The 143,319-nt window shown below is 45.9% G+C and overlaps 3 protein-coding genes, 1 long non-coding RNA gene and 1 other non-coding gene across 28 annotated transcripts in view; 2 read left to right on the forward strand and 3 right to left on the reverse strand.

Moving 5' to 3' along the window:
• Positions 1-54,558: 54,558 nt before the first annotated feature.
• LOC134483615 (uncharacterized) lies at positions 54,559-63,737 on the reverse strand. The gene is made up of 2 exons (XR_010060416.1): positions 59,295-63,737; positions 54,559-57,908 (listed from the first exon to the last, which is right to left on the reverse strand). It is a non-coding gene; the product is annotated as an uncharacterized LOC134483615 (long non-coding RNA).
• A 15-nt stretch (positions 63,738-63,752) lies between these two features.
• On the forward strand, positions 63,753-83,880 carry Aktip (AKT interacting protein). 8 transcript variants are annotated; one of them, XM_006255182.5, is made up of 10 exons: positions 63,992-64,114; positions 66,674-66,781; positions 68,050-68,255; positions 70,887-70,951; positions 71,036-71,136; positions 71,543-71,631; positions 71,712-71,810; positions 71,906-72,013; positions 72,907-72,967; positions 73,122-73,902. In XM_006255182.5, exons 2-10 carry the CDS (start codon positions 66,740-66,742, stop codon positions 73,230-73,232), a joined length of 882 nt encoding a protein of 293 aa, XP_006255244.1. In that variant the 5' UTR covers positions 63,992-64,114; positions 66,674-66,739; the 3' UTR covers positions 73,233-73,902. The 8 variants fall into 8 exon arrangements, with proteins under 8 accessions (XP_017456694.1, XP_017456695.1, XP_006255244.1 ...); NM_001011926.1 differs by having other exon boundaries at positions 64,026-64,114; positions 66,670-66,781; positions 73,125-73,902; XM_063277864.1 differs by lacking the exon at positions 63,992-64,114 and adding an exon at positions 64,237-64,474 and having other exon boundaries at positions 73,125-73,902.
• Rbl2 (RB transcriptional corepressor like 2) lies at positions 73,936-120,713 on the reverse strand. 4 transcript variants are annotated; one of them, XM_006255199.5, is made up of 22 exons: positions 120,361-120,710; positions 117,624-117,754; positions 115,497-115,697; positions 112,460-112,524; positions 108,045-108,173; positions 105,910-106,070; positions 105,740-105,804; positions 104,397-104,583; positions 101,290-101,456; positions 98,444-98,553; positions 97,076-97,179; positions 94,129-94,266; positions 92,878-93,042; positions 91,998-92,109; positions 88,710-88,976; positions 88,272-88,552; positions 87,883-88,059; positions 82,936-83,007; positions 81,682-81,781; positions 80,535-80,743; positions 79,924-80,091; positions 73,936-75,493 (listed from the first exon to the last, which is right to left on the reverse strand). In XM_006255199.5, exons 1-22 carry the CDS (start codon positions 120,589-120,591, stop codon positions 75,323-75,325), a joined length of 3,411 nt encoding a protein of 1,136 aa, XP_006255261.1. In that variant the 5' UTR covers positions 120,592-120,710; the 3' UTR covers positions 73,936-75,322. The 4 variants fall into 4 exon arrangements, with proteins under 4 accessions (XP_006255261.1, NP_112356.2, XP_006255262.1 ...); NM_031094.2 differs by having other exon boundaries at positions 73,937-75,493; positions 79,924-80,088; positions 120,361-120,657; XM_006255200.5 differs by lacking the exons at positions 73,936-75,493; positions 79,924-80,091; positions 80,535-80,743 and having other exon boundaries at positions 81,693-82,838; positions 120,361-120,713.
• A 10,683-nt stretch (positions 120,714-131,396) lies between these two features.
• On the forward strand, positions 131,397-131,529 carry LOC120098695 (small nucleolar RNA SNORA17). The gene has a single exon (XR_005497117.1). It is a non-coding gene; the product is annotated as a small nucleolar RNA SNORA17 (small nucleolar RNA).
• Positions 131,530-138,624: 7,095 nt separating this feature from the next.
• Chd9 (chromodomain helicase DNA binding protein 9) overlaps positions 138,625-143,319 on the reverse strand; it is a 223,110-nt gene continuing 218,415 nt past the window's right edge. For all 14 annotated transcript variants that reach the window (XM_063278586.1, XM_039098055.2, XM_039098060.2 and 11 more), the window contains one exon: positions 138,625-142,021. In XM_063278586.1, the coding sequence (XP_063134656.1) occupies positions 141,167-142,021 (855 nt within the window). In that variant the 3' untranslated portion in view covers positions 138,625-141,166. The remainder of the gene's footprint in view (positions 142,022-143,319) is intronic.

The raw sequence follows: 143,319 nt of genomic DNA on the forward strand, positions 1-143,319 counted from the left end.
TTATCAAAATCATCCTAGTAGAGATGAAAAATTTAAAAGATCAATTTTCAGACAAGGCAGATTTATATCAACCTCTTTCTTTCTTTCTTTCTTTCTTTTTCTTTCTTTTTTTTTTAAAGAAAGCAACTTTGTTTTATCTGTGATCCTAAAGATCCCTTCAAAATCTAGGTAATTTCGGTGTGCTTCAAAGTGTGCCCAAAAAGGGAGGAAAACTTCAATAACCACTGAGTTATGCAAATACATTTTAGACTTGTAAAGGAGATAGCTAATATTGATAGCTGTCTTGACAGAATTGGAAACAGCAAGTAGATGCGCCCCTCGGACGTCGGCTGAGGACTGGGCAAGCTCAGCTTCTGTCCATCCATGCCTGTGAGGGATTGCCTTCATGGAGAAGCCCCACCTTGTGTTGTTGGTCAGTCACCCCACAGATGGGAGTTCAGGCTGAAAGAAAAGAACAGGAACGTGTTGGGTGCAATTATGCCTCACCCAGCTTCCTGCTACTCATACAATGTGTGGGACAAGCTGTCTCAAGCTCCCGCCCCCGTGACTCTCCCACGTGACAGAGTAAACCCTCAAACTGAGCCAAAGCCACTTCTGCAGGTACCAAGCACACACAATAAGGAAACACACATAACATATACATCCATATAATCTCCTGGGTGAACATTGCAGTGACAGTCCTAAGTAAAAGACCAGCAAACAACATCGGATACTACAGGGGCTGGAGGGGTGGGGCTGGAGGGGTGGGGCTGGAGGGGTGGGGCTGGAGGGGTGGGGCTGGAGGGGTGGGGCTGGAGGGGTGGGGCTGGGGGTGGGGCTGGAGGAGTGGGGCTGGAGGGGTGGGGCTGGAGGGGTGGGGCTGGAGGGGTGGGGCTGGAGGGGCTAGGGGTGGGGCTGGGGGTGGGGCTGGAGGAGTGGGGCTGGAGGGGTGGGGCTGGAGGGGTGGGGCTGGAGGGATGGTGTAGCAGTTTTAAGGACCTGTGTTCCAGTTTCAGCGACCATGTTAGGCTATTCACAACTACTTGTAACTCCAGCTGCAGGGAGGAGCTGATATCTCTGTCCTCTTCAAGTACTTTCAACCACACACACACACACACACACACACACACACACACACATACACACATACACACACACATACACAAACACATACACACACACAATTATAAAAATAGAATAAGAAGAATATCACACTTAAAATATAACATTGTGGGATTGGGGATTTAGCTCAGCGGTAGAGCGCTTGCCTAGCAAGCGCAAGGCCCTGGGTTCGGTCCCCAGCTCCGAAAAAAAGAAAAAAATATATATAACATTGTGATTAAATGGTGTCTGCTTGAAGAGTGTAAATATGGCATGACTCAGCTCGAGAGATTCTGGCACACCAAAAGTGACATACCAAATTTTCAGAGGAAAATAGACTATTCAATAATGGGGCCAGCCACACTGGAAAGGCATACAGAGAAACACTAATAGCCCCCTTCACATGTCAAAGAAAATAAACTCTAGAAGTCCTGGAAGAAGGCAGCAGTTCCCTCCAGTGCTGGGAGGAGTGCTCTAAGAAGGACACAGGTGGGTGGTTTAAATTTGACTGCATGAAAATGAAAGTCTCTTTATGACAAAATTTATTAAAAATAAGAATGAAAAACTCGGAAAAAAAAAAACAGTTGCTAAAAGCAAGAAAGCAGCTTATTTCCCTAATATACAAAGTGCTCCTAGAGAGAGCAATAGAAAGAAAAGACGGCCCACAGAAAAATGGGTGAAAACTGAAAAGCATTTACAGAAAAGCGTGTTTCAGTGGCTCTGCAAAAACGAGCACGACGTTGTTAACGACTAGGGCAGGATGAGACATAAAGAAATGCTTAGACAGGGGTTGGGGATTTAGCTCAGTTGTAGAGCGCTTGCCTAGCAAGCGCAAGGCCCTGGGTTCGGTCCCCAGCTCTGAAAAAAAGGAAAAAAAAAAAAAAAGAATGCTTAGAAGAATTAGAATACCAAGTGAAGTGAGAAGGACACAGTTTTCAGTCACAGGATTGGCAAGATCAAATCTGTTCTGGGGGGCTGGAGGGATGGCTCAGTGGTTAGGAACACCGGCCATTCTTCCTGAGCACCTGGGTTCCACTCCCAGCACCCACATAGCAGCTCCCCACCATCTGTCACTCCAGTTCCAAGAGATCTAGGCCCCTTTTCTGGCCTTCACAGGCACTACATGCACATGGTACACAATACACACACATGCAAAAATATCCACACACGTGAAAAATTTGTGTTGTTTTATGGGGCACTCCTCTTTGGAGGTAAAGTTCCCTATAGATTCTGTGCAGATGAAATTGGAAAAGTCCACTTTCTGAGAGTTGAGGTAGGGCGTCCTGCGTGTGAGAGATGCACAAAACTTCACCAAGCCCCTGCTTATCCCTTAATCCACTTCAAAGATATCATCCCAAAGGTAACACACAGGAATACGGTGGCAGCAATGTTTGAGAATTGAAGACACTACGTATCCTGCAGGGCTCTTGCCCATAGAAAGCATGTGTCAGGAAAGGGAATAGCATACAGCTGTGTAAAAGACAAAGCGGTGGGGTTGGGGATTTAGCTCAGTGGTAGAACGCTTGCCTAGCAAACGCAAGGTCCTGGGTTCAGTCCCCAGCTCCGAAAAAAAAAAAAAAAGAAAGAAAGAAAAGGAAAAAAAAAGACAAAGCGGTACCTTAAATGCTCCCGTGTGTAATCATGGCCAAGATCCACTCAAGTCAGCTTTGTGCTTAAATCAGAAATGTATTTCTTGCATGGCTCTAAAGGTTAGAAGTCCTAACAGTGTCAGGGAGACTTTCTTTCACCCCTGAGTGTTCTGGAACAAGAGCTACCTCTCACCCTTGCAATGGCTCCTGCTGAGTTCAATCCTTGGTATTCTTCGTGTTGTTAGTCCATCACCACCCCAGTCTCCCTCCATCTTCTTCACCAGACAGTCTCTGCTTTGTGTGTGTGTGTGTGTGTGTGTGTGTGTGTGTGTGTGTGTGTGTGTGTGTGTGTGTTTCCAAACACAGTAAAGGGAAGAATGGTTTTCGACATATACAGTATTTAGGAAGGTGTTTGTGCATGTGCTGTAACGTAAACACAGCATCTCTGGGAACACCAAGACGGACAGCGGCAGCTTCTGGTGGCAGGAACGTGACAGCTAATGACAGAAGTCCGTGAGGAACATTTCTGTATTGACAGCCATATCTTACAGCTTGTTAAAACATACATCACATGAAGGATACATCCATTCTGAGAGTCCAGGGCGTTGATTTTTAATAGAATCAGACTCAGAGTAGAAGCACTTGCCAGTCAAGCCTAAATCCCCGAGTCCCATCCCTGGAACCCGTGTAACAAAAGCTGGACACAGTAGGATCACAGCTGTAATCTCAGTGATCCTAGAGCAAGACAGGAGACAAAGATAGGCAGATCCATGAAAACTCACAGGTCGGGACCCTGTTTAGAAGCAGAAACAATAAGAAACATCCTGCCTCAAAATAAAGTAGGAGAGAACCAGCTAGGCAAGCCAGCTCCTGATCTGATGGCTTTAGACCTCAACACACACACACACACACACACACACACACACACACACACACACACCCCACTGTGTGTGCGCATATGCAATAAATAGAATCCTAAACTATTTACCAATGAAGACATACAAACAAGAGAGCCCACAGTGTAGCTCAACGGTGAGCACTTGCATAGAATGCTCAGGACCAAGGCGTTTGGGAGGCTTACTTACTGAGTATGGGTAAGCATTTACTGGCAGGATTGTTGGAGGCCCCCAGAGCAGCCATGCTGGAAAACCTCGCCCAGCACAGATGATAGATTGACCATTGCCACACATTAACCCTCTCAACCTGATGGGCAGGCAGACTTGTGGACGGATGGCCAGAGATGGCAGCCGAAATCTCGGGTGAAGATCTGAGGACCCTCTCCAACTGTCCTTCTGAGGGAAAGTCAGCAGTCAACAGCCCCCTGGGGTTGTGGTGTTTCAGAAGCAGGCTGATCTACTGAGGATGGCTGTTTTGTGTTGAGGACTGTGCCCTACAGACAACATGAAAAGGTGAGTAGGCGCTAGGGCTCAGTTGCACAGTGGGTGGCCGTGCTCTGAGGTGGGAAGATACTGTAAGAATCAGATGGGCTGTTTCTTACCCACCCGCTGCTTTAGCAGGAGAAGCATGCGTGTTACACCAAGAAGAGACGCTCTCTAGGCCTAACACTTTCTATATTTGCAATGCTGTGTAAGACATTTTGGAACTGCTGTGCCTGGAGACCAAAGGGTCATCTGCCTCCTTCCCTTATCATGAAACCAACCACAGGCAGTTTTTAATCTGCGTTGAGGCAGAACTCTTCCAGCATTCTGAATAAAGTCTGAGTGTTTGAAACCGTGCAGCGGGGAGGTTAGAGAGTCAGTCTTGGAGGGAAATAAGCCCCTAGCACGTACTTACGTATTCTGTGTGATTGTGGCGCCCCTATACCGTATGCTGTGACAGTTAGTGAAGGCGTCCTTTCACGTAGCACTTAAAAGGAAGTTTCTAGGTCTCCAGCGATGGTCAGTACTGTTTGTCAACTTGATATCTAGGAGGCAGGCCCCTGGGCACCCCTGGAAGGGATCGTCTAGATAAAGGTTAGCTTCTGAGACTATCTTCCAGGGGTTATCTTAAGTCACTTGTTGTGAATAGACTATGGGTAAAACCATGCCCAGTCAGAGATCCTGAGCTGTATAAACTGGATGGGCTCTAGCATGCATGCAGGAGGAAATCCATTGCTGGCCACTCCTGACTGTGGATGTACTGTGAACCACTGCTTCAAGTGCCTGCTGCCTCAGTTTATGTGCTGTGATGGGTTAGACTAGAAATGTGCAATACAAAACCCCCTTTTCCTTACATTGTTTCCTAGTCAGGGTATTTGTTATCACAGCAACAGAGAAGGAACTAAGAGTCACCTGCAAAATATCCCTTAAGAAATGATCTATTGGGGTTGGGGATTTAGCTCAGTGGTAGAGCGCTTGCTTAGCAAGTGCAAGGCCCTGGGTTCGGTCCCCAGCTCCGGAAAAAAAAAAAAAAGAAAGAAATATTAAAAAAAAAAAAAGAAAGAAAGAAAGGGAGGAAGAAAGAAAGTATCTATTTTCACCAGCAGCCAAGGATTTGGTCTTAAAAAAAAAAAAAAAAAAAAAAAAGATCCTTTTCCTACACAGCTTCAGTTCGGTCAAGGCAGGATAAAGGGTAGACAGCTCCAAGGTCAGAATTGTTACTTTGAACCAGTCAACTTCTAGATGGAAGCCAGCTCCAGGATTCTGTATACCTTTCAGGATACAAAACTATAGCCATTGCCTAAGCCTCAAATCCTGGTCTAGTTAGGGACTTGTTGCCTTCGGAAAAGGGTGCTCTGATGTGAGCTTTCCTGAGTCGAAAGTGGGAGAAGCTGGTGTTGACTAGGACACAAAACAAAATTCATTTACAGAAGAAGCCGGCCCTGGTTAAAAAGGCAATCAGTTCTCTCTGCTGGGCGGCCCTTGAAGCCTTGCTCTCCATCGGTCTCAGCAACAGTAAATAGGAACCATTGGTTACATGTGTAACAGCTTAGTGTTTTCCTCTAAACTTTTATCCACTGTTCAGCAGGGGACGCATATTCTTTCCACCTGGTCTGATCGTCGTTGGTGTTAGTAAATGAGGAGAAAGAAACCCCTTCCACTTGGGTTTCCTCAGAGAGAGTTAACATCTGATTTTACATGGGACTCTTTAAAAGAAAAAAGAACGGCCCTGGAGCACTCCTAGCACAGGGCGTGGAAGCATTTGATGTCCTAAGGCTTGTGCGTAAAGGAATGTTGTTTTGAAATGCGCAGTGAAGGCAGGGAAAGAGATCCAAGGAAAGTTCCCATTGAGACAAAATCAAATCAACTCACCACCTCACATAGACCAGTGGGCCCCCTTGGCTCTGTGCCCAGCATCTGCATCCAGAGTCCCTTGAAGCCTGGGTGCCTGCAGTGATGTGCGAACATGTGGCCTATCCCTGGGCGGAGGCTCTAGGTTTTAAAGTCTAGGGGGACCCTTTTTCTTGTGATGGTCAAGGAAGTCTCAGGAAATGCCCCAGAGGCACATAGAATTTCCCCGTCCTCTAAAGTGGTGGTTCTTAACCTGTGGGTCACGAGCCCTTTACAAAAACCTGTAGTTCCAAAACCTGTTACGTTACAGTTCGTAACAGTAGCAAAATCACAGTTATGAAGTAACAATAAAATGGTTTAATTGTTGGGGATCACCACAACATGGGGAACTGTATTAAAGGGTCTCGGTGTCATGACGTTTGAGAACCGTAGCTCTAAAGGTTCCTAAAGCAAGTCCACGCGAATAGAAAAAGCATAAAAATGTATTCTTACTGAGCACACAGGCGACCATCAAGTACAGAACTCTCAGAGAGTAGCTGTGCTTTAGAGATTGTTTGAGTGTGCTCCCCAAGCTTGGTCCCTGCTGCAGCAACGTGGGAGCTAACGGGACTCTTAAGCCGTGTGTGGCTTGGCGGCGAGTAAGAAGGAAACAATGTAGTTAGTTTTCCTGTGAGTCCGCCAGTTCTGAGGGGGGTGTTAGAAATAGAGCAGGCCTGATATTGGCACTAGGCTCCAGAACCTCCAGACTGTGTCTCTTTCCCTTCTCAAGCACTCAGAACCCCACGTTTTATTGTATATCATAACAGATAATGGGCTCATACAAAAGGCCCGGTGGCTGCAGCTTAAACGTCCCCCTAGGAGAGCAGGAAAAGTGGGACACAGGTAATAGTAGAGGAGTAAATGATCTTTGGGAAAGATAAGGACCACAAAACAGACAGCCCCATAGGGGAAATGTCTCCTGGGCTCAGAATGGAGAGTTCAACCTCCAGTCTCTTCTACCAGATACCTTCTGGTTAGTGCAGAGTCCAGGGAAGGGCTTCATCACAGTCAGTAGTTACATCTGTCCTGGGGGAACTTTCTCTAGTCAGATAAGGAACTCTTTAGAGACAGTGGGTTTGCGGTGGTTCAAGTGAGAGATGTTCCCAATAGCCTCAGGTACCGGAACACTGGGTCCCCAGTGGGTGGCGCTGTTTGCCGAGCTCATGTTGCCATCGTGGAGAAGAACATGAAGAGCCCCGTGGGCCTTGCCCACTTCCAGTTCATCCTCTCTGCTTTGTTTGCATGTGAAGCTGGGATCCCTCAGCCGTCCGCTCGGACCACCTTCTGCCATGACTCTGCCCTATGGCTGCTCCCTTTGGACCCAGAAGCCCCAAGTAAATGCTTCTCCTGTAAACTGCACTGGGTCACGGGTGTGGCAACAGAGAGGAAACTTATATAAGATGGTGCCGTCTTTAGCTCAGGGCTCTTCAACCAAAGTGCTGGACTTGGGGCACAACCGGATGCTGCAGGAATATCACCCAGGGGTCTGCTCTTCTGAATAAACGCACTTGCTCACCCGGGCTGCTCCCGCTTCTCTCTTCCTCACTTCCTCACTTCCTCCCTTCCTTCCTTTTCTGTTTCTTTTTTGAGGCTTTGCCATGTGGCCCGGGCAGGCCTGGGACTCATTATTCTTCTGCTTTGGCCTCCTGACTGCTGAGGTTACAGGTATGTGCAAGAGGCTCGCAGTCTAGGAGACACACACACACATGCACACACACACACACATGTACATGCATGCACACACACACACGCACGCATGCACACGCATAAAATCAATGTTTTGCTTAATAAACACAGGTTCTATGACACGGCATTATTCAGCTATATTTTAACCTAAGGCAAAGTCAGGAATGCTAAGTCTGACTTTAAGTTTTTGGTATTTTATTCATTGTGTGTGGATTTTCGTATTAGGTTTATGTAGTTTTCAAATATTGCATTAGAATATGATCTGTCTTAGTTCTCACAAGGGAGTGATTTACTTGTTGGCACTTGTCCCAACCCAGCATGATCACAAGATCTAAGCCTTCCTCTTCACGACACCCTGCCAAGAGCCACCTCTCCAGTCTGTGCTGGGCCACAAACGCTACAGCCTTTTCTCTGACTGCCATGCCTGGCCTAGTCAGCTCTCCTTGTCCTGCCTCAGGGTTCTATGCAGTGCAACGATGTTTAGGGTCAGTTACTGTGCTGGTTAGAAGTTTCTAGTCCACGTTTCCTGAGACACCAGCTGGTATATTCCTCACACAGACCTGACAGAACTTGGAGACCGTGCTGTTCACCCACTTCTCTCTTCCAGGACCTTGAACCTCTTCTCAAGGCCTCACGAGTATCTCCAAAAGTTCTCTCTTCAGCATCCTTTTCTCTAGGATAGGGCCCTGGGACAGTGTCTCCAGAACATGACCTTGAACAGCACTTTCATTAAGCTGTGGAAAGAAGTCTGTCAGTAAGTCAGTCAGCTGCACCAGCAGCCCATGCTCCCTCTCAGTAACGTACACCTAAGCACCTTCCAGTGGCCGAGCCTCCTATGCACAGGCCTTGGAGTCATGAGTGTAAAGACAATGTTACTTCTATGACTGTCCTCAGCCCCAAGAGCCACGAGGAGCTCATCCTGAGCTATTTGCTTCTAGAACCATAAGCGCTGTCCAGGAAGAGCCCGGTCTATTTCCAGAACGTACTTCTGCCTCACCCACGTACTAAGACTCCTCCCTACGCAGCTTCCCATTCAACAGCACGAACCCAAGTCCCAGAGTTTGCCCACTTAGGAAGACAGGAACCTTAGCAGTGCTCCAATCCTGTCGTCCCCCAGCCTGTTTCCCTCTGCAGAATAGAATGCCAAGTTCCTTTCTTGGTTCATTAGTTCCATGGGGGGGTAGGTGGAGCTTAACTCTCCTCTTCCTTTGAACTTCTGTAGCCCACATGTATATCAGCAGGAACCACCATGAGGGTGAATTCAGACAGGATGCTAAGCACTTAAAAAAAAAAAAAAAAAAAAGACAGGCTGGTGTGGCGTAAATCCTATAGACACTACCCACTCTCACTCCCTCGTGGCCTCCTGGGACTTCATCTTTTAGGGAAAGGGAGGCAGCTGGTCACCAAAAGTGCTAGAGACACCAGTCACTCCTTGTTGCCCTGAGCATTAGAAGATGGAATTCCTCTGGAAATATCTCTTTGCTCCCAGGAAGGAGAAAGCTCAAATGCAAATGACTTTCAATTCTGGATGAATGGGAATCAAGCTCGCTAATAACTCCTCCCTGCAATGGATCCGACTTCAGAGACAAACCCAAGCCCCCAGCCCCCGTGCCCCACCCCTGTTCCTGCCTCACCGCCCCCCAACACACACACACAACTAGCCAGGAACCAGTATGATGAAGAGACAGTAACTCAAAGAGACAAGGAAGCCCCTCCTTAAGTGTGTGCATAAAGCTTAGGCCTGAGAGCCTTCTCTGTCAGCCGAGAAACCAGCATTGTGGGCACTGGGTCACAGAAGTCTTTGCAACTGCAAAGCCTGTCTTAACATCCCAGATGGAATCCCGCTCCTTGGGTTTTACAGAATACTCCCCAGCAGGAGGGCAGGAGCACTGCTATTTGCTTCCAGGTCAGCAAGAAATGTTTTCCAACAGGAGCAATGACTCCCTGAAGCCCTTTGGGACCCACTTTGACTGTGAGATCTGCCCTGCATCCGTCTTCCTATACCCTGGTCATCACTGCTTTGAGAGAGGCAGAGCCTGCATATGTGCCCCCGAGAAGAAGTGTTGGGCCCCCTCCAGCAACACTCTCACCTCCCAGGCAGCAGTCAGACCCTTGAGATGCAGGCCTCTCGAAGCTTCTCAAAGCTCACAAGCCAACTGGCTTCACCAATCTCACAGCCCCATGCCAGGAAATTCTAACTAGGCTGCCAAGTCCTGGGGACCGAGGAGCTGGGGGTGGAGGAGATGAGGGGTTTGGGGACAGGGCCTAGTGGGGGTGGGAACTTGATGACAGTTGCTTTTAACCCTCGTTTCTCTGGCCCAAACCCTTCCCCATCTCTTGCTGAGCACAGCAGCAATGTAGGCCGACAGCCCTCATTCTGGAAAAACTGCTCTAGAATCCATGGGTTCCGGTGGAACCCATATTCCCCACATATGGCAGAGTATGGGCCAGTCCTAGGTTCAAGTATAAGGAGGTTGGATGACAATCAGCTACCCTAAAACCCTTGTCCAAATGGAAGGCAGGGCCTCTCTCCTGAGCCAAGGTCAAGTTCGTTTCCTAATGAAAACTCCATAGTCCCTTGTATCACATTGTACTTTCTTCTGGTCTCCTCAGTCAGACTCTGTCACTCGATGATCTGCTAGCCCAAGTCCCTGGTGTTGCTAATTTACAATCTGCACGGCTGCAACTCAGACAGATCTCAACAGGGTCTCTAGAGCTTCCCAAAGCAACTCCTGGCTTCTCTACAGCCCAGCGTGCCAGGTCATTCCTCTGGCCTGCCCCCCTCACTTTTGCCCTGTCCCCAGCCGGGCTCCATCCCCACCACCCCACCACCCCACCACCCCACCACCCCACCACCCCACCACCCCACCACCCCACCACCCCACCACCCCACCACCCCACCACCCCACCACCCCACCACCCCACCACCCCACCACCCCACCACCCCACCACCCCACCACCCCCGGTGCTCAGAACCCTTTCTCTGCTTTGCCTGAGAAAAGTGTGAACCCCGTGGAACCGATGGGCTCTTTCCTTTCGTGGAAGAATCTTGCCTCGGAAATTCCCCTCCCACAGCTAAGGGTAATCAGCCACCCGGTTCTCCAGCCCCAGTTCTGCTTCCATGTCCCTTTGTCAGAATCAAGTGTGTTTTCTGTGGGTGGGATCTTTCCTTCTGGAACCTTCCCACAGGCCAATCGCTCCTTGAGCCATTAACACTCAGCACTCAAGTAACTTTCACTTGCGTTTCGTGAGGAAAATGCGCTCAGCCTTGGGAAGCTTTTCTCCACTCACTCAAGCAGGCAAAAGAAGTTGTATATCAACTTGACACAAGCTGGAGTCCTCTGGGAAGAAAGCTTCTCGATAGAGAAAGGGCCTCCATAACATTTGCCAAGAGCCAAGTTTGTGGTGCATTTTCTTGGTGTTCTGGGAGGGCCCAGCCCATCATGGGTGGTGGGCAGGCTGAACACGCAAGATGGGGCAGCCCTCCCTGGCCTCTACATCACTTCCTGCCTCCAGGTTCCCTCGCTGTTTGAGTTCCTGCCCTGTCTTCCCTCAGTGATAAACTGAGATAAACTCTTTCTTCCCCAAGTTGCTTTCGGTCATGGTGTTTTATCACAGCACTAGAAACCCTAACTCAGAAGACTAAGAAAACCCCACACTGGATGCTTTTCTCCCTCTGTGAAGGAAAGAAAGTAAGGACTAGGTCCCCTCGAGCCTGCCCCTCACACCCCAAACTTGCCACTGCAGGTTTGGGGCCCAGGCCTCCATGAAAAGGCAAACTCCAGAACTCCCAAGTGTACATGGCCTGCATCAGTCAAGGTCAGGAAGCCTAGGCCAGTGCAGGGCAAGACACTCAATGTGCTCAAGCATTCAATGAGTGACTAAAGGCCTTTCCCAGCCTGAAGTAACCAGCTCTCTTGTGTGGGGAGAGGGAGTCTTCCCCAGTGTCTGCTAATGCCCTCCCTCGTCCCTCCCAAACCATATCTGTTCTTTCAAAAAAAAAAAAAAAAAAAAGCCAAGGATAATGTGAGTCTGGCTGGGACATCATACCAGAGAACAACAGAACAGACTACACCTTGATATCAGGTAAGGCACAACTACCAGTAGGGGCAGGCAGGACAGGTATAAGATCGACAGACATATAGTGAGCAAACCTGGCTGCAGAGAAGGGCACTGCACACCCAAGGAACCCCCAAATTTTCCCATTGTTTAATGTGAGACACTGTTGCCACACTGGTGAAGTCCGGATCAAAGTCATTTTCTCAGTATTTAGTAAGGGACTAGGTGCACGGAAAGGTTGGAGGAAAATGAAGGGCGGTTGTCACCAGGGCTGGAACTGTGCCGTGGAGCTGCTGGCCACACACTCCTCTTCCTTGCCCCAGCCTCTCCCCAGATACATAAAGGCCACGGCTACATCACTAGCATTTGTAACCAGGAAATATTTCTTCCAAATTCCTCAAATCTCGAGTTACATTTTTCTCAATAACTCATTTTTTGAAGAGTGCAAAGGTGTTCTGAGACCAGAATGTTGGTGAGTAGAGGTTATATGGATCCTCAAACATACATGTGCAGTGTGCACACACACAGATAGTCTTTAAAGATCTTTCTCTCCTCTCTGTCTCTCTGTCTCTCTCTTTCCCTCTGTGTGTGCATGTAGGGGTCGAACTCGGGACCTTGAACTTGCTAAGCGTACATACATGCTACCATTAAGCATACCCCAAACAAAAATGGTTGTATTTTTTTTTTGCTTTTACATGTAAAATAATGAGTTTCATTTTAACATTTTCATACATACACATCATAAGACTCTAGTGCCTGCCGGACAGACCAACACTGCTGGAGCACAGATGCCTAGAACTGTAGTCTGCCTACATGAGCCGGGCAGCCCCCAGCAACCAGAGAAACTTGGGTGCTAGCAGCTTGGGTGTAAGGCCCGCTGGCAAGGAGAGGGCACAATCAGGGCAGCAAGGCCAGACTCTTTGTCTCAGAGACCTTCTGGGCTACCACAGGCTAAAAAGTCTGCCGGACTCTTGGACCACTTCTCCCCAAGCCCAGAGAAATCTGCTGAGGTAAAATGGACACTAACTCTAGGGGTGGGGGCAGATGAACGCTGAAAGTTCAGCCAGAGAAGTGCCTTTTACAGCCCAGCACCCCCCAGCGCATGCACGCACTCACGCACTGCGGTGCCCTTTTGTAATGCTATGGCTCCATCTACAGCCCGAGCAAGGAGCATCCACACTGGGTTTCTCTGTGTGCAGCTGAGGGGAGGCGCACAGGCTCGCTGCAATTAGCACTAATAAAGTGTTTTCCTCTAGCTGCACTGTTTATTCAACGCAGACATGGGCTATGCTGGGAGTTATTTTTTTCAGACTGCGTCTACAATAACAGCTGTTCAGAATATACTAGAACCTCTTCAGCCAAAACTGGCTCGGAGTCTCTATTTTAAACCACTGTTTGTTATGAATTGAGTTAAATATCCTTTTACCACCGTGTTTCTCTATTGTAGCGATGGAACCCATACAAGACTTTAAAATGCCAAGATCCTGTGTTCTTCCTCGTTCTCTCAACAAACATTCAATTAGCGCCTACTGTGGAGCTGGTATAGCATTGAGGTTGACTCCTTCCCAATCTGTGTCAGAGAGAAGGCTGCCCTGACTGGGTGAAGCATTTCCATATGGGTGGAGAAAGACCAAAACCCGGAGTGTATCAGAAGTAGAGGCAGAGTAGAAACGGCAAACTCGAGGTCGTCTGACTCAGACAGAAGGCCAAAGCCAACCTCCTACGTCAGCAACATCTTTATCCTCCTCAGTCGTCTTTCCCTCAGAAGGCTGGCCTTGGTGTCACACACCTGGAGCAGGAGGGCCATGAGTTCAAGACCAGCCTGGACTCAATAGCAAGTTTGAGGCTAGCCTGTGTCCAAAAATAAGATGTAGTTAGCTAAGTAACTGTTTTGTGAGTGGAAAAAAAAGATGAAAAGAAAATAACCTGTCAAAATCCTACCAAGCAAAACTAAATTATACCTTTATAAACATGGTGAGGTCCTTTTGGCCCAAAGGAGATGAGTGACCCCCACCCCCTCCCCGTCTGTGTGCTCCATGTAATATTGAGTTACTATGAGCATGTTTGTGTGAATATATCACTTATGCTGTACGTGGTCACTGAGTCGTCCACAGTTACAGGCTTTGTGTGGGTGTTCCCAACATTCCCAGAGAGAAACATGTCTACAGAGCAAGGGAGAGCTTCCAACACTCTGAGACATGCCTCTCCATCTGCCAGCAAGGTTTAACCTCCGGGACTTCCACATCATGTCTGGACCAAAGTCTACCTTCAGGATCCCCGAGTGCTCAACCCCAGTGAGACCGGGTTCGGTAGCAAGCGGTGTTCCTAGGGGTGGGCAGGATCCCTGGGAGCATCACAGATGGGCTGGTTGGAGCAGTGATTTAAATAATAACGTCTCTAGAGAAACAGGCAGCGTGGCATGCTTTTGACCTGGGATCAGAAGATGATGGATGCTTTACTTGTCTTCAGCAGCTCCGTCCCATCTTCTCACAACTAATGTTATTCCCATTTTGTTTTTCCGTCTCCCATGTCCTTCTTCCCTTATTCCACTCCGGAGGCGACTGTAGTTGTTCCTTGGTATCCATGGCAACTGGTTCCAAGACCCTAAATCCAAGGGCACTCAAGGCTCTCGTATAAAGCCTGATGTTTGCACAGAACCTCTGCCTATCCTCCTTCTGCTCCAAGCCAGCCCTGGATTTCATAGAACACTGAGGTCACTGGCCATGCAAGTTGTTTGTTTTGCTGTATACTTAGGGGATTATTATAAGAAAAAATGTAAATATTCAGTTCAGGCACAATTTAGTTCAAATGTTTCCCATCTGCGGTTGGTGGAGATCCAGAGGTGCAGAAGCTTGGGGTGTGGAGCGCCAGTGTTGCTCTAGTCTTTGACAGGACCCAGACTGCTCTCAGTGCGAGGCAAGACCTCAGGGACTTGTGCACCACTCAGAGATGGACCTTTCTTAGAAATGGAAGCATTTTCCAAGCTGTCTCCTTCAGTCCCTGGGTTTCTGTCGAGTCGAGAAACCATCTCAAAGTTTCACGAAAGGCAGATCTTACAACAACAAACCAGGAAGGTCTCAGCAGAAACTCCAAGAAAGCTAGAACCAAACGCCCTTTGTAAGTGGGAGCTGAGGCAGGGCTGTGCCAGGCCAAGGCTGGAGTAAGAAAGTGCATGGCTCTCCCACTACTGATGCAGAAATCCTCCAAGGTGATTTACCTCCATGAGCAAACGGGCACAGCCTTAGACAGGCTGGGCACAGACCAGGAGAGTTAGCCAGGAGGCTGGAATCTTCTCCCAAGAAACGGCTCACCATCGTGTTTTTTCCTGCATGCCGGGCTGAGAAGCATTGAAGGCAGGGAGCCTTGACCTTATTCTTCTGTCTTACTCATCCTGCTGCTGGGAAACCCCATTTAGGAGGAAGATGAGTGGTTCCCCTCACACACACACACCATCTAGCCCTGTCTGGCATGCAGGGAAGTGACCCACTTCCAGACCTGTCATGTTGACATCCTCAGTCCCCCACAAACACACCCTACCCCACAATGTCAGATGCACTGCATTGAGTGTGTGTTTTACTACTAACCCTGGGGATCCAGCTTTCTCACCTGGGAGCCTGGAGGGTAGAGAAGGGACGCAAAGGAGCTAAGCGAGTGAGGAGGGAACTGTCCTACAGGACGCCCTTCCTCTGTTCTCGGCATCACTGGAGAATGGAGCTAACAGGTTCTCTCAGGCTCTCGGCTCATCCCTCTGATCCTTCCCACCCAGTGTAAAAACCATGAAAGGTCTTAAGACATGGCAGGCAGCCCCCCTCAGCCCAGGAGAAGCCTGATGTGAAGCCCAGCAGCGCCCACCACTGGGCCTTGGGCACACCAGACGAAAGACCAAGGCCACAGTTGAGATGACAGGGCTAACTGCCTGCCACCTATGCCCTCCAAACCATCCAGCCACTTACTTTTTCAAGTACAATTTTTTAAATTACCTTTTTAAAAATTACCTTATCATGTCTTACGCCTGTGGGTACTTTGCCTGAATGTCTGTCTGTGTCTACCGAGGCCAGAAGAGATCATCAGAGGCCCCTGGAATTGTAGTGCCAGTTGGTAAGTGACCATGTGGGTCCTCTGGAAGAGCAGCCAGGAGAGTTAACTGCTAAGCTGCCTCTCCAGCTTCTCACCATTTACTTTATAATAAATTTATTTATTGATCTGTGAAAGTTTTTTTAAAAATTTTTATGTGCATAAGTGTTTTTTTCAAAAAAGGACATTAGATCCCTGGAACTGGAGTTATGGATGGTTGCAGGCTGCCATGTGGGTGCTGGGAATTGAACCTGTTATCTTCTGTAAGGGCTGTCAGTCCTCTTAACTATTGAGCCACCTCTCAACCCCAGAATAGAATATTTGAGACTAGCATTTCAGTAGATCCTGGGTCATATATATAATTACCGACCATGTTCCTGGGCACCAGACCTGCACAGCCACCCCTGGTCTCTCCCAGATGGGAAGGCTAGAGATATCTATTTTCCAGGCGTGGTTAGTGCCAAGAATCCCCTGGAAACATGTCCAAATATGAAACAAACGCTGGGCTCCCCGGGTCAACAGCATGCTCATCTTACTGTAAAGGTTCCTAGCTGGTTGTGTCGATGCAGTGATCTGACAGATATGGAAGGCGCTGAGTTAGTTGTGGAGACGGCACCCAACTGCACACTCCACCTCTACGTGTGGGAAATAAAAGCACAGAGCGTTCGTTTCAATTTGAACTTCAGACAAACAAGGCATTGTTTGTGTCTTGGAGGACATACTTATACTAAAACTTTCCTTCTGCCTAGCCAGCCTGGAAGATGCGCTCTGAGCACCAAGTTATAGACTAGCTAAAGGGTTTCATTGTGTGTTGTCTAGACTGGCTTCAGACTTTGGGCTCATATGATCCTCCGTCCTAAGCCTCTTGGGTAGCAAGGGCCACACTTGGGGTAAAATGTCTAATCGTTAGAGGAAAACACACAGCACTGTTGGGAGAGCAGTTGTTCTGATCCAGCTCTGGGAGCCTCTTGATTAGTCAGTTCTGGTTCTTATGGCTCTCCAAGGTCTCGTGAAGCTTAGGCTGGCCTTCCACTCAGTGGCCAAGGTTGAGCCACCTTCCTAAAACACATCACAGGTGTACGCAGCCACCAGGGCCAGCGCTCCCCAGGTGGAGGTCCCTGCCCACCTGCCTGTCTGCAAGAGCAAATCCTGGCCTGCAACTCCCCCTCCTCCTCCTCCCCCTCCTCCTCCTCCTCCTCCTCTTCCTCCTCTTCCTCCTCTTCCCGGTAATAAACCTTTAAAAGAAGACAAAGAGGTTTTATTTCTTGAGATACAGAGGTTTAAAGCACAATTCAGCTTTTCAGTGAGGCCGCAAATCTGATTTGAGCACTGATGGCATTCACTTCCCAAGGTGTGCTTATTAATGACAAAATAATTTTTCTGAGCCATATACACTTTTTTCCATGACGGAGTTTTTCGGAGCTCCTCAGCCCCTTCAGTGTGCACAGCTGTGAGCGATGACATCCGACACCAGAGTAAGGGCTTCCCAGGGCAGGTAGGGTGGACCAGTCTTTCTGCTGGAGAGATTGGAAATAACAAGCATTTGGAAATCTCATAGTCAATTAGAAAGCAGACCTCCCTCGAGGTGAGAGAAGGAGAATTCAGAGATGAATATGAAAATCCAAAGCACTGTATTGTCTCAGAATGAAATGTTTTCTAAATCAAATTAAACTACATGGTGGAAATTGAGGAGACAGAGTCCTTAAGGTGACTTTTAAATGAAAATGAAGTGTCGGTTAGTCAGTTACAGGGGTACCATGATACCATGTGGCAGGCTTGTGTCTCATTAATTTCAAACATAGGTTTTTATGTGAGCCCATTTGATTATAATTTGATTATCTGACCCTGTAATTAAAGTTTATTGCCAATTTGGAGGCGTACATGTAAAATGAACTGGTTTTCTTCAAAGCAATATACAATCCTTTGGACTCGTTGGCCTCTGCCTCTGCATTTAAATGGAAAAGTCAGTTCTAACGTGACAAACAGGTTAGGGTTTTGATCATTAATCCTGCTAAAGCAATATTCATAAATTCAATTCTGAATCAGTTGGAATACTTTTCTTTTATTAGTTTCTGTGTTATTAAATGAGATTGTTTCTGACTAATATATTTCTGGACTCAAACTGTAGCTCCGAGCTGTTATTCAAATCAAATAACATGGCCCTTACTTGTGCCTCGCACTAATAAATGCCAACTTGTGATACATTTGCAAGAGGCTGTCGATGATATTAAAGGAGGCAATAACGCTGAGGAGGTCTCCAAGTGAGCTGATTTTTCTAAAAGTGATTTCCTCATTTTTCTTCACATACAGATACTCGGACCTTTTGTCTTAAGGTAAGAAGACACGGCTTGGTTCATATAACCATTGCCAGAACCTTCTTGGCCAAAACATTGGCTTAGGAAACTCCCTCCTAACTTGAGGTCCCTGAGCATGGGAAATGGGAAGTAAACCTCAAGGTCATTTTCTTTAGGAAACTAACTGGGGAAGAGGTGAATCTTTCTTTCAATATGCAGGAGCCAAAAAGAGGCTTCATCACTTTTGACACTAGAAAAACCCTTCATGGATGTGAGGGCCATCTGGCTGCGAAATCTGCTACCTCATTGATAGCCAGGATTGATCTGGCTGATCTGGCTTACTTCAGGGTGCCCCCTTCCTCCCTCACTGCCGTGTGTGTGTGTGTGTGTGTGTGTGTGTGTGTGTGTGTGTGTGTCCTGAAGCCACACCTGAACTCCAAGAGGACCATCTTCCCTGAGAAAGATTGGTCTTCGGTCAAGGGTATCTATTGGTTTGAACCACCAATAGATGACAGCCTGATTGCCAGGAACAGTGGCCACTCATTACAGGTCACCTATCCTTCCTCCCCATGAATAAGACCTGACTGTACAGTTCAAGAGGCAGGCAGCTCAGACTTACCAAGCTTTACAATAGTCTCTTTGGGTAGCCATGATGACCTGGGGGTTTTTCACTGCTCTGGAAATTTTCCCTGAGCACCCACATTTTTGCCTCAAAAAAGATCCTCTAGATGAGGGTACTATCTCTGTCCTTCCTTTTACTGAGATGCTACAGTTCCACTCTGTGGTCCTTCCAAGCTTCCTCCTTATTTCACAATCATTATGGGCAGGAACTGTCACTCATGCCCCAGGAAGAATATTTCAGAGTCTTTGGTAAACTTCAAGTCTCCTTATTTCCGGAAGCCACAGAGTCCTCTGTTTTCTCATGACTCTTTTCTTAAACACGCCACCCACCAATAACATCCCGTGTGCCCAGCCAGCCTGCACAGTGAGAACCTGACTTATCCTCGGCCTGGATCCTTGGCTTGAGTGATAAGAGAGGCAGTTCATCCAGGGCTGTCTGCTGTTCCCACCCGTGAATTGGGCACATTGTGGGGTATTCCTCCTGATTGACTAGCACTCAACTGAGTGATTTCCAGAAGAAATGGAGAAAAAAACTAAAGGGAGGAGCTGGTTCCTGAGCATGGGGCTTCCTCTATCCCCTTGGCCTGCTGGATCACTGACACAAGAGAAAAATGGTTTCTATGGAGGAAGTGGTGCCAAGTCTGGAGATGGAATGTGTTCAGGGTGCAGGGATTGAGGGAAGCATGGACTTCAGCCTGTTAAAGAGCCCATGTCCTCAGAGGACTGGCCAATGGAAAGATCTAGATTCCATTCTTCCTGCTCAGAGTTGCCTAGCCCCAAGGCTGTACTGGGAACAAGCTTGGGCAGGAGGTGGCTAGTGCCAGATCTTTTTAGTTTTGTCATCAGAAATGGATCACCTGTCTTCTGTGGTTCTTGCTGGTTCTGTAAATGTCACCTTTATTGTCCTGTTGTCTCTGAGGCTTATGCCCTCTCTCTGCTAACCTAGACCTAGTTCTGGAAGCTTCTAGCCTCTGTACAACCTAAGCTAGGCCCAGAATGTTTTCAGCCCCTGAGACTTAGTGCTGAATATGTTTACCCTTCCTCAGTGTCCATCATCCACCATCCAGTGTAGAGTAGCCAGCCTTTCGTACCTTGGGAAACAGTGCAGCGATCCACTCTAAATCCTGAACATTTCATCGCTACCAAAATGCATGCTGCCTTCTGAGTGGTGACTGGAGTTAAGGTGGACCGTGTCTGTGGGCACAGATGGAAATAACAGTGGGTACCATAGAGATTAGTGTGCACTTTCTGTCTACCAGATTCTGTGCACGGGTATACATTTATGAAAATTACATACTCTATATGGCCAACAGCACAGACCAAACTGGTGGATGATACTGTTACACTCTTGGGATCAGACCGCAGGTAGTGTGTTTTTTCTCTCCACTGTCTTATGGATCTGGACCTTGCAAATTTCTGAGCAGTCTCCCTACAAGTAGAGCTAGCCATTGCACCGAATTCCTTTTTTATTAAACAATTCATTAAAAATTGTTAAGGTGGTTCGAGTCCTCGATGATGCCCCAGAGTCCTGCATTAAGCTGGTGTGGGTTCTACCTCCTCAAGAGAACTCCAAAGACATGAAGGCTTGAGTTTTCTTGCCTGCAGTCTACTTACACTTGTGTGTGCAGAATCAAACACAATTCTGTGGAGAATCTTCAAGAGAAAGGCCTTCAAGAGTCTGGAAAGATGACTCAGAAACTAAGAGCACCCCTGGCTCTCGTAAGTCCAGTTGCCAGCATCCTCAGGTGCCTCAGCACCCATCCCTCCAGTTTGAGAAGATCCAATGACCTCTTTCGCCTCCGTCAGTACCAAGCAGGCATGTGCTGCCCAGACAGACTTGGCAGGCAAAACACTTAACACAGGAAATAAAAGTTTTCAAAAACAAAAGAAAGAGAAAAGACTTCAGGCTTTACCATAGCGGGTTTCCTAGTGGCTAATTTTGGAAGAAATGACCAGTCAGTAGCTGGGAGTTGAGTTTATATTGTGAAGTACACACAGATAATTGAAATAGATTGCTGTCAAAAATGGGGAGAAGTGGCTTGCCATATATCCAAAAACCACAAATTGTGGTGACTCTTTAAAGTTATTTCACAAACATTGAAAGTAATATATATACATATATATTTAAAAAGTATATATATTTAAAAAGTATATATATATATATATATATATATATATATATATATATATATATTTGAAATCCCAAGCAAAAAGGCCAGGCAGGACTCCTCTGAGAAGTTATGTAAGGTACCTCAGTGGGGGGGGGAGGTCTCTTACAAAGAGGAAAGAGGGAGGGAAAAGCAGTAAGGGGAGAATTGTCATCCCGTACACCACTGTTCAGAGAATCGTCAAGTCAAGCCTTCACCTGATGGAACAGAACTGGCACCTCCAGCTTTCTCCACTGAGACAACTTGCCAAAATGTCCACTTCGAAGACTCTTTAGTTTCCTTTGACTGTAACAGTAAAGACATTTTTAGATGGAAGTCGCCATTAGTCACATGGAGTCTTCAGAGAGACCACTCAGAGGAATCCTGTGACTGGTGATTCTGAGGGGATGCTTATCATCAGCCCAGATGGTCATCTCTTCAAGAGAATCTCCACATCAGAGCAGCTATGCACGCGTGATCCACGGTGTGGTGAGGGCTTCATTCAGAACTCAAAACTAATGTGTCATCAGAGAGACCACCTAAAAGAAAAGACCTGCAGGTGTGAGCCTTGTGGGAGAGGCTTCAGCTGGTCTGAGCCTTGTGGGAGGGGCTTCAGCTGGTCTGAGCCTTGTGGGAGGGGCTTCAGCTGGTCTGAGCCTTGTGGGAGGGGCTTCAGCTGGTCTGAGCATTGTGGGAGGGGCTTCAGCTGGTCTGAGCCTTGTGGGAGGGGCTTCAGCTGGTCTGAGCCTTGTGGGAGGGGCTTCAGCTGGTCTGAGCATTGTGGGAGGGACTTCAGCTGGTCTGAGCATTGTGGGAGGGGCTTCACCAGGAGCTCAAGCCTGCTCGTCCATCACTCAGTGACAGGTGGGAAGGGCTTCAGCCAGAGCTCAAACCTCCACATCCACCAGTCGGTTCACAGGAAGGAGCTTCACTGAGTAACATGAGCCCACTCGGGAGTTCAGACTATTTTTATTGTAAGGATAAATATTTTTCATGGCTGAGTGTGTGCACATCAGAGGTAGAATGCTTGCCTAACATGTATAAAGCCCTGAGTTTGAGCTCTGGTACCCAACACAGTTTCCCACTTACTATTTTGTGCACGTAGGAATGTGTGTTCATGCAGAGAGGGGTACGTGTGTTCTGCTGATGCGTGCATGCATGTGTGCACATGTGTGGAGGTCAGAGGACGTCTCACGTGCTCAGATGCTTATCACGTTTTTGTGGGGATCTGTCAGTCATGGCATGGAATGTCACCAAGTAAGCTAGGGCAGAGTCCCATGGATCTTCCTCTCTCCACTTCCCAGCTCACCATGGCTAGGGTTACAGGTGTGTGTCACCACACTCACCTTTTTTACGTGGATTCTGTCTCAAGCTTTCTAGACAAGAGCTTTCCTGACTGGGCTATCTCCTACAGCCCCGGCTAATACCTTCAACTCTGACCTTCGTATTCCTCAAAGGAAAGAAATGGTAAGGGCTACTCAGATTTAGCCCCTCACGGAAGAAATCAATCCTTCATTTAAAGTATGCGAGTGCCCAGCACATTTTATGTTATACAGTGAGTGGACTACTCTGGTGCCTTATATGGGTAGAGCGTATATTAAAATTCTGCCAGTGTCATTAGAAGTATATTCCACAATTTTACCTGCAAGGACTTTGTATTTCTCCAAGAACAGCATGGTTCCCTTTGTTCATATTCTCTGAGAAATTGGAATTCATGTCTCTTCTGGAAAAAAAATAAGACAAAGTCTCACTACGTGGCCTTAACTGGCCTGGAACACACTACATGGGCAGGCCGGCCTCAGGCTCACGGAGATCCACCTGCCTCTGCCTCTTGAGTGCTGGGGTTTAAAGTGTGCGCCACCGAGCCTGGCAGAGGGTGCACTGCCGTGTTTGTCATTCCAGTAGTTTGAAGTGCGCACTTCGTTGGCACTGTGTACCCTCACGACGTTGTACAACCGTTGTCGCTACCCATTTCAGCATCCTAAATGAAAGCTTGGGGGCTGCAGAGGTGACGTGGTGACTTAGAATATGTACTGCTCTTGCCTAAGACCTGAAGAGTTTGGGACCTGGTACTCAACACTGATTGGCTCACAGCTGCCTGGAACTCTGGTTCAGGGAAGTCTGCTTCTGGCCCTCACTGGCACATACTCACCTTCATTCATACATGCACGCACGCACACACACACACACACACTCGCACACACACATACACACACACACTCACACACGCACTCACACTCACTCACATACTCACACTCACACACTCACACTCTCACACACTCACACACACTCACTCACACTCACTCACACACACTCACACTCACTCACACACACATACACACACTCACACTCACACTCACACACATACACACGCACACACACATACACACACTCACACTCACTCACACACACATACACATACTCACACTCACACACATACACACATACACACGCACTCACACTCACTCTCACACACACATACACACCACACTCACACACACACTCGCACACACACACGCACTCACACTCGCACACACACTCACACACACTCACACACTCACTCACACTCACTCACACACACACTCATTCACACACACATACACACACACTCACACACTCACACTCACATACATACACTCGCACACACATACACACACTTGCACTCACTCACACACACATACACATACTCACACTCATACACACACATAAACACACACTCGCACACACACATACACACACTCGCACACACACTCACACACACGCACTCACACTCACTCACACACACATACACACACTCACACTCACGCACACACACTCATACTCACACTCACACACACTCTCACACTCACACATATACACACATTCACACTCACTCACACACTCACACACACACTCACACACTCACACTCACACACACCACATGTACTTAATTAAAACCAAAGAAATAGCTATGTACTCTTCAAACACTAAGTCTCATTCCTCCTCCTCTCCAGCCCTCAAAAACTACAGTGGTTTAGATCTGATATTTTCCCCTAAAGATTTGTGTGATGGAAACTTGGTGGCCGGATGGCAAGCATTGAGAGATCATGTGTAAATTCCTGGAGGCGCCGCCCTTGGAAAGGGTGGTAGAGCCAGACTCTCTGGCTTCCTATTTCACTGTGCATCTTCTCACTCCCTGCCTTGCCTGTTAAAGGTGCTGTCATTCCTGCTGGCCAAGAGAAACCCTCATCAGAGTTAGGGCCACACAGCACTTTTCAACATCCAACCTTCTTGTAAGATATTTCACTTCAGTGATAAGAAGTGAGCTGATACAGTGGCCTATTATGCTTTCGTCAAGAATTTCTTATTCTTGTTACCTCCCCGGTGAAATCATCCAATACTCCCTTTTGGGCTTGGTTGGCTTAGCTTAACATGACATCATCAAGGCTCACCCATCTCCTAGTTTGTATGAGAAGTCCATTCTCTGTATGGCGGAATAACTGTATGTATACACCCTGTGGGGTGTGTGTGTGTGTGTGTGTGTGTGTGTGTGTGTGTGTGTAATCTTCCACTACCATGTGTTCATGCTGTGGCTGTATCCTGTGGCACTCTGTCAGTGGCTTGCTTTCTCTGCATCCTTGCCAACATTCATCTAACTTTGTGATCATAGCCATTCATATACCTAACTGTGTTCAAAGCTCATAAAATAAGAGGTCTGTGAGTTTAGGGGATAAGGTGTTATCAATGCAAATGGAGCTAGTCTGGGAAAGTGTAAAGGCACAACATTTTCTGGCCTCAGTTTGCCTCCTTGGGGGTAGAGGATATTATTGTTTTGAGACAAGATTTTGCTTTGTAGCCCAGGCTGACCTCAAACTCTTTTTTTTTTTTTTGGTTCTTTTTTTCGGAGCTGGGGACCGAACCCAGGGCCTTGTGCTTCCTAGGTAAGCGCTCTACCACTGAGCTAAATCCCCAGCCCCTGACCTCAAACTCTTAATCCCCCTGCCTCAGCTTCCTGAGTTCTAGGATTATAGACACATGCTACTGTGCACAGCTGAGTTTATCCCTTTAGGAATTCTCCCCTCCAGTGTGTACTACTATCCCTGCCTGTAAGAATCCCTGAGGGGAAATTTATTTGTATTTTATGTGTATGGATGTTTTGCCTCTGTGTATATCTGTGTACCATGTACATGCAGTGCCCAAAGAGGCCAGAAGAGATTCTATGATCCCTGGAGCTGGAGTTACAGATTGAGCCACCATATAAATGCTGACCTCTGGTCTTCTGTAAAATCAACCAGTGCTCTTAACTGCTGGGCTATTTCTCTAGCCCCTGCTAGGGGAAACTGTTCAAACTAGAGGCACAAGGGGTTCTTCTGTGAAGTCTTGGCAGGGTCGGATGGAGGCTCTGAGGCTGCCCCACCATGGTTCTTATGTGCAGCATGGCCACAAGCACTGCTCTATACAAACATCATCAGGGGTTATCACCCTCTACCTGCTACCCAGGCTCAGGATGGCTGATGCACATAGCTGTCTAGTTGTTGGAACAGCTTTACTGAGATAATTCAAATTCCATACAACCTACCCACTTAAATATAGCAGTCAATGTAAGACCCTATGGTTGAAGACACATACACTTAAGGTTGTGAGCCAAATGGAAATCAACGAGGAACTGTGAAACTTGCTCCTTGCTGGCTGGTAGGGGGTGTTCTGCAGGCCTCTAGAGTAGAAAAGTCAATGGGACTTTTCTTGGGAGCCAGACTTCCCCAAGACCTTCTCAGAGGCCCTGATGAAAGTACAAGAGGAGGCTCAGATTTGTGTCTTGGTCTAGGAGTAGAGCTGGCAAGGCCAGCCTGGAGTTAATGTCTGAAAGGGTATGGGATTTGGAGAGTCAACTCTTCCCCCTGGCCTGTGATCGTCAGTCCTAAGGCACTGTGTGTGAGGTATACTGTGTTATTTGCTGATAGTCTCTACTTAGCTCTCTGTTGACCACAGCCATCCACCCGATGCAAATAGCACATAGGCTGCCATACTTCTTCACAGACATGTTTGCATAGGTCCATATACAAGACCTCCTGGCTCCAGCTATGACTTCTGTCTTCTTTGTTCCCAATTCCCAGCCCTCCTTGCCATTCAGGACCCCCATTCCTGTGGGTTTGGGTCAGTATTGCCCACCCCTGGATCCTGCATGTTCTAATAGCCATTTGCCAGGCAAGATGCGTTCATTGGTCCAAATAGTAGCCTGAGTGTTAAGAGCATAGTCAACCACTTTCTGGTGGGATTTGAGACCAGCTCCACAGACATTTACAATACAGGCTCTGGGGGACCTAATATTGTTTTGCTAAATCTTCATGTTGTCAACCTGCATTCTAAATACATAACCTCATCCCCACAGACTGGTCATCTTTCCAACCTTGGTCACAGGGACTACTTTTTACAGTGCAGAGGCTCAAAGAGCTGAAAAAAAAAATAACTGTCGAGTGTTTGGCCCTAGATGGGTTCTCTAAATCGACTCCTCTCCTCCCAAGGCTCAGGGAACACCATGGGAGAAGGGACGGGAAGAATGTGAGAGCTGGGGGGTAGGAGAGGTGCTCTGACTGCTGTTGTTTCCCCATGCCAGGCCACTGCACTCATGGGTCATCTAGAGAAGAGCTGCACAGATCTGGCCACTTAACACTCCAGCTCGGGTCGGGTGGGCAGTGAGGGTGGGAAGGGGAGCTCCCAAGGCCCCGGGTCTAGCTGAGGAGCTGGGCAGTTGATGGCCAGAGTCAATTCTCCCTAACACTGTGGCCCCTTGTAGGTTGCTCCTGCTCCTGTAGATGGTTCCACACTCACACGTGTGGGCAACACTGACCGGACTCAGTGAGTTCTTAAGAATAAAGAGTTGAGGAGGATCTAGGGGAAGGGGGATAATAAGGGTAGGATAAGGGTTGGGGATTTAGCTCAGTGGTAGAGTGCTTGCCTAGCAAGCGCAAGGCCCTGGGTTCAGTCCCCAGCTCTGAAAAAAAGAAAAGAAAAAAAAAAGGGTAGGATAAGATCAAGATACATTGTATACATGTATAAAATTAAATAGGGCTGGAGAGATGGCTCAGTTAGTAAGACTGTATACTCCTCTCCCAGAAGACCTAAGTTCAATTCCAGCACCCACCACCTAAAGGGTAACACTCTTTTTTAGTCTCTGTGGTCATTTGTATTCATGTGCACATATCTTCACACACACACACACACACACACACACACACACACACACACACACACAGAGTATTAAAATAAATATTTAAATATATATAATACATACACACAGAGAGAATATTAATATATATATATAACCATAACACACACACACACACATTGCAGTAAATTCTTCAACCCCAATAGGCTCAGGCAAAGAAAACACAACTCAATTAATATGAACACAAGCTTGTGTGCCTAGATTGGGCAGACTCACCACTACACTATTCTATTCCCCAGCTATGAGATCCCTTATAACTTGTGGTTTCTCCAGGCCACGTGCTCCATTTTCCTTTCACCACCACCTCCTCCTCTTCTTCCTCCTCTTCTTCCTCCTCTTCCTCCTCCTCTTCCTCCTCCTCTCCCATAAGTTCCTTCCTCTCTCCTCCCTCCTTCTCCCTCAAATTTTTCAGCACCACCTTCCCTTCCCCTGCCTAATCATTGCCTCTAGTCTTTACTTTACAAGTTAAAATGGAGGATGAAATCCCCTGAGTATGTGATTCACTCCTTGTCCTAGGCAGCCCTTTTTGGGGAAGTGGAATTAGCATCAAAATACAAACAGCGCCAGGGCAACCCACAACACACACATGTAAGTCATTTGTGCGATATATATGTCAACAGATTCTAAAATATCAGAGTTTTCCAACCATTATCACAATCAGTGTTAAAGCACTTCCCTGGAAGGAGAGAAGCAGCCCCCAGAAGTTGTACTCTGACCTTCAGTCAGAGGTCTGACCTCTGCATTCCTCTATGACCTAACCCCTCAACACACACACAAAATAAATAAATGTGCTTTTCAATAGTTTTAATTTTTTTAATTAAAATATAATTGCATTATTTTTCCCTTTCCTCCCTCCAACCCTTCCCATGATTCCCTTGTTCTCTCAAATCCATGGCCTCTAATTCTTTAATTGTTCTATGAATGTGTGTGTATGTATATATGTGTATGTGTGCCTCTGTGTGTCTGTGTGTCTGTCTGTCTAAGGGAGACCCTTTAGCCACCAACCCTAGTCCCTTCCTCCCCAGAAGTCAGCACCTAGGACCAGCACCTTGGCCAGCTGGCAATAGTGGCGTTTATCCCTCTGCCCTTGACAAGCCTCCCTGAGGCTTGACCTGGCTAAGGCCTCTGAGAGAGGTCAGACAAGACGTCTGGGAGGAACGAAGAGATCGATCAACCAAGGTTCACCTGGTTGCTCACTGGGAGCGCAGTGACTAGAAGCAAAAGAGTAAGTTCATAGGCAGATAAGTGCAAACCAAACCAAGGCAAGTGTGTCTCTGAGTGGGAAGTGTGTCAGCAACTGCTGGGAAGTGTTATTGGGCGGCACTGCGCCAAGGTGAAAAGCATCTCAGTTCGGTGCTAATGAGTCTTTAATGCTTCTCTTCACCACGTCTCCTTCAAGAATACAGACAGCAATCCAAGTCTGCACAGGCCAGCCTGAACCACCACAATGCTGTCGTGGTCATCCTTCCTTCGGCTGGCACTGCCGATTGCATTTCTGTTACTACCATGATATAAAGTTTACTTTTAAAGAGACACATTTAATTTTAAATTTTAAAAACCGAGTTTATTTGAAGAAAGCGAGTGTTTCAGCAGTACAGCAGATGTGGCAGGGGTTGTCCTAAGGACCCTAGAATGTGCCCATGGTGAGTTTCTGGGGCTGAGGGAAGCCCTACCTTGTCACACAGGAAGCTGCATACTGTAAGTCCACAGACTGATGGTTAGCCATCTATGACAGAGGGACCACAGGCATCAGGTCTCAGACACACTCTTTACAGGTGTGTGGGGGTTGGGAGGGGGGGGACTAAAATTCCAAAACCCTAGGGCCCTCACCTTGTCCCTGAGGGGGCAGCCCCGGGCTCTGCAGCTGTGAATTCTGCTATGCAGACGTCCTAGTCCCAGCGGTAGCCTGTGTGTCACAGGGTGTTCCTCTTTTCCCAGCTGACTTCATAAACTAGCACATTTAGCTTCTGGTAGTGTGAGTAATGAGTCCTGGGAATCCCTTGGCTCTGTCACTGCGGCTTCAGAAAGCTCCAAGGACAGGTCTCGTTTGTGAGGAACCACGGAACTTTCTCCTCTGAAAGTAAGACCGCATCCTGCAGCTTCCACTTGCCTGCCTTCCTTCCTTCCTTCCTTCCTTCCTCCCTTCCTTCCTTCCTTCCTTTCTTCCGTCCATCCTTCCTTCCTTCAGATGCTTGTAGGAATTTGCTTCCTGGCCCCTGCTGGCTTTAGAAATCATTTTATTATGCAACAGTGGGTGACCGATATAAACTTCACCTTTAGTTTTTTCCTTCTAGGACTGGGCATTGAACTCACGGCCTGGAGCGTGTCAAGCAAGTGCTCTCCACTGAGATACACCCTACCTCCAAAATCTGTCTTTTATCACTTCGCATCGTGTTTGGAAGTCACTCACCGGGCTGCAGAGTAACAAGTCTTTCTCTGCTTTGGCAGGTAGCACAGCCGTTAGCTGTTCTCCGGCTTGAAAACACGTCTGCGTTTCTCCGTCTTCTAAAAGCTGGGTTACCTTCAGATTAACATAATGTTGATATTTCTTCCTGACCTTGAGGCCTGGTGTGAACTGGCTCCACTCACACCTCTTCCCAGGGTGCACCCCTTTGCTGCCCATCATGGGCACAGGCTACAGTGACCTCCTGACATTTCTGCTCTTGGCTCCTCCCTGTTGGGTGCTCACTGGACCTTTGCCCTAGAGTCCCCTTGTAACATAATCGGCAACATCTTGGTCACTTTTTTTGTCATCGTTCCAGGATGAAAACCCTTGTCAAAATCTTCTCAGTTACACTGCTACTTAACAGGCATTTTTCTGACATGCATAAATAAGATTGGGAAGGAGCTCAGGGTCGGGGCGTCTCCTTGGTCTTGAGGGCTGGGTCACAAAGTTTGCCCTCCATAAACAATGGGAAAACAGAGCTTAGAAAGGTTCCCTGGGAAAATAGTCTGATTGTCTAAAACAGTCAGTTTCTTTAGGCATAAAATCAAGTATGAAGGGGTTGGGGATTTAGCTCAGTGGTAGAGCGCTTGCCTAGCAAGTGCAAGGCCCTGGGTTCGGTCCTCGGCTCTGGAAAAAAAAAAAAAGAAAAAAATCAAGTATGAGTGTACACATATCTTACAGACATTGAGTATCCAACATATATGAACCAGGGATGTGGCTATTAGCATTTCAAATAAATTAGACCAATTTTAATCCTTACAATGTTTTAGAATTTAGAAACCTTTTATCTCTCCCCAAATATCTAGCTTCAGATATCTATTTTTTTCCTTCAGAGCAGTGAACAGAACTGGATGCTGGATTCTATATATGACGCTGGATATATGAATTGGTGGATTCACTGGTACATGTGTGTCTCGCTTTAGTAATGCTAACAGGAAACATTTAAGACATGATGGCACACAGTGCACACTGGACTGAAGGAGTTGGTCATTCATTTTGACTTGTTTTGTTTCGTGTTGATAGGACAGACACTGGCTACGTAGCCCAGGCTGGCCTCAAGCCCGATTTGCCCCCTGTGTCTCCAGAGCAGTTATTCATTTGTTCTGTGCGCTCATTTGAATTGTCAGACACCTAAAATATTCATCTGGAACGATAGCAAAAATGTCAAAAGTTCTAGAAGGTAAACAGAGGAGCTTGACACCACTCAGTCTGTCTCCCAGTTTTCAGCCTGTTGGAGAACTCATGGAAGAACACCCAAATGGTGCTTTGGATTTGTACTGACGTAACAAGCTGAGACCCTAGTCAGTCTCCTACACCATCCCTGGAACCACTGCAGAAGTATCAAAAAGGCCAGCTCTCATTTGTGGTCAGCACTTTGATCCTGTACCTACCAAGTGTCCTTGGCTCTTTGGGATGTGGCGAGGGAGAAAGAAGACAGACTTTCAGTCCTCCTACAACTTAGTCTTAAGGGCGGCGAAGATGGCAGAGAATATTCCAAGGATGTCCCCAACCTCATCCTGGCAGCAGGCGTCTACCTGCTATCACATGGTTTGGCTTTCTTCACAGCCTCGTTCGGGTGAGCATGTGTGCGGTACTTGTATGCATCTAGACAGGAGATAGGATCCTACCTCAGCTGGCTGCTCTGCACGAAGAGTTCCCAGTGGCTGTCACATAGCTACAGGGGAGGCGAAGAGTCTCCACAGGTAGGATGTGGATGCCAACAGAGCACTTCCCAGAGTACAGTAGAAGTCATTAGGAAAAAACATCAATTACCGTTTCTTTGCCTTAGAATACAATCTCTCCCTCATTAGCTGGAGGAGTTAGACTTCCTTGGGGAGTGTGAAAGGGTCACAGTCACTTCCAGAAGAAACACAGAGAGGAAACTGTGCTTACCTCATGACATTCAGAACTAGATTTTACAAGGTAAGCCAGGTTTATCAGGGCCTCTCTCTCTCTCTCTCTCTCTCTCTCTCTCTCTCTCTCTCTCTCTCTCTCTGTGTCTGTCTGTCTGCTTCTCTCACCTCCCTCTTTCCTCTGTTCTCTCTCCTTTCTCTGTCTCTGTCTGTCTCTGTCTCTCTCCTTTCTCTCTGTCTCCGTTGCTCTGTCTGTCTGTCTTTCTCTCCTCCTGCTTCATCAGATCAAGGCCCAAGCCTAAAGGCCTCAGTGCTTAGACATCTCTCAGAGTGGGGAAGATGTCGGACATGTGATATGTCACTCTGTGATAGCCTGTGATCATAGCTACTCCTCAGGCTAAGGCAGAAGGACATCAAGTTCCAGCCTGCTAGGGTTACAGCATGAGGTTGAGGCCAGACTGGGTAATCTCATGAGAAGGGCTCTCATAATAAGGTAAAGTGAGCAGTGGAGACACGACTCCAAGGGATAAGTGTCTGCCTAGGATATTCAAAGTTTAATCCATAGTACATCAGTAGGAGGAGGGGGACAAAAACATTTAGAAGACAATTGTGTTTGTTATTTTTTTGAATTTTTGTTCTATTGTGTGGGGCTAGGGTTACACATGTGTAGGTACACCATCATACGAGTATGTATGCTATATAGCATTGAGTCAGTCATATAGTCAAAAGTTATTTTCCCTTTCACCCCATTATTTCTCTATTACTTTATTATTTTCTTCATCTTTTTTTTTTTTTTGAGACCGAGCCTCTCACGGAACACACCAATTTAGAAAGACTTGGTGGCCAGTGCACCCCGAGAATCCCCCTGTTTTTACCCCAGGGCTGGCATTACGTATGTGTAGCACCACACTTGACTTTCTATGTGGGTGCTGAGCCCAGACTCAGGTCCTTGCCTGTCCACGGCAAGCACTGTCTTGCTAAACCACCTCTGCGGGCCCTTGGTTTTATTTCTCACCGATGCATTAACTCTTTTGCCTCCCCTAGGCCGTGCCTCAGAGTTTGTAAAACATTTAGGAGTGTGGAGGCAGGTTGGGGGTGGCAGCTGGATATCTCTCCTGGGCCCTGCCCCTTAGCTCGGTTTGGAGAAGGAAAGCTGTGACAGAAAGCAGCAAGGGAGCGCAAAGGAAGAAACATCTTTGCCCGGCTTCCCCTCAGACACCAGAGAGAAGACCTTGGGTTGGTCCTCCTGAATTAGGCCCCCCTGGGAGTCATGTAGCTGCCTACTTGTCAAAGGTGAGGCTGAGACAGTCAGGGAGTTAGGGAGTGACCAGGAGAGAGAGAGAGAGAGAGAGAGAGAGAGAGAGAGAGAGAGAGAGAGAGAGAGAGAGAGAGAGACCAGAATGCCGTAAGAGACCAGAGGAGACATTGTGTTGATTGAACAACGGAGATCCCAGGGCAGAGAGAAGACAGAAGCCAGAGCCCAGACTCTTTCCGAATGGGCAGATAATATCTGAGTTGCCTCAAAGCAGCAGTCAGCTGGGCTTGTCGAGCCCTGCTCCCTTCCCCATATTTTGTATCGCATTGAAGTTCTTGAAGACATGATCGGTTCCAAACAAAATAAGCCATCTCCCCATGTCTTTGTGGGGGTAATGGTAGGCCTGAAGGGACCCAGAGATTTGGTGAAAGTGAGCTCTCCTTACCTTACACACCACCCACTGGCCCAAGGGATGGATACTTCACAGTGCTTGCCAATTTCCGTGGTGTAAATTCCTCTCACCATGGTCAACTTCAAGCTGCCAGTGAGTTCACCACAAATAGAAAGACTCAAGTCTGAAGCACACATGGGCTCTGTCAGCTATGAGGTGGCAGGCCCCACTGGGCTCCTGGCCCACCCTATCCCTGCAGCCCAGACTTGTCATTTCCTTGGGCAGCCAAGGACCAACATTTAAAAATCCTTTCCTCCAGAAGGAGGAAAGCCCTCAAGTGGGGCGAGCAGCCATCTTCCCAAGTTTCCCCTTTCTTCTCCAAGCTCTTCCAGCGCCATTTCCAGGTTCCACTCACCTACCCGAGATACTCTTGTTTGAGTCATCCTGCCTGACAGAATCAGAACCAAAACACCTCTTGGGGAAGTCGGGGAGCGCCAGAGGTCACCCTAGCTGGCCCCTTGCCTCCAGGCAGGTCTCTCCCTAAATCGTCCTAGACAGAGCCTTGCCTGGGCTGGGCCATTTGCTCGGAGCGCCCTGGCAGCCTGGGAAAGTTTTGTGCTGACTCTGTTTGGGGAGCTCGGTTGGCGGTAGCACACTCCACCGGCTCAGAAGGGAGTCATTAGTGGAACGCAGGCATGTGAGGGCCCGAAGGCCTGTGGTAATTAATCATCTCTCCTCACCAGGCAGCCTCAGCTGTCTGACTGCAGCCGTCCTGGAGGTAGCCCTTTAATTGTCCCTGGAGAGGCAGGTGGGTGAGGGCTACCTCAGCTGGCATCGGCCGGCAACCCTCCCAAATAAAAATAAAATAAAATAATTTTTTTTGATATTCAAATATCTCTCCCTTACTTTCCAGAGTCTGTTATTGGTATAAAGGTTGAAGCTCAGGCAGCTTAACTGTTATGTGGGGTGACCTTTAGTTTTAATATTAATATATTATCGTAAAGTCGGTGTGAATCATGAATGCAATTTTGGTATTCATATGAAATGCCACACGCCGAAGCCATTGCAACTTTTCTCCCCTCCCGCGTCCTCCGCTGGGCTGCAAACCGGGCGAATTAATATGCGTCCTACCCCTCTCCGCTTTATTTGCCGAGCGAGGTGGCCAGGCAACTTATCAAGAGTAACATTATCAAGAGCTTTTCTGCGGACTTCTTTATCATATTCGCATCCGAGTCTGCTCGACACTTGTCAGTGTCAATCAAATCGTAATAATACGCAGATGATTTGCTCATTTGGTTTAATAAAATCTTTCTGCTTTATTTGCGTTGCCTCCGTTACACCACGTAATTGCCGAGCCGCCGAGGTGAAAGGCAGCCGGTTGCCTGGGGGATAAGAGAGGAGAGGATTGCTATATGAAGGATTTGTTTCTTTCCTCTGACTCTCCCCAGTCACTCATATCCCTAAAATTAATATTGTATTTGAATCCAGCCCCGCTATTCTTATGCAGGCTAACATTGTTATTACTTATTATTTGGACGTGAAGTCATTTATTTTTAGTTTTATGTCCAAGCTGTCAAGCTAAATTTCATTGTGAACTGCCACATACAATTTTTAACTGCCATTTAAAACGAGATTCAAACTCTAAATTATGGAGTGAGCTTGTTCAAAGGGCCGGCCTGACAGGAAGTGCAGCAAGGAGTCTCGATGGCCCTAGAAATCAAAGGGGCTCTCGGTGATTATTATTATTTTTTTTTTTCAGGAAAGCTTGGGGCCTTAACTGTGGTTGGACGCTCAAGCAGGTGTTTGGAGGGCAGAGGTGTGTGGGCAGCAGAGAAGCTTGGGGCTGCACTCAGAGCCCACTGGGCGCCGGCTCTTGAGTTCCCTTGATGCTGGGAAAGAGCTGAAGGTCTGCAGACCCTTGGAGACCCCGTGCTCCTAGGTAGGGTAACTTTGCAGAAGGATTTTGGTAGCCACAGCCGGAAGCCCTGGGATGACTGGGTGTGGTGATGGGGGAGGTGCTGAGGGGCCCTGTCGGGCGTCAGGAATCTGACAGGGTCTGAGGAGAAGGCTCAGTGAAGGTCAGACTTGTTCACTGAGGCTTTGGAATTCACAAAGGAGCAGAAATTCTTCAAGGAACGTAAAGGTATCTGGAAAGTAGGGCTTGTTCCCTGAGACAGTTTCCGGCCTGCCTCCTGAGAGCCCAGGCACCTGAGCGAAAAGGAGTCCAGAAACCATTCTATTCAAGAACAGCAAGGCGGGAACAAACTTACCCTCCACAGCCGCCCGAAGGTCCTGGCCAAAGTGGAGCAAAGGGGAAGGTTGTCACCAAGAGGACACTAAGCCAAGGCTGTATGGACACCACAAGCAGCTTTGTCACCCCTAAAGACCTAGGCTCTCTTTGGTTTCCCAAAAGTTCCAGTTCAAGGGAGCCAAGGACAGGCCAACCCCAAGGCAAATTCCTGTTAGCCACCGTCTGGTGCATTTTAAGATTTGCAGGCAAGCCGTTGGAGGCCAAAGTGGTACCCCTGGATAACAAGTACCAGTGTTTTGCTAGGCATGAGGGCCCAGCTATAAACTCAGTACCTGGAGCTGGAGGAAGAGGACTGAGTTTGAGGCCAGTCAGGGCTACATAGCAAGATCCTATCTCAAAGGGAAAACGGGGACCTGTGCTTAGAATTAGATACAGTGGACTCCAGAGTCCCAGCCCCTTCTCCATGTGTCCCTACCAAGTCAGAAAATCCCTCAGTGGCCCATAGCCCTGACACTGGTCTGCCAGTGGGCAGAGGGCATCAAGTTCAGAGGTCCTGTGCTCTGAGCAGTCAATTGAGAGCACGGAGGCCAGCCGGGCATGGCGGTGCTTGTCTTTAATTCCATCACTCAGGAGGCAGAGAACCACAGAGCTCTGTGAATTTAAGACCAGTATGGTCTACATAGTGAGTTCCAGGCCAGCGAGGGCTGTGTAGCGAGTCCCTAGCCAAAAGAGTCCAGAAGTTTCTGTGCCTGAAATCATGAAGGAGGAGTGACTCTCAACCTGTGTGTCTTGACCCTTCCACAGGGGTCACCTAAGACCATCAAAAGGCACAGCTATTTACATTATAATTTGTAACAGTAGCACAATTACAGTCATAAAGTAGCAATGAGATTAATTTTATGGTGTGTGGGGGGGTTGCTACAACATGAGGAACTGTGTTAGAGGGTCACAGCATTAGGAAGGTTGAGAACCCCCACGTCTTGGTGTTTTACTGCTGTGAACATGACCAAGGCGACTCTTATAATCACGCATTTAGTTGGGGCTGGCTTACAGGTTCAGAGGTTCAAGTCCATTGTGTCCAAGGCAGGAACATGGCAACACACAGGCAGGCATAGCACAGGAAGAGGTGACAGTTCTACATCTTCATCTGAAGGCAGACAGGAGAAAACTGGCTTCCAGGCATCTAGGTTGAGCCCATGCCCTCAGTGACATACCTACTCCAAGGTCATATCTCTAAAATGGTGTCACTCCCTGGGTCAGGCATACTCAAGGCACACTCTCCAGTATGTAGTATTATGGGACATATACAGGAGACATTGGGAGTTGCAGCAATCATGTCCAAGTTAGGCTTGGTCTGGTTCTGATGACTGTGTTCAAAGAGCAAACAGGGAGACACCGATTTGGAGTTAATCATGGCTTAGTTCTCAACTGTCCTGCAAAGACCCATAAGTTGAAGGCTTGGTCCCCTGCTGGCGATGCTACAAGGGAGATGGTTAGAATCTTAAGACATGGGGCCTACATCACTAGGGATATGACGCTGAAGGTGTATCTTGTCCCTGGGGTTTTCGTCCGTGCTCCCTTGCACATTCCTTCCACAATACTGTGCTTACCACCGCCTAGGGACAACGGAGTCAAGTGGCCACAGGCAGAAAACTATGAACCCAAATCCCGTCTCCCTCCCTTAGGTTGACTTCCTCAAGTCCTTTCGTCATGGAGGCAGGGAGCTGATCATCTCAGGGTTGTCACAATGATCCGAGTGAGCGGGAAGAGAAGGTGACATAACAAGTGAGGGAGCCAGGCTGCACTGTGGAACTGACTATTACACCTGTCCATCTGGCGGAGTGACATCTCCCTGTACCAACCAGGGAGCCGGTGCACGGAGATGACGGGATCTGCTTGTTTTGATGTGACAACATCCGAGGGAAGATGTTGGGTGAGTATTTGGTTATAAGAGCCACAAGTTCATGGGGGAGGTTTCAACTGAACTCCAGGCTGGAGCCATCAGTCAGTTCAGATGAGTCAATTGGGAGTCAGTGCAGTGCAGTTCATTCCTGAGCTCATGCAGGTCAGCGCAGGTCAGCAAAGGCAGTCGAAGGCAGAGAAAAGCAAGGAGCCAGAAGATTAGAACAAATTGCCAGAGTTAGTTTGAGGCCAAGCAGAGCAATTCAGTGAGAAGCTGAGAGAAGCCAGATCGAATCTGTCAGCTTGAAGAGGAGTTTGAACCAGAATAATTGAGTTGAACCAGCCAGCCAGGGTTCAGAAAGAAAGGGTGGGCTTATTCAGCAGTGAGCCTCTAAGGTGACAATTACATAAAGCAAGTAAAAGATACTTTTATAGTGCACAATACCACACATGTGTGCACACACACGTGCACAGGCGTGTGTGCGCACGTGCACACAGACACACACACACAAAACCACACAAAATTAAATAAATAAGACATTTAATTTAGTTGTTTTATATAATAACATATATATTCACCATATAATTCAAATCCAGAAGGCACAGTAGACAGTCTTTCTTTGAAGCCTTGACCCTTAGCCAATGATTCCTTACCAAGAGTCAACCAGGCCCCAATTTTTTGTATATGTTGAGATATTCTTTGAACATTTTTAAAAATTGCTTAACGTGCTCTGGAAAACTCAGGCAAATTTGCCATTATGATTGTTAGTATTTTAAAGAATTGTATTCACTGTTATTATGTCAAGGGTGGGTGTCAAAGGACAACTTTGTCGACTTCTCTTCCATTGTCACCATCGTGGGTTGCAGACTGCCTTCAAACCCAGCAGTGACGTCACCCATAGGAGACAGGGCCCCCTGCACCTCTGTTGCCGTGGCAATTGCCATACATTTCCAGCATCCATTTGATTTACCTCCCACCTTTCCTGACCTTTGCTCCTTCTTCTCTCTCCACCTTTGTCTCTGTCACTCCTTTTGTCCCCTTTTCTCACAATAAACCTCTCTCATATGGAAATGCATTGGCCTGGTATGATCTGTCCAGATACAAGGCGCGATTCTATCACAACAACCATTAGGTCCAAAGTGGACCCCCAAAATGGCAGTGCTGGTGACAGTATTCTAAACACAGTAACTCTGGCTTGGTAAACAAGCCTAACGGTAGATTTCTGTTTAACAGGAACTGTCTTTAATTCACCCCAAAGGTCAACTATCTCTGGCCAGGGCATCTAGTTCCCTGTCCATCTGAACAGCCAGCCTTATCAGCTCTTAGACCCCCTCCGCTGAGTGGAGTACAAAACTTAGTTAGTTTTGCATTGTTTTGTATCCCCAAGGAGATAGCCATGGGGTTTGATCCTCAATAAACCTTTTTTTCTACCCACAGAACAATCCAGGTCTGTGGTTTCGCTCTGCCCTCGCTTATGGTTTACCAGGGTTCTGTAACTCAGGCTGTCGGGCTTACCCTCTTGAGTGGGGCGTGTGTCTCTGACAGTGTGTATAAAGAGGGTTATCCAAGGAGAGAAGACCCACTCTGAATGTGAGAGGCGCCATCCCCCAGGCTGGGGGCCCAAATGGAATAAAACAGGAAAGGCAGAGCCAGGCTTTCTCTCTCCTTGTTTCCTATGCAACATGAGGTCAGTTTCTTCCCCAGGAAAACCTCCTTCCTGTTTGTTGCTCCGTCACATATCTTGATCACAGATACAAAACATTAACATAGTCATTCTCTGAAAATAATGGCATGGTCTTACACACGCCTTTTGACACTTCGATATAAAATTATCATTCAGTGGCCTTGTTTATAGCTAACCCAATACACGTGTGGCCTGCAGGCCATGGGTGTGACACACACATAGAAAAGTCACTGGAATAGCTTCTTTTTTTTTTTTTTTTTTTTTTTTTGGTTCTTTTTTTCGGAGCTGGGGACCGAACCCAGGGCCTTGCGCTTCCTAGGTAAGCGCTCTACCACTGAGCTAAATCCCCAGCCCCTGGAATAGCTTCTTGACACAGTTGAAAGCTGTGGTGACTAAATTCTGGGGTTGTTTTGAAAGACCACTGGGGTGGGGAAGACCCCCCACTCAAATCTCGAGACGACACAACACCCAAGAACACACGAGAAACCGGTCTTGATGTAATGAACAAGAGGTATATTTGAGGAACCAGAGCTCTGGGGACGACACGTATCTCACATAGGAGACAGAGGAGTCGACCCCAAGCCCAATTAGGGGAAGGTATTTATAGGGAAAATTACATAGGCAGTTGGCAACAGTCACACAAAGCAATTTCATTGGTTTGTAACTTGGGCTCAGTTCAACTCTAGGCCACCCTGCCTCTGGGGCAAGCTGACCCTAATTCTCATTTTTCTCAGGACTGTTGAGTCAGGTTTTATCAAGGCCAGATGGTTTGTGGTGGCTATGGCCAGGCTACATCCCCAAAACATGTTATGTTATTCTTTGCTGTGAGGTGCACTTGTCCTCACAGCAGGGTCAGTGGGGGATAGTTTAAAATCTTATTCTTTCAATTTCACTGTAGATTTTTTTCTTTTTTCTTTTTTTGGAAACAGTGTGAACAGACAGGTACAGTGGCACACATCCAAAATGCCAGCATTCAAGACTGAAGTTAGAGGATCATGAGTTCAAGGCCAGCCTGGACTATTTAGTAAGTTCCAGGACAGCCTGGTCTATAGAGGGAGTCCCTTTCTTTTAAAAAAGCAAGCAAATAAAAACAGCAGCTGGGCATGGAAACTCATGCCTTTAATCACAGCACTTCAAGGCAGAGGCAGGCAAATAGATCTCTATGTTCGAGGCTAGCCTTGTCTATATAGCAGTTTTCAGACAGCCATGCGATCTACATGGATCTAAGGATCTAAGACCCTTTCTTTCTGCTTCCTGGTTACCCACTGAACAATGTCCCTTCATCACGTTTGACACTGATACTCTGCCTCACCGTGAGTCCACAAGCCATGGAGCTGAGCGGCTGTGAATAAAGCCTCTGAAACTGTGAGCCAAGAGGAACCTTTCCTCTCTTTAAGTTGCTTATTTTGGGTATTTTGTCACAGCACTGACACAGCTGTGTTGACAGAGCCTGATTCGTACCGGTATCTTGTTGGGCTTTGTCGGAAAGGACAAGGTTAGCCTCTCTACACTTACCAGTTATGGCAGTATCGCGTGAGTCCCAATAACCCAAGAAACTGAAACAGGGAGATCACTTGAGCCCAGAGTTAGAACTCAGCCTGGGCAGCACAGTCAGGCCACAGCTCTAGGAAAGATCATTCTGGTGGGCGTGTGGACTTGTTCATGTTGTAATCCCTCCCTCCCTGGCTTTTCTGCAGGGTTAGGTACTAAACATAAGACTTTGTGTATTTGAGCTACACCCTGACATGGGCCTTGAGTTCATGAAACCCCAAGGTACCTGCACCACCTTTACCAGAGGGCCAATCCTCTTCTGTCCAGTGTCCTCCCTACAGCCTGCCTGCCTTTCGTGCTAAGGGGCATAACAATCGTAAGTCTTATTTTCTTTTGATAGTGAACTTGGTCTGCTTTCTAAGGTTAATCAAGTCCCTTTAGTTCCCTGCACTGTTGTGTGGGGAACATCCAGGGCACCACAGGATGCTCTGCCTGTTTACGCTGACGCCGCCATTCCCACTCGCTGTTTGCTTACTGCATGTGGACTATGTCACCGTGTGGGTAAGCCACCCACTCCAATTCGCTCCTTTAGTGACCGGCTCATGGCCTGTGCTCCTGAAATACTATCCGTGGGTGTGGAGGTGCCCGACTCTTTGTCATTTCTTGTTTCCGGGAGGAATGAGAAGCGTGAACCGTTTTCTGACGTCTCTGCGACCTTAAAGTGCCGAGATGATTTGGGTCTTTGTTGGTCAACAAATTAGTTTTCATTTGGATGAGCGTCGTTTCTGGTGCCTTTCCTTCTGGCCTGGCCCCACTCCACAGCTCAGCTGCTAAAGTAACTGTCACCAGTGAGGGGGTGGGGGGAGCTGCAGATGGAGAATTGTTTGCTAACTAGCCAGCTTCGATTACACTGACACAGAGGACACAGCTGATCACAGTCGATTCTCTCAAATCTTCTCACTCAAACTGATTTTTCAGAATGTTCTTAACACGGGGTTGTCTACCTGGCTAGCCCATTTATCTACCCGTGAAGTCAAGAAAACACCTGGAGCTATCTTTAGGGTACCTCTCCACTACCTTGAGCCCCCCTCTCCTTGCACACACCCATGTGCACAAACCCCTACTTGGCAGACAGCTCTGAACGAGAGTAACTAGTTCCCGGTGAATGGTCTGAACCTCCCTTCTCCTTCTACAAAAGCAGAGAAGTTTGTTTTTGAAGTCTTTCTAGCTTGAGGAGTTTATTGGTTCCTGACAGGAGCCTACCGGTGGCTTCAAACTCTCAATCCTCCTGCCTCCGCCTCTCGGCTGTTAAGATTATAGATCTATAACACTGCATATGTTTGGTTCAATGTCCCTAGAACCAAAGATGGTCGACTATAAGGGATGAAGGAATCCAACACTCACTCCCTTGCTGGCCCTTCCAACCTCAGTAAGCCCATATAAAAACACAATCCAGTTACTATGATCATGAGCTATAAGCCTAGATTGGGCAGATCTAACACTACACTAATTTATTCCCCAGCTACGACACCCTTTGTTACTCGTGGTTTCTTCTGGCCACGTGACTCTCCTCCATTATGACCTCTTCCTCCTCTTCTGTCCTCTCTCCTTCCCCTCTCCTCCTTTGCTCTCTCTGCCTGCCCCCACTCTGCAACCTCTAGTCCCACCTTTCCCCTCCACTGCCCAATCACAGGCTCTAGCCTTTATTGACCAGTTAAAATGGGGAGAAGGTTCACTGAGATCACCTGAGTAGTGAGGGCCTGTTCATCACTGCTAGTTGGGGTGGGGGTGGGGGGAAGGCAGCCCCTCTTGAGGAAGCAGAATTAACAGCAGAATACAAACAGCTCCAGGCCAACCCACAACACCTCCCCACAGTGAGAAACTGGGGCTCTTCCTACCGATGAGGTGACCCACCCATAAGTCACAGTGGCAGTCGTGGCAGGACAGCAATTGTGACTGCATTTCTTAAGCGAGTCTCCACTTCCCTGGCCTATGTTTATTCCCTGTGGTTCTCAAAAGCAGAAAGACCTTAACTTGTAGAAACAAAGACCTTTCTCTGGACTCTCCGGGCAAGCGAGCCAGCCAGCAGCCTCAACAATGGTTGCCAGGACAGTGGGTTGGGTAGAGAGACACCGAGTGAGGGAAAAAAAAAATGTCCCTTGGAACAATTTAAATCACGTGTGGCAGAGGTAAGCAGCTGTGTGAAGCACCTGAAGCAGGATTCTATTCGCCCCTCTAAGCATGGGTGTGTGCAGAAACTACTGGAAACCAAGAAAGTGGGCATCTTGGTACCACAGTACAAGGTCAGCCCAAGGGTCTAGAAGGTTCTGTGGTCAAAAACAGCCAAATCTCCTGGAGAAATCACTCCTGATCACCTGCTTTGTGGCTCTTCCACTAGTGGGTGGGTTTCTGGGTGAGTGATTGGCAGGAGAGGAGGGGCTAGCCCTAGAGACTTTATAATGTCCCCTGTCTGTCACCGAGGAGCTCCTTGTTTGTCATACAGGCTGTTGTGGGCTGACTTTTGTCCTCTCCTGCTTGTTTTAGCAGCTTGCAGGCAGGTGTCCCAGGGAGGCAGAGCCAAGAGCTGTGACCTATGTGAGCAGAGAAGCACCCCGCAGTCTGGGGCCTCCCTGAGGTTCCACAGAGCTGTAACCAAGCCACCGCATCCTCCCATTAAGTCCCTGTTAATTGAGAGGCTCTCCTGCATCAGGTCTAGGTGGCGGGGGCTACGCAGGGCTGAATGCACAGAAGGCCACCGTTGATTGATGGGACCTTTTAGTTCTTCAGTGCCCTGTTCTCTCGGGGGTTTTTGTAAGTTGTGCTTTAAATGCCAACAATGCCACTTTGCCCATGGGTTTGTTTGCATAGCTCAAATTAACAGTCGAATCTGGTCCTGCTCCTGAAAGGCACAGAGAGAGGTCCCGGATGCCTTTGGGAGGGGAGGGGGGAGAGAGAGAATTATGGGGCAGACAGTTTTGGGGACTAACTGATGTCGCCCTTTCCTGACATGTGTTTCCCTCCTGGGCAAGATCAATGTATCAAATTAAAAGTGTGGCCTCTGTATCTACTTCTCCCACATTGGGGGAGCCACAGATGGGCCCATCCCTGGGGGCGTAGCTGCTCTATCCAGCTGCTCCCCAACTCAGACCACAAGCTTTGAAGGGAAGGAGATGCTATGGCCATTCCTCCCTCACAGTGGAAGAGCTGGTTCTTTGGTAAAGGAATGAGTGAAACTGTTTTTGTTTTCGTAGCTGCCTACCAGCCCAGAACAAATGCTTCAACTCTACACTGAATGTGTCTTTACTAAGAGATGGATTCACTGATCCATTGATACACTGGTTGATTGCTTGGTTGATTGATGTGTATTGTGTTTGTGTGAGTGTTTCACCCGTGGGCATATCTGTGTTCACAGGATCTAGACCAGCATCAGATCCCCTGGGCCTGGAGTTACAGAGCATTGTGAGCGCATGTGGGTGGTAGGAACTGAACCCAGGTCTGCAACAGCAGCACAGGCTCTTAATCACTGAGCCCTCTCTGTGGCCTGTAGTTTTTGTGTTTGTTTTGCTTTGCTTTGTAGCTTGTCTGTTTGTTTATAGTTTGTCAAGGTGGCCTGAACTTCGAATCCCCTGCCTCAGCTTTCTGAGTACTGAGGACTGAAGAGAAGACTCACATACCCAGCCGGCCGGTGTTAGTTAAGAGGTGGGATTCTTTGGTCTCCTGACTCATGCTTGGCTGGGTTCGCACAGTCACATGACCAGTGGGCCTCCTATAGATGGGTGCCTTTTGCCCACCACATAGATATTAGCAGAGACTGTGCAGAATCAACAGGAGTGGTCAGACCCGAGGGGACCCACTTATACTCACAGGGAGGTTGTGACCATCTTGACTCTCACATTTTGTGTTTCTTACAGAATCAGTCTTGATGCTAAGTGGGGTCAGTCTTAATTACTTTTCTATTGCTGTGATAACTGGCCATAGCCAAAGCAACTTAGAAAAGAAAGCATTTAATTAGGAACTTAATTCGGTTCCAGAGAGTTAAAGCCCATGGTGGCAGAGCAAAGGCATGGTATAAGAACAGTTGAGGATTTGCATCTTGATCTGCAGGTTGAAGGGAGAGAGAGAAACCTTAAAGCCCGCCCCCCCAGTGACACACTTCCTTCAACAAGGCCACACCCCCTTAATCCTTCTCAAACAGTTGAAACCTCAAAGCCCACCCCCAGTGATACACACTTCCTCCAACAAGGCCACACCCCCTTAATCCTTCTCAAACAGTTGCACCAGCTGGGGATCAAGAATTCAAACATATGAGCCTTATATGGGGAAAAATGGTGCCAAGTCAAGAGATACTTTTCTACTGCGTTCTTCTAAGGTTTCTGTAACCTTGCCCTCTTGGCAGCAGTGGGCGGGACAGTGGTGGGCAGGGGACAGCAGTCAGCCAGGGCCATGGTGAGCAGGGCAGGGGTGGGTGGAGACCTCTAGGGTCACCAGGGACCCAGTAATGTTCAGCCCTACAGTAATGAGTGTTTCTGCTCCTGCGTAGCCCCAGACAGAAGCTAGTGTTGCTGCTCCGGGCGCGCTGCCACAGCGTCTGCCACCGCCACTGCAGATGTGGCTGTCACTGTCCTCTCTACCTCTCTGCCGTGTGATCTCGCTGTTGTCATGTTCTCTCCACTGTCATCCCACCGCCGCTCTTCCCAGTCCCATCTCTGCCCTTTTAAGGCTACCAGCAATTCCTGTAGGAATACCACTTCCGCCATCTTGGCTTGGAGGCCACTAGCCAGCCCCAGTACTTCTGCGCCTGTCAAAACTGTCAGCCCCTAGCTCTGCTGCTCCTATAGCCCTCCAGCCAGACGGTCTGGCTTCACTGCCGCTGATGCTCCGGTGTCTGCACCAATACCCCAACCTCCTTCTGCCTGCCAGATCAGCCCAGCCTGCTACTGACGGCGCTCAAAAGAGGCTAGAAAAGACCACCCGAGAGGGTCATTTTATTGGGCTTCTTGTCACAACACCAGGAATCAGCACAGGAGGGCGTCTCCCAGATGGCCCATGAAGTGAGCCGGGACGGTAAACTTATTTTGCCAGAAGCTTCCCACCGGTCACCCACAAGGCCTTGGTGCAAATGAAGACTCGTGTTTACACTGATCACGGCAAAAGTCACAGATGTCCCTCTGGTAGGCCACCAGAGAGTATTTCCCCCGTTGCCTGCTGTGAGAACGGCTTCAGGAATATTTCGGTGTTCCTGACGTAGCTGGGGCCACACGTCAGCAGTAAGTAGCTGTGATTGCCTTACTGCTTCTCAAGACATCTGTGGCGTGGGTGTCCGAAACAGCTGGTGCCCTAACGTCAGTCTGGCTGCCTGCTTCATCGCCATTTATTCCAGGCGGCCGGCGTCCCAGGATAGTCTGTAGAGCTGTCAGTTAGGGAATCAAATCACTCCCATGCCCCACCGTGGCTGCCCATTTGGAATAAAGTAAACCTCAGAAGGCCTGCTTACAAGAACTTATAATTAACATTAATAGTGACTCTTAATCGAGTCGAACAGTCCTTTTAGCACCTGGCAGTTTGAATACGAAATGTCCCTCCTAAGTCTGCGTTGAAGACTTGTCCCCCCAGCAGGTGGCGCTGTTCGGGAAAGTTGTTGAAATCTTGAAGGGGTGGGGCTCCCTGGAAGAAGCACCATTGGAGGCGGGCCCTGAGGTAGCCCAGCCCCACTTTCCATTCACTCTCTGCTTCCAAGTGAGGCCGCGATGCCACCGTCCACCCTCCTGCTTCTACCACAATGCTTCCCCTGCCATCTCTTCCCCATTATGGACTATATCCCCCAGGACCTGTCAACTGAAATAAGTCTTTGCTCTCTGCAGTTGCTTCTGTCAGGGCGTTTTATCACAGCAACAAGAGTGTAACTAAGACACCCCTCATCTGTCTAAAAATTCGAAGAACTTAAGTCCTGCCGACGATCACATTCAGGGTTAACATTCTGTCAACTTAGTGATGGGACTCTCTTGACCCTAAGGCCTCTGCCAGAGTCTGAAACTCCAGGACAAAGGGTCTCTCATACTGCAGATGGTTCCCGGAGGACAAGGGTTTAAGTTATAAAATCCTCAAATGACAGCTTGGCCACCAGACGCTTCACGGTCTCAGTAGAGGTTGTTTGTCTGCTCTTCATGTCACCAGTTCAGCCTAGTCTACTGTTGATTGCTACAAAAAGCAGAAAGTACGGGGCCTGTGGGGATGGCTCCCCGGTTAAGATCACCTCCTGCTTTCCCAGAGAACCTGGGTTCAATTCTCAGCACCCGTATGTGGTTTGCCACGGTCTCTCTCTCTAATTCCTGGAGATCTGGCGCCCTCTTCTGACCGCTACTGATACTGCATGCATGTTGTACAGAGCCCAATAAGCAGGCAAAATAACTCTGATACACATGAAATAAAAATAAAATAATACTTCTAAAAAGAAAGCAGTATAAAAACAAGCACCTTATGCGGAAATCATATAATGAGCTTTGAATTTTAATCTGTTATATGGTGTCTTCGTTTGCTTTCTCTTGTGATCAAACACTGACCAAAACCAGCTTAGAGGAGGAAAGGGTTTATTTTTATTTTAATTTTTTTTAAACAGAACAGATACATTTTCTTTTTCCTTTTTTTTAAAGCTTTTATTTATTTTATGTATGTGAGTAAACCATCACTCTCCTCAGACACACCAGAACCCATTGATGTAGTTGTGAGCCACCATGTGGTTGCTGGGATTTGAACTCAGGACCTCTGGAAGAGCAGTCAGTCTCTTGACCACTGAGCCACCTCTTCAGCCCAGAAAGGGTTTATTTTAACTTACACTTCCATACCACTGTCCATCCTCCGAGGAAACCAAGGCAGGAACTGAAGCAGAAACCATGGAGGAACACAGCTTTCTGGCTTGCTCAACTTCCTTTCTTATACTGCTCAGGCCCGCCTACCCACAGTGCTCTGGGGCCTCTCACATCAATTGGACTGTCCAGGCCGGCTACTACAAGCTCCACCATAACTCAAGTGTGACAATCCTTGAACTGGTGGGAGTAGGGTAGAAAGGGGTGGAAAAGACAACTGATTGGCCAATTCTTGTTCGTGTAGATCTAGGCAGAGAGAGGGATGGAGTTCGAGAGCAAGCTGGGAAGTAGGCGTGGTGGCGCCTGCCTGCAATCCAGTGCTCAGGAGCTGGAGGCAGGAAGACTGAAATACAGGACCATCCTGGACTATATCGTGAGTTTTAAGACAGCCTGAGCTACCTGGCACCCTGTTTCAAACAAACAGGGATGGAGAATGGAGAGATGGGTCACAGTTGAGAGCACTGATTATTCTCATAGAGGACAGGTTCAACTTCCGGCAGCCCACAACTGTCTAAACTCCAGTTCTGGGGGGGTCTGGCGCCCTCTTCTGCCTCCAGGAGCACAGCATGCGTGCATATGGTAGATACGTATATGCAACAGAAAACACCCAGGCACATAAAATCAATCCATCAAAACAACAAGCAGCAAACTAGGGAGCAAGGGGGAGGGGGGAGCCGGAGAGGTAAGATCTGGATGAACAGAAGAAATGAGAGGAAAAATGAAAAAATGATTCCACTTCTGCTTCCACTGACTGTCAGCTGCTTCCTTCCCCGAGCCTAACTTTTCCTGTCTCGCTCAGATGGGCCCCAACAGGTGAGGCGATAAAGAAAATGCGTGTCAGCTATGGTTATTGGTGGTCTTGCAGCCATGGAGACCATGACCTCTTGGCTATACGGTTGTCTGACTCTTGAGTCTGGTCAGAGTTAGGACACAAGTCATCTTGGCTCACACTGAAGGCTGTTAGCATCGTCATTTTGAGACCCTCCAACATTGGCCGTTCTACACTATGTGTAGAGCACGGGGAAGCCATCTGCATTTTAAATGAGCTTTTCCAAGTGAAAAGGTCACTGTTGTGGTTTGAATAGGTATGACCCCCAAAGACTCGTGTCTTTGAATGCTTGACCCATGGGGCATGGCACTATTAGGAGGTGTGGCCTTATTGGAGGAGGTGTGGCCTTATTGGAGGAGGTGTGGCCTTATTGGAGGAGGTGTGGCCTTGTTAGAGGAAGTGTGTCACTGTGTAGGTGGGCTTTGAGGCAATATATATGCCCAAGCTCTGCCCATTGTGAAACACAGTGGTCCCCTCTCTGGCTGCACTTCGGATCAAGATATGGAACTCTCAGCTCCTCCAGCACCATCTCTGCTTGCAGGATATTATGCTTCCCACCGCGATGAGAATAGACTGAAACTGTAAACCAGCCCCGAATAATGTTTGCCTTTATAAGAGTTGCCTTGGTCATGGTGTCTCTTCAGAGCGATGAAACCCTAAGACAGCTAGCTACCCGGTGGGTATCCTTCTTCCTATGGGAAGCAGACGGCAAGGCCAGTCCACTGTAGAGAGTGGATCCCTGAGTGAATGTGTGGTTTTAACATAGGCATAGTTCTACCAAGGACCCATAGGAGTGACAAATCCTTCCCCAGGCGAGACTTAGAGAGATAGCCTAGCCTCTACTCTGAATGCCTTTGGTTTTGTTCTATGGTTTTGTGGTTACGAAAGATAGACCATAAACTATTCCGTGTGCTCCAGAATGATAAACGCTCTGGGGTAAAATAAAGCAAGTACTAGAGAGTGGGGACAGGGCAGCTCTTCTATTCAAAGGGTCGGGAAGTCTGAACTATGTGCACCCCAGGGCTGAGAGGACAGCTCCTACATAGGCCCTGAGATAGGAGCGAGCCCAGCATGCAATGGAAGAGCGGAGGCCACGGGCTGGAGGGAAGATGTGCTTAAGGGGCTGAGGGACAGGTAATGTGAGGTCAGATTTCCTGGACCTCGTAGGTCACCTTTGGTCAGCTGGCGACAGGAAACCACTGGCGGGTTTGAGGAGAGAGTGGGTAATCTAACTGAGGTGCAAAGATCGTTCTGCCTGCCTCGTGGAGAACTGAGAAGAACTGGGCGGGTTTTAATGGAACCCAGAGAGATGGCAGACAGCCCCCAAACCAGAGTGCAGATGGCTTGGTGACTGGGGACTTTTCCACTAATTGGCTATTGTTTCTCCCGGGATCCATTTCTGTCTCGCCTTGTACTTTGGCATTTCTGGTCAGGAAGTGAGAACCACATACCATCTCACCAGCCCACATTTATGGAAGGGTGAGGCTTAGCGCACTTGACTCGGGGGGTTAAATGACCACGGCTCTTCCAGAAGGAAGGTTGCAGAAGCTAACTGGGGCCTTGGGCCGCACCCTGCCTTTTGATTTATGGTAGAAAGCTTCAGTAACTCTGGCACCTGCCCTGAAGCGGAGGGTGGAGGAGGGTTTGGGGGTGAGGACTTTTCTCAGGCCCTTGTGGGAGCTGAGCTATACCAGCTGTCCATTATCTGGGCTTATCAGCTCCATTTAGCCAGCGATTAAAGCAACCGTTTGTCCTAGAAGTTGGGTCACATGATCTATATCCCTATTCCATGGTCGTCAGCGCCGCAGCGGGCTTGCAAGCCTCCTTCTCACTTTGGTAAGCTGGTCCGAGGCCAGCCTCACCCTAGGGCGATATTAATACACCCCCACAAAGTTCAGTGTGGGAGCTGGAGAAGTGGGTAGCCACGCCTCTCCCTCCAGCTCTCCCCACCCACATCTCTCAGGGGCAAAATCCACCTCGCTGTGAGCACTCTGGAATCCGTTGTCGTCATTAGCACTACTCCGTCCCTTTGGTTTATGACTTAGAGCCTCAGTGTGTGTTGACTAGTGAACTCTGTTGTCATTTGCATCTAAGAGAACAAAAATTGCTAGTTTGCTCGGGTGATTAAAGAAAAAAATGGAGATGGGAGGGTGGGTGGGTGCGGGAGCCAAGAGCTTCCAAAGGCAGGTGTGGGGAGTGAGTTTTGAGGTGGGAACCCAAAGGCTGTTCAGAGTGGCTGAGGTGACAGGCTTGTAAGAGACTTTCCTTGAATCCATCACTGTTACTAGACTGCCCTGCAATCCATGAATTTTCAGGAACTCAAATATAGACCCCCAGGTTATTTTTTTAAGCATTTTTGTTTTATTTTGTTTGCTTGAGACAGATGCTCGCCCCATAGCTCAGGCTTCCCCTCGGCTCAATTCTTCTGCCTCCACCTCCCCAAGTGCTACGCACATAGATTTGGCTTAAGATTTTCCGTGAGAAATCCTTGGGTGTTTTGGCTTTGTTGCTTGCATTCTTCAAGGTGACCACCAGAGGGCACTCGACTATTCAGGAGGAACGGCTGCTCTCTGGTTCTAGAAATTCACCTAGTGCTTTTGCAGAACCCAGTTAGACAGGTAGGGGAAGCATTACCTGTTACATATCAGCTGGATGGGGAGGGGCTGTGTAAACAGCTGCAGCTCTCGCTGGGAAAACATCAATTACACTCTGATGAGCTCATCAGGGTGCACACTTCTTGCTCTAGTTTAGCCTTCGTGTAGAGCAAAGAAGCAGAGTCTGGAGTTAAGAGCATGTCAAGAAGTCTCCATTTCCTTCTTCTGGACATACTAATGAGCGTTCCATCAGAGAGAGAGAAACAGCACTGAGCTTTTAAAAGTTCACAGTGTGCCAATGATCGGAACCAAAGGGATCAGCTCAGTTACAGGGCATGTAGCAAGTGTTTGGGGGTGGGATGAGTGACTCCCCCGTCCCTCCTGTCCTGCTGTTTCCTGTTCACAGACATTAGCCAGTGCAACCGAATGCCACTTGACTGGCATAAGGTACCCAGCAGTTTCTGTGGGAACCAGTCTAGGCTCACTGATATTTGTAAGAACAAACTTATTAGAAGCAATTCAGACATTGCGGTTAGGTAGAAATGACCACTGTTTGCAATGGGATGTTTTAAGCTTGCTAATATGCACAGTGCTGAGTATGTAGTCAAGGAACTTGTGTTAGCAGAGAATACCCAAGAAGCAGATCTGCTCAAATAGCGTGTTAGAGGCAGATAAAGATAGGGGGTCATTCTAGAATAAAGAGAGTAAAGAGATATAACAGTTAATGTCATGACTGAATCATGGCTGGATCCTGACTTAGAAAACCAGAATATTCTAAGCCTATTTAGGACGGAAAACAAAGCACCACACAGCAGGTCAGCTCCTGAGAGTGGGAGTTTGGGCTGGGAAGTAGGTCAGTGGGTAAAGTGCTGGAGTAGAAGCATGAGGACCAGAGTTCAATCCCCAGCGCCCACAAGAATGCAGGGCACCCTGGTGAATGCCTACAATTCCAGCTCTGGAAAAGTGGAAACAGGAGAACCCCTGTGGTCTGCCGGTGACCAGCCCCAGTCTAATCAGCAAGTGTCAGGTCCCAGTGCACGGCCTTGTCTCAGAAACAAAGCAGACAAGTCCTGAGGAATCATACCAGAGGCAGACCTCCGATCTCCACTTCCCATGCACACGTGGGCACGCAAATGCTCACATGCATGTACAGGAATGGAATTTTCTCTCTCACAGTTGAAGGCTAAGAACGGTGAGATAGCTAGGCCAGTACAGGTCCTGTGTGGTGCAGGGGTTGTTTGTTCAGAGCCAGCTGCCTTTTCTCTGTCCTCACAGAGAAAAATCAATTGATTTGGTGGAGAGCATCGCAAGGCGCAAAGCGTTCAAGTTGAGGTAGAGTTGTTTGCTCTTCTCAGCCCGATTTATGGAGAGAGGAAGAGGAAGATGGGGAGGGAGAGAAGGGGGGAAAGAAGCCGGGAGGGAAGAGAAGAGAGAGCTGAAGAAGAAGATGGGGAGGAAGAGAGAGGGGAGGGGGAGGGAGAATAAGAAGTGGGGAGGGAAGAGGAGAGGGGAGAAATCCAGAAAGCAAGCAGTTTGGCCAGGAAAGGACTGTGTGTAGACGGGGCAAGCACATACCAAGCAGCCATAACTGTTAAAAAGACTGGGACAGTGAAAGAGAAATCAAGTACCAGGTACTGGGATAGAAAGTTACCTGAAGGGCAGGACCCAGCCACTGAAGACTCAGAGCACCTGGGAAGACAGGCTACAGGGCTTGCAGCTTTAGCAAGGCTGCCTAGAGAAATGTTTGTCCTGCCCAGCCACAAAAATGCTCAGAGGCCGCTGTAACCCAGGCCCGAGTGAGCCAGGAGATACCTTGAGTGCACCTTGCGGGCACAGGGTGCTGCTCTGCAGGAGTTACAGGGTCCTAGAGGCTGGCCCCAAGGTCCTAGACAGCTGCTGAGGTGAAGTAGAGCCAAGCCAGTGCGAGTGCATGGGGCTCTCGAGTGGGCCATGCCGGAAACTGTGACCAGATTGCCACGGAGACCCCGGGACGCTGGAGGTGCAGGAGTGTGGGACACCTGCCCAGGGACATTTCAGACACTGACTGGACAACTCAAGAGAGAGGCACTGTGTGCCGCAGGTGGCAGAGTTGGAGGGACAGGGACGTCAAAGATACTTAAGCCCCGATAATTCCACCACGAGACTCAGATGCCAGACTCCCGACATGGCGTCGTAGGGTGTAATGCCTGCCCTCTGTGTTGGATTTGTTTTGTTCTGGTTTTGATTCCTTTTGTTTAGCTATTCTCCTATACCACCTATTAGGGACAGCAGTGTTACCCTACGCCATTATCTATTGAAAGCATGTGACTTGTTTCTATTTATTTGTTTGTTTATTTATTTTTAGAGAGGCTCACAGTTAAAAAGTTACCCAAAGTCTCAGAAGACACTGGACTTTTGGACACTATTTGAAGTTGGTTGGGAAACAGTTTGGCATTAGAAAATGGCCAGGGTCCTAAGTGGGGGACCAGAGGTAGGATGTTACACTTGGATAGAGAATGTCCCCGAGTGGCTCATGTGTTTGAACATTGGGCCCTCAGCCGTTGGGTCTAGAGGAGGAAACGGCCCAGCAGCACTAAGCACCTAACTCTCTTTCTGCCCCAAGCTGCTTTCTCACCCACCAAGATGTGAGCCAGCAACCTCGCCCTTCTGCTTCTATGGGCAAAGAGAGGCTCTGCTGCCGTGATTTCCACACCGCGACGGACTGTGTACCCCCTCAAACTGTGAGCCAAGTTAAGCCCCCTTCCCTTGAGTGGTTTCTTTCAGGTAATGAGAAAAGCAGTAAACGTAGGCACTGACCTCAGCCACGATAGCTTTGCCCCCCAGGCCCGGTCACCCCCCCTAAGTCACCATCCCAATACCGTTATATTGGTAATTAAATTTTTTTATTTAACTTTCTGTTGACTCCTTGTGACTTCACATCATGCAGCCCGATCCCACTCATCTCCCCATCCCTTTATACCCGCCCTCCACCCTTGCAACCTCCCCCCACTGAAAGAGAAAAGAATCTCACTGTGGAAGCTGCAGTGTGTCCTACAGTACCACTCACAGGGCACCATTTATCCACACTTCCTCCCTTGCAAGTGTCCGTTGTGGTACCTCCAGCCATTCATATCGGGCTGTTCCTCGCTGCCCTTGAGTCTCCGTTCTGCCTCTCTTCACTATGCCCACATCCCTGTTTCTCGTTCTTTCCATCTCTGCACCACTTACTTGCTTATCTTAGTGGCACCTGGGGCTTCTGGGTTTCTGACGTCATCTCAGGAATGCCATCCCCAACCATGCTACGTGGCACTGGACAGAGGTTGTCTTGGGCATGGTCTAGTTACCCAGGCCTGTGTGGCACCAGGAGGGGGTCCGTCAGGCTTGTGCCCCTCCTGGGTGGAGTGGCCAGTGATCAAAATTTAATATATGAATTTTGATGAGAGATAAGTGATACATTATTTCTCTACTAGTGAAATAAGTTAATCCGGGCCATATTACATTATTGGTTTATTATTATTATTAGATATATAGGGGTTTTTTGGGGAAGATGCTCTTTGTTGAATTTATTGGCCCCAAGGATTGAGGTCAGGGACGTCACCATGGGAAGGGAGAGAGAAGGAGGAGTGAGAGGGGAAGGAGAGACCAAAATGTCTGGATTATATAGGGAGGACCCTCTGGGGGAGGGGCAGCCCAGAGACTGGGCTAGAAAGTTCAGGGGTGGGGACAGGGGATGCTAGGTAGGGACTGAAGGATGCTGGGAGAACCCGGAGGTTAGGTCTACTTTGATAGATAAAATGTGCACCACCGTCCCTTGTTGCAGGGTTCAAAACCAAGCAATAAATATTCACCGAATGCTAATAGCTATGAGAACTAGTTTCTTGGTAGTCTGCTGTTCAACAGTATAGGAGTTTTGACCAAATGTTGTCAAGTGTGCCTGTGGGGCATGCTCTCATGATGCACATGGGAAGAGTGCTGAGAGTTGATAATGGTTGTAGTATCTTTAAAAAAAAAACAAACCAGGAGTTAAAAATATCAGATGAGAAAGCAGTCCTATTCCTTTGGTAGGACTCAAGATTCCCCTAATAAAATGTTGGGGTTAGAGAAGGTGACACCATTCCCATTAGCCAGTGACTTTCAAAATCAAGGTGATGGCTTTATTGCAAGAAATAGAAGTGTCTGGACTGTGCTGAGAGAAGTCCTTCCCACACGGAACTACTCATTCCATGAGTGAATGTCCCTCCCTTCTTTCCTTTCCTATCCCATTCATTCGTTTGTTTGTTTGTTTGCTTTGAGATGGGGTTTTTCTCTGGCCCAGACTGGCCTTGCAGAGCAATGATCCTCCTATGTCAGCCTCTCAAGTGCAGGAATGGCAGATGTGAGCCACCGTGTCCAACTTATTACTCTGGTGATCTAATTATACGGACACTAAACATTCAATGTTTTGAAAGCTCTAAACCACAAAGGGAGGTGGTTTCCACAGAATAAAGTCAACCGGCAGATTGCTTAGCCTTGAGAGAGAGGGAGGTTACTTGCGAGCACAGTGTCATTTCAAGATTCTGTTTGATTACAAAACGAAATTGATTCTCTTTCCGCCTAGATGAGCATCATTGTTTCTGGGCTGCTATTCTTTATGCCACAAATATTCAATGGTCCATAAACTATTCTTTTTGTTTTTGAAATGCTGTTATCTTTTTAAAAAGTGTGTGTGTGTGTGTGTGTGTGTGTGTGTGTGTGTGTGTTGCACCCATTCAGCAACCCATCTACTCAAAGGTGGGGGTCATGGGGAATGACCATGATGACATAGAAAGGACAACCATTGTGTCATCTTCCAATAGCAGAACTTCTCAAGCATCTGTAGTTTCTGATGTATCTGAGGACTGTAGCTGTCAGCTTCTGAATTGCTATAGAAAAATACCGGACATAAAATGACCAAAGGGACGAAGGATTCATTTTGCTCATGGATTCAGTCTATCCGGCTGTGGTAGTTTGGATGCGAATGGCCTTCCCCTAGGTTCATATGTTTGACTGCTCCATCCCTTATTAGTGGAACTATTTGGGAAGGATCAGGAGGTGTGACCTTGGGGGAGGTATGTCACTGAGAAGGTGTGGGCTTTAAGATTTCAAAAGCCCATGCCAGGTCCAGTCTCATTCTCTCTGTCTGTAACTTATGAATGGGATGTGAGCGCTCAGCTCCTGCTCCTGTCAATGCCTGTCTGCCTGCCACCATGCTTCCCGCCATGATGGTCATGGACTAACCCTTCGAAACTGTAAGCACTTCTACAATTAAGGCTTTGTTTTATAATTTGCCTTGGTTGTGGTGTTTTGTCAGAGTGATAGAACAGTAACTAAGACACATGATGAGGGGGTTGGGGATTTAACTCAGCGGTAGAGCGCTTGCCTAGCAAGCACAAGGCCCTGGGTTTGGTCCCCAGCTCTGGGAAAAAAAAAAAAAAGAAAAAAAAAAGACACATGATGAGGAGGTCCTAATGGAACAGAGCTGTTACCCAGAAAGCAGGGATGACTCCTGACAGGAAGGGTCAGGGCAAGTCTCTAAACCTCGAGACACTTCTCCAGCAAGGTAACACCTCCTATAGTCTAGTCGGTATTGAAATGTTTACATTTTCTTTTATTTAGTGTGTGTATATGCCCAAGGGCTGATGCAGAAACAGATCATTCCACACATGTAAAGGTCAGAAGACAACTCACAAGAGCCACTTCTCTTTCTTCTACTATGTGGATTCTGGAGATCAGGCTTGGCAGCAATCACCCTTAGCCACTGAGCCATCTCGCCAGCCCATAGTCTAGGTATTTCTCAATGCAACCAACTTGTCAGTCAGAATTCATTATCGCAATTATTAGCAATAGACTCATTGCTTATTTAATATCATTCTTTAAAATGATTCAATTGATAATAGATCATAACGAAATGTCTACTTTGTTTTTTATTATCTGTGAGGTTTTTGCTGTGTTAATTCTATTTTGTAAGATGTTAACTTGTTGTCTGGTGTGTATTAGCAAAATGTGTAACTAGCAACACAGATTTAGGGCTCCCCCCTTCAGGATGGACTTGAGGCAAATGACCCCATGCAGAAAACAGGCTCAAACTTCCCTCCTTTTTTTTTTTTTTTTAAGATTTTTGGTAGGAGAAGAGAGATTAAAATTGATTTGCACATTGACTGTCTGGAGACCAAAGGAAGAACTTCAGTGATTGTTTACCCGATGGCCGAGAGTTCTGACAGAGACTGAACAACTGTTAAAGTAATTTTCATGTCACATGTTCCAAAACTGCAGACTGGCAAACACCATAAAATAGACGAGTGTTTGGAAGGTTGAATGTATTTGCCACCAAGCATGGTGACCCGAGTTCTATCCCCTGGACCCCTTAGAAGGGGAGAACTTAATTCACCCAGGGTCTTAGTTACTTTTCCTTTGCAGTAATGAAATATCCAGCAATAGAAATGCAGCGTCAGGGGTGGGGTGTTGGGCTCCACCCATCGTGCCACGGAGTCGAGTGACGGTAGCTGGAGCTTCAAGCAGCTGTTCCCATCCTGTGAGCAATGAATGCTTCTGCCCAGCCTCTACAGTCTAGGATTCTAGTCAGGGAATGCTGCATCCACACTGACCAGGCAAGCTCCCCTCAGTTAACTTACTCAAGGTAATCCCACACAGGCACACCCAGAGGGCCGTCACCCAGGCGATTCTAGACCGGCCAAGGTAATGATTACCTCCAATTGGCACAACAGGTAAAGTCTGGAACAGACTGTCTTCTTAGCTCAGTGCTTTATAACAGTGATTCTCTAGCTTTCCAAGTGCTGCGTGTAACCCTTTAGTACAACTCCTCATGTTGTGCTGACCCCCAACCATAAGATTATTTTTGTTACTACTTCGTAACTGTAATTTTGCTGTTGTGAATTGTGAAGTATCTCATCTCTGATAAATGAGTCCTGTGAGAGGACATTTAGCCCCTACAGGTTCAGAACTGCTTCTGTATAACAGTACAGCATTCTTTGAAGTTGCATCTTCGTTCATCTAATTCCTCATTTTTTAAAATAAGCCATCCCGCTGTTTTGTTTTGTTTTGTTTTGTTTTGTTTGAGACACGGCTGACTTCAAACTCTCGGTCCATCTTTCCAGATGAGAGTCGTGTACATTTACACCACTGTTCTTCTCTTAGTGACCTCAGCCTTGCTTTCTGTCACTATAATACAATACCAGAGACTGGGTAGTGTGTAAAGAACGGAAGATTATTTCCCTCCTGATTCCTTAGGCTGAAATCCAAGAGTCTGGTCGTGGCATCTGGTGAGGGCGGGTACTGCTTCATTTCATGACAGAAAGCAGAAGGACAACTGGGAAAGGGCAGAAGAAAGATGAGAGGTGGCCACACTTTGAAACATAAATACTTCACTGCGGTGACTGTAAAGGAACAGAACTTACAGGCTTGGTGTATGTATGTATGTATGTATGTATGTATGTATGTATGTACATATGTTCCCAGTTCTCTCTATGTCTCTCTGTCTCCCTCCCTCTCTCTCTCTCTCTCTCTCTCTCTCTCTCTCTCTCTCTCTCTCTCTCTGTCTGTCTCTCCCTCCTTCCCTCTCTCCCTTGCTAGCTATAAATATATTTACCTTGCTGTTGGGTAGACCAACAATGGCTGTCCCACACTGGAGAGGCTGAGAACCCAGGGGTTGTCCAGCCCCCGAGTCTGTGTGTCTCAGCAGACTCAATCTGCCTTTGTTGTACTGGAAAAAGGCAAACTCAGCTGCCCACTGAGACGGGGTGGGGTGGGGTGAAGGGGGAGTGGGGGAGTGGGGGATGGGGGTGAGGGTGTAGGGGGACTGGCAAAAAGCAGTTCCTCTTTTATGCCTTTTCATTGAGGCTGCTACAAGAAAATGAGGCCCAGATTTAGGGTAGGTACTCTTGCTTCAAATAATCTGACTAAGAAAAGAGCACCTCCCAGTTTACGGTTTTAGTTGAATGCAGCCACCTATCACAGTGGCTGATGGACCCCCACAAGAACTGCGCCCTCCTTTCTGAAGGGTGCCACAGGTCTCTTGACTTAATTCTCTCCTGCATTTCAGAAGGACAGCCATTTCAGGCTACCTCAGGGGCAGCAAGGTATGTACAAGCATGCTTGAATTGCTTTCTCTCTCTCCCTCTCCCTCTCTCTCTCTCTCTCTCTCTCTTTCATTCCTACACTTCACCCCTGCTTGAGGCTGGATGTGGGAGACACTGGAGAGCCCAGCGGTCATGGTTCTTCCCTCATGGAAGTTTCTAACCGGGGCGAGATCTGGACACCAGTCATGGCAGCTCCCAAAGAAACAGCCCATTGCCCTGCGTCAAATGGTTTGCACCGAGAAGAAAGGACAATATAGCACCCTGTGTCTTTCTATGGTGAGCACCGCACCTTCAGGTGAGAAGCTGTGAGGGGTGCAGGGACAGCCGGGCCAGACACGGCCAATGTCAAAAGTATGATCTTTTCCTATTAGGAAACCAATGGGGAATTTCAAAACAGCTTCAATGCCTCGACACAACCAAGATTGCATCAGCCACAAAGGAGGAGAAATTACCTACTCATTGTTTTCTCCTCCCCCCCCCCAACCCCCCACTAAACCCTCCAACCCCCCCTCCCCCAAACCTGCTCCATTTCTCATTTCATTGAGTGGTCTGACCAGCCAGCCAGTAACTCAACCCAAACATCATCCCGGGGTGATGCTTGCTTTTGTAGTTCTTACCCCATGTCTAATCCATGGCTCACTGGAGGCCTCCCAGTAAGGACCTCATCACCATGACTAGACGCAATACCAGGGGCTGTGGGGAGAAGTGCAATCCTCTTATTAGTAGATTCACAGATGATGGCTGGAAGGCTGAACGGACTACCAGAAAGACTTGAAGACTTTGTTACTGGTAAAGACCCTGGAGTCCTGTTCACCATCCTACTCTATGTTCAGACATCCCCAACTGTTCTCAGCCCCAATGTCCTGCTGTCTAAACCCCCACTTCCATCACCCCTGAGGGCTCAGATGCCAATCCACCCCCGGGGCTCATGCCCATCTTCCCCTAATAAGGCCCCAACCCAAGCCACCAGGATAACACGAAGACTGAGTAATAATAGCCCTGACCCTCTCTGGAATATGGTGGACCAGTCTTTTCTGGTCACCAATGCCTCCTGACCTGAGTTAGCTGAGTCATGCTGGCTGCACGATAAAATAAAACCACCCTGCTTTGAAGGCACAGCCCTGACTAGAAACTTGACTGAAACTGAGAACCCCAGTGAGTGCAGATGGCAACAGGTGAGGCTAGGCTGACATTACTAGCCACAGAAGGTCACTTGCATAGATTAGTCCCTGGGGTCTATAGCCACCTGTGAAACCAGACCTGCAAATGACTGTAGGGCTTTACTCCAGGTATCCGAAGGATCCTGTATACTGGTCCTGTTGTTACCCGGGATCATCTATCACACAGACGACCAAGTCCTAGATTTCCTGGGTAACAATCCTAGAACCTCGGGTTTGGTCCCTGAGCCAAGCGCAAACTAATTTCAGTTGTAACTCTCATAGGACTGGGAGTGGCTGGCACAGGAACCAGGATAACTTCCTTGATGTTACAAAACAAACATGATGGTTTAAGAGAGGCCACAGATACTGATATAGAGATTAGAAACAGGAACCTCTCACCTCCAAGATTCTCTGGGTTCCCCGGCAAAGGCAGTACTCCAAAATAGGAGGGGGCTGGATCTCCTGTTTTTGCATCAGGGAGGGCTATGTGCAGCCATCAAAGAAGAATGCTGTTTTTATGCTGACCAGATTGGTCAAAGAGTCAACGGCCAAAGTTAGAGAGGGCCTGGCCAAGAGAAAAACAAAGAGAACAGGCACAAGGCTGATTCAAACTATGGTTCAACAGCTCCCTGTGGCGGACCCCTGATACCTGCCCTGCTGGGTCCCAGGCTCATTTTATTTCCGCTCCTTACCTTTGGCCCCCACATTCTAAACAAATTAGTCCAGTTCATGAAGGACAGACTTGGGACTATCCAACTTACGGTGATGAAAAGGCACTACCAGTCCCCCCAGAACAAAGCCTGTGAGCTTCAGGAAGTCCCATGACTGGGCCTTCTAGTTGACAAAGGGGGAAATGAGAAGCTAAAGCTACTCCATCTTGGAACCGGCCTCCATCTTAAAACAGGAGAAGGAGTAGCAGAGGGAGAAGAAAGCCTGAGAACTTGGCCTGCGGTGGAACCCAAGTTGCACCCAAGTACCAGGAAGGACCTCACGGCTTGTCCTTGACCAGAGTCACTCCTTAGCTACTTAATCAAAGATTAGTCTGATTGTTTCAGAAGTACTTTCAGACCGTCCATGATTGTACAGGGTCTTACTTCAGAGCACCCCCCCCTGTCGGCTCACAACAGACATTCAGTTAGATGCATGCCAGGCTGGACCCCTGTCACTTACTTCCGTTTCCTATAAAACCTCCTTCCGATGAGAGTTCTGGGTTGCTTCATCAAACTCTCCTGTGGGCCGGTGGTGAGTAAGCCCAGAGCTTGTAATAAAGAGACCCCAATGTGATTACATTGGAAATGGCTCCTTAATAGTGTTTTGGGGTTCAAGAACACTTGATGGCACCAAAGTCTGGCCAGCCAGACAGAAACTCAACCCAAACCCCAAGATCATCATCCCACAGTGCTGCTTGCTTTCTGTAGCTCCATGTCTAATCCATGGCTCACTTTTCTCCACTTTAGCCTTTAAACACTCCAGAACCCATTCAGTTCTCCATCCCTGTCATTAAACTCATACGATTGTCTCCTCCTGGCTTCTGGTGCTCCTGGGTCTGCTCTCCACAGAAAGTGATGTGTTCTGAACCCTGGTGGCATAGTGTCTCCTCTCCCTAAAGTCCAGGGAAACAAGGTCAATAAATGAATGGCTCTGCCCATAATTGTGGCAGCTTAATTTCTGTCTAGTCCTTGGGACCCTCCCAGCTGCAACTACTTTCTTACCAGCCACTACATGAGACGTGCAGTACTCCTCCTTCGTGCCCACCTCAGAATATGGGACCCCCTCCTCGCTATGTAAAGTCGGTGGTGGTTTGGCATATACGGGGAATAAGCACCCCAGTGTTGAGATTGTGTCTCTGGGGTATCCAGTGGGAGACAGGTTGTTGGGTGAACGAATGAAACAAACTCAATGGAGAGATCTGTCCTAGGGAATCTTTATGAGTCAACTCTCAACCAACAGTGAGTTCTGGGAAGCCAGAACTCAGAGGCACTCTCAGCAGAGAATGGTGACCCAGGGAGAAACTGGGCTAAAGATATTCCAAAGGAGATTTTCTGTGGCCAGGGAAAAGGATCTTCAACTCTCTTGCCTTTTATTTTAAGACTAGCGTTAATGGGACTGGAACATTCCTGAATGTATCCAAACTGACTTAGAGGAAGTGGCTCAGGGCTGTTTTCAGCTTGGGGAGGAAGTTGGAGTTTAAAAACAATCTTTGGAATCGCCATCAGGAGTTTGACTCCCTGCCGTTTAGTAAGTCATTTACCAGCATCTTACAGGCGACCAAAATGGAAGAGGTAAACTTCTCACGGAAGCGTTCTCCAAGTGGAAGGCACCGAATGGGGTGATAGAAGAAGACCTAAATGTCATGTCTAGCAAAGTGGGGAGGGGATTCCAGGGGAGGGTGGCGAATTAGAGAACTGTCCCACTACAGGTTTGGAGGCATTAAGGCCAATGGCAGCCTTCACAGAATTGGGCTAGACCAGGAAGGAGGAGGAGGCCAGGAAAGGTCATCTTGAAAGCCAGGGGCCCTTGGGTTTTATGGAGCATGAAATGTGCCCAGTGGGAGGCATTTGATCAGGAAAAGGTCACAAGTGTTTCAGGTCAAAGTGAGGGCTACACATGGCCACGGGAGAGGGCCTCCAACTTCTGTGCTAGAGATCTTAGTGACACTGGTTCCCTGGTTCTCAAGCTGCCCTGACAGATCTGTGGAGGGGCTCCTGTTGCTGGCTGGAGGCAAGCTTCCCTTGCCCCCTGCTGCCTCAACTGCAGAAATGGGTGTATCTCCTGAGGCAGGGAAGTATGCCCTCCCAGAAGATTTCACTCTATCCACTCTGGAAAAGCATAGAAAAGCTATTTAATAACAGTGTGCTTCTGGCTCTGGCTAACGACCAAAGAGGAACCCGCCACCTGAATGACAAAAAGATATAAAAAGGAAAGGAAGTGACTGCCCTTAGATATGAAGGACAAAGTTTACTGTAGATAAAAGGGAGAGCACCGTCAGAGGTAGAGAGACTTCAGGTAGAGTGATCGACGCCAGACTGAGTGGGGCCATCTGAAGAGATACAGGAAGGGAGAGCTAGAGGGGAGTCGCCAACCAAGACTGGCAGCTTGGGCTAAGGAACTGGCCAAGAGATTAATGGGTAGACTGAAAGGACCAGGTAACAAAAAATGGCCGAGTTACATAGGGAAAGGCATCTGGGGAGAAGGGTAGCACAGCTCCCAGATTGGAAAAAATTTAGGGTAGGGGGTGGGGTATGCCAGACATATCCTGTAACAAGTAGGGACTAAGGGATGCGGACCCCAGTATAAACAGAGACTATAGGCTGCGAGAGTTACGCAGCAAAATACTGCCAGAGTTATTAAGTACATCAGTGCTGCTTAGTAACAGTTGTTACCAAGGGGCATCTTGCCCATCCGGCAGAATTTTGCTTTTCTCCAGAGGAGAAACAGGGTTTATGTCAGGCCAGGACTTAGGAAGTTTGTCTTCCTGTTAGAGACACATTCTTTGACATGGCCAATGGGTTTAATGGCTGGTTGTACATCAGGATTGTCTTTTTGGTTATGGGGATGAAACCTAATGCACGTCAATCCCCAGGAACAAACATTTACAGAATTATTTCCGACAAGCCCGATAGCCTTGGGTTTATTAAGAATTTATTCGCTAAATTCTACTCTGTGACTTATTGTCTTTTAAGCAAATTTATTAATAAATCCCATTTCTCCCACCAGGGAGCTGTAGACTTCCCTCTCCAGCCAGTGGCTCAGAGTCCAGGCCTGGATACCAGTCAGGGATTCGCGGAGCCAAGAGCCACCAGCAATCACTGCCACAGACTGGCTAAAGTGGCTGCCGCATAAACCTCTGGGCGGGTATCCATGGTGACTGACACACGCCACATCCAATGGTGGCCGGGTGCCTGTTTGTTTCCGTCCTAGCCTCCCAAGGGATTGAAGCTTCTTTGACTGACAGCTCGCCCTGGGCGCTGTTACGTAAGGGGAGGGACGAGCGTGGCCCCACCCGAGCGGCACTAACTTGATTGGCAGGACGGAGCGCCGACTCCCCAGCACCTCCCGGAAGTACGACCTTGATGGATGGCGAGGGAACCACTCGCCATGGGCGTCCGAGCGGAAGCGCCCAGGCTGGGGCGTGTCCAGGGCGTGTCGGGCTGAGGGCAGGGCGGGGCGGGGCTCTGCGGGCGAGGAGCGGCAGGGGCCGGGCTGCACCACGGCCCGAGATGCTGTTGGCCCGGGGTGGCGCTTGGCCGCCAGCTCTCCGCACCGAGGGCGTCCAGGTAAGCGTCCTACCTATGGGCCTGTGGCTACCGAGTCGTCAGGGCCGAGGGTTTGTGTCCGCGTCCCGGCATTCGGTTCCCTGTGGTGCTCTGGGGCGACGGCGGCCGCGCGGGGACACGGGGGCGGGGCCGCACCTGTGCGCTGCAGGCACCTGCTGCGCCGCCTTAGAGGAAAAGGGATGGCAGGTTCGGTGGCGCTCGGGTCGGGCCGCCCCGTCCGCGCTGAGTCCGGTCCCTCTGGTGAGGGGCTGCGGTGAAGCCCCAGGCTCTCGGCCTCTGCTGCAGACTCGCGGGCCCAGCCTGCCTCCAACTAGCTTCCAAGCTAGGGCCGGGCACCAGCCTTGCATCACCTCGGGACAGGTTTGTCCAGATTCCCTACGTGCTCCGAGACCGGATTGTGCCCCGGGCGAGGGTGCCCGACCCAGCTTGCTGCCCAGCCGGGCTGTCCGAGGCTCGGGCTGTTGACTTTTCCTCGGTCCTGCCTGTGGCCTCTTAATGTGGGATTTCGTAAAGCCTTTTGGGGTGATACCTTAGTGCCTATGTTAGCTCTGTGTCATAGAGGAATGGTGGTAGCCAGGTCTCATTGGCTCTCTGCGGTTACTCATCATCACAAAGGTAAAGACGCAGACTTCGCTCGGCTGTGCTGTGTAAATGCACGCAATCATTTTTTATTCTTAAGAGTCAGAGGAGCAGAGAGTCTGGTGCGAGTAAGGATGGAGCCTGTTTTCCTTACATCTGTCATTACTATTGGACGATGTCATGCGGTGCTTATGGTAGATTGTTCATCTAGCAAACTGTAGTTTCTGAAAAGTTGGCCACAGTTTCTTGTGCTTATGTTGCTATTGGAACCATTTAGTTAAAAATATCGCTGCGATGGATGGCACATGATACCATTTGGAGGAACTGACGTCCATGTACTGAATTTTTAAAGGCAAAAGACATGAAAGGGACCCAATGCTAATACATTTACAAGTAGGAAACGCCCCGTCTCTCAAGAGGTGAAGAACCTCGATAAAACGTGTGTCTAGGCAGTGGGTTACTAGTCCTGAAAAATGTATGGTTTTCATTTGAGCCAAACAGGAACATACCCCTCCCTCATTTTTTTTTTTTTTTTTGATGTACTCTTGGGTCAGCCACCTTTAAAAGCAGGTTTGCAAAGTCTTACCTGGCTCAAGTGAGCGAGTTAGTGGGGGAGGTGGGATCCCTGTCCTCTGGTTTAATTACTGGGTGACACTGTCTCCTGGAAAGCACAGCAGCAGTTATAGGCACTGGCTGGTACCCACCCATGGATGCTGAATGCACACCAGAAAACACAAGTCACTGCTGACTAGAGATACTGGTATAGGATTGCTTCTTAGAAATGTCAGTTTTGACCCTTTTCACCTTCAGCTTTTCAAGTATACCAATAAAAAACCATCCTTTTAAACTCAGCAGACTTCGGGGAGAGAATCTTACAGCTGGGCTGGCTACTTTTGTGTCCAGTCACCCACTGGACCTTGTGATCTTTGAAACCTGGTTTCTTATCCACTACCTGAAGCTTCTCTCCTTTGAACCCTTCATGAATACACACATTTGAAATTCCTCAGGTGCCTAATACGGCAGGATTTTATATTGTAATTTTAGCACTGTAGACAAACCTCCTTTTGCTGGGAATGCCTGCATTCCCTGTCGTTTAAGACAGAAGGCAGGAAGATCGGGAGTTTGAGGCCAGCCTGGGCTGTATCCTGAATTCCCAACTAACCTGTACCACATAGTGAGTTTTTGTCTTTTTTTTTTTTTTTTTTCTCTTTAAACAGCAGTTTCTTGCAGTAGGAGGGACAGGACTCTACCCTCCTTTCCTGATTCAGGTATACTTATATTCCCTTTTTCCAGAGACAGGGTTTCTCTGTGTTGCCTTGGCTGTTCTGAAACAGTCTGTAGACCAGGTCCGCCTTGAACTCAGAGATCCATCTATTGGGATTAAAGGAGTATGATCCCATCACCAGGCTCATGTTTGTTCTTAGCTCATTGGCTGTTAGTTTTGTGCTTGAGACAAGTCATCCAGGACATTCCTAGTCACTCACCTTGATGATGGGAACAGCGATAGAGCTTGGGTGTAGGTGTTAGAGTGCGTACTGACTTCCCATTAGTCAGGTGCCTATAGGATCCCTTACTGTGCTAGAGGATCCACGACTGCGACTGTGTTGTAAAGCAAAGCTGACTCTTGCCTTGACTATTCTAAATGCTGGTCAGGAACCTGGTACCCAGATGATGGTTTTGTTTGCTTGCTTTTGTTATCAATGGGTATCACTAATCCAAACTGGCCTAAAACTGCATCCTCCTGCCTCAGGCTCTCAAGTACCGACCTTAGCATACTTGGTTATGTACACTTTTGCTGTGAGAAGCACTTAGGACCTGCAGTGGAAGGGTGTGGAGAAGGGGTTCTTCCTAGAGCTCTCTGATGGCATTCCCAGCCCTCTTAACCTGGGGACCACTCAGCATGATGTGCCCAGGGTGTCGGGCTCTGTCCTAGCTGTTGGTATTGGTTTATTTGCACTTTTCCCGTTTGTTTCAAGGCAGCGTGAATGCTGAGGACAGAAGAGTTTGATGACACAGCATTGAAGTTCTTTGTTTGGAGTACGCGTTATGAACCCTTTGTGGAGCATGTCTTCGGGCTCCGTTCGCAAAGTAGGTATAGTCAACCGACAGCAGCGCTGCTCACAGAGGAGGCTAACAATCTCCTCCAAAGCCGTCTGTAAGCGTTAGTAAAAGATTACCTGGCTTTGTTTTTGAGAAATCCCTGTGTTCCTTAAATTGGGTTTCTTAGGCTGAGAGGTCACATCAGAAGGTCTAATGATCACTGTAATGCTGAGACCATTTTGATTGTATGAAGCATGATGAAATTTGTGACAAATTCTGAACCTTTCTCTATTGAAATTTCTGTCAAGTCAAGTAAGAGTTGGGAGAATTAAATTTAAAATGTCTTTCTTTACTTTTTAGAGACCAAGTCTTGCTATATATCCCAGGATAGCCTGGTATTCTGTTGTCTAGGTTGCCTCAAACAGCAATCTTCTTGCCTTAGCCTACTGAGTGTTAGGATTATAAGTGTGAGCTGTCATGCAATTTTAAAATTGGGTAGACACACACACACACGCACACGCACACACACACACACGCACGCGCGCACACACACACGGGCTGGCAAAACAGCTCAGTGGACAAAAGCACTTGTTACCAAGTCTGACTTTTGTATGTGCGCCATGGTTCCAAATAAATAATATAATTACAGAAATCTAAAGAAAAAAGACATTTTCCTCTTAGGAAAGCTTAAAATATACAAGTAGTAATTTAAAAGCTCAATTCCACCTGTAGGTCAACAGCATTATTACCTTTTTCCCTATGCACATAACCTTCGTTGTACTCGGGGCTGTGAAGCACCAGAGAGATGCTAGTTTTCCGGTCCTTCCGAGCTCTTTGACTAAGGATGGCAGTGTATGCTGGAGACACAAGTCTCCGTAGAAAACCGTGGAAACCATAGATCAAATGTGAGGAGATAACTCCACTCCCCTGTTCCTATCCCAGTGCTCGCATCGGGGCCACTCATTCAGTCACCTGTCCTCCTTACACTGAGCTCCACGGCCTCGATTTCTAGTATCTGCATGTGCTATCTGTAGTGTCTGAGCTTGTTAATGGCTTTCCTGCTCCAGTTGCTTGGGAAAGGCTCGACTGCATTGTTCTTATGGGATGCACCTAATGGGATTTTTACTGCTTTAGTCCTGTTTAGTCTTGTTTGCTCCTTCTATGACCAGCCTTCTCAAGGGATTTGAAGGCCTTGTAAGCATGGTGTGAGGCTTTCTATGTGAACGGTAACTCTGACTTAGAAGCGAGGATGGAGCTAACAGTGTGCTCTGTTTTCAGAGTTGCCATAAACGCTCTCACAATTTCATCTTGAACAGCGAGCTGAAGGTGAAGAGAAGACATTAGCAGGGGATGTGAAAACCAGTCCTCCACGAAGTGCACCTAAAAAGCAGCTACCTTCTATTCCCAAAAATGCTCTGCCCATATCGAAGCCTACATCACCTGCCCCAGCAGCGCAGTCAACAAATGGCACCCATGCCTCTTACGGACCCTTCTACCTGGAATATTCACTCCTTGCAGAATTGTGAGTCCTTCACGAATGACTGGTCATTTAGGAACGGTATTCCTGAAAGTTAATGAAAGCATGTCTCCTGATAGACTTGTGAATTAATCTTATAGTTCAGACTTGTTCCCATCTTTCTCCACTTTGGAGTCCAGTAAGGAAGTCAGGGCTTTTGAGAACGCACAATTGATTAGGAACCTGGTAGCTTAATTTCAGTCTTCCGTTCTATGAGGCATTTCACTGGAAGGCTTTCTATAGTAAGTGGGCAGTGGCTGGGTGGCAGCCTCTTGGGTCCCACCCATTGGGGAGTGTGGGCTCCATGTTGGCTCTCACATTTTTAGGACACACCCTGACAGATGGGAGGAGCTCCAGTAGGGAAGGATCATTGAGCAGCTGTCAGCAGGTGAGGGACCTAGAAACATTGACTTGGAAGAAAAAACTTAAAAGCACTTAACATTTTCCCTTTAAATTTCATTTGATTTGGTGGGGGGAGGAGCCCATGGCACAGGTGGAGGTTAGAGGATATCTTGTGGTTACTTCTTTTCCCATGCGGGTCCCAGGAATTAAATTCAGGTCATTGCGGTTTGGTGGCAGGTACCTTTACCCCTTGAGCTAGCTTGGCCAGCCCTCAGAGAAGTACAATTTTGTATTGTCGTTTTATACGTCAGAAGGTCTGTAATTAGAAGACTTATTTGGTACAACCCTCAGAGGTTCTTTCTCAGGAGTGACAGGTTAGACCACATGACTTGTCACAGGCCCACCCTTGCAGCGAAGCTAAGAGGAGCAGGGACTGTGTACTATGCAGTATGCCAGGAGCGATGACACACTGCTTGACAGAGAAGTGTTCAAGTACCATGTAGTTTGGGTCATTTGTTAATGGGACAGAACATCTGGGGAATTCTTAATGTGTATACTCTAAGTTTCTCTGTAGTTCAGTTATTTTAAAAGCATCTTGATCACTCCTCCCAGTATCCTGACACTGTACTGGTCAGAGAGAATGAGGCCTCATTGTAGTGTAGCATTGGTCTCTTCACTCTATAATGGCTGCCTTGTGTTTTGAGGCTGAGCATTGAGGTGGACAGGCTCATGTTGTGGTGACTGAAAGCTGGCTGTGTTAAATACAAAACTACCCTTTCCTACAGACATTGTCTCTGTGGACAGCTCTGTCTGCCAGCCATGGCTCTGTACTCTAAATCTCAGGGTCTTGAAAAGTAATGACCTACCTGTGAAGGTTGCAGTAGGGTCTATCATGCATTCAGAGTCAGCCTGGGGCATGCAAGTAACTTACAGAGGGCTGAGAAATAAGCGTGAGGTACTTAGGTAATAAGCAAGGGTCAGCAGCTAGGAGCACTTGACACTTGCAGACAGCTGTAGTTCGGTCTCCAGCACCCACACGGTAGCTCACAGCCATTCGTTACTACAGTTTCAGAGGATCTGATGTTCCTTTCTGGCCTCTGTGGGATGAGGGATTTACATGGTGCATTTATGTACATGGCAGGCAAAATGGCATATAAAAATAAATCTTAACCAAGTGTGGTGGCACACACCTGTAGTTCCGGTACTTGGGAGGCAGAGACAGATGTCAGCCTGGTTTAAAAAGTGAGTTCCAGGAGAGCCAGGGCTAACAGAAAAACTCTGTCTCAAAAAACAAAAATAAAATCCTTTAAAAAGCCCCATAAACTATTTCTCCATAGATTCAGGATTTGCTTTGTGTAAATGTGCTTAGAGTGCCTTGGTCAGTACTGTCCTTTTCAGTGTCAGATCACTAGGGACCAACCAAAATGGTGGCCAGTGTATAACTGGGTTCCAGACAGAACATTACATCATTCTGCCATGACACTCGGCCTTGCCTTATGACAGCATTCACCTTCTGTAGCAAGGCCGAAAGAGTCTGAGGTCAGGATTGTTTGGAAGCTCACAATGATAGCTACCTCCACCAGCAACACTGTACCTAAAGCCTGTCTTACCCTGTGACCCAGTGAGGCCAACTCACAAGGACCTCTACGTCATGGTGACTCTTAATGATTGCAGTTGAAACGGTCCACTTTTCATTTAGTAGCATGCCTACAAAGCCCAAAGAGAAAATACATTCCTAATAAAATTTTTTTTGAATGTGTGAATTCCTTAGTTTATAACGATAAAAGCAATAATTTTACAAATTTACTTATCTCGATCTTATTGTGGGTTTTTGTTGTTGTTGTTGTTGTTAGCATGTTGTGTGTGTGTGTGTTTTTGAGACAGGGTCTCACTGTGTAAGAGACTTGACTCTGGACTTAACTTATAGAAATCTACCCGTTCTGCCCCCAAGTGCTGGGGCTACCACATCAGCTCATTTACCTCAGCTTTAATATCTAAAATGATCTGTGTGAGAGTCAAACTTGATTCTTTGTCCCTGTTTGCCTTCCTGAATCTGGAACCCTGTATTGGCTTGAGTTTCTCTGTGGAGTGTGCATTAGTAAGAGGGTGGTGGTCTAGGAGACACTCAGGTGCTAGACTGGAGTGAATCTGCTTGTATCGTCTGGGCACCAGCGGCCACCTGACGCATGCTGCCTTCTCTCAGAAAATGTGGGATGGCCTGACTTACATGAGTCACTGGGATCTGCACAAGCTAATTAATTATCCTAATTAATTATTCTACTGCTCTTGTTTTAGCACAATGGTAGTGAAGCAGAAGCTGCCAGGAGTCTACGTACAGCCATCTTACCGCTCTGCGTTAGGTAAGAGGTGGATTTGACTCTCACTTACAGTGCATGGGGTCCTCTGACACAGGTGGACTTCAGCAAGTTTATGTTCCCCTGCAGTGTGGTTTGGAGTAATATTCATACGGCACGGGCTGTACCAGGATGGCGTGTTCAAGTTTACGGTGTATATCCCTGATAACTACCCAGACGGCGACTGTCCAGTAAGTAGGACTACAGTTGAGCCTGTGTAGAGCTTCACTTACTGAGGGGAAAGCAAGACTTAACACATTCCCGATTCCTCCTGATTCCTCTCCTGACTGTAAATCTTGTAATGACCTCAGTCTCCTCAAATGTATGTCTCCCACAGCCAACAGTGGGGTTGCTGCCTTGTTACCTCTGGTCATGCTACCCTGCCTACAAGGTCACCCTTTCTCTGTTCGGGTGTGTGCGTGAGGTTGGGGCCATGCTGCTCCACTCACTGTATGGCTGGTAATGGCCGTGCTGCAGAGGAGGAGAGCGCTGTCTCCCCCACTGCAGGAAAGTGGTTACAGTTTATGGCCCTCCGCAGGCCTGATCTGACCAGCAGCGTGACATCACTCACTGGAATCTCTCTCTCTCTATGTACAGCGCTTGCTGTTTGATATTCCCGTCTTTCACCCGCTAGTTGATCCCACCTCGGGTGAGCTGGATGTGAAAAGAGCATTTGCAAAGTGGAGGTCAGTGTCTCAGTGTTTCTCGTAGTGGCGTGGCCATTAGAACAAGCCGCAGTAATCATGCGTGGTCTTCCTCCCTGCAGGCGGAACCATAACCATATATGGCAGGTGTTAATGTATGCAAGGAGAGTCTTCTACAAGATCGACACAACAAGCCCCCTGAACCCAGAGGCCGCAGTACTGTATGTGACTTTTACTTTGTTACCTAGGATAAACTTATTATTTAAGATAAATTGTTATTTACGATAAATCAGTAAATTTTTAAAACTTTTAACAGGTATGAAAAAGACATTCAGCTTTTTAAAAGTAAGGTGGTTGACAGTGTTAAAGTCTGCACTGCCCGTCTGTTTGACCAGCCGAAGATAGAGGACCCCTATGCCATTAGGTGAGCGGTGCGGCCTTCATGTTTCCATTGGGCTGGAGAGGAGCATATTGCTAGCTTAGAGCTATTCACTTTGGGTCAGCTCGACTCCTAATGCCACGCGGGCTCTTGGCCTTAAACCAAAAGCTTTGCATGGCTTACACACCATCAGTAACGGTAGATTTAGTGACTCTGGTTTCCTGAGAAACTGGCAAGTGCTTTTTCATCTTTGCATGTGAGGAGTTTTCAGAAGGCAGTGTTAGCTGCTGTCCACCCACTTCATGGCCCGTCATAGAGCTGAGACCACCAACTTCAAACTCCTTTCTCTCTGTTCTCTCATATGTAAACACAACTTACTTCTAACACGTTCAGAAAGATGTTTGTACTGAACCAGACCCACCCTGACACCGTAACAGATGAGGTGGGGAGGACGTGGAAGAATGGAGGCCCCTACAGCGTCTCTGGACGTGGGTAGAAGGGTACCGTGGTGCTGCTTGTGGGCTCCGCTGGCTTCTGCACTCACACTTTGGTAACCCAAAGCTGGCCTTGGTCTCACGCTGCTTTGCTCTCTTCCTCTTTAAATCCTATTTCAGGGTGGTGTGAGGTTACGGGAGTGAGTCTTTATAAGAATAATTATCAGATACCGTCAGTGTACGTGCTAGCAGCTGATTAAAGATCGCTCCTTCACCAGCAGGTGGGGTGGGGCACACCTAACCCCAGCATCTGAGAGGCAGGGGCAGGCTTGAGTTTAGCTAGCCTGGTCTAAAGAGCAAGCTCCAGGGCAGCCAGGGCTACACAGAGAAACCCTAAAACAACTTTCCTTCTTAAGTTTCATTAGCATTATCTTAATTACTGAAAAATGAATGCTGTGCATGTGTAGAAACTATAAACTGTTTTAATATTTTTTGTCCTTCAAGCTTTTCTCCATGGAACCCTTCTGTACACGATGAGGCCAGAGAAAAGATGCTGACTCAGAAAGTAAGTACATACCCGTCTTTATACGGCTCTCCTGGTTTAAGTGTGGCGGTGGAGGCCACCCTTACTAGCTTGGGGAGTCTAGTCAGTGTGGTCTGAGCTTGCTCACCAGTCCTTTTTTTTTTTTTTTTTAATGTCTGTTTTTGATTGTGCCTAGAAGAAGCCTGACGAACAGCACAATAAAAGTGTTCATGTTGCTGGCCTGTCATGGGTAAAGCCTGGCTCAGTGCAACCTTTCAGTAAAGAAGAGAAAACAGTAGCAACCTAAAGGTGGTGGATCTGGGCACCGTGCACTTTCCTGCTGGACTCTGCCTAGTTAAAGCTGACTGATGGCAAAGGACGGCCTGAAGAGTAAACCGCGTGAACAGTGACTGGTATCAGTGTTGTGTGTGCGTAGGTCCTCACAGCAGCTCACGGAGACCTCTCTCTGAGTAAAGCGCTACTTCTGTCGGAAGTGCCAGGGCAGAGCTAGTTCAGTACTCCAAATCACTGGGGACCTTGAGGCTTAAGTGTTTTTCTGACTATGTTAGAAGTGAGTTGTGTTTACGTAAACTAACAGAACAGAGAGGAATGAGTACTGTGTAGTAGTCTGCAGTTGGTAGTTTCAGCTGTACATAAGTTAGGCCGTGAGGAAGGGCGTAGAGAACAGACTCCAGAGTGCAGCCCTTTCAAGTAGAAGACTGGCTTCTCAGCTTCCGCCTGCTGACCTGCTGTAAACATCTGTCTCAGAAGCGTGAGGAGAGTAGGGACCAGGATGCTTGGTCAGAGTGGGTTTTGGTTTTTTTTTTAAAAGGCAAATTACTGTATTTTTATGGCAGGAAGAAGAAAAAGTGTTCAAACGGTTTCTGACGAAGTCAGGTATTTAAATGGTGAATGACGATGTGTTAGTGGAGATGAAATGAACCAATAAATGATTGATTGTCATTTATGCAGGAAAATAATGCTCCTTTTCAATATAACTAAACAGAGACTAATTTATAAGTGCTTTATTGAAAAATACACATATTTTCATATAAAATTACAGTAGCGGTACGAAGAGGTTTCTACGTACTTTGCACAGCACTCTGGTGGCCAGTGCCAGGCTGTAGGTTGTCAGCTGGGTCTTTGGAGCGGTATGAAGTCACCTAGTAACTTTGTTTACAGTGATCCAATTTAAATTGAATTTTCTCCTTAGGATTATTAATCCAACTTAAAAAATTACTTGATAATAATGATTAATAAAGATATGTGTAGATAATCAATAGCTATTAAATCTTCTAATTTGTGTCAATGGTACCATGTACTAATAAAAACCTAAATTCTCCAACCTATTCTTTTAACTGCCAGGAGTACCCTCAAAGATACTTTCTTCTGGATAGCTACTTCCGAAAGGAAGGGGTCATAATTTTTCAAATACTTATCAATTCAACTTGATTTAAAAATCTTTATTTAGCTAAATGATCCCTATGTAATGCCACTACCATAAATGGGAGAGTCCTACACGTGCCCAGAACGTGTAGCTACATCAGCAGTCCTTTAGAAAAGCATGAAAGAAAAGATTAGCTGTTTAATCTAAGCCTAGAAGGCTTGTACTGGCTAAAGTTCACACTGTAGAAAGTGCCACCATAAATATACAGCAAAATCTGGGTCACAATGCTATGCATCTCACAGCTCTAAAGTGCCACCAAGTACACAGGTTCACTCAGACATGCACGGCTTTCACACTGTCCGCACCTCCTTGGGACGGGATAATGCTCAAAGGCATAGGAGCCTTAGGCCAGTGCCCGGACACTTCCAGGTTGGCCATCCTGTGTTCTGATTGTAAACTTCTCGGGTGTTTTCATCCTAAAACACATGGTTGGACCTAGCCACATGCCAAGCGGGAATGACTTTAAATACAGTTCCTCTACTGGCTCGACCTATAAAGGCCTCTAAAGATTTGCTTTCTGCAGTGATTGTAAAAGTCTATCAGAGTTAAAAAAAAAATTCATGTGTGGATTCTGAGCAGTGTTGAAGGCAAGCACTAAGTAGAGGTAGAGGCAAGTGGGATGAATAAAATACTCTAAGGACATGGAATAAGTCTTCTTTCTTACCAAAATGTCCCTTCCATTTTTTGTTTTGAGTAAGGGTTACATGTAGTCCAAGTTGGCCTCAGACATGCTCTGTAAGTCAGGTTGGCCTTAAACTCCTGGTCCTCTTACCCTCCACCCCTTGGGTGATGAGATAGCAGGCGTTTACTGCCACACTGAGTCAGAGGTGCTCCCCTTTATACCCGCCTCTAATCAGTTGCTGGATTACGGAGCAAGGTTCCATAATTCTGCATGCATTAAGTCCTGCCAAAGAGTTCATGTGAAGATAGTTTCCTCCTGGACACTAACCTCAGTGTGAACCTCGGTCATTAGCTACATCTTGGAGACGACGTAACAGAGCAGAATGATTTTCTGGGCAAATTCTTTTTGCAGGCGATTCACTTCCATCGTCCAAGAGAATCCCTCTCTTTTTAGTTGGAGTCTCTCCTGTCCGTATCATACTGTTAATTTCTCTCAGTCTCTGGTGAGAAAAACAAGAGAAAAACTTTAAAATGCTCAGTAGTAAGAATCAGAGATGTAAGCATGTGAACCCTTTATAGAAAGAAAGCCCTGAGCAGATTCTGACAGGACACCGGTGATCTGGGCCAGGCAGAGCATTTCCATTTTTAATGAACTTTCTTGGTGATTAAGATACACATATCTGTAATACACATGTTCCACTTGTGATGGATAGTTCTATAGTGTCACAATTACACGTTTAATCATACATCCACTTTGAGGTTCTTGTGTATGTACAAGAATGGGAGGTCAGTGTGCGTGTGCCTGTGTATATATAGGTCAGGGTTTGTGTGCACACACGTGTGGAAATCAAGAGGCCAACTCTGGAGTCAGTTTTTACCATTATGTGGGGCTTCTGTGACAAGTGCCTTCACCCACCGAGCCATCTCCATAGTTCCACATGCAAGCTAGAAAATAGCTTGACTTGGAAAGTCAGTGGCTCACTACTTGGGAGGACTGCAGTAGGTTCAAAGTCAACCTCGCTACAAATTGAGGCCCAGGTCAGCTGGAGTTATATAGCCAGACCTTGTCTTAGGCTGAAGTCCCTCCACCCTTCTGTTTGGAGACAGTATGTCACTGGTCTGTACCAGCCTGTAACACGTTCTGTAGCCCAAGGTGGCCTCGAAGTCACAGCATCACTTACAGTAACCTGCGTGCTGGGACCCCAGTGTGAGCCACTGTGGCAAGTTCCTTTTTCATTCTGAGAGCCTGTTAGCCAGACTAGCTTTTAGCTGTGCGGGAGAACTGAGGAGTTAGTGAAACCATTTGTCCTGTTCGGTGACGTCAGTGAATAGCCCCGTGAAGAGCGGCACTGGCACTGTCACCAGCATCGTTTCCCAGGGCCCCAGAGTGCTCAGAACCTTTATTCAGGTACTTTGTTGACTGAGTTTTTATTCGTGTTTATTTTAAAGGGTACTGAGGGGGCAGTGGTGGTGCACAGCTTTAATCCCAGCACTCAGGAGGCGGATCTGTGAGTTTGAGGCCAGCCTGGTCTACAGAGGGAGTTCCAAGACATTCAGAACAATACAGAGAAACCCTGTCTTGAAAAAAAAGGGACTTGAGAATATGAAAAGAGACACAGTTTAAGGAGTTTCAGAGTGGTGAGCAGACAGGAATAGCGAATCCTCACATTTCCCTGCTTTCACAATTCTGCTCACTCCTCATCCCCCAGATATTAAAATGCACATCCTAAGGCCAAGACCATAAATTAGTAGGCTGTTTAGCTTAGCACGCAAAAAACCATATATCCAGTTCCCACCTCTGCACATGGCACGGGCACACACCCGGACACCAGCCTGGTCTCAGACTTAACACTCCAACTTCCCGAGTGCTGTGTTCTTTTGTTTTTGTTTTATTAAAGTAATAATTCACTAAAATGCAGGTTTGTTTATCTATTAATCAGACCGAGGACATTTTGGTTGTTTTGAACTTTTTGATAACTTGGAATGAAGTTCCTGTGAACATTCATGGTTTCGAATGAACATAAATTCCCCCTTCCCTAGATATGTAACACTAAGATGTCGTACAGGTATCGATGTGTTCAACCTTAGAAGAACTTGCCAGTGCGTTTTGGCATAGCCATAGCATTGTGTGCTCCCTCCAGCAATGTGAGTCCCAGTTGTTCCACCACATTGGCAGGACTTTTACACCTGCTGTTCGTTTCCCCTGAGTTTGCAGATCCTTTATGTATTGTGCACATGCAAATCCTTCACCAGAAGTGGAATGTTGGGGCGTTTTCCCAGTCCATGCCTCCTTTGTTCCTTCTAATATTGGGGTTTTTTGTCATAGTTTTATGTTTATGTGTATTAGTGTTTTGCCTGCATGTGTGTCTGTCAGATCTTGGGAGTTACAGACAGTTGTGAACTGCCATGTAGGTGCTGGGATTGAACCGGGGTCCTCTACAAGAGTAGTCTGCTCTTGATGTCTGATCCATCTCTCTGGTCCTCTAACATATATTAAAGGACACAAACTCTTAATTGTAATAAGATACAGCTTGCTTTATGGATGGGATTTTTATGTTTTATCTGAGCAGTCTGTCCACAGCACGTGCTCACCAAGACTTCATTTTCTTCTGTAAGTTTTCAGTTGTAGATTTTATATCTGATTCGTTGGCATTAAGTTTTACATGTGGCCCAAGACACGCATATGAGTGTACATTGTTACAGCACATTGATTGCCACTCAGTTTAGCACCATCTATTGGCATGACTTTTTACAACTGCCACGGCACCTCTGTGACAGAATCAGTCACCGTGCACACACGGGATGCTTCACTGTGTTGTACTGACTCTGAGTTTGTACTACCTCACCCTGAGAATCAGATGGAGGGAACCCCTCAACTCTTTTTCAGAGTTGTTATTCGGTTCCTTGGCCTGTTTATACAAATGTTTGAATCAGGGGGCTACTTTATACAAGTAACTTCTGCTGGGATTTTGACTGGCCATGGTGTTTTTTTCACAGCAATAGAACAGTGACTAAGATACCTACAATTTAAACATTGTAGATTCTCATTGATATAAAATGCTTTCATTTTCTCTTGTGATCTCTTCTTTAACCCATAAAAATCTGATATTAAGCTTCTAAAGCTTTAGAGGTTTCTGTGTAACATTCATGGCCAGTATGGCCAGAAAACATTTGCAGTATTGAATCCTTTAACTTACTGCGTGTGTGCGGATGCAATTCAGTGGAAGACGCAGGCCTAGTGTGGGTAAGATCGGTGCTCAGCACGGTGGTAGGCTGTGTCTGTAGTCCAGAGCATGCACTGTCTACCTCTGTAAGGCGCCCCTCGCGGGATGCTGCATATTTACTTCATGTCTGTTCACTTTCTCTGCCCATTCCACCAGTTGTGCTGACTTCTCCACCGTGAATGCATTTCCTCTCCTCATACACGCTCGGCCAGTGCTTCACCAGTGAGGAAATGAGTCTCTGGGTCTCACTGCTCTAAGTCTAGTTTTCCTGTTGCACAGATACCACCCTTCTCTTTGTACCTGGTGCTAGCATGGGTTTGAAATGTGTTCTTTACAACAGCCTTACTGAGATACAGTTTACCCGCCATTTAGCTCATCATTTAAAGTGTGTGACTCCAGTGATAGCTACATGGTACACCCAACCTCACAGCTCTGGAGAAATCTTTCCCACAGCAGCAATGCTCGCTTTTCCCCGAGGCAGCCACCGATCCACTCTCAGCCTCTGCGTCTGCTCACCGTGTGCACCTCACCTGGGTGATCGTGTGCAGTCTTTTATAACTAACCCTCCTCATGTTGTGCCTACAGAAGTGTGCGCTCGTACTTCACTGTGGTCACATACATATATGTTTTATTCATCAACTGCTAGATATTTGGATTGCCATCTTGGAACTCACTCTGTAGACCAGGATGGCTTTAAACTGAGAGTTCCACCTGCCTCTGCTCTGCCCCACTAGTGCTGGGATTTAAGATGTGTGCCTCCACCATCCAGCAGGATTGTCACCTTTAACGTATACCTTCACATTTGAAGCAATTGCATACATTTTTTACATCTAATTTCAGATGATCTTAATGGGGCTGTTTGTAAAACCTACAAACAGATTGACAGCAATTGATCCCAAAAGGGGTGAGATTTCCTAAAATTGGTACAGTATTTCCTGTAAAACTTGCAGTTTTAACCAAATACATTCCAAAATGGATAGTGGTGGTAAGGGGTACAGGAATCAGAGAGAGAAAAGGGTTGGGGAGACGACTCAGTCAGGAATGAGCAGCAACAATACAGTGGTCATCCATGGAGGCCCCACACTAAGTCCCAGCCTACCCTGTGGCACACGGTTCCCCACGCACAACCCAGTCGAGGGCACACGCTGTGCTGCCTCAGCTCCGTCCATCCGCATCAGAGTCCTCGTCACTCCAGTAAGACAGCTTCTGCCTTACGGACACCACCCTCTTCCTCTTCTCTGCTTCTTGGATGCACTTCCTCGTGTCAGGAACTAGATAACTTCACCACTAAGCCTCAAGGTTCCCTGCTTTCAGACTGAAACAGATATATCTAACCACGTATGTCTAACACTGAGCTCTCCATTTTCCCAAAAGATAAAGTGACTGCTGCAGAAACAGAGCTTGGTAACCAATTTAAGAGTCCAAAGTTTCTATTCTGAACAAAAGCAGAAAAATAAAATTTTACTAATGAAAAAAACCCTCAATGTTCAAAATGTACAGATTGGAAAGGAGGCAAGAAAAATATAGTTCCTTTACTTTATTTCCAACCCTGATAGCCTCAAAACCCAGCAGATCCTGCGTCTACCCATTGTGATTGACGCTTTGTAACGTCTGTTGCTTGCACTGCTCCAGGAAGTTCTTACAAGAAACCAGTCCTAGCCTTCTAAGCATTTCAGAGTTAGTTAACACCATTTGTGTAGTCTTACCTTTGATGGGCTGTTGCTGAAGTAGTAAAAAATCTTCTCTCGAGGAGAAAGCATTGCTTCGTTTTTATGTGGGGAAATGTAGATAGGGTGACTTTGAGATAACTGTACTCGGCGAGGGGAGCCCGTTCTTACAAACGGATAGGGAGACAGGGGAGGGGTGTCCATCTGCTGAAAACAAAAGAAGTTATTCTCAGGATAAACTGTCCTAGCCAGCCTGTATTAAAAGTCATCAATTTTATTGAGTGAAGAAGCAAAATCAACTGGAAGCTTTTTGAAAGCTGAAGAGAAATGAATCAGCAACGACCAAAGAAACTGAAGAGACTAATGCTAGTAGCTAATAGGTGTTTCCTTCCTGCCAGCCCCCATGTTAAGCATTTTTATACACTACAATTAATCCTCACATCAATCAGACAAACTATCAACTACCACCATTCTCATTTCATATATGAGGTGACAAACGTACAGAGAAAAGTTTAGTTGGTTAGTGCCTTGGTACTTGTTGGAGACTTTCTTAGTTTTCTTTAGAGTTATTTGTAAATCTGGTTTATAGTGGAAAACCTCAGTTCCTCCCACAGAGTAGAAGCAGCCTCCAGTGGCCCTGACCCACTTACTTGGGAGTTTGCCTGTGAGTACTTCATGGCAAACGTTTGGATTTGTTTCCTGTAGATGTTGTTGTAGAACTGAATGAGGTCTCCTCTTTCCTCCTCTTCAATGTCACTGTTGGCACCTGTGAGTCGAGTTGGTGTAGGAGGGGCACTGCTGGGCTGTGGAACTGGTAAGGTGCTGTTTGACCTCATAACTGGACTGGAGTCTCTACTGGCTGCAGCCGAGAGAACAAAAGGGTCTGGATTGTTTGAAAAAAGACACCTCGCCAAGAAAAGGGGAGACAGCTCTGTGTATGCACTCGTCCTCCCTGGCAATAAGCAAGGCACTTTGATTCTTCAGGGTCTGGTGTGTGTCCCTCATGTGTATGAAGATACACATCTGTATGGAGGCCACAGGCCAACCTGGGGTACCATTTCCTTGGGAGCTATCTACCTTGTTTTTTGACACAAGGTCTCTCAATGGGACCTGAGGTACACCAACTGCACTAGGTGGCCAGCTAGCACACCTCAGTGATCCTCACATCTCTGCCTCCCCAAAACTAGGATTGCAGGTGCTTACTATCATGCCTCGCTTTTTCTGTAGAGCCTAGGGATCAAACAGGTCCAGGTCCACATCCTTGTGTAGTATATACTTTACTGACTGGCCTAGCTCCTCAGCCCTTGGTGGCAGTGGTGGTGTTATCCAGTGAGAGACAGTCTCACTTTATAGTCCAGGCAGGTCTGGAGCTCCTAATCCTCCTGTCTTAGACATAGTAGGAATGCGATTTTAGGCATGGCCACCACTCCTGGATCTTGAACTGTGTTCTTCGTAACAAGGAGCAAAGCTCAAAATACTAATAACTTTATTCCATTATCCTAACCGTACCATAGGTTAACTGAGTAGTTTATATTAGTAAGCTCCATAGAGGTTTCTTGAACTGAGCCCTCTACTAACAGGTTTAGGGCAACAACTCGGAGCAAGACTTATAAAGCACAGTCTAATTGACAGGCAGGCTCTTTCTGGAATTCAGACTGGAGATTCCTATCTGAAACATGGTGTTCTCTGTGTGTCTCAAAGCACTGGAATAAAGAACAACTGGCCTCCAAGTTTAGTTTATTCCAACAAATCGACAATAAGCTACTTCTATATTTTATAATTCTTAGTCTTCTTTACCTCTGTCTGTATTTAGTTCTGTTGGAGAATTCTGATGGCTTCTGTTCTCACAGCTGCCAGAATTTCTTCTTTTCCCTTTTATCAAGACACTTCTGTATACCTTTAAAGAGACAGTGAGGAGATGCTGACTAGCATTTATTGAATACATACTAGGAGGTAGGACCTTAACATATGGTACTTGGTTCTCAAAAAGATCCACAGTTGTCCTTGGGAATGTCAGGCTCTGCAGCCTCGTTAGGCATTGGGCATATATGTGACCCAGGACTGAGAAGGCTAAGGGAGGATGCTGTGAGTTCCAGGCCTATTTGGGCTGCTATCTCAAAACAGAAAGAAAAACAATAAAAACTTTTATATGTCTGCTTGCATTCCTTGTTAATAGCAATAAACAGGTTCTCTGATTCTCTAGGATTTAGCATGTGTGTACACATTCTTTAGTACCAATACTTGGGAAGCTGAGGCAGACATATCTGTGAGTTCAAGGCCAGCCTGATGATCTACACAGTGACTCCTAGGCCAACCAGAACTCCATACTCTGTCTTAGCAATAGCAGTAGCCTTGTGATGTAGGTCATAGAAAGTATTCACTGACAACTGGGACTTAGAGCCTACCTCACTTCGCATTCCAAGCACTGCCTAAAACAAAGGTTTGACAACATTCTTGGTTTTCAGTGACTGACTTTTATGTCACCTTTTAGTCTGCTTTAATAAAACACAGTAATAAACTAAGACAACGTTGAATGAAATCATAAATCTACTTTATTAGAGCAAACTAAAAGGTGACATAAAAATCAGTTAACTTCTAAATTTGTATCGAGTTCACGATTCTCTGAATTAAGAAATATGTCATGGGGTAGAGAGATGGCTCAGTGGTTGTGAGTACTGGCTGCTCTTCCAGAGGACCCAGGTTTGATTCCCAGCACCCATATGACTCACAACAGTCAGTTCTGAAGGCTATAATGCCGCCTTCTAACCTCTGAGGGTACCAGGCACCCATGTGGTGCAGATACACATGCAGGTAATACACCATATACATAAAAATAAATATACCACATCATTGCCTTCGAAGGAAGAGGACTTTAAATAACTTGCATGAAATTGTATGCCAGCAATGTAAAAAATGAAGACAGCCAACCCCCTTAGATTCTTTCTTGTTGACTCCTGCGGGGAAAAGGCACAGAACTAACTATAGCTGTTTGTTTGTTTAATTCATCACAGACTTAAGCTTTACTTTCAGCCTGAAAGAAAACATGGTTACCTGGCTCCGGGCCTGTGGCTGAGTCCTGTAACAGCGCATGATATTCTGGAAGGACTTGTCTTCTTTTGTGACCTACAAACAGTGAGACTACTTAGATCCTCATCAGGCATGACAGTGAGCAGCTCAGTGGACCTGTCGCCACTCTATTCAATGACTGTATAGTAAACAAGCAACCGTTCATGGAGACCTGAACTCTAGTAAGGAGCCAGCATGTCCTCCATAACCTGGAGTAGAACAGCTCAGTAACACAGCTGAAACGCTGCCTCCAAGTGGAAGTTGTTAGATCTGAACCAGCAAAGGAGAAAACAAAGCACACACTTATCTAAGGACGAAGTGTATTGTCTGAAGAACAGAAAAAAGAAACAGCCTCAGAAAACTGTTGGACACTAGTTAGCGTATCAGAGTTCATGGAACCAGAGCGTTAGAGGAGGATAGAGGAAGAGAAACAAGGAGAGATGTTCAAAGAAATGAAGAGCAAGCTGAGCAGCATGGTGGGCAGGAACAGAGCAAGAGTTTTAGGCCACTTGGGCTACATAACAGGATGCTGGGGTCAAAAGGGGGTGATAGCACCCAAGTTCACTTTAAAACATTAATGTATACATCCAGAAGGAGCAAGAAACAGTAGGCGAATTGAGAGATCCATATAGGGTCTACTATATCATCAAAACCATTTTCCCTTCACAGGGAAGGTCCAATAGAGTAAGAGCTTACTTCTCTTCAGAGACTAGAACGACAGATTCAGAGTAGGCAGAAAGGAAACATCCTGACACTGCAAAACATTCTTCAGAAGTGAATAAACAGTTTGCTGCTAACAGCAATACCACAGAAAGTGCTGAAAACAGATAACACAAATGCACATGAAAAAGGCCAGCATACTTGTAAATATTAACATATTGCAAGGATGGTAAATGCATATTCTTAATTAAAAAGAATGATTGTATAAAACAGTGTATGATGTATTGTTACACCTGCAACAGAAGTATACATTTACCAAGAATGTAGAAAGGAGGTGGATAGGGTATTAGACAAGTGACTGCAGATGCCACCTAACCCACAAGAACCAGGTGGTTCATTGGTTAAGAGCACTGACTGCTCTTCCAAAGGTCCTGAGTTCAAATTCCAACTACCACATGGTGACTCACAACCAAGTGTAATGAGATCTGATGCCCTCTTCTTGTGCATCTGAAGACAGCTACAGTGTACTCATATAAATAAGTAAATCTTAAAAAAAAAAAAACCCACAAGAACCAATAAGAAGCAGAAATGTAAGTAAGGTTAACATAACAGTAATAAATAAACACATGCCTTTTCCTGGCTCCTTTAAAAGTTACATCATTGAGTCAAGGTAATGGTGGACTTGCAGTGTACTTCCAGTGGAATATGTATACACACACACACGCACACACACACACAATACAGCACAAAATGATAAAAGGGGAAAGAGTATGTATATCACTGACATAAATTTGAAGCTATGTTCAGAGATGTGTGTGTGTGTGTCTGTGTGTAAGAGAGACAGAGAAGAAAGAATGAATATATAGAAAAAACCAAACGTATTACTAAAAATCTCCAATAGAAAATACCTAATTCAAAAGAAAGCAAATCTGAAGGAATACAGCCATACAGAAAGTGGATGTGCATATCTAAGATACATAGAAAGCAAAGGAAATGGCAGACAAAGGGAGTCGAGTCAGTAACAATAAACATGGAGTAAACACAGTATGTTAGAAAGTTGTAAGACTGGGAAACATCAAACTGTCTTGGGAGACAGACGATTTGACAATAAACATATGTTCACTTAGACAGAAGTCAAAAGAAAGCTGTAAAGGAGGTTTTAGAAACCAACACAAACATTACCAAAGAGCTTTTTTTTACTTTAGTTAAAGGATCAACCCATCAAAAAGATATAGGTAATACACATAAGTGTGTTTATTAATAGAGTACCATGAACCCCACTGCAGAAAAGGGTAAAGTAGATAACCTAAAAATATTTAGAGATTTCAGTACAAAACTTTCCACAACAGCAGATCTAGACAGAAGATCAAAGAGAAAACAGAAAACAAGTCTATTAAACAACTTGACCTAACAAACATCTAGAAAGCACTCTAGTCTCCTGATGACAATACAGTATTTACCTAAACAAATGTCGGAAGGTTAGAGACACTTTTCAGTTGGTATGGTGTGTGACTGTCATGCCCAAAGCCTTGGCTTTAGTCACCAGCACCGGGTAAAACTGGCATGGCAGTATATACCGGTAACTCTAACACTTAGGAGGAGGAAGCCAAAGCTGGTTTGGGATATATGAGGCCCTGTTGTCAAGCACACAGAAAACCCTGCATACGTTTAAAAAGACTGGAATACATAAAAGTGTTTCTCAGACAGCGAAATGAAGCTAGAAATCAGCAACAGAGAGAAGTTTGGGAAACACAACACTGGAAGTCACATGGTTCAGCAGAACACTCAAGCTGAATAGAAGTCATGTGAAAAGCAAGTGTAATGTGGGATAAATATACACGATGCCAATTCTGAGATGTAGCTAATGTAACGCCTGCCTTTGGAGTTAGTGCCATATTTACAAAGGGTGCTGAGATAATAAAGACACTGAGAAAATACTTAAATATACCTAATTGTCCAACGCACTAGGAAAAAAATCCAAGATCCTGTAACATAAAGTGGGAAAAAATGTAGATGCATGGCTAATGACTCAAAGAAGACAGAACCAACTCCTGGAAACTGTTCTTTGGCTCTGTGCCAAATAATAATAGGGTATATCTTAGTAGAGATAATACGTGAAATCAAATAGTCTTAGAGATTATCAAAATTTAGATTGACCAAGAGAAATAACTCAAATTACTACAATCAGAAACAAAAGAGGACTTTGCTGTAGACCTTAAAGGACAAAAAAAAGGACTGCATGTCCTTAACTAGGGGAGACATTGTCTTAAAAGATGCACACAGCCAACACTTACTCTAGAAGTGACGGGTGAACCCAACAGACCTATATAGGGACAATGAAGCTGAGTCCAACATATTACCTACAAAGAAAAGAGCAGGTTCCAGGGACTTCTTGGCTAATATCAAACATGACAGAAAATAAGAGGAAACATTTATCTTTTTAAAAGGCCAGATTACCCTAGGAGCAAAATCAGACAAAGCTGTGCAATAAAATTCCAATCAGCAGCATGTGAATAATCACAAAATTCCTCAACAAACAAGTAAACCAAACGTGCAATCCAAAATTGTTGCCATAAGCCAAGAGATTTGCAAAGGTGATCTGACGTGAAATCCAACTAATGTAGTATACGATGTCATTAGCATAGCAAACCCCACAATGAATACAGAAAAGGGCCTTTAATAATATCCAACACCTTTTTATCAAACAACAATAAGTAAAATCCTTCACCGGGTGAGAGCGGCCTACCTGAGGTCACTCACAGGTGGGGTGGAGAGAGATCTAATGCCATATTCCGATAGGGAAAGACTAGTTAATTATTTTCTCTGTAAGGCCAGGAAGCATACAAGGATTTCTGCTTTTTACATTGCACTGGATGTTCTAACCATGGCAATTAAGAAAGACAGGGAATTTGGACAAGTAATAGTATAATTATTAAGACCGCATTATCTGCCCATCAAAACAGTTGACACAAAATATGCTTAGAACCCAGTAAGAGTTTCAGGACTAGAGACAGCTGAGTGTAGAGTGCTTGTCTTGCATTTTAACAGCCCTAGGTTCAATCCCTGCACCACAAAAAACAACCAACTTAGCAAGGTTGTTGGATACTAAGTCAAGGCCCAGAATCCAACTGTTTTCTGAACTCTTGGAATGAGTACATCAAAAACGAAACAGCTACATGTACAATACCATCAAAACCTACAGGAAAAACAACAAGGGGGAGACTACGTGTTGAAAGTATGGGTCATTGTTAAAAACTGAAGACCTAAACAAATGTGAGAACACACCACGTTCCTGAAGGAAGACTGACCCCTACATGACTGAATTCTCCAAACTGATCTACAGATTTTCACGTGACTTTTATGACAGTGACAACTTGATTCTAAAACTTTTATGGAATTCCAAGGGACTCAGAATAACTAAAATAATCAAAAATAAAATAAAATTAGGACTCGTATTTTCCAGTTTCAAAATTTATAGAAAAGCAAGAGTCATTGAGAGTGTAAAGGTCTACGTATGATGGACAAAGATCAACATAGTCAAATAGACGGTCTTGACATAACCCATGTGTCCACTACATGACATAACCATGTGTCTGCTAACACAAACATGCCAAAACCATTCATTCAGTGGGGAGATGGGGCTTAAATAGTGGTGTGGTGGCCAGAAAGCAACACAAAAAGAGTGAAGCTGGACTTGGATCTCATACCACATCTAACGATGAGTCAGGAACTCTGGAATGCAGACTCTTCTAGAATCTTCTAGACAAGGTAAAGCCTCACGATACTGGATCTCAAATTTGGCAATGAATTCTCAGGGCAAAAACTCCCTCCCCCTCCAAACATATAGTAAATCTTTTTTAAGTACTAATGGGAAACTAGAGGAATTAAGAACTTTATATATTAAATAGGGATATAAACATGTGAACCATACTCTGAGAAGTAGCCTGGCAGTTCCTTTGTGTTTAAACATACAGTTCCCATATGATCCACAGATCCATTTCTAGGCATTTACTCTGAGGGAAACGGAAGCCTGTGTCTACACAAATTTCACCCACAATGTATACAACAGTGCTGTTCACAACTGTGAGGAACAACCCACATGTCTATTAATTGATGGATAAAAATTACTGCCCAATGTCTATAAGCTGGATTGTTCTAAAGCTCTGCTGACAGCACATATTTGGGATATGAGACTCGGTGAGTGGTTATCTAAAAATGTTCTAGGGAACAAAGGGGCATCATTGGCTTTCCAGTACTAAAAATAGTACTTACCTTTGCCATCACGTAAATGGCACACATTAACAACTGGTCCAGATGTCTGTCCATCATAAGTTCAGGACACTGGACTATAGAGAATTCAAAGCAGGTCCAAATTTTTTTCCTCAGTTCATCTGAAATATCTAGTTTTGTGCAAAGGTCTCGAAGGCGGACACCAGCTAAGTAGTAAACCTAACAGAGAGATAAGAATATTTCAAACCGGGGTTGGGGATTTAGCTCAGTGGTAGAGCGCTTGCATAGCAAGCACAAGGCCCTGGGTTTGGTCCTCAGCTCCGGAAAAAAAACAAAAAAAACAAAAACAAAAACAAAAAGAATATTTCAAACCTTGTTTAATGCTTACACTTCCTGAGCCTGTGCTCCAGTAAGGGTACATGAAAGGTTACCTTTCTAAAGAAAAGTGATAAGGAGCTAGTCTTCCGAGGCCTGATACTGCTGCTGGTTAACGGCTGGCCTTGGTTCTGCTGTTGTCCTCCAGGGGAAATTTGTTGAATGGCCACCGGACCGGGGACTTGCAAAGTTGTTCCTGTCACCTGTTGGGAACTCAGACTTCCAGCCAGCGCTTGAGCACTGAGGGGCTGGATAGAGCCAGTCACAGCCTGTGCCTGGCCCCCAACATTCACTTGGACTGGGAAGAATGTTATCCCTCCATTTTCGTTGGCAATACCTGCGGTTTATTACAAAGAAGAAAGAATGGTCGACATGAAGGTTTTATTTCCCCCCGCCCCCCGTCTTCCATCATTATCTTACATTGACACTTCCCAAACTTAGGTGACTTTCTGACAAATGCCAGAGAACTCAACCCCTAACCCTGCCTTCCTTACCTTGTACTGGAATGGTCACTGTTTGTCCATTGTTGGCTGTGACAGTGGCTGTTGCCATGGTGACCAAGGTCTGTCCAGGAACTGGTGTGACAGAAACAGTCTCCCCAGATACATTCTGCACAGGGACAGCATTGACTAGGGGTTGTGGGGGGATGCGCCCAGCCGTGCTTCCTTCAGAGGGACTGTCACTCTCAAATAGCCGCCTTCTAGTAGTACTGACTGTTGGGGAACTGTACCTGTCATACAATGTGGTTGGAGATGTCACACCTACGATCAAAAGAAATCAGACTATTTAACAAAGAGACAGTTCTGACTTCTAGCTAAGCTCTTGTTCAAAAGAAATTCAGTGTGTTTCAAATACTTCATAATTTTAAAAGCAAATAAAAAGTACAGAAGTCATGGTACACCCATATTCATCCTAGCAGGAATGTAACTGAAAGCGTTTCATGAAGGAAATGCTATGTCCCACAGTGCTCTCTTTCTGGTTTTCTTCCCATAAATGAAGCGAGGCCCTGTCCTCAACCGCCTTGTCCCTTGCTGACTTTGATGAAGAGGCCGGTTAAGGAATCACTTACTTTCCCCCATACTCAAGTCTTTTTTTTTTTTTTTTTGGTTCTTTTTTTTTTTTTTTTTTTGGAGCTGGGGACCGAACCCAGGGCCTTGTGCTTCCTAGGCTAGCGCTCTGCCACTGAGCCAAATCCCCAACCCCTCCATACTCAAGTCTTAACAAAGATGTTACCTAGCAGGAGACAGGATGACCTGCCTGCCATCCTGCGTCCTGTGGTTTCTCCTCAGCCTTCAGTGAATGTTCAGCCTTTTTCCGCAAGGGAAGATGACCAACCCCATATTCTTCAGCAAGATAGACATGTATGGTTTAGATTTAAAACTTAGTTTTAAACAGCTTTATTGAGACATGACTCATGTACCATACATTTCACCCAATGGCTTATATATTTTTAAATTGTTGCAAAATATAAAAAAAAAACATTATCACCATTAGCCATTTTTAAATGCATACATACAGCATCGTATAACTATTACCATTCTTTCTTAAACATTTGTCTTTTGAGACAAGGCCTCTCTTTGTAGCTCTGGGTATCCCAGAACTCACTATTTAGCAAAAGCTGGCCTCAGACACACAAAGATACACTTGCCTCTGCCTCCCATGTGCTGGGATTAAAGGCACCACCATGCCCAGAACAATTTTTTTCTTCGTTATTCTAAACAAAAACTAAGTATTCTTACTAATGTGTGCATGTTTGAGTCATAACTATTCCTGTTCCTCATGTCCACCTCTAAGACTGTGTACCAGCAGCTCTTTCAAATTTAAAAATAAAAATAGGGAGACCAGCAGGACTTCAACAAGAGTGAATCCTGAAAGCCGTGCCTCAGCATTCCCTGGGCTACACGGTGGTGGAGCCAGCATCATGTAGATTTTCCTAACAGGAGAGGTAGCAAGGACAAAAAGAAGGAAGTTGAATGTCAAGCTTTGATTCACAGACTGGGGAAGGAAAATGACAAAACACTGGTCTGAAGAAGGCTAGCTTCTCAGAGCTGAGGCAGGTTTGTCTGACTGAAAAGTAGTCAAACCCATTACTCTTGTTCTTCAGAACTGAGAAAAGACTGAGCAGGTAAGAGCACTGCTCTTGCAGAAGACTCAGGATGGTGGCTCCCAACTATCCATAACCCTCCTTATGGAGGGTCCAACACCTTCCGACCTCTGCAGGCACCAGGCACATACATGGGACACAGACATACATGCAGGCAAAACACTCATACATGTGAATCTAAATACAGTTTTTAAATGAGCATTTAATTGGTGAGTTAGTTTGGTTTTCTGTTGTTTGCTATTGTTTTGAGACAGGGTCTCATGTAGCTAAATCAGACTCGCCTTAAAGTTAAGATCCTCCTACCTTAGCCTTCAAGTGCTGGGATTGCAGAAGTCTGCCACCACACCCGGTACCACCCACACTAATGAGTAGGTACTGGCGTAGAGTAAACTTGATTTTAAAACTGATCCATTTATAGCAAACGTCTTTCAAGTACATTATGAAGCAGACCTAGTAGCAATGTTCTCATGGATTCGGAGCTCTCCAAACTATATAACTGTTCTTTGAAAATAGGTGTGGAGCTGGTGTGTACTCAGGATGTGCATTCTACATCTCCAGCACCAGAGGGAAAAGGAAAAGAAACTCAAGAAAGACAGACCTCACACATGAATGTGAACCTTGCACCTAGGCTGTCATCTTAGGCCGTCATCTCGGGAGCCAGCTAAGGCATAAGCCGATGTTCCGTGTCGGGGCCAGTAGCGATGTCACAGTAACTAAGTGGCTCCAGTGCTAAAGCTGAGCGTGTGCACTCGTGGGGCCATCCGGCCTCACTGGCTTCCCTTTGTCTACCTGGGTCCCGGCTCCATCCGTAACAACGGTTGGCAGTGAGGCTGCACACCTGATTCCCAACTCTGCTTGCAGAGGATGGATTAGTGAGGAGGACCCAGGGTGGAAATTAGCCCGGACAACACACTGAGACTCCTAGCTCTCATACACGTAACAAAACCACTGAAAAGAAGACCTACTTGAAAGCATTCGAGAACTCCCTGAGAATTCTATGGGCAGGCAACCCGGTGAGTATAGTTAGCAGTTTGCTTTTCCCTTTTCTGCCCTTTTGTATGTCTATAGATGGATATTCATTTACAAATAAAGATCCAGTTAAATGTAAAGTGTTCTAAAAAGATAAGCAGGGCACTCTAAATCCTTGTGTAGGATGGGCTGCAGGGAGCAAGACAATTAGAATTCATTCAAGGACAGCCTGGGCTATATAGCCAAACCTCTCAAAATAGTTTTTTAATGTTTTTAATATTCCTTAAAAACATTTTTAAGGGTTGGGGATTTAGCTCAGTGGTAGAATGCTTGCCTAGCAAGCGCAAGGCCCTGGGTTCGGTCCCCAGCTCCAAAAAAAAGAAAAGAAAAAAAAAGCATTTTTAAGTCAGGCATGGTGGTATACACCTGGAATTGTTGTCCAATTAGTTATTTCATTTGGAAAATGAGCAGTCAGAAGTCCAGGGTTATCATTGGTAACATAGCAAGTTCAAGGCCAGCCTGGGCCACACAAGACCCTGTCCCAATCCTACACAGAAAAAAAGCATTTTTTAAGTGATTACTATGTCACTAAACGACACAGAATAGTCTTTGTTCTGCACAGCCTATTAATTTTACTTACAGGTTTAGATGGAATTTAAGTATCTAGATTCACGACTCCAAAATATTCCTCTTTGTGTTTTAAACTTACTTCTTCCAAGTCCTCCAGCATCAGTGCGAACTTCACCCACCCTTCTCGGAGTTAAGGGAGAGCCAGCAATATAGATTTCATCTGTTCTCTCTAGGTTGTGAGGTGGTGTAACCTATGAAGAATCATTTGCACAAAATCTTAACAGTAAAAAAGCACTCCACTAGCAATACAGTGATAGCCAGGTGGTGGCCACAGTGCACACTTTTAATCCCAGCACGTGGAAGGCGGAGGCAAGCAGACTCTTCATGAGTTCAGAGACAAGCCTGGTCTACAGAGCAAGCTTTAGGATAGTCAGGGCTACCCAGAGAAACTCTGTCCTGAAGAGAAAAGAAAAAGAGAGGAGAGGAGAGGGGGGAGGGGAGAGGAAGGGGAAAGGGAGGGGAGAGGAGGAGGGGAGGGGAAAAGAAAGAGAAAGACAGACAGTAATAGTCTAAAGCAAAAGGAAACAATTTTTGTCCAATTAATTACTTCTTAATAAAATTACTAAAGCTAAAATTCTCAGTCTTAAAAGATTCAAAACCGGGGTTGGGGATTTAGCTCAGTGGTAGAGCGCTTGCCTAGCAAGCACAAGGCCCTGGGTTCGGTCCCCAGCTCCGAAAAAAAGAAAAGAAAAAAAAAAAAAGATTCAAAACCAATGTGGAGACTATGTCTGAATCCGTGTACCTTCTGATTTGGAGGCTCAGAATAGCAGCCTCAATCTTTACTGTCATGGAAATTGTGAGGTAGTTTTAGGTTCCTCTTTGATACAGGAATAAATCATTAACCACACTGCAAAGCCCTACACCCCAAAGAACAGACCCCAGCTCCAGCCTCTCTCTATAGCATGGGGCTATAAATATTGATGTGCTTCCCTTACGGAAGATGCTAAGACGTCACAAACCTCTTCACATGTAGGGACTCTGTTTTCATTATCTCTAATTCTATCCCACAGTGGGGACTTGGTTTTCCATGCCAAGTGGTCTAAAATTTGTTCTTCAATCTGATTGAGGTGTTTGACCACTTCTCTGCAAAGACCGTCTTCTGCTCTAATAAATACTTCTATTACCTGCAATAAAGGAAATGCCCAGCTTATGAGTAACAACTACTATGATTGTGCATGCAAACTATAAAAGCAAAACAAAACATCTACATGTTTTTAAAATGGTCACATGATTTATCAGAAGTTACAAGTTCAGTAACACCACATGTAGCGAGCTGCTCATCCTTTTATAGTCTTGTAAATAATCTACGCATATGAACAATATAAAATGTTTTTACAAAATCTACCTTACACATTGAGCCTGAAAACAGTACTCCTAAGTTTTATATAAGAGGTGGATGTATAGTTCAGAAATAGAGTATGTGCTTGAATGCTTAAGGCTATGGGCTCACTTTCCCGTATCAATAACACAAAAATAATGTTAAAAGTCTCTGACCATAAGCAGAGCGTAGGGGCTCCTACCTATAATCCTAGTTCTCAGGAGGTAGAGACAAGAGAATCAAAAGTCTCAAGTTATCCATGAGTTTCATGCCAGCCTGGGCTAGATGATTCCCTGACTCAAAGATAAATAAGTAAGACAATAGGTATTTCTATCCGTGCGTGCGTGTGTGCGTGTGTGCGCGTGCGTGCCCTGTGTATGGATGGGAAGGAGGTCAGAAATGGGCTTCAGGTCTCCTGGACATGGAGTTGATGTGGGCTCTGAGAAGTGAACTCAGGTCCTTTGCAAGAGCAGGGAGTGCTCTTAACTGCTGAGCCATCCTTTGGGTCCCAGCGTCCCCTCTTCTAACCCCTCTATACCTGCTTCTCTGCTTTCCTTCCTTTCTGAGAGCCCTGCTTTGCAGTCCTCCTGCCTAAGCTTTCCGAGTGCTGGGTTAGAGGTATAATCTACCACACCTTCCCCCACCCCCAAGCTTAACTCGTTCATCACCGTATTCTGGAGTCCCTCGGCAGATGATGGGAAAAAAAAATCAGCTGACTGTTTCAGCCAAAAGAGACCTGACACTACTATATATTACAAGCATTTACACAGGCCAAAGACCCTCCTTGTTCTCCATGTATAGATTACTAAATAGTTAATAGATTTATATGTTTAATATGAACATGGTGGATAACAAGAGGTTAGACTAAATCACCAGGATAATTTTTAAATACCTTATAAAAATGATAATGTGGTACATCAAATATTTCAGCAATAAATGGGAAATTTCCAGGAGGCTTATAGGAAAAAGCGACCACCTCAAGGCAGCAGGCCAGGAGTGACTTATGGAATGCATCTTGCTCCAGAACACCCTATAAAACAAAGTCACATTCAGAGACTGAAGCCTACCCTGAAAACATTTCATATCCGGTCAGTTTAATTGCAATCAGCCTTTATTAAAGATTGAAGGGGTATATAAGACCTTTTAAAAACGTATGCTATAAAATACTTTTTTAAAAGTAATTTTAGAATGATAAACAAGTGTTTTGAGAACACGGGAGAACTGGAGACCCATGCGTTGCTGCTGGGAATGTAAGCGATTAGCTGCTGTGTGGGGCTAGCGATGGAGCTGCGCTGGGCTACTTGCTCCGCCTACGTGAGGCTCCGGGTTCACCCATGCTAAGTCTAGGGAAAAGCACGTGCCTGGCACGCCAGTGTTCACAGCAGCAAAGGCAGAATGACCCAGATGTCTGTCAACCAACGCGTCACAAATAAAAGGTTTAAACACAAGGAAAGAAGTTGTGAAACTTTCTAGAACATGGATAAACAGTGAAAAGAAAACCAACATAAAAGGACAAATGTAGTATGGTTTCAGCTACCTACTGAGAGCAAGTAGACTCAGAAGGCTGGGAGACAGTCCACAGAGGGACAGAGAGAAGGCAGGTGGGACATTAGTCTTTCACGGGGGTTAGGTGGGGGGGGGGCACTATGGCTATAACTGCGCTAATGTAACTTGAAATGTAACTTTCAGGATGTTCAAAATGGTTTAAGTACATTTTACCCTAAGAAAAAAATTAAAACAAATTATCTAGATGAGTAGACAGGTGCCTACTTAATATTAGCCCTAAATTGTAGCTACGGCTTAGATGCCATTCAGTATGTGTTTCACACATACAAAGTCAAGTCACAGAGCAGTGCACACAGCCAAATGCAACCGTGTATAAGATCATGTATGTGAGTGCAGGGGTGCCTCAGTGGTGAAGAGCATTTGTTACTGCTGCAGAGGACCTGGGTTCAGTTCCCAGGACACCCACGGGGCTCACAACCACCTGTAACTCTGCTCTCAGGGGATCTAGCCCCCCCTTTCTGACCTTCGGAGGTCCAGGTACACTCATGACGCACAGACCTAAACATACAGGCAAAATACACAGATAAAATAAAATCTAAAAGTAAAAAAAGGAACTGTAAGTGAGGCATAGTAGTGATTACGTCTGTGAAATCACAGCATTTCGGAGACTGGGGCACGAAAACTAGACATTCAAGGCCAGTGTGGGTTATGCTGAGCACAAGGAAGTATGCGCACTTCATTGTAAGACCTTGTCTCAATTTAATAAAAGAGAAAGACTTAAATATGAGCAATTACAAGAAATTCAATTATTGGCCAATCATACAACTTTTAAAACGTCATTTAAAACTAGCACTGGTTTTTTTTTAATTATTCATTTTGCATGTATGAGTGTTTCACATGTATGTTTTGTGTGGGACACTCTCTGGTACCCTGGTGCCTACTGAGCTCAAAAGGGAGCAACAGATATCCCAGACCTGGACTTAAGGAGCGTTCTAAGCTACCACACGGGTGCTCGAGATTGAACCCAGGTCCTCTGCAGAAGCAGTCGGTGCTTTTAACCGCTGAGTCATCTCCTCAGCTCCAAAATTAGCACTCTTAATTATAAAAAATTATTCAATCTCTCTTAAGTGAATGTGAAACAGCTGTGGATAGCCAGGAACTGCACTCGGGCACTTTCATACACGACTGACAAATCAAACATTTCCGATTTTCTCTAGCTTCTTCTTTGTAAGAGACTATTCTTAATTGTCACATAAAATTATGTACAATTATCAGACATTAGCATTTAAAAAGCATTTTATTGGTTTATTAAACATCATTTTGGAAAAGTAATTTGTTTTGGGTTTTTTTTTCTTTATGATACTTCCCAAGACCTTGAATTGCTAAGTCGTCAATGAAATGAGTCCCTCCCCAGCCCTCTTAGGTGTTTTGTTGTCATACTTTAGGTTTAGAGAGGGTCTGGCAACATTTCACAAGTTGGCCTCAAGCCTGTTACAAAGGCCAGGCAGGTCCCAAGATCGTGATTTGCTTCTTAAGCCCCCAAAGCAGGTAGGATTAAAGGGGTAGGCCAGGATGCCTAGCTGTTCATAGTTCTTGCTTGGAAAGTGAGAAAAATCATCTTAGCTGAAGAAGGACCAAGAACTTATGCCGAAGCCCTATCAAGTCAACGTTCAGTGTTTTCCTTCCACTGGGCTTGTATAAGATCTCCATGGTATTAAATGACTCGGCTAAGTTACACCTGAGGATTTTCATGCTCGGCCACTGTGTGGGTTGAACAAGAACGTAGGAATAAGACCTGGTGTCTGAACACGCGGTCCCTACTTGGTAGTATTGTTTTAGGTGCTGGGGAAGATTTAGGAAATGTGGCTTTGTTGAACCACGTGTGTCACTAGGGGTAGGCCTTACAGTTTCAAAGCCTTACACTGTTTCCAGTTTGCTCTCTCTCCGCCTTGTGCTTGCTGTTGGGATGTCGGCCTTCAGCTTCCTGCTCCAGTCACTGTGCCTTCATTTAGCCAACATGGGCTCTAGTCCTCTGCAACTTTAAGTCCAGATAAACTCCTTGTGCTGTAAGTTGCTCCGTTCAGTTCATTGTATTTATCACAATGAAGGAGTAGTTAACACGTCAGCAGAGTCCCCCATCCTAAAATGCGTGTTATAACATAGCTGCTACAATGAGAACCACCCCTTTATCCATACACCTTGTTAGGATGAGGTCAGAGGGCTCCACATATGCCCTTCCTGAGGTGCTAATCTGACTCCTAAAGGCATGCGCCTTGGTGGGCAGGGAGGAATGAAGCTGTGTCTTACTGTGTTGATCAATACATTGTACTCACAGATAAGTCCATGTCTCCCAATCTCTTCTGTTCTTGCTCAATAACAGACTCTAATACTTTATAGTAAAGCATTTCTGCAAAACGAAAGTGTTTGTTGGCCATTTCTGTTGAAATTAAAACAAAAGCACAGAATTAAATACAAATTAAGTATCATGGAATAGAATCATCTCTCACTTCTCTACCAACAAAATAAAGTCTAAAAACCAAATCTATATTCTCTTAACTGATTTTATCTTTTAAACGTACATGGTGTATTGCATGTATGTCCATGTACTATGTGTATGTGGGTACACAAGAGACCAAAGGACGCCAGATTCCCTGGGACTGGACTTGTGATGGTTGTGAGCATGTGGGTGCCAGGGATTGAACCTGGGTCTTCTGCAAGAAAAGCTATTTCTCTTAACTGCTAAGCCATCTCTCCAGCCCAAACCCCTACTTTCTTTTTTCTTTCTTTCTTTTTTTTTTTTTCTTTTTTTCGGAGCTGGGGACCGAACCCAGGGCCTTGCACTCGCTAGGCAAGTGCTCTACCACTGAGCTAAATCCCCAACCCCAAACCCATACTTTCAATAGTTGATGTTTCAATCATCCCTACAATTTTTCCATATTCCTTTTATCCCCTTTTCTGTGAGCTAGAGGCTCACTCTGGCCCAGGCTGGCCTTGAACACTCATCCACTAGTCCCACCACAGCCTCCCAAGTACTGGGATTATAAATGTGCACCCTATGTCTCTAATGTCTTTCCTGTAACATCCTTCGAACTTCCTAAAGCTGCCATCGAAGCAGCACATAAAGAACTTAGCATCACATTCAATGCACACACTCTATCCTTTTGAACACAGCAATGCTATGCTGCTATGACTTGGTGTTGGAAGTTCTTCAAAGACCTATGTGTCTAACAGTGGCTCTGTTGGGAGGTAGGGGAGACCTTTAAGAGGTGGGGCCTCGGGGTTGGGGATTTAGCTCAGTGGTAGAGCGCTTGCCTAGCAAGCACAAGGCCCTGGGTTCGGTCCTCAGTTCTGGAAAAAAAAAAAAAAGAGGTGGGGCCTCAAGAGAAGTTATTTCTTTTCTTTTTTACGTGTGTGTGTGTGTGTGTGTGTGTGTGTGTGTGTGTGTGTGTATGTGTGTGTGTATAGAGTGAGTTCCAGGACAGCCAGGGATACACAGAGAAACCCTGCCAAAAAAGTGCTAAAAGTCCAACATAATAAAGATGTTAGACTAAGCTTTCTGTTTCTGAAAAGGGCCCAGAAACACTGAGAGGGAAAAACAAATGAAGGGCAGTTCCGCTGCAGCCTTTAGCTTACAGTTCTACATCTTTCCTTGTCTTCCTGACTCCGTTAGCCAGATGCCAGTCAGAACAGGTCAACCTTACCTTTAGCACAATTACTAACATTCTCGTCTGGCTGGAAATGCTGAGAATATATTTCATACATCTCTCTCAACCTGTCAGCGATAGCCCGAGTCGGATCTCGGGAACATGACCTAAGAAGTAATATAAAAGTATCCGTAAGTGTTCCAGCTGGTCTCAGAGACACAATGGTTAAAACTATACATTTCATTGACATAAAATGCTTCGAACAGATACTATATACCTTACAGATACATAAAGGAAATCCCATCCTCCCTTTTCAAGGATGGCGGTATTACTGTTTGGAATGGCAGACCTACTTCCTGTGTGGAGCTGTGCACTTTACTGCACTGTGCTTAGCAGACCTGCTCTGGGGACTCATTTGATGCCGTGGCTAACCCCACAACTTTATATATCCTGTCACTAACACCAACCACACTGCCCTCAGGTGACTGTCTAGTGGGCAGCAAAACATCCAGGAAGAACTCCTAGAAAAATCTAGAATGAAGGGGTACAGGATCTACACTACAGACACATAGAAGCCAATGCTGGCATTTTTTTTTTATTCCTCCAAATTAGGTTTATTTCATTGACTTTTTGTGTGGGGAGTATTTGTATGTATTCAGATATTTGTGGGTACACACATGAGGGGTCCTGTGCAAGTGTGTGCTTAAGTGGGTGTGGATGTTGGGGATCAACCTCAGAGGTTACTCCTCGGCAGACGTACATACTGCTAAAATGGGGTTTCTCGTGGGAACCTGATGACCACTGAGTAAGCCAAGATGGCTGACCAGCAGGCCGCCAGGAGCCACAGTCACTGCCCTAGCACTGAGGTCCCAAGCTTATTTTAGCACATTCTGCTTTTTACATGAAAGCTTGGGAAAAACCAGGCTTTTATAGACAGCAAGCACTTGACCAGCTGATCCATCTCTCTTCCCAGAGAGAATCTCAGAGGTCAAGGTCATCCTCCACTGTATCCGTAGTTGGAGGCTAGCCTGAGTCATAGATGTCCTCGTCACAAAACAAACAAAAATTACATTCTTGAGAAGTCATTGATATTCCAATCAGACTCTGAGAGCAAAGGAACTAACACGAGTCCTTTCCAAGTTAGGAGCTTTTCCAGAGCTCGCAGAAATCAGGTGACTGACCCTCTGAACTGATCCTAAGCCTTTTCAAATTGAGCCACCCTTCAGAATCGTATTGAAGACCAATCTGCCCATCGCCACCAACACAGCACTTTCTTAAACTTTTAAAACGGTTAGAAGTAAGACAGTGTGAGGTTATCTTTAGCCGCTGCTGTACCACCACACTCTTACAGCTGTGCTAGCTTGCTGAGTTCCTGCAAGAGTAATAAGAAATCCGTGTCACAGTTCACGGGAAGCAGATGGTCTGCAGGTCCACCATGGCTACTTAGAAGGTTGAGGTTGGTGTGGGCTACATGAGGCCTGGCACACAGACAGTTTTCCTAGTCTTCCTTTCATCAGTGGTCGTGGATGGAGTCAGGACAGGAGTGGGAGAAGAGGGGACAGAAGCAAAGCATTGGCTGTTTGCTTGGTTTTTTTTTTTTTTTCACTTTCATTTATGTGTGAAATTCTTTTGTTTGTTTTGTTTTTCGAGACAAGGTTTCTCCGTGTAGCCCTGGCTGTCCCAGTACTCACTCTGTAGACCAGGCTGGCCTCAAATTCAGAGATCCACCTGCCCCTGCCTCCCAAGTGCTGGGATTAAAAGTGTGAGCCGGCACTGCCCAGCTCGAGGATTTTTAATATGAACGTGGAGATGTAACGTATCCGTACGGTCAAGTGTTACCGTGATCAGGTTTCAGGAGCTCGACCTCTAGACAGTTACGACAAGTATCTCTGGCTAGGAAAACTGCTTAGCCTGGCTTGGCGTCATACACGTTCAGAATCACAGTTCTCAGGAGACAGAGGCAAGAGGTTCTAAAGCCTGTTTGCTCTACACAGTGAATTCCAGCCCGGCCAGGGCTGCATAGCCAAGACCTGTCTCAAACAAGCAAGACAAAGAAACAAGCAACCTCCCCCTAAAACTTCTAAAACAAAATTTTAAAAACAGACTTATGACAATTAGAATAATTATTATTTATTTTCTGGCAGAATTTCAGCATTTCAGTTCCTGAGTATGAAAATTTCCTCACTGGTAGTAACTACGTAGTATCTTTATTATATAGCGAGTCTTATCCATTGGCTGTATTAATTCATTTATTTAAAATTATCTTACATGTAAGCACATTTTTTTTTTTTGCTTGGTGGTTTGGGTTTGGGGGCTTTTTAAGAAAAGATTTTATTTAGTCCAGGCCAGCCTCAGACTTGTGTGGTGGAGGACGGCCTTAAACTGCAGCTCTTCCAGCTTCCCCTTCCCGTGTCCTAGGAAGGAAGAAGGCAGGGCTCGGGCACAATCCACGCCGGTCTCCCGCGCTGCTCCTTCACAGTTGCTTCGACAACCAGAACTGCGTTTCAAGGTGGACAAGCTGGGTGTACTGTAGTTACTGTCCCTATGCCACATTAAACACATCCGAGCCAAGAACACTGTCTCCTACTCACATATAGTCTTAAAACTTGCTTATTTGTTTAATTTTTGAAGCAGGGTCTCACTCTGTGGTCCAGAGTATCCTCAGATGTGTGATCTTCCTGTCTCAGCCTCCTGAGTCACAGGATTACAAGCAGGTAGCGCCATGCAAGCCCACATATATAGTTTATACTGCCACGTCCTTTACTGACTGACGAGACTAACTGTACAATTAATGTAAGATTGTTAAAGGGTAGCATAAGGCACTGATACTGAAAAATTAAGGTAAGAAGTTGAACAATGGTTGACAGCTAACTCTTGGAAGACAGATGAAACTAAAAACCGACCTGAGTATCTGTTCTAGCTTCTCACTGGGTGCATTCCTGAGGCCGGCCAGCATGGTGTGAAGACGGTTCAGGCTGTGTGTTGCTGTGGAGACGGGAGTCACACAAGGGCTGTTCTCCTGAACATACCGCACGCCAGTCAGTGGGTTGCAGACTCTAAGTGTTTTAGACTGGAGGGGGAAAACCAAGTGAGTTTCTTTAAATTACACCACAGATAGGAATTCAAGACAACTGGAGTTTCTCTCCATATATGTTAGCATCTCAAACATCACCATTCTGGGAATTTCAACTAATTCCACTCAAAGATTCCGTTAATTCAGAGATGTGTGAAAGAACAATGCATACTCCAGGCAGTTCTCTAAAAGTTCTCTGCTGTCAAGGTTAGGAGTGTGTCAGGATGGGGCAGAGCATAGAGGCAGTGCGAATGCTCTCTCTCCCTCACTCTCTCACTCACAAGAGCTCTGTCTCTCTACCATGCTCCTTCAGGGAGCTCACACTTGAAAACATTACGAACACCACTCCCTATGCTGACACACTCCACAGTCTCCGTTCACTGCTGCAGACTGACAGACACTCACGGAGGGACATATGATCCACTGCTGCAGACTGACAGACACTCATGGAGGGACACATGAAAGCAATGGCTTAGATCTGGCCTAAACAAGAACGGATGAGTCAATGTAATTCAGACAGTCAACATTTCAAAAAGAATAAACAGAAAGACAATCTGGTATGGGGCCAGTCCTCCTCCCTCTCCCCTGGCTTTCATTCCATCCACGACAGTTTTTCTCCAGAAGACAGGCCTTCAGAGGAGCAAGCTAGCCAACATCCTTCAAAACGCAGATGAAAAACATGTGACCTTGTGTCAAAGAGTTTAAGCATGAGTGCACTCACTGGGAAATCAGCTTTTCCAACTGTTCAAAGAAACTGAAAGGTTAAGCTAGCTTGGAGCATTTTTAATCGTCAAAATCCAGCAACCATCCTTGGGCGCCGAATGTACTCATCGTAGACTTTCAAAAACGCTCAGAAAAGAGTTTACTCAATAGTAGAACAAATTGTTCAATCTCAGGACACAGAGACTGTGTTTTTACAAGGTGTTTACTAGACGGAAGTAAATGTGTGCCCTGTGTGTCTTGAACAACAGCAGAGCCATGACCTTCAGTCTGCTTCAGGGAAAGTACACACTGACGGCCACAAATGGCCTGGGTGAATCAGGCCCCATCAAAGTGTCGCTGCTGTCTTCGCTTCCTGTGGCGCCCACTCCCCCTGTGTGGGAAGTACTACCTGCCTGTACTGGGAAACAAAAATGTCCCGGTGCACATGGAGAACCCTAGCAGCCAGAAACACATAAAACAGTCCCACCCACAAGCAGCATTGGTCTCATAGAAATGAAGTGTGACGGCCATAGCTTCCTGCTCAAAGTCTTCAAGTCAGCACGGGGCTTCCCATGTTGGTAAAGGGCCGAGCGTCACAGTTCCCTGCATAGTGTCACTTAGTGGGTACGTTCCTTTAACTCTGGTATAAAATACCAGGCCAGGTGCTGTGGTGGCACACACCTTTAATCCCAGCATCAAAGGCAGAGGCAGGTGGATCTCTGCAAGCCTGGTCCATTTAGAGATTTATTTCCAGGACAGACTGGGGTATAGAGAGATCCTGTCTCAAAAACCCAAAACCACAACAGCAACAAATACCCAGGAGAGCCGTTCTCCCAGCAGAGACAGGGTTTGGTAAGCCTCAGAACTCTGCCTTTAGATGAGTGGTTCTCAACCTTCCTACTGCTACGTGTGACCCTTTAATACAGTTACCTCCTCTAGTTGTGGCAGCCTCCATCATAAAATTACTTCACCGCTACTTCACAACTTAAATTCATAAATAGTTTTGGAGGTGGAGGTTTGTCAAGGGGGTCTCGACCCACGGGTTGAGAACCACTGCTTGGATATTCATTCTCAGTGCCAGCAACCTTCGTTTCGTGATCTTAACCATCCAGACCCCCATGACTCCAGAACAGGCAACCACAGCTCCAGCCTCTCCCAGGAGCCCCAGTGATACATTCTAAACTGCCCAGCCGGTCAGCTAGGATCCCCGAGAGACATCTCGAATGCCGTGTGCTAATAACTGTCACTTTAAATCCACCCCAGGCTCACTCTTCCCTCCTGATGAATATCAACAGTAAAGTATTAGGGATAACTACTACATGGCGAGCTCCGGCCCTCCTGAAGCTTGTGCTCTAATGGAGAAGGACAGAACAGTTCAATTTTACCTACAGCATCATCCTAAGAGAGCAGTGACAGTGGAGTCAGAGAAAAGTCCTGAGGATGGGGTGTGCTGGGCTATTACTTTAAGGGTAAGGGCAAAGGTTTTGGGCTGGTGGTGAGGGTGGTGAATCCTGCCTATAACCACATCACTTGGGGAGCTGAGGCATGATTGCTATAAATTTGAGGTTTACCTGAGATGCGTTATGAGATCCCTGTGTTAAGAAAGAAAAGAAAGGGAGGGAGAGAGGGAGGGAGAGGAGAGGAGAGAGAAGAGAGGAGAGAGAGGAGAAGAGAGGAGAGAGAAGAGAAAGGCTAGTGTCACGTTCAAAGCTTCTCAGATACAGGGAAGTGAAAATCAGAATTACTGGTCTCCATCAGCCTAAAAATTGGTTTCAGTGCAACAGAATTTTCTTTTTTTTTTTTTTTTTTTTGGTTCTTTTTTTTTTCGGAGCTGGGGAGCAACAGAATTTTCTTAAAGATTGGCTGTAGATCCACAGGCTGTAATTAGGGTTAATTAATATTTTCTAAATGTCTCCGTGACCACTATGCAGAGAATACACTACAGCCCAGTTTTTCAAAAGTAAAGACTACCAGCAGGGTGCATCTGTTTAGATAAACAGTCAGTTTTCTTTTCAGACCTAACTAAAACCTTTGAAAGTTGGTACTAAATGAAAAATAAATCAGCACGATAACCTGAGTTTTCTTTTAAACATTTAAAACATAAATACAAACGGGATTATGAAAAGACAACAGAAACCCGTTTTCCTCTCACCCCAGCCCTATTTCTCCCAGGACTTGGAAACATGGTCAGTACATCACACAAGGCTCAGCTATTGTCTGCTTGGCTTGACCCACCTTGTCAAGATGCTGCTGCAAGATGTCTCTCATCTGCGTTCGTTCGGCACTCTCTGTGCCCGAGGCAGCACTTACACACCGTGAGAGAGTTCCAACTTCCTCCTCCGCATCCTCGCCAAGAAATATCCGCTCATCCAGACTCCCAGTGGCTAACACGTATTCTTCATACGCCTTATTAACAGCCTTACTGTGGAGAAACAGGACCGCCTTCAGCTTGTGTGCCAGACCACTCGGCAGTTTACTACAAGACCTGGTAAATGTCTCAAAGGCATTTATTTCTGTAGAACAATTGCTCGTTACAAAAACTGAAGAGAAGAAGTAGCTTGCTTTTAATCTGTGTGACGGGCACACACTGAATATATTTTCAACAGTGCGTCAAGGTAGGAGCTAAGCAAACCTGCCTCTAATAGGCTGATAATAATTACACTAATAATAATTAATAATCATTCGACATGCTAAACTGAAGAAGAAACAGCTGTGGTCCTGAGTGACAGCTGTGGTCCTGAGTGACAGCTGTGGTCCTGAGTGACAGCTGTGGTCCTGAGTGACAGTTGTGGTCCTGAGTGACATGCAACTGGTAGATGAAGCAGGACCCTCCTCAGCCGCTCTTGGACCTCGAAAGACCAGGTATGGCCACATCTATCACCTCTAAAGAGCCAACTACATGTCTTCTTTCCCTTTTCTTAACTTTTTCTTTTCAGACGAAATAGCCTCCACCTCACAGTCACCCTGCCACATGTCCCAAGTGCCGTGTGTCCTGATGGCTAGGTGCAAAAGCATAATCTCTTTCGTCTTCTTTTGAAAAAATATCTATTTATTTTATATATATGAGTACACTGCAGCTGTCTTCAGACACACCAGCAGAGGGCATCAGATCCCATTACAGATGGTTGTGAGCCACCATGTGGTTGCTGGGAATTGAACTCAGGTCCTCTGGAAGAGCAGTCAGGGCTCCTAACCTCTGAGCCATCTCTCCAGCCCACAAGAGCATTTCTTAATTTTGAAATTTATAATCCAAATTCTTGAGTAATAAAAACTTTGAGCAGAACGAAAACAAGTTTCACTCAGCTTAAAGACGCACTTATAGAAGTTTCCAGACCTGTTGTGGGTTTTATGAGTTCTACCCTAAAGCATTAAAAATGTCCCGAGTACGAACAGTACAAACACTGAGCACTCGGTCACCTCACAGGGAACTTGAATTACCAGAGCAAGCCAGGCCTGGGGAGGCAGAGGCAGGTGCATCTCTGAGCTGGAGCCCAACCTGGTCTACAGAGCAAATTCCAGAACAGCCAGGACTGCAGATCGAAACCCTGTCTCAAAAACACTGCAGCATAAGTACTCACAAGCTCTCTGCGAAGTTCCCGGGCTCCAGGAAGCCAGTGAGATTTTCTTCCTTCCCCCTGAGGAGCTACGATGAAAAGGAAGGTCCCTAGGTTACATGCGGCCAAGTCTTTAACCTGAGAACAACAACCGTGTGCCGTTAGAAAACAGCGCTGTGCCGTTATGTACGGACCTTCTTTTCAAAAAGCTTCCTAATGTAGGGTTTCCAGAAATGCTGCTTTATCCCCTTTGCCTCCAGCACTAGGCCGTCGTGTAAGGAGCAGAGCTTCTCAATGACACACGGTGGATCAGAGGACGGGTGAGAGTCCCTGGGGTGGCCGTCCTCGGACACGCCTACATGTATAAAGTCACAAAATGGAGTCACTGGTCAGCACCAACTAGCTAGCATTCAATACACTGAAACACACATGTTAGTCTGCTCAGGATACGATCAAACGTGTAACTAGTTTACATATAACTCAGAAGATGGCGAGAGATAGAGTGGGAGATGGGCATGCAGCATCCCTGATACACACAAACCAAGAGGCTCACACTTCCTCAACCTACAGCCCAGTGCTCAGGAGGACTGTCATGAATTAGGATGGCCTGAGCCATAAGGTCCCATCTCACATAGAGAAAGGACTGCATACACTATAAATTAAGTAAATATCTTTTAAAATTGTGGTGGAGGGAAAGTGTATCACGACTCAAAAGATGAGTCATAGCGAGTTCCACAACGAGCAGAGCTGCAGAAACCCTGCCTCAAACAAACAGGCAAGCATTACCCATCTCTGTCTGCTGAGAGGGCTCAGCAGGTGGACACATCTGCTTCCAAGCCTGACAACCTGTTTGATCTCTAAGACTCACCCTGTGAAGGAGAGGGCAGAGTCCCCAAGCGTCCTCTCACCTGTACATGTATACTGTACAGCCCAGGCCTTCCCCTTCTGCCTACATTAAAACGTGACAGTTTTTAAAAAGACACAGCTCACAGATGATCAACTTTGACTTGATCATATTAGACATACTTATAGTAATTTATAGTGTGCTCTTTCATAAGAACATTTAAAAAAATCAAAGAGAATGAAAGGAAACAGAAACAGAACAAATAAAAATATCAGTTGGAAGCCACAGATGTGGCACAGGACAGGGTACCATGTGTTCAGTCCCCAGAACAAAAGGTAAGAGGACAGAATGAAGAAGAATGGGGCAGAGGTCAAGGGCTCCCTGTCTAAAACCCTTGGCCAGGATTTAGCGTTTCATCTTTTGAATTTTGGATTATCTACACCATCTTTATTAGATGAACGTGCAGAACCAACAATTCTTTGGTGAAATCTAAAACTTTATTTTTCTGCTCTCTTGTTTGGTCTACAGTCCTGAAGATTAGACTTGGCGCCAGCCAAGCAGTCTGTCACAAGCTCCCTCTCAGGCCAACATGTCCCACCGTTTGAGTCACAGGCAATTGTACCAACACATGTACTCCACACATGTTTAAATCAACCCTGATGGGAACGTTGAAGTTCTCATTGGAACCTGACTGACGATCAGAATTCTCCACGGGGTTCTTCACGCAGAGTCAGAAATGTAGACTAGTCTATGCACTCTCAGTATTCACACGTATGGCTTACAGAAATCACATAACTTAAAGTATAGTACACGTACAGCCAAAATGACTGTGATTCTCATACTGGTCACCTCGAGAGCAAAGTTCTTGTTGTTTTAGAATTTTATTTTTTCTGTAGCAAAAGAAGTAAAATGTGGTTCTTTTAGTCAATTCTTTGTTGCTACTTGGAGTGCGTTAAGCAACAAACGTGCCAACAGCAAAAACACCAGCATGGCTTTAGAGCTACCCTTGTACAGAGTTTCTAAGTTCTTCTCTTTTTCTATATATTTTCCAAAAACCTCTAAAGTAACCATTTAAAACTAAATTTGGGGACATTTGCTTGTTTTGTAGAGGTGGGGTGGGGTGGGCCCTGGAGAGATAACTCACTAGTTAAGAGCACAGCTGCTCCTCCAGGGCACCTAGGTTTGATTCCCAGCACCCACATAGCTCATGGCCATCCATAAGCCCTGTTCCATGGGATTTGACACTCTTCTTCTGGCCTGTGAGAACACCAGGCACACATGTGGTATACAAACACACATGCAGACAAAACACCCATACACATAAAATAAAACGAAACATTTAAAAGATGTCTGGAGATGCTGACTTCAGTATGTGCACTCCGTACGCTCAGGCTCTCGAATACTCATGCTCTCTGAGCCTAGCAAACCTTCGTCCATTCCTATGGGTAAAAACCAGACAGAAACATGTGCTGTCAATAAACTTACCTTTAAAATTAGGGTTCACAAGTTCTTTCCGGTTAGAGCATTGTAGGGCATTTCCATAAACTAAATCTAGTGCACACAGCAGAAGATGGTAGGAATTGACCAGATCATCACTGATCATGGGGAAGTTTCCTGCAGGGTTGTAAAAGGAACAGTTAAACAGCGTCCACTGCACGGTGTTTTAAAAACGACTGCTTCCTGTAGCTGTAAGGACACCACACACCACTGTAGCAAGTAGGTTCAAGAATGACACTGCGTCTTGGCAAATTTACATTTAGGACACTGATAAGGTATGTCTAAGAATTTAATGAAGATGAAACTTCACTTAAATTCAATATGCATTCAATAGGCTACCATTGAGTAGCTAGTAGTGAACTAAAACTTTAATAATTATTGGTTGAATCCTTGGAATTCTGAACTCGAATACAGAATTTTACCAACTCTCTCAAACTGTAACAAATCATTTTACATAAAAAAGTGTTTCTGCAGTGAAAATAGCTAGAAATATTTAGAGGTTAACCACTAGAAAAATGATCCGTATATGATTTTCCTCATATCTGTAATCTAAAGAGAAGAGAGCCTTTCATTAGAGCACTAATGGTAACATTTTAAAATACTTTCCTACATAGCAGTAAAAGGTCATTCACATTAATCCGATGGAATACAGATACAGACATCCGACTTCAAAAGCTACTACTGCCCCAAGGATAACGACCATGCTTTTAGCAAGAAAGGAAGGAAGGAAGGAAGGAAGGGAGGGAGGGAGGGAGGGAGGAAGGAAGGAAGGAAGCTCACGCCTGCAGGAATGCTCTTCCTACAGAGCTGATTATGAAGGATGCTGAACTGCTCCGTTTAATTGCCAGCCAGCATCTGTCTGAAGAGCCACTGTCACATCTCAACATCTTCACACAGTGTAGGTCCCAAAGCACACACCACACTTTCACACACTGTGCCTACCCGAACGCATCCAGCACCCAAGCTTTCCTTCCTCTCGACTGGCTCTGTATCAGACTTTCCCCATTTGCTTCCTTCCAAAGAAAGTTACCACCTACCTTAGCTTTTGCTTTGGGGCATAGGTTGAACCAAAATAAGTAAGTAAGTAAGTAAGTAAGTAAGTAAATAAATAAATAAATAAATAAAATAAATCTGCTGCTGCCAGAAAAGCAGATAATTATTGAGAGAGTAAATTCTGCATTGGTGCAACCAAGCTAATTTGCTTGCCTCCGCTATAAAAGGTCAAATATTAACAGTCTACCCCTACTGTACATAAAGCAGGAAGCCACACTTCCTGTTTTCAAGCTTCTAAGCCATCACTGGCCGGCCAGAACGTGTCCCCACATGACTCCTAACTGCAGGCTGGAGTGCCCCTAGGGGTGGAGTTGTAAATGAAGCTCAGGAAAGTCCCAACAGGGCGTCTTTGCCATCGCAAACCATGACCTTACAAAGGGTCCATACTCTCAAACCACTTTACCATTTAATCAACAGATGGCAGCAAGACTCAACCTCTAGTTTGGCCTTCTTGTCCAGGAAAATCATTTCCTGTTTTATGAAAACAGGAAGTAGTCTTCTGCTCAAAAAGCCCTCCCTGTGACAGCTCACACTTGTCACTTGCCATGCCAAATCAACAAATAGAGACAGAGAATAAGCTTATTACTGGGGATGTGAGACTCTGCCACTATTACACTAGCAAAAACATTTGCTAAGCACACACAAAACAGATTGAAATCCTGGTAGCCACACAGTTATCCAATAGATCGAAGAATTACCATCGGATGTAATTCCAGTCACATAAGCTACTATGGCAGCCTTCACAGAGAAGCCCAAGCTTTTATCTTGTCACTGGCTTATACCACGTTTATTTAATATTTGTGGCTCACGGGGTTGGGGATTTAGCTCAGTGGTAGAGCGCTTGCCTAGGAAGCGCAAGGCCCTGGGTTCGGTCCCCAGCTCCGGAAAAAAAAGAACCAAATATTTGTGGCTCACGATTGAATACAGGGTCTCTTGTGTGGGTTGGACAAGCCGTCCACCACTGGGCCACGTCTGTCACTTCTGATTGCACTGAAGGCTGCCAGTGTCATTGTTATGAAAAGCATAACTCAGAAGCTCACAAAAACTCTTCCTTCCACTGGGCACACAGCTCAGATAACGATGGCAGACTCCTCTGTGCCTTAGAGAGGACCAGCCGAAATTACAAATACTCCTAGAGGCCACACCTTCGTGTTCAGCCTCAACTGGAAAGACATGAGAGCTGAGTTCAAATCCTTACATTATTCTTTTATTTTTTCTATTAATTTATTTATTCACTTTATATCTTGATCACAGTCCCCTCTTTCCTCCCAGGCCCCCTTAAACAGCCTGTCTCCTCCCCCCTCCCCTTCTCTGAGAAGAGGGAGGCTCCCCTGGGTACCAACTCACATCAAGTAACTGCAGAACTGGGTATATCCTCTCCCACTGAGGTCAGGCAAGGCAGCCCAGTTAGGGGAACAGGATCCATGGGCAGGCAATAGAGTTAGGGAGAGTCCCATCTCCAGTTGTTGGGAGACCCACAGGACCAAGCTGTACATCTCCTACATATGTGGTGGTGTGGTGGGGAGGCAGCCCGTACATGTTCTCTGGTTGGTGGTTCAGTTTCTGGGAGCCCCAAGGTCCAGGTGAGTTGACTCTGTTGGCCTTCTTGTGGAGTCCCTGTCCCTCAGGGTCCCTCAGTCCTTCCCCCAACTCTTCCACAGTACTCCCTGAGCTCAGCCTTTGGCTGTGGGTCTCTGCATCTGTTTGGTCAGCTGCTGGATGGAGCCTCTCAGAGGAGACTTATGCTAGTTAACTGTCTGCAAACGTAACCTTAACAGTGTCTGGCTTTAGTTGCCTAATCTTGAAATGAGTCTGTTGTGATAGTCGATCTGATAAAGGCAATCGCTTACACAGTAATTTTCCCTTATCCATGGCCTTATTTTTATGGTTTCTGTTACCTTTGATTAACAGACCAAAAATATCAAATAGAAAATTTAAGAAATAATCCTCAGTTAGGCAGGGAACCCTATCATCCAAGTACTAGGGAAACTGGGGCAGGAGGGTCACAAACTCTAGGTCAGAGTGGCCTAAAGAGTTAGCCTCACACAAATAAAAACTACATTTCCAATTGCATGTGTCCTTGTTCTGCCCAGCTCCGAGGACAGCACCGTCCTCACTATGTCCAGCATGTCCAAGCTGAATATGCCATGTGTCCACAAGTCAACTAGCTGTTCCTGCGGTTGGTGGGTCTACTGTGTCCACACAGCAGAGAGTTTACTCAAGCAATGTGTATTCTACTTAGTAATGACCCTCAGGCAGTACGGCAGCTTGCCAGAGAAAAGCTGGAAGGTGGAGGTGTTTCCATTAAGTGGAGAGATGGCTGAGTGGTTAAGAGCACTGGTTGCTCTTCCAGAGAGACCAGGGTTGAATTCCCAGCGACCTCTTGGAGAATCACAAGCAACTGAACTCTAGGTCCAGAATATCTGATGCCCCCTTCTGACCTCCTCTGGTACTGCATGCATATAGTGACAGACAGACATGCAGGTAAATGCACGTGCACGGAAAACAAAATCCTTAAAAGAGTCGTACGCCGATGCTGCTAAGACTTAGAGTACAATAAGGTAATGTATAGAGACATAATTTACATAACATACTAGTACACTTCCATAACCGCTCTGTTCTTATTATCTCTTACTGTGCTTGATGTACAAATTAGACTTTATGTAGGTATGTATAGCAAGAATCATAGCATTCAGCGGATAGAACCATCTTTGGTTGCAGGAATTAGGAGGTATCCTGCATAACCCCCATACCCCAGTATGCTTGCAGCTCCTCCCAGTTCTGACACTTCGTGTCTCTTTGAACTGTCTCAGTGGCAGCAGCATGCACAGTCTACAGAGATAAACCTAACGTGTGTCATTGTGCCTTCTCCTTTAGACTGGTAAACATTGTCCCTATACAGAGCACACCAAAGGCATAGAGGTGGACTCCAGCACAATGCATAGGGTAATGGAATGAAATAGAGGAGAGAAAGAGATTCTAGGGATCTGATTAAGTTTAGTCACATTTGTTACCTGAAGACATTCAGAATGACATCAGACCTAAGGCCTTCAGTCCCACTCGGTGAATCAGGCACAGCTTGTGAAGAGCAGAGCCCCACATGTAAACTAATGCAGCATGTGGTGGTTCTGTCCACAGCTCAGAAGAATAGCTTCACGTCAAAGAGATGTGGACAAGAATAACACCAGGGGTATGCCATTTAACACAAGGAGACGTGAAACCGTAAAGGCAGTAACGTGCCTCCTGCGAAAAGTGAGGCTTTCTTCCCAATTCATAATGAGCAGATAAAATCAGCACTAAAAGAAAAAAGACAGCTAGCTAATTCCTGCCCAAATACACGTTACTCTTACCTTTTGCGTATATAAAAAGCACCCAACAAAAATGGAAAATTTCAGATGTGGTACAGGGCTGTCGCCTGGAGAGGGAGAAAAACAAAGTTGTAAGACAGAAGAATTACAAAAAGACAGCCCAAATGACTCAAGTCAGATAGGGAACAGGCCCACAGGCAGTGGAGTGATAACAGATGTGGCTTTTCAGGGAGACGTTCAAGACACTCTGCCCCAACCAAATGCTGAAAGCAAACAGCCAGGAGGCAAAAACAGCAGGTCAGATGCAGAACAAACAAACAAACAAACAAACAAACAAACAAACAAACAAACAAATAAACAAACTCCTTTCTAGGTTTTTGGGGTCAAGACACATAAGGCACAAAATAAGAAGCCACAGCTCTTGTGATGACATCAGTACAACTAACGCTGCTTCCGGGCTGCAGGCAGTCTGGGTTTACTGCTTCTCATGCAGATGGACTGCATACTCTCCCTAAAATATTCCACACAATACAACGACGAAAGGTCGTTCCAAGTACATTCTGGGTCTATCCTCATGCCCATACTCCATCCACTAAGAGACCTGTTCTATTTGACCACGCTGTCTGCTAACGGGGTCTCAGACCTGCTGACTTTTCTTGACTTTTAGCTTGACTTTTCTGCCAAAATCTCCTGCCAGTCCTTAAACCAGACTTCTATGGGGCCCAAATCACAAGAGCCTCATCTTCTGTTTATTTTCGTTTTCTGCCTCACAATCTCATGTCACCTAGGCTGGCCTCGAACTTGCTATGTAGCAGAGGCTGACCTTGAACACCTCCACCTGCCAAATGCTAGCAAGGACTGCAGGTTTATGTCACCACGCCCAGCTTTACAGGAGGACCAAGAAGAGCAGCAGGTCTGGAGAAGAGAAGGGAGCTGGCTTGGCTCTGGTCCTAGCATGAGCAGGTGCTTGTTTCCCTGGTCCTTTCCCTTTCGTCTGTCCAAGTCACTGTACTGAGGAGTGGTACTGGATTTAATCTAGTAGGTCACGGTCTAAGGAGAATCAGTCAGAGCTGTGCTTCCAAAGTAGCTTATTGTAGTACTCAGGAGGTAGTGGACCCTGTAGTTCAAGGCCACGCTTGACCATTTGACATGTGCCAGGATTCCTGGGCTACATGAGACCCTGTCTCAAAAAGAAACAAACCTCATGGCCTTTCTGCCATAGTATCTGATAACCTACTTATGGCTTTGATCAGCCTCAAATGTCAAACTTAGGCCTTCTTGCTTGTAATATATGAGCTACTCTAAAGTTTAGCGCCTACCAGTAGGGCTGTGGAAGTGCCTGATCCATCTGCTCCCCGAGTCCCTCCGGCTGCTTCTGCACATACCGGTATTTCCTCTGTCCCGAAGGCCCCACCTCTCTCTCTCAAGCCATCTGCCAGATCCCACCCAGTTCTCTTTACTCTGCTATCAAACTGGCTCGTTTCGGTTTATCTTGGCCTCAGAAATCTCACTTTTCTCTGCCTGCAGCACTCTCATGATCTGAATGTTACTTCTTCCCTCTTGCGTTACTGTCAACTCTCAGAAGAGAGACCACGCATCCGTTTGAATGCCCATCCGCTACGCAATACCGAAACGGTAGCTTCTTGCTGTGTTTAACACATGGTGACACAGTCACAGCTCGACGCCACAGTCATGCTCATGAGGCCGGGCTGGCATGGTAAAGCGTCCAGGTTCTGCAGTTCTACCCACTGTCAGATGCCTGGGCCGCCTGCTCGCCGGAAGTTTGTTTTCCCCACGTAACAAGGCTCAGACTCCTAAGTGTGTCCTGTGTTCACGCTCACACCTGAGAAGAGTGCTTCCTTCACACAGACACATGCCATGCATCATAGTGTGACTGTTAGCAGGAAAGTGCTGGAAAGTGCCAAGACCTGTAGAGTAGACTCCTGTCATCCCAGAACCTGGAAGGCCGATACAGAAGGATAGCAAGTTTGAGGCCAGCCTGGGCTACACAATGGCATTCCTTCCCCCATTTTAGGAGGCTTTGATTTTGCTTTGTTTTATTTTCTCTTTTTGGCTGAAACAGAATCTTATACAGTCCACGCGATCCTCCTGCCTCAGACTCCTTAATGCTGGGGTTACAGTTCTGTGTACCTACACCCAGCCTCTTGTACATTTCTTATGAGTACTGTGGTAGCTCTATTTAAGAGGAAATTTCCTTAGAAGCTTTAAAAGTTTCCCTTTCTGTTTTAAATAACTTTGACTATTAAAGGAGGGGAGTCTGTGTCTTGTAAAAGATAGAGAAAACCAGGTAGAGTAAGGGGATTTTGTAGACCTGACTGGAAATCAAGTTCACAGTAGTCGAATTCCCCTGTTCTCACCCAACCCAGTTTCTCTGCTGTTGACTGATTATGAACATCAGAGTCACTCCAGGGACAGTTATTCAGTTTGATGTAAAGGTCAAATAATAGAAAACATCAGGATCTGATCAATACCAGGGAAGTCCACTGGGAAAAGTGCTTAGGGCCTGACTTGTGCAACCTGCACTTTTGACTGCTTAAGTAAAAAGGGAAAACTATATCAGTGTAAAACCCAAACATTTTGGATTGTGAAAGAAGCCAGGCAATCTCTAATATACGGCAGAGAGCAACAACAAATTATTATTTAAAAAAATACTTTTTAAGTCAGGCGTGATAGTCCAAGTCTATAATCCCAGGACTCAGTGGCAGAGGCAGACAGATCTTTGAGTTAGAGGTCAGCCTGGTCTACATAGCGAATTCCATGCCTGTAAGGCTACATCATAGCAAGGCCCTATCTCAAAAAACAAGTGAGGGCTGGAGAGATGGCTCAGCGGTTAAGAGCACCGACTGCTCTTCCAGAGATCCTGAGTTCAATTCCCAGCAACCACTTGGTGGCTCACAACCATCTGTAATGGGATCCGATGCCCTCTTCTGGTGTGTCTGAAGACAGCTACAATGTATCCTATACCTGAAATAAATAAATAATCCTTTAAAAAAAAAATCCCGGGTTCTAAGGAGGAGCTCTTTGAAAAGCATTTTCCCAGAGACGCATAGATACACACCTCTGCTTTCTTCCTCTTTGCTGGCGAGGTTGTTCTTCTTGGGGATATTTAAAAATGTCTTGAAAAATGGGTTCATATTTCTTAAAGATCACAGCGGAGACAGTGAAGTTTCTTTCTAATCTTTCGGTTCGTTCTCGGAAGTGTGGGGGTAAATTTGCCATATCTTCCCACTTCTTCATCTTGTTAAAAAATTCAATTAGGCTGATAATAAAAACAAATCGAGGTACTTTAATAATGCAAAGGTGACGTTATGCCAATACAAGTAAATCAAAATCATTTCACTGAATTATATCTGGACAATGACATAAAATCAAAGGGATGCCTTTGGTTAGCTTAATCTCCTACCCTTTACCTTGTCACTCCCACCTCCTGACCCACTCTACTCAGGTTTGGATTCCGTGTGTGTGTGTGTGTGTGTGTGTGTGTGTGTGTGTGTGTGTGTGTGTGTGTGTTCATGTAGCTGACATGTGGCAATGCACACAGAAGACTGAGATTGATGCCTGGTGCCTTCCTCATGACTGTGTCACTTGGATTTTTCTGCTGGGTGTGACAGGAGCTTTTACTGAGTCATCTCAATGACCCTGCCTTAGATCTTTTAAATATTAGAACTCCGATGCTGGAGAGATGGCTCACCACACTTAAGAATATTTGCTGTTGGGTTGGGGATTTAGCTCAGTGGTAGAGCGCTTGCCTAGCAAGCACAAGGCCCTGGGTTCGGTCCCCAGCTCCGAAAAAAAAAAAAAAGAAAAGAAAAAGAAAAAGAAAAAAAAGAGTATTTGCTGTTTTCACAGAGGACCTGGGTTCAATCCTAGCAACCACAAGGTCACATATGACCATCTTTTACTACAGTCCCAGGGGATCTAATGTCTTCTTGGACACCAAACATACACATGGTACCATATACATACATGCAGGCAAAATGCTTGTACACATGAAATAATAAAATGAACCCCCAAAAATTTAAAACAATACTAAAGTTAGAATAGAAACAGACAAAATTTTAATGTGAACATCTTCCTAAACTAGTTCTCTGCCCCTCCCAAATGTAACCCCAATCTTTTGTTTGCTTTTACATTTTATGTAAAATGTATCACACTACAAGTAGCATTTTGCAACTTAGTTTTCATTTAATGTTTCTGAGGCTCATTAATGTTAATACATGGAAATATCTAACAAGTTTAATTACTAAAACAATTCCTTCCTATGAACATTCAATAACTTTCTGCATTCACTCAATGAACAGAGACCGATTACTTCGAATTTTCCTTTAATAAAATAGTGCAGGTCTGGAGAGGGGCTCAGAGGCTAAGAACATTTGTTGCTCTTGGCAGAGGACTGAGGTTCTGTTCCAGCAGCCACACCGCAGCTCACAACCATCTGTAACTCCAGTTCCAGGAGATCCAATGCCTTCTGACCTCCACAGGCACCGGAACACATGTGGTACACACATATACATGCAAACATGCATACACATAAAAAACCATGAATTTTTGAATGTTGCCATAAGCATCTTGGTATGCACGATGTGTGTAGGAGTTTCTTTAGGATCAGAGAAGACGCAGGTCCAATTTTACTACACATTTCACATGCATTAAAACATAAGTTCTGGGCTGGAGAGATGGCTCAGCGGTTAAGAGGACCCGACTACTCTTCCAGAGGTCCTGAGTTCAATTCCCAGCAACCACATGGTGGCTCACAACCATCTGTAAAGAGATCTGATGCCCTCTTCTGGTGTGTCTGAAGACAGCTACAGTGTACTTATATATAATAAATGAATAAATCTTAAAAAAAATAAGTTCTATGCAGAATACCTAATAATTTATATTTATTTACCTTTTAAATCCATGGTATCTTCAAAAGCTTCTCGGTCTCTTTATTTAAACTTAAAGCAATATTAGGCAATAAGTTATAACCTTTAATGCATTACAACACGAATACACTCATGTTCGTACACTGCGATCCTGACTCCGAAATGGTAAAGGAAACCACAACTCAGTTTCTACACTCAGCTGTGTACATGTTAGATGCTCAGAAAATAGTAAACAGAGAGAATTTCCATTATCAGTGTGGTGTCTAAGCTTTCTTAATTTTAGCAGCATCCTACTTTTCAAGCTCTAACATAATTACCTTTGCTCAGAACATCGAAGGATTCTAGTTAAAGACACATAGTTTCCTTCAGCAGTCCCTTTGCTCACAGTAGGAACAGATTTTCTGCAAGCCACATATAAGGCACATGCTAACCAATGGAGATCATTTCCCTGAAAGAGAAAAAAGAGTTTTAGCTAATGACTTCCGTGTGCTTCAATGGAAAACTTCGTGCATTCATATCGAAAGTGATATTTCTATGACGGCCCTTGCCCACGGCCTCTTCTAGTATGTGACATTGACATTCGTCCATGCATGGTACTGTCTCTGTTCCTTTACCTTGAAGCAGGGCAGAGTCTTATGCCCCTGTACATGATGGTCTTTATTAATACCACAGGTAAAAGTGATGCTATACAATCTCAAAGGTCACAGAAGGGAATGCTGATACCGACTGCCTTCATCTTTGAGGATGTCATAAACCAGCATACAAAGCGTGTGCCTCCCTTCAACTGACATGCTGAGAGAGAATATGGCAGTGGCCAGTTCTACACAGAGAGATGCCCAAGGAACCCTACCATACTGACACCCTTGTGACACAGTGCTTCTGGGTGAGACAACAGTCATTTTGATGCAGACAACATAGCACCTCCTTTGCACTGCCTGAATTCCCAAACTGTAGCATGATATCTACCCCAGCTTTCAGCAAGGATGTTAGGATCTAGGCTCAGGTCCACATGCTTGCATGGTATGTCACCCATCAAGTCCTCTCTCCTCCACTTAAGCACAGCTCTGAGCAATGGTTTCATACGGTGTTTGGTTTGGAGGACAGTTTTGGTTTTTGGTTTTTGGTTTTGGTACTGATGGGTATTAGAACTCAAGGCCTTACCACCAGACACAGTCCGCTACAGCACACCCTCAACCCCATGTTGTCACGATTTCCCCAATTATATGATTTCAAGGGAAACTGAGCTTTTCAACTACTGAGTTTTATTTCCATCAAGATCTGTTAGGAAGAATACAGGTAAGCAGTTAAATTGTCATCTTTGTTCTAAAAAAGGGGGGGGGGGCTTAAGGGAGATGAGAGAACCTATAACTAAATCATCCCCTGAAAAGGAAAAAAAAAAGTCTTATACATGAGGATGCTACAATGCAAGAGATAGGGGCTCAGGAAATACTCCAAAGTGAACAGATATTCATGCCAGTATAAGGTTGTTCGAGATGCACTGTGATAAACACCACAGCTAAAAGCAACTTGGGGACGAAAGGTTTATTTAGTTTACAGGTTACAGTCAGGAACTCCAGGCAGGAACCTGGAGGCAAGAGCTGAACTACGCAATGCTGCCTTCTGTGTACAGCCCAGGACCATGAGGGGTAGCATAGCCCACAGTGGGCGACATCACTTAGCAACTAAGAACATGGCCACAGGCATGCCCGCTGTCAATCTGAGGGAGACGATTCCTCAGTGAGGTCTCCCTCTTCCCAAGTGTGTCAAATTGACAACTGAAGTTATCACAAGGGTAAACTGGGCTAAGAATCAAGATTAAAACCTCACTAAACAAGCCAAATTAAAAAAAAATAAATAATAAACAAACAAATAAATGGAAAGCCTTGGCCAAACAAGAACTAGTGAATATGTTCTCAAAAATAATTTACTAATCCAGCAGGTTGAGCAAGTAAAGGTGCTAGGTGACAAACTGCAGATCTGATGGACCCCCCAGGATCCACCGGGGACACACACACACACACACACACACACACACACACACACACATTTACTAGGCATCTGTTAAATGTCAGTTGCATATGCGACACCAGGCTTCATATTGACTTCGTTTCTGTGAATTGAAGCCTCTGCTATGTTATAGTGCTTATTCTTGCTAATTTACAGTGCCCTCTCTAAGGTGAAGTAAGAGTTCGTTTGGGGGTCTCTATGTCCTTCAAGCCCGAAATTCCCCTCTTTGCCTGGTTCCAGGGAACACTAAGTCAGGAGGAAGGCGACAGCCTCTTCAGCCAGACGGCTTCAGTATATGCAATTATCTGCACGCATACACACATTGCTTTAGTTAAGCTTTAGGTCAGCACTTTGAGGTGGGCACAAATAACAAAACTGCTTACACAACCAAACTGAGTTTCACTGTGGTTGCAAACTTGCCCAGAGTCACTCAGATCTGGGTCTGAAGATGTCCTATTTCTTTTTTTTGTGGGTGTTAACAAATGGAGAGAGGGAAATTCAATGTGTGACGGTTTTTAAAAAATAGAAATAAACCAACTCAGAAGAACGGCACAAGTCCAGCCATCGTATTATAGTTAAATAACATCTTGTTTAGCCTTCGGATCGGGGGCCTCTTTGCCCCTCTCTTTCAGAAGCTATATATAAAAGCAAAGGGCCATCCGCACAGGCAGCGATAAACAATCCGGACTTCCGTGTCACTTCCCATTGGCCCACACAGGGGAGGTGCCTGCAGAGTTGACAGACACTGGCCCAAAGAGCCATTTTCGTCAACTGCAAGCCCCGTCCCAAGAACGGAACATAACAAGCCTACACCTGGATGACAGCCAAAAAGAGTGCCCGTGCTCAGCAACAAATGTTGTGTGTCTACACCCGCTTTTCATTGCCGGGGTTGGGGGGCAACAATCCTAAGCCGTTCTCACACGGAAGCAAGCCGGAAACTTAATGCGTCTCCTAAGACGGCTGCACAGCAATGGTGCGGTGCAAACGACCAAGTGACCCCAGAGCCACCCCGAGTCCCCGACTTCCGCGGAGGATCTGAGCACGCACCTCCAGCGTGTAGCTCTCGCTCATGCTGCGGTAGCTGCTCCAGGCCTCGGCGCGTGCCGCCTCGTCCATGTTAAGGCGGCTGCACAGCTCTTCGAACCGCTGTTGGATCTGATGGCTTGGGGACCCTGCGGGCTGCGCCCGGTCCGCGGTGTCGCCATCCTCCTCCTCTTCCTCTGAGCTGGCTGCAGCAGCAGGAGGGGGAGGTGACGACTGGTTGCCTCCAGATGCCATGGCACACCCGGAGGCCGCGGCTCTTCAGATGAGCTTAGGGCCCGGGCCCACAGCCATTCAAACCGCGAAGCGCCGGCCCGTCAGCAGCCCGTAATGCTACTGTGCCGCCCCCAGAGTTTCTAGGTCCCATGTGGGCACCCGTAGGTCTGAGCATGGCCTGCTGGGAAATGTAGTCTTGGCCGGGCTATCAGGGGAACCAAAAGTCATGGAAGAAGAAAGCAAAAATGCGCTGTTCTTCATTTAGGAGCGAGTGAACGCGCCCTCTCCCATTTTTTTTAAAGCCTCTCTCAATAGTGAGGCCATTCATAAGGTTCTTTTGAAGAGAAAAGGACCAAAAAATATCGACAGGAGAAGCTTTAGTATACAAGCTCTTTACAACACTTCCTCCTCCTAGAGGAGGAAGCTAAAAGGTCCAAAATAAAGATAATAGTTTGGCTGCCTTTTCTAGTTCACGTTACTGTTGCTGAGATAAACACTGACTGTAACCAGCTCGGAGGGGAAAGGACTTATTTCATATTAGTCTTTACAGTCCATCATTGAGGGAGGCTAACACAGGACGCTGCTTACTGGATAGTTCCCTCTTGCTTGATCAGCTACTTTCCTAATAAAACCCCTAGCCTCCACCTCCGCGGCTGCCCACCTGCCTAGGCAAGACCCACAGACCAACCCAACAGAGAGGATTCCTCAAGTGAGACTCCTATGTCAATACTATCTATGGCCAAGGTATAGTGAGCTAAGATTGATCTCACTAACCAAACTAAAGCAAAACAAAGAAACCCTCAACCAAACAATCATGAATGCGTTTTCAAGAATAACTGAAGATTTATATTAGCCATCATATAACCGCTCCTAGGTGAGGCAGAGGGTAAAGTTTACTATAGATAAAAGGAAGAGTGCAGAGCAGGAATGTTTAGGTGAGTCCACAGAGGACAAGACCCTGAGCCACATGACGGGGGAAGGGGATGAGAGGGGGAGGAGAGGGGAGAGAGGGGAGAGAGGAGAGAGAGGGGAGAGAGGGGAGAGAGGGGAGAGAGGGGAGAGAGGGGAGAGAGGGGAATCCGGTGCAGTAGTCAGGAGGCCCGAAGGAACAAAGAGCTAGAAACTAAAATGTCTGGATGATATAGGGAAAAGCAGGAGGCTGGCAAGGGTAACAGGTGGAGGTTGAGGGTTACAGGGAGAACCCAGCAGCCAGGTTCTCTTTGAGATGTTAGTCACCTCAGCCATTTGTCCCAGGTCTGAAATTTAACAGCACCCAAGGGGCTCAGCATCAGTGTTTGTGACTTGAGGTGTTAAAGCTACTGAATCTCTAACTAAGCTTAGATGTGAGGTGAATCCCTAAGAATTTGTTCTTGGAAAAGAAACTTTATTGCATGGGCTTGCCGGTGGAGAAGAGAATCTAGCAGAGATGAGCACATTTGATTGACAAGGGCTGGGGAGATTCTCGGTGGCAAAACATCTCTCACCAGAGATCAACCCTTATAAGTCACATATGTGTGTGCATGCATGTGTGTGTGCGTGTGCGTGTGTGTGTGTGTGTGTGTGTGTGTGTAGGGAGGGTGTTTTTGTTTGTTTGTTTGTTTGTTTTTTTCCTGAGCTGGGGACCGAACCCCAACCCCTAGGGAGGGTGTTAGAAACCAGAAATCGTGGGTTGGCTTGTAACCTCAGCAGTGGCTTCCATATAAGCTGGTGGAGTCCTGGGGCAAGTCTCACTTGCTGGACAGTGAGAGACAGGATGTGAAAAAGAGGGGGGCCTGGGAGGTAACACGAGGCTATTCTATGGTCTCCAAACACATGTGCACAGACTTAAATATGTACACCAATGTATTCGAACACAGGCACAGGTGCACAAACAATACTGGTCAAAAGGATACTTACGTCTAGGTCACAAGGACATTGGATTTAAGTCATTATCCATTAGCTATTTCAACAATTTTATGAGCTGGAGAGACAGCTCCGTGGTTAAGGGCACTGGCTGCTCTTCCCAAAGACCTGAGTTTGAATCCAGCCAGCCATGTCACATGCACAGCCACCTGGAACCCCAGCCTCAAGGGTATTTATGCCTTCTTCTAGCCTCTGTGGCACCTGCACTAAATGTCCGCTTTCTGTCAGAATTAGCTATCCTGCCTCATGACTTTCAAATAATTACAGGATTTTACAGTTGTGCATATTGATATATATTAATTCCACCTAACAAGTATGATTCCTCCGTGCACGTGTATAGTCTGATCTTATTTACTTCCCAGAGTGCTCTAGTTCTCCTCTTCCCGTGTTCCTGCCAGCCTCTTCTCTCTCTCATGCATTTATTTATGTCATGACCCAGTGAGTTTCATTCGGGCTTTTCATAGGAGCAGGGGAGAGGGGCTATTTACAGGGACAGGAGAAACTTAGCAGTGGCTAAGCCATAGAAGAAAATGACCTTGGGGAGAGTAGTCTTGTGAACCCCTCACTCCTAGCAACCTTCACTGAAGGACCACGACTCCCCCGAAGGCTGCCTTCTGGTGAGCAGACCTATGGAGTAAGATGGCTCCTAGGCAGATTTTCCCAGGTGTTTGGGCTGCCTTAGTTCCCACAGCCCCTGCTCTTGCTGCTTCTTGCTCTCTGCCTTCCGCCCCTTCTTACAACCAACCCACTGGCACACTTGGTATAGTCTAGACTACAGGCCGTTAAGCTCCAGGTGACTTTCCCGCAGAAATAATGATCATTACTGTCCCTGCTCACACTTGTCTCCTGCACCAAGGCCCTCTTAGTCTGCGAGCAATGTCACAGTCTGACCTTTAACCTCCCGTGATCGCCTCCCTCCTCCAGATACGACTACAGCAACGCCGTGGACGGACCAGCAATGTGGAGAAGCTCCTTCCCTCTTCTGCTCTGGAGCAGTTTCAAAAGAAGTCTTAACGCCCCTGCCAAAGATTTCTCCGGGGGCTGCAGAGATGGCTCAGTGGTTAAGAGCACCAACTGCTCTTCCGGTTCAATCCCCAGTTCAATCCCTAGCAACCACAAAGTGGTTTATGACCATCTGTAATGGGTTCTGATGCTCTCACATATATAAAATAAATAAATTAATCTTTAATAAAAAATTTTACCTGAATATCCTGTTGTGGGGGGAAGTGTAGAGACAAAAAAAAAGGCCCCAATAATGGGACCAAAAAGAAAAACAAAAATTCTCCACCCTCTCTCAGTTGGGAGCTTGACCCAGTGACTCTCAAGGCCTCTCACAAGCAATGAGAACCTGAGGTGCTGCATCCCACATGGCTAGTCGCAGAGAGAATGAGTGACTATAAAGTGTATCTGTCTTCCTTAAAAGAATTATAAATTGATTTAGTTTATGCATATGGGTGTGTTGCCTGCATGTGTGTTTGTACACTGTATGTGTGCCTGGTACCCACAGAGGTCAAAGGAGGGTGTCAGATCCTCTGGGACTGGAATTACATGGGTACTATTTCTTTCTTCTTCTTCTTCTTCTTCTTCTTCTTCTTCTTCTTCTTCTTCTTCTTCTTCTTCTTCTTCTTCTCCTCCTTTTTTTTTTTTAAAAAGATCTATTTATTTATTATATATGAGTACACTGTAGCTGTCTTCAGATACACCAGAAGAGGGCATCAGATCTCTTTACAGATAGTTGTGAGCCACCATGTGGTTGCTGGGAATTGAACTCAGGACCTCTGGAAGAGCAGTCAGTGCTCTTAACCACTGAGCCATCTCTCCAGCTCCTTTCTTCTTCTTCTTAAAAAGAGTTGCTTTTGTGTGTGTGTGTGTGTGTGTGTGTGTGTGTCTGTCTGTCTGTCTGTCTGTCTGTCTATTTATCTGTGCATCTGTCTGTCTTATCTGTGTCTCTGTGTCTGTGTATGTGTGTGTCTGTCTATCTGTGTGTCTATCTGTCTGTCTGCATCTATGACTCTGTGTGTGTCTGTCTGTCTGTCTACCTGTCTGTCTGTATCTGTGTCTCTGTATGTGTGTGTGTGTGTGTCTATATGTAGTAGGTATGTATCTGTATGTAGTAGATTGTCTGTGTTTACAGAAGACAGAAACAGGCACTGGATCCCCTAGAACTTGTTACAGCTGCTTGTGAGCTGCGTGATGTGGGTGTTAGGAACTGAGCTCAGATCCTCTGCAAATAAAATACATAAATTAAAAAATGTGTTTCTATGCTTTTATATCCCTTTCATACACTTAATGGTTTCTTTTTGTCTTTTTAATGTGATATTTCACTAAGCAATAATGATTCCTATTATGTTATATTTAGAATTATAACACACAGTGAAAACAAACACATTTCTCAGTATTCTTAAATTCCTGACATGTTACTCTTTGAGATGCAGGGTCAATGAGTCAACATTCCTTACAATATGCAAATTTCAAAATTATAATGATTTTAAACATATTTCTAATAATCTTGACATATTATTTGGATACCTAAAATTCATGTTTAAAGAATACAATTCGGCTGGGGATTTAGCTCAGTGGTAGAGCGCTTACCTAGGAAGCGCAAGGCCCTGGGTTCGGTCCCCAGCTCCGAAAAAAAAAAAAAAAAAGAATACAATTCTGGGGCTGGAGAGATGGCTCAGTGGTTAAGAGCACTGACTGTTCTTCCAGAGGTCCTGAGTTCAATTCCCAGCAACCACATCGTGTCTCACAACCATCTGCAATGGGATCTGATGCCCTCTTCTGGTGTCTGAAGACAGTGACAGTGCAGTCACATAAAATAAATAAATCTTAAAAAAAAATACAATTCTGTCTAGTTTTTCAAAATAAAAGTCCTTATGTAATATTAGACTTTTATTTTAAAACTATGGAAGCTTGGACATAGGCTATACCTAATTACTTTTGTGTTTATAAAGGAGATATAACTAGAGAATGGTATCAAACTGTAAATTGTTATTTTTAGCATCTATTTTAAATTGCCTGATATTGTTCATATAGTGCAACTTTATCCCCCATAATTTTTTTATATTATTCATTTAATGTATATGAGTGCAAAGAGAACACGTGGTACTTCAGACACAGCTGCCTTTGGACTCGTACCACAGCCCAGGGGAAAGAGTTGGGTCCCCAGAAACCTCAGCTTCGACACCTTTGAGGCACTGGCTCTGGCCTCACAATGGCCTTGCCAACTCCACCCCTAGACAAAGACACAAAACTAACACTCCCTTTATTATTCCATCAGTGCCTCTGAGGAAGTCTCGGGTCTCTCTGGATCCCCACACACAAGACAGGAACCTGGGGGCAGAACTGAAAAAGAAGTCACAGAGGACAGAGGACTGCTATGTACTGGCTTTCTCTGTTTTCTTACACAACCCAGGACTACTTTTCTAGGGTTGGTATGACCCCGAGGGCTAGGCCCTCCCACATCAATCCACAGTCAAGGAGATGCCTTCTCAGATTTGCCTACCGGCCAATCTTCTGGAGGCAATTCCCAGAAATAATGAGGTTTGTGTCAAGTTGACCAAACTCAACCAGAACACTCAACAAGAGATGCATCAAGCCACAGACACAGACTGGTTACTGGACGGTAGGCGAGATGAAATGCGCATAATTCCATGAAAACAGTCCCAAAAGCCATCTAACAAGAGACTTGGAGAGCTGGAGAGATGGCTCAGTGGTTAAGAACACTGAGGCCTAATTCCCAGAAAGACACGGTGGCTCACAGCCATCTGTAATGGGATCCGATGCTCTCTTCTGGACATCACCTGAAGACAGCAACAGTGTGCTCACATACATAAAATAAATAAATCTTTTTAAAAACAGACTTGAAGAATACATAATGTGATTACATTCCCTCCAATTTACTGCCAAGAAAATTTACTGTACAAGAAGTACAACATCCTATAAACTATTAGCGGAGGAAGTGGCCACGGTCAGCAGAGAGTTAAGTCTCTCTTTCCCTTAGAAATACTCTATGTCCATCTCCTTAGAAACAAGATAGAAAAATGTCACCTACATCAGGAGAACTCAGCTCTTGATGACTTCTTGGCTTCTCTACACAAAGTTCCCAAATAAGGGAGAGGATGTATCCGGTCAGAGCGGGGAGAGCTAAAGAGTGCTCCACAGATCGGAGGGATTTCTCTCTGTGAGCACTAAAAATGGGCAGACAAGGGTGCTCCTTGAAGCTGACATTAGGGGAGCAAGACAGTGGAAGAGAGTCAAGTGGGGCACATGCCATGTCAAGTGGGGTGATAGCCATGAAGAAATCTCTGAGCTCTTATTCTGATGCAAGAAGAATGAGTGGAGGGATAAAATTATGGCCTAATGTGTGATTGGGTGGCTGGTTTTGTGTGTGAACTTGACACAAGCTGATGTTATCACAGAGAAAGGAGACTCAGTTGAGGAAATGCCTCCATGAGACCCAGCTATAAGGCATGTTCTCAATTAGTGATCAAGGGGAGAGGGCCCCTTGTGGGCTGTGCTATCCCTGGACTGGTGGTCTTGGGTTCTATAAGAAAGCAAGCTGAGTTGAATTACCCTAGATGCCTAGAACAAATGAAACTCAAGACGGATGATCAAAATGCGAATGCTTCACTCCTTCTTTAAAAGGGGAACAAGAATACCCTTGGCTGGGAAGGGAGAGGCAAAGATTAAAACAGAGACTGAAGGAACACCCATTCAGAGCCTGCCCCACATGTGGCTCATACATATACAGCCACCCAATTAGACAAGATGGATGAAGCAAAGAAGTGCAGACCGACAGGAGCCGGATGTAGATCGCTCCTGAGAGACACAGCCAGAATACAGCAAATACAGAGGCGAATGCCAGCAGCAAACCACTGAACTGAGAATAGGTCCCCTATTGAAGGAATCAGAGAAAGAACTGGAAGAGCTTGAAGGGGCTCGAGACCCCAAAAGTACAACAATGCCAAGCAACCAGAGCTTCCAGGGACTAAGCCACTACCTAAAGACTATACATGGACTGACTCTGGACTCTGACCCCATAGGTAGCAATGAATATCCTAGTAAGAGCACCAGTGGAAGGGGAAGCCCTGGGTCATGCTAAGACTGAACCCCCAGTGAACTAGACTGTTGGGGGGAGGGCGGCAGTGGGGGGAGGGTTGGGAGGGGAACACCCATTAGGAAGGGGAGGGGGGAGGGGGATGTTTGCCCGGAAACCGGGAAAGGGAATAACACTCGAAATGTATATAAGAAATACTCAAGTTAATAATAAAAAAATAAAAAAATAAAAAGAAAGCAAGCTGAGCAAGCCAGGGGAAGCAAGACAGTAAGAAACATCCCTCCATGGCCTCTGCATCAGCTCCTGCTTCCTGACCTGCTTGCGTTCCAGTCCTGACTTCCTTTGGTGATGAACAGCAATGTGGAAGTGTAAGCTGAATAAACCCTTTCCTCCCCAACCTGCTTCTTGGTCATGATGTTTGTGGAGGAATAGAAAACCCTGACTAAGACAGTGACCAGTGTTCTTAATTCAGAAGCAGGTATGAAGGCTAATTTACTTTTAAAAATTATACTTATTATTTTTACCTAATTTTACTTAAAGAAATCTTTATTTTATGTGTTTATGTGATGTTTAGCCTGCATACATATCTATGCACTGCGTGCATGTTTAGTGCCCACGGAAGCCAGAAGAACTTGTTGAATTCCCTGGGTCAGGAGTTTCGGATGTCTGTGAGCCATCATGTGGATGCTGGAGTTTGAATCTCAGATCCTCTGGAACCCCCTAATTGGCTGTCTATTGCTATAAGAAAGACACCATGCGGAGAGCAACTTGGAGAGTATGGGGTTGGTTTGGCTTGTATATTTCAATCACAATCTATGATCAAGGAAAGCCAAGGCAGGAGCCGAAACAAAGGCTATGGAGGAGTGCTGTTTGCTGTCTTGCTCTCCATGGTTTGGTGTATTTGCTCTTTTACACAACCCAGGACCATCCGTCCAGGATTAGCACTGCCCACAGTAGGCTGGGTCCTCCCATATCAATCACTAATAAAGAGAATGCTTTCACAGACTCACTTACAGCTAGTGTAATGGAGATATTCTATTTTTTTAAAAGATTTATTTATTTATTATACATAAGTACACTGTATCTGTCTTCAGACACACCAGTAGAGGGCATCAGATCTCATTACAGATGGTTGTGAGCCACCATGTGGTTGTTGGGATTTGAACTCAGGACCTCTAGAAGGGCAGTCAGTGCTCTTAACCGCTGAGCCATCTCTCCAGCCCGGAAGTATTCTTTTCAATGGAGGTTCCCTCTTTCCACATGACCCTAGCTTGTGTCAAGTTGTTCTAGTGTTGTAAGGTATGATATCTTAGGGTCTGACCGAGGAGTGATGGGGCCAATATCTTTGTTTTAGAGCCACGTGAAACTTAATCACAGTTTCTGGAAGAGAAAAAAAAAAAAGTTGGTTAGCCATTGAAGAAGAGAGAAACTGAAAATATGGAGCGGAATAAGTAGTCCCACTGGAGTGATCACCATGGCAACAGCCACCTGAATAAGGACAGGTTATTTAGTTATTTAGTAGTGGAGAGGAAGAGCGAGAGGTGGCAGACCTGGTGTGAAGGAAAAGTTCTCATCAGGGAATAGACTAGAAAGGCAAGAAAGTGTTGAGTATGGAGGGCAGGAGATAAAGGTTTTCACTTTTTTGAAAGCTCCCATGAGGCATGAGAGAATCAAGACAGGAGACAGGTTTAGGTATGATCAATTAGTATGTCTCAGCTGCCAAGTGACATCCTTGGGTCCTCTGGAGCCTGAGCCTTGTAGGACGATGTAAATGATGTCCTTTAAGAGTGAGGTACAGACGCCATGGCCTTGTTGGAGGAGGTGTGGCCTTGTTGGAGGAGGTGTGGCCTTGTTGGAGGAAGTGTGTCACTGTGTAGGCGGGCTTTGAGAGCTCCCAGTGCTCAAGCTCTGCCCAGTGAGGAAGAGAGTGCCCTCCTGGCTGTCTTTAGATCAAGATGTAGAATTCTCTCGGCTCCTCCAGCACCATGTGTGCCTGCACTCTACCATGTTTCCTGCTGTGATGATAATGGACTGAACCTCTGAAACTGTAAGCCAGCCCCAATTAAATGCTGTCCTTTGTAAGAGTTACTGTGGTCATGGTGTCTCTTCACGGCAATGAAACCCTAACTAAGACAAGGTGACCAGAAGTTAACCTTGAACCACTGATCAGTCGTTCGAACTTCGTTTGAGCTCCACAGGGGTTTATGATAGGGACTTTTAAAGAGCCCCTAGGTTCTTATCATTGATCCTCTACCAGCCCTTCCATCGGCATGGACAAGCCAGGGTTTTGCTAACCATGTGGCTCCCCTTGGAAACACAGGGGACATTTTCCTCTGTGACTCCCTTCTAAAAGCTTCCCACTGTTCCTAGTCACTGTCTGCCTTTGGAAGGCAAGGGTGACACTCTTGGCTGTCCTTTTAACCCCTTAATTCTCATTGGTTTAGGGCTCTAAGCTTTGACTGTCGAACACTCAGAAAGAAAGTTTTACTGGTCTTTGAGTAAGGGTTGGATTTTATTTTTTGCTTTTGTGTAACACTTAAACATCACTTAGTCAAACACAGACTTTCTAATGACTTGATTTCAGGACTCGATTCTCTACATTGTTAAAAGCCCGAGAAACTTTGCTGCCCAAAATATTATTAGGACAAAACATTGTTTTTGTTTTTTTAAAGCCAGTTTTGTAGATGGTACCAAGAGCAGATCAATATCTTAGTTGTTTTACTTTTATTATGTTTATTTACATGTATGTCGGTGCGTGAGTCACAGAGGTCAGAAGATGACATGTTGTAGCTGGTTCTTCCTTCACATGGGTCCCAGGATTGGCTGTCAGCGTTTGTGGCAGGTGCCTTTATCCACTGATCCACCCTTCCCCCATTTCCACCTGGCTCATATTTGTGAATTTCAAAGCTTTGTTACTGATTTCTAATTTCTACTGTGGTTAGAAAAAGCACCTTTTCTACTTTACTCTTACATTTTAAGAGATTGTCTGATGGCTCATGGTATATCCTAGTGGGGCTTGGGGTATTGTTCAAGCTTTTCACTTTCTTGTTGGCCTCTGTCTTGCTGGTCTATTCATGAATTGTGCCTGGGTGTCTTAGGGTTTAACTGCTGTGAACAGACACCATGACCAAGGCAACTCTTATAAGGACAACATTTAGTTGGGGCTGGCTTACAGGTTCAGAGGTTCAGTCCGTTATCATCAAGGTAGGAGCATGGCAGCAACCAGGCAGGCATGGTACAGGAGGTGCTAAAACTTCTACATCTTCATCTGAAGGCTGCTAGCAGAATACTGGCTTCCAGGCAGCTGAGGGTCTCATAGCCCATGCCCACAGTGACACACCTCCTCCAACAGAGCCACGCCTCCTCCAACAAGACCACACCTTCTTATAGTGCCACTCCCTGGGCCGAGCATATACAAACCATCACATTGGGTACTAGAAGGTCCATCTTTTCTCGTTTCTTTGTGCATTTTTCCCTTTCACTGTGTTGGATTTAGTTTCAGGTACTTTTTAGTTTTGCAGTATTGATAAGCACTGTAAAAAAAAAGTGTACATCATGCGTATATGTCTTAAATAATTCATAATGTGTGAATTAATTATGATGAAGGCTGGCATGTTGAATCAGTGGAGAGAGTAAACAATGCTGGGACATTAATTATCTGGAAAATATTCAATTATGATTCTTATCTTAATCTATGCTACCAAAAATAAGTTCTAAGTCAATAAACACATTAAATATTTCTAGTAAAGAATACAAAGGCAAATATGTAATTTGGGAGTGAAATATTTTTTGCATGAGAAAGATATTAGTAGTATAAACCATGAAGGAGGGAAGACTGAAATGACCACATAAAGAATTTAAACTTCCTGCCCCTAGAGGCACTGCAGGCGTGGCGGTGTCACATGTGTGTCAGTAAGTGGCAGAGAGGAGCATGCCTATGTCTACACTTGATGTTCTGATCTGTCAACATCTGAAAGATTGATTGGTAGCCTTATACTTCCTGAAAAAATCGAGCTTGAGTCTACCAGCAGCCTGGCACTGTGGGACTTGGGCAGGGAGCTAGCCTGAGAAGACCACTAGTTTGGTGCCATGCGGGCCTGGCGGGGAGCAGACCATGCCCTAGATGACTCCTGCCCAGTGCCATAATGCACAATTGAGGCATAGCATCCCTGAGACCACTCTTGAGATGACCCCAGACACTCAAGAGACCCTGGCAACCATTAAGTCAGTGGTGGAAAAATGGAAGAGATTGAGAAACAGAAGGATGTGGGCCTGATGAAGAGAGGCAGAACTGTAGACTCAAGGGTAGTGAGGAACAGCCTGAAGTGAGTAGCCAGTGATGCCACCTGGGATCATGGTGGGGTCCTGGTCTGTGCTCCTACCAGGGTCCACATCTGGGTCCTGTAACAGCCACAAAAACAAACAAACAAACAAACAAACAAACAAAAACAGGGCTGGAGAGATGGCTCAGTGGTTAAGAGCACCGACTGCTCTTCCAGAAGTCATGAGTTCAAATCCCAGCAACCACATGGTGGCTCACAACCATCTGTAATGGGATCTGATGCCCTCTTCTGGTGTGTCTGAAGACATCTACAGTGTACTCATATACAAAATAAATAAATAAATAATCTTAAGAAAAGATTAAAAAAACAAAAACAAAAAACAAAAAACAAAAAACAAACAAACAAACCCCAAAACAGTTTGATGTCTCTGGTTTGGGCTGCTACCTGGGAACATGATGTCTGAGGGCTGTGCATAACTGGCCCCGGCCCTCACCTGGGCATCATGGGAGAGGTGGCCCTGGAGGAATGAGAGTAGGAGAGGTGGCCCTGCCCCTCACCTGCTGCAGCACTCAGCAAAGCAGGCCCTGCACTTTGCTTGAGCAGCACAATAAAGTTGACCTTGGTGGTCAGGGCACAGTAGGGCCAGATCCAGTGTATGAACATGAAAGGGCAGGACCAGCAACTTGTCTGCCATGTGGTGACATGGGTGAGGGAGAGTATACATTTAACTTTTATTTTACCTGATGTAATTGTGGTCTCTGAGCCTTCATCTGCTAACCTACATCTAGTCCTAGAAGCTTCTAGCTTCCACACAATTTTATCTAGGCTTACAATGTTTTCAGCCTCTGAGTCTTAAACTGCTGAATAAGCTCACCCTCTCTTGTTCTTTCCAAACTCTGGCTGCCCGGGTTCAACTTAGCTGATCGGGCTCAAACTCCTCTCCAAGCTGACTGATTCAGTCTGGCTTCTCTCAGCTTCCCACTGAATTGCTCTGTTTGGCCGCACACTAACTTTGACAATATGTTCTAATCTTTAGGCTCCTTCTCATTCTTTGGCTCATTCTGTTTTCACTGATGCCTAGTTTGTACTCTCGCCAACTAGTGTCTGTACAGCTATCCTAGTAAAACTGACTTCTTTCTCTGTGCTGCTCCCGAAGTAGCTTCCCTTTCCCCTCTGTTCTCATGAGCGTTGGGCATATCCTATTCTGTCAAATCTTCCTCTGATTCATCACTTTGTCTCCCACTCAGTTAGACCTCACTTTCAAATGTGGGTGCTTCCTTCTACAAACTAACTTTACCTTCATTATTTAGAATTAAAGGTGTGTGCTAAGGGCATGTCTGTATTCCAACCTGCCCCTCACCTGTTATACCACTCCAGAGAGCAGGATCTGTACCTCACCTGGGCAACACAATAGGGCTGGCCCTGGATGTGGGAGTTATGAATGAGCTAGCTCTAAGGGCGTGACTGTGGGAGAACTGGCCCTGTCCCTTCTCTGCTGGGCAGTGGCTTAGATGAGGTAGAGATGACCTCCCCCTCTCCCTCATCCCTCCACATCTATAGCAGGAGGGAGAGCTGGCTCCAGGGTTATGAGAATGGGAGAGCCCGCCATGTCCCTCACTGGCTGCAACACTCGAGAGAGCAGACCCTGTGCCTCACTTGGGTGGCAATGTAGACCTGGCTCTGGTGGTAGTGTTTTCTGGTGAGCCAGCCTCAAGGGATTGAGAGCAGGAGAACCTGTGGGCTGACCATTTCAGATAGCTCTCTGGTTCAGATCCAGGTCACCCCAACATCTATCCCATCAATGAACTGCTGGAGTTATGAAGGGGCTGTTCCCACAGATCCAAAACTACAGGGTCTCCATGACACAGAACAACAGGACATCCGAGAGGACTCTCAGTGAGGTTCCAGTATTGATAGAGCAGCTGAAGCCAGAAGCCTTGTATCAGACCAACAAGTCTTACAATGAACATTTGCTAGCAAAGAAATGTAGACAAAAGGGTATACTGTGGTCACACTGTGACACACTACAGCTTCTACAATGAGATTTTTTTTCCTATTTATGGTGAGGTTACATGGGTAGAGGGTAGGTCTGAGCAGAGGGAGAGATGAGTGGGACTGGGGTGCATACTGTAAAACTCACAAAGAACCGACAAAAAGTTTTCTTAAAAAAAATTAAAACTTGCACATTGAAACCGAGAGCACTGGTGCATACATTTACTCCCAGCACTCAAGATGCTCAGGCAAGAGGATCGTTTGAGCCCAAGTTCCAGATCAGATTGAGCAAAAAGCACAAGATCCTGTATCAAGTCAGCCAAAAGCTCTGTGGAAGCTGAGGTAGCTGAGTTCCAGATTAGTGTGCACATTATTAGAGGACCCATTTTTAAAAGGCCAACAAACAAACAAACAAAACAAAACAACAAACCCCCCAGGGTTAGGGAGGTGACTCAGTCAAGTGCTTGTGAAAGAACTGGAGTTTGAATTTCTGGCACCCATATAAAAAGCTGGGCCCACCTACAATCCTGGGCAATCATGAGGGGCAGAACTTGGATCCCTCAGAAATTATGAAAGTTAGGTATATGTACTGGCTGGACTCATTGGTAAACTTGACACAAGCTGGAGTCATCAGGGAGGAAGGAGCCTCACTTGACGAAATGCCTCTGTGAGACCCAGATGTAGAGCGTTATCTCAACTAGTGATCAAGGGGGCAGAGCCCAGCCCATTGTGGGTGGTGCCATCCCTGGGCTGGTAGTCCTGGGTTCTACAAGAAAGCAGGCTGAAGAAGTCATGGGGAAGCAAGCCAGGAAGCATCACCATACCATGGCCTCTGTATAAGCTCCTGCCTCCGAGTTCCTACCCTGATTGAGTTCTTGTCCTGATTTCCTCCAATAAAGACCAGGATCTGAAAGTGTAAGCCACCTAAACTTTTCCCTCCCCAACTTGCTTTTTGGTCGTGGTGTTTTTGTCACTGCAATAGAAACCCTGAGTAAGACACCATAGCTCCATGCATCTGTGACCCTAGTGCAGCGAGGGCAGAGAGGAGCAGCTCCCTAGTGCTTGCTGTCCAGTCAGCAAGTACCAGTGAGAGACACTGTCTCAAAGAGAATGTGACAAGGGATCAAGGAAGACATCTAGCATTGACCTCTGGCCTTCACATGCACATGTGTGCACATTCTCTCTCTCTCTCTCTCTCTCTCTCTCTCTCTCTCTCTCTCTCTCACACACACACACACACACACACACAGAGTGGAGGATGATTTAGAGAACAGCTCACATTAATCTCAGACCTCAATATGTACTTGCAGCTACCTACTGAAACCATTCCCAAAGTCAACAGAAAATACTTGGACATTAAAAATAAAGAGGCTTGACACATTCAGCCAGTGGTTCGGGGAGACGTACCTTCCACCTTAGACCACGGCCAAGTTCACCTGTAACTTCGAGGAGAAGGCATCGTTGATGGTGGCCGTTGCTGTGACTTACTCGAAGCCTGGATTGGCCACATTTTGGCGCTACACCAAGGTTGAGCTGGTTCCCCCAACCCCTGGTGAAATCCCTCCAGCTATTCAGAGCGTAAAAAAAAATAGTTCAAAATGCTAAAACCTGTAGCTTCCAACACCTTACAGTGAAGGAAGCCGTGCTGCTGGTTTGGTGGCCACTGAGGTGTGGGTGTGGTTTTATGTCGGAGAGATCATAGGCAAACGTGGCGTTGTTGGCTATGATGTTTGAAGACCAATCTCTAACTTCCAGTTTGAGTTCTTATTTAAATGTTCTTGGACCATGTGTAATGAGACTGCTATCTGAATAAAACACTAGCTGTGGAAAAAAAAATAAAGAGGCTTGACGGCAGCAGGCACATCCATGTGCACACCCATGTGCAAAAGAGCGTTAGAGAACTTGCACAGTGAACCCATAGCAGAAGAAATAAACATATCACTACAAATCAACGAATTTTACCTAGTGGAAAGGTTTTCAAAAAACAAGGAATAAAATGGGGAGACATAGGCTGGAGGATTATTGAGTTTGAAACCAGCCTGGGCTATGCGTTCTTTGTACTAAGCCAGCCAGGAGCACACAGCATGACCCTGTCTCAAAAAAACCACACAAAACAACAAAAACAAAAAACAACACATTCCCCAAAGTAACTATACGATTTAACTGTAAGGCGCTGGACTGCAGCTCAGCAGGGGGCTTTAGTGGTGTGTATAGTTATGCCCGGCTTTAAGTGAAATGTAAAGCCTTTGTGTCCGGCTTTCAGAGAAATGTTTCAGCAAGGCCTTTGCCGTGTTTGAGTTCGTCAGGAGAGGCTGAGAAACTGTCATGAGACTGTTTGAACCTTGAAGAAATGCTGTCTCTCTGGAGAATCCGCACTTGGTGCTGTGTGAGAGCTTGCGGCTCTGCCGACCTTGGCCGTAAGACACTCCTGGCGAACCTGGAGTTCTTACTTTTTGATTATGGCTGGCCATGGTCAAAAGGGACTGAAATTTGTGTGGGCTGTCTGCTCTCGGGCAGCAAGGGCCAGATAACTTTGGGAGCTGGAACCTTTCTCAGCCCCAGTTAACCTTGTACAGTGTTTGAATCAAGTAACCAGCGTGAGCTAGCTGGGTGTCGATCTTTCCCAAGGCTGAAGCCCATGCTCCTTCAGGAAATGAAGGCTTAGCATCTTCGTGAGCTTCTCTCTCTATTGCAGCACCTACTTCTACTGACATGGGTCAATAGTAGGTGACTGCTCACGACGTACGAAGACCCAGCTCGGAGCCCTCACCCCTCAAAGATGACCTGTAAATCAAAAACAATAAAACACAAGAGGGGTAACGAAGCTTTAAACACTGAACTGTTAACGTATTACCTTTAACCAGCCCAATACTAAAAACTCATTTTACATGTTCAATAAGCAGGCGTTACATAAACGGTATAGTGGGACAGTAGAAGGAAGCCCTTACAATGTGTAAGCTTCTTAGTGGCATGGAAACAGAATTGTGATATAGTAAATGCAATAAGCCGGTTGCTGGAAAATGTGGTCCAGTTGGTAGGGTGCTCACGGGGCATGCAGTAATAACCTCGTGCGTCACGATGCCAGTTGTGGTGACATATACCAGTGATCCCAGCATTTGGCAAGTGGAGGTAGGAGGTTCTGAAGTCTAAGTTTATCCCTGCCTGCAGAGTAAGCCCCAGACCAGCCTGGGCTACAGGAGACCCTGACTTGAAAGGGCAGAACAAAGCAGGCTGCCAGCGTATGTAGTTTCCCTGTCTTCTCTTCTTCCTCCACTGCGAGTGAGGCAACACCTCTGTTGGGGCCTGCGATTGTAGGCGTGAGCTACCACATGCAGCTACCGCTCGACTTCCCTTAGTGGTCTGTAACGCCCACAGAGACAAAGGTTAGCACTCGTCTCTGAATGTGGAGGTCACTAAGGACCAAGGCATCTCCGTCAGTGTGAGCACTCTGGGGGACCCTTGCCTTATGCTCTGTCTCTCCTCCTAGATCTTCTGCTACGCAGGTCTTATTTTTCATCAAGGAAAATAATTTAAAGTAAAAGTTTCTCTTACCAACTCCAACATAAACTAAAATCCTTAGATAGGGAGGAAAACAGGAAGTGTGCTCAGTGTAGCTTAGCGGCAGAGTGCTTGCCTAGCATGTTCGAGGCCCTGGGTTCAGTTCTCAGCCTCTTAAGTAACAGAAAGAGGAGGCACAGTTAGTGCTAGAAATTAAGCAAATCTTAAGGGGTGAGTGCAAGTGTTTCGCTTCTCCACTGCAGGACTCCCGACAGAGGTCGGCACGTGTATTTACAGCAGTATTATGGACTATAATATGAAAAAGTTTGCTTTTTTCCTAATGTCACAAAGTGGAAGTCTTAAAACAAGAGAAATGTATTCTTCAGGGTTGAGGCTGAAAGTAAAAATCTATGGAGATGTGGGCAGTGTGTCCCAGAGAGGCTCTGAAGCGATCTGTTCCGCAGCTCTCCTGCTCCCTGCAGTGGTCCCCGTCCTGGGTGATCCTCTGCTGGCAGTCACTAAAACCCTCCCGTTACTGTCTGTTACAGGGCCACCTTCCATGGTCGTCTTTGTCCTGTCACCTAAACCAGTATGACCACTATTGAATCTCAATTCCCCTTTTCTTCACAGAAATCTGAAATAGGCCACTTTGTATGCATATAAACATAGTATGCGTTTCCTCAAAACTTTCCAAGCCAGTGCAGCTCCCGGTGTTCAGGGTAATGAGTTTGACCTCCACAGTGAGAGAGGCTGTTTGTTAAACGAGTCCAAAGACACTGCCAACAATGTGTCAGAAGAAATTCTTATGGCCAAGGGCTGATTACTGATTTCCAAAATCAAGTCCTATACACAATGAGGCTTGTCTTTTTAGTCCTCTTGGAAGTTTCAGGGGTATAACGGGAAACACGGTGTTGGCATAAGGGGGGTTGCCTTGTGGACATGGGTTTTAATACTTACCGCTCCAGAGAGCTATTTCCTCTTTATGCAGACATCAGTATCGGTGAACAGTGATACGAAAACCTGACGTTTAAGATGCTATTGTAGATGTGAATATAGAAAACTTCAATCCCTTAGATGTCACTGAGCCCTGAGTTTGAGGCCAGCCTAGGTGACAAATACCCATTGAAAAACTACACCATCACTGCCGCCGCCGCCGCCGCCACCACCACCACCACCACCACCACCACCACCATCTGCATTTCTACACAGTGCCGTTGAAGATTTATAACCGTGGTGTCTTTTATAACTTGAGTGAGATAAATTATATATAAAACTCAAGTGAAAAAGTAGTGTCAGGTACGGAGGGAGGCTGACATCATGGGTAGTCAAAGAATATGTTTAATAAAAAATAATTAAACTTCCATTTGCTCTATAGAACATCATAGAAAGTAATTTAATAAATTACAAATGACTTTTTAAGACGTTTGCTCCACTACAGAAAGCAAATGTCGACTACACAAAACACAACTGGTAAATATTGCAAATGTCCAAAAGAAACATTGGACTAAGACTGAGTCGTGAGACCTGAACCAAGGGGTAAAATACAAGGCAAGACCAGCTATAACTCTCTCGGTCACTACCAACACGCACTGGGATAGCCTTCCGCCTGCTGCTTAAGTGTTGTGTAACTCCATCGACTCATTTCCCATAACCTAACTTTACATTTCCATAACTGCATGGTTTTCTTAGCTGACGCCTGGACAACCTTCCCCCGATCAATCTACAAAGACATGTCTTGAAACCCAAGAGAGTGTTTAAAGTTACTATTAGCCTGATGCTTTGAAAACTGTAACTGACTCGTATATAGAAAGAGAATCACTAGGATGTTACCCAAATTTATTAGACCATAATTAGGAAAATACTTTATCTCATAGATTTTGCTATAAATTAGATTTTAATGACAAGATCTAAGGTTTTTTTTAAACTTCATTTTTTTCTTTTAATTGGGAAAGAGAGGAATAAAGGTCGTATGGTAGACCTAGGGGACAACGGGGTGCGGGTGGAATCGAAACACTCCACTGCAAACCAAGGTAACAGTCTGAAAACCTTTGGCTATCTCACAGGTATGTTCTAATTAAACAAAAGTGCAATACTGCAAAGGGAACACAGGAATATGTAGTATATCATTTCCATGGTGAAGGACACTACCCAGTGCTCCTGGATGGGCGTTACAGCGACTATTGCTAAGACATTGCAGAAAGAACTATCAATTCAAAGTACTATTTTGAGAAAATACAAAAATTAATAATACAATCCCGATGGAACTTACATAATTTGGTAGATACATATAACATTGTCTAGTAATGGGTTACGTTTTTACATACAGAAACATAACTTACTGGTAAAGGTCTTGGGAAACCCAGTACAATTGCTTAGTCCATGACAAACAACAGCTCTAATTAAAACACACTGGAAGTCAGTTTTCCCATAGTAAAGAACTGGGGTACTCCTCCCAAATTTACCACCTTGCAGACTTTAGCACGATTTATTTAGACACGAGGGAAATGCTAATATTTATCTCTCCTTAGAATGTCTAAGTCTGTTCTAATTGTTTCCAATGTATATAAAGGTAAACCTTGGACCTCTACCTTGTCAGAATGATAGCAGCTTTAGCAGGAGAAATGATATCACAAATCAAATACCAGACAAATTGTACATGACAGAGGATTGTAAGAAACAGAACAGAAGCCTTGGACTTCATAGGTATCATTTGTACATCGTTTTGAGATTAGTCAAAGTGCATTTTCAAAGCGGGCATCTCAGCACTTATTATAAACTGATAGCCCAACACTGACTCTGGGTAACATGCTGACTTCTTACTCCTAGAAACTCAATTAATTCAGACTATCTGCATATTACTTGACTACTATTACCTGTTATTTTGGAATATTTCCAGGACAAAAGACACAAACAGAAACCTATACAAATAAAGCAAACAAACACTTTCCTGTACGTGAAGGGCACTATGTTCAAAGTTCTCAGTGGCATTTCATGAGTTTGCCTTTCTGAACCCTGGAAACAAGACATTATTCATCTGAGACATAATTGTTTTTAATAGGAGGCCAAACTTTGAGAAGTTCTAATGAATGTGTACAGGGTACCAAAGCCATATGACACAAGAGCCTTTTATGACTTCGTTTTCACTGATTTCTGAGTTCAGCTCAGTAAAATGCAAGTCACGCTGCTTGCCAGATTGACATGATGGAAAGGATATGTCTAAAAACCCCTGAAAACAAGCACAGAATTAGAAACGAATGTAAACTTCCTAAACTAACTCAGCTGAGGTAACAGGTAGCCAGATAAATTGGCTGATTGGGAAACTCACTTCTTCTTTAACACATACTTGTACCTGAATTGGAGACGTCAGCAGTGCACCGCGACACTAGAGCCGTTCGTGGGTTAAAGCAATGGTGGCGATGGGGAGTCTACAGCTTTTATGACATTCATTAGCTGCCCACATTATTGCTGAGTTTTGATCTGTAAATTATAGGTGTCAAGGAGGCTGTAAAACTATATTCAAATTAAATCAGTAATATGCATAAAGTATTCTGTGTTCACTGCAAATATATTAAATATACAACTCTTATTGAGCATCATTTTCATAAAATTAACCCCCAACAAAATTATAATGCCTTTTGTTGTAACTTTATACGTGTATGTGTCTGATAGTACATCGAGTTCAGAAACTTAGGATCTTAAGAAAGAGGACATGCAAAACATCTCTGAAAGCAGTTTGCACTTCTAAACAAACAACCGAAACGCTCTGTCCGTAAGTTACTGATGCACTCAGCACTGGGATATTTACAGTTAGTAACTAACAAAAAGGCAAAGCCAGTTCAGGATGAGGTTGCGGAGTCCCTGGTCAGTCTTCATTGCTTGAGTCTGAATCCTCAGATGACGATGATGAACTATCGGACCCGGAGGAGGCTCTCTCTGAACCCTCGTCTGTGCTGTTCTCGTTGAGAGGACTAGGCTCAGTTCCCCCTTTCTCTTCCTGATCTCTACCTCTGGAATCTTCTTCCTTTATTTCGACTGACTTAGATGACTCTAAGTCACTGCTCTTGTTTTTCTGTACATCGAAAGTATTGGACTGAGACAAGGCGGGAAGATGAAGATTAAGGCCTGGCGTGAGCAGCATCCCTGGGTAAAGCATGTTGGACAGCAACAGTGGGTTAAGAGCTAAGGGCTTGGTAGCTGCAGCCGTGGAGGAAGTCGAAGGAGAACCTGGCACACAGCGTTCTCCTCCGTTCTCCGGACTTTGGCTCTCTGTCCTTTCTTTTTTTCCTTCTAGCTCCTTAGAGTCATTTCCTTTTTTTCCTTCAGCCCCAGATTCTGCAGTCTTTGACAGGAGTCCTCCCATGCCTAGCAGATTTGGTAACCCGGCCATTCCTGAGAACAGCATGGGAAACATAGCAGCCATGGTTTTAGCTTCTCCTCCAGAAGAAAGGCCAGCAGGCATGCCCATCAGCCCCGCAGTCACGTGCAGCGACTGCAGGTTCTGCAGATTTTGTTGTAAGGCCTGCAGAGCTGTGAGATCCACGCCTGGAAGTAATCCATTGGCCAGCAAAGGATTGCCTGGTCCACTGCTGCCAGGAGCCGCTGCTGCTATGGTAGCCTTGGGAACTCCACTTTTAGGCCTTCTCCCCCGCCTGCTCACTTCCTCTCTCACAACAGGACCAGTGAGAATACGTTCATACATACTTTCTGGAAGAAACCCCTAGAGAAAATACATATGCCTTAATAACAGCTATGTGAAGACAAAGTCAATAGTTATTCACAAGCCTATTCTGAAATGATATAAAATCATTATGGAAGTCAGGACTTTATTTAAGTGATGGCTTCAACTAGCTATTCCCATGCCCATTTAAAAAATCATATAAAAGAGAATAAAAAGAGGCATTTAATTTTCTTTATACTATAAACCTTAAATGTGTATGGCAGAAAACTTGAGGGTCAAAGAAATGTTATCAAGGGGTCCTCATAAACCTCCCTGTGCACAGCCTCACTTACTCAGACCCCTCTGCTCTGGGAAGCACTAAAGGGAGGGCAGGGGACAGACACAAGGTTGGGGTTAAATTCCGATGCCTCAACTCACTTGACTGTCACTTTGGAAATAAGGTAAACAGAGCCGAGATGCAGAAGGCCCACTCAGAAGGGGAAAGGCATTATGGCCCCTCATTATCTGGTACAGTGGGGGCACGTGCATGTAGAGTTATCATTTGTAAATGTCCATGACAGGCAGGGGGCTTCACGAAATACTATATTAAAACATCTGGTTCTGCATTTGCTATATAATCACTCAAATACGTACTGGCGATAAGCAGTTAAACAATTTAAAAAAGGAAGAAAGAGGAGGGCTTGCAGCTCTGCTGAAAGCAGCAGTGGAACCTGCTGACTGCGGGACCAAGCCCAGGACAAATGGCCATCTGTGCTGCCTTCATCGCTCTCCTAGGGTGCTCTGGGACGCAAAATTCCTCAGTTTTATTTTATAACCTCTGCCACAGCACTCTCCAGTAGAAATGTCATATACCTAGTTTAAAAATTTCTAGTGGCCACATGAATTTTAGTAATATAGGCTAATTAAATATGACCTAAAAAAATCTTCACTTTATTATATAATGCCCAAAAATTGAAATGTGTTATATTCCCCCTCTGTCCCTCCGTCCCTCCGTCCCTCCCTCCCTCCTTCCTTCCTTCCTTCCTTTTTCTCTTTTAAACTACCTAGGAAGTGTGATTTTTAACCTGAGCACACCTTGACCCATGTGCTCAGTGGTCACTGTCTGTGGAGGTGCAGACATCAGTTACCGTCTAAGGTGAAATGTAACGGAACTACTTTTTGCTTGGCTTTTCTCTTCAAGAGCATTGTGGCTCACTGCAAAACGTACAGCAATAAATACAGAGAACACAACTATGTTTCTCTCCCCACTCAGCCCAGCACTGCTGGCATTGAGACTGCACAATGCACCATTTGCTTGGTACTTACTTTATGAGTCTCCCTATTCTTTTCCAAAATAA

This window comes from Rattus norvegicus, chromosome 19, assembly GCF_036323735.1.
Source record: "Rattus norvegicus strain BN/NHsdMcwi chromosome 19, GRCr8, whole genome shotgun sequence".
NCBI lineage: Eukaryota > Metazoa > Chordata > Mammalia > Rodentia > Muridae > Rattus > Rattus norvegicus.

Coding starts and splice junctions, on each gene's coding strand:
- Aktip (XM_017601205.3), top strand. CDS start 63,911: ATGGATGGCGAGGGAACCACTCGCCATGGGCGTCCGAGCGGAAGCGCC. Junction 64,115..68,049: donor TCCGCACCGAGGGCGTCCAG/GTAAGCGTCCTA, acceptor CATCTTGAACAG/CGAGCTGAAGGTGAAGAGAA. Junction 68,256..70,886: donor TATTCACTCCTTGCAGAATT/GTGAGTCCTTCA, acceptor CTCTTGTTTTAG/CACAATGGTAGTGAAGCAGA.
- Rbl2 (XM_006255199.5), bottom strand. CDS start 120,591: ATGGCATCTGGAGGCAACCAGTCGTCACCTCCCCCTCCTGCTGCTGCA. Junction 117,755..120,360: donor GCGAGAGCTACACGCTGGAG/GTGCGTGCTCAG, acceptor TTTCTCTTTCAG/GGAAATGATCTCCATTGGTT. Junction 106,071..108,044: donor TGTGAACCCTAATTTTAAAG/GTAAGTTTATTG, acceptor TTATACATGTAG/GCGTGTCCGAGGACGGCCAC.